The sequence below is a fragment of the Hyperoodon ampullatus genome, assembly GCF_949752795.1.
Source record: "Hyperoodon ampullatus genome assembly, chromosome: 3".
Lineage (NCBI taxonomy): Eukaryota > Metazoa > Chordata > Mammalia > Artiodactyla > Ziphiidae > Hyperoodon > Hyperoodon ampullatus.
Genome location: NC_136916.1, coordinates 119,960,242 through 120,104,420, shown reverse-complemented (window position 1 = coordinate 120,104,420; position 144,179 = coordinate 119,960,242). Strand labels below are relative to the sequence as shown.

Sequence of the window (144,179 nt, the reverse complement as noted above, 5' to 3'; positions counted from 1 at the left end):
TTCTTATTTTCCTTTTGAGTCACCTTTTTTGCTTTAATTTTTAAGTTGTTGTTGAATTATATTTTTAAGTAACTGATAAATATCATGAGTAAGATTCCTTCTGAGAAATACAATTTAGAATGTTCTTATTGTAAGGTGCTGTTTTATTGTGTTAATGGTTGTAATCAAATGCTTTTGTAGTTGTAAACTTCTGTTGTAATATTAAAATCAGTAAAAGCTATCTCACATGTTTTATCTTGTAGTTTATGTTTCATTTAAGAAGATCTCCTTTCTTGCAAGTTTTTAACAATAGTCCTGATGAGAGTTCATATTATCGTCACCATTTTATGCGTCAAGATTTGACCCAGTCTCTAATCATGATTCAGCCTATTCTGTATGCATATTCTTTTAGTGGACCACCAGAGGTAAGAGGGGCAGAAAAAGAAATTGGTTTTGTTACTGTGATGTGTGCTATTAAAAAAAAAAACAACTAGGTTTTTCTTGAAATATAGTTATTAAATATAAGAATTTAATTCAAGTGTAGTTATCTTAAGTTATTCATATATTCACTTAAAAATATTTATGAGTGCTTACTATATGCTATATACAATGCTAGCCTGTATTAGGAAATCATTAAAAAATAAAACAACAATGAGGTAGAAGAGACTTTTTAAAGATCATTTTGTCTAGTCATTTAGTTGATTAAATCCTATAGGGCTCATGATTATTCTTATGTCTTTAACAATGTCTAGAGGTAGTGATGATTCTAGAAACTGTATTCCAGAGTTTACTGTCTGACAATTAGGGCATTCTGTCTAAATAGAACTTCTTGTTTTAATACGGTCTCATTCTCCTATAGTCTTTTTGGAACATAAGATACAGTTGATTATAAAGATATACTTAAAAAGAGATAAAATCATCCATTTTGCCTTCTTAGCAAACTGTCACACTTATTTTAACCTATTATTAAAGAGTTTTTCCGTTCTAAGGTTCAGATGATCTATTTCACTACTTAAAAGTATGTAGTGACTATATTTGAAAATAATACTTTAGGAAGGGTTATCATAAAGAGAATATTTATAATATCTACTGATTAATGATCTCTAATGAGGCCTTTATTCACTGTTTTGTAAAAAATAGTGGGTAGAATGTTGTATTTTAAAATTTTTTATTTATTTATTTTTTATTTATTTGTTTTTGGCTGCGTTGGGTCTTTGTTGCTGCACCCAGGCTTTCTCTAGTTGTGGCGAGCGGGGGCTACTCTTCGTTGTGGTGTGCGGGCTTCTCATTGCTGTGGCTTCTCTTGTTGCAGAGCACGGGCTCTAGGCACCTGGGCTTCAATAGTTGTGGCACTCAGACTTAGTAGTTGTGGCTCAAGGGCTCTAGAGCACAGGCTCAGTAGTTGTGGCACATGGGCTTAGTTGTTCCCGTGGCATGTGGGATCTTCCCAGACCAGGGCTTGAGCCTGTGTCCCCTGCATTGGCAGGTGGATTCTTAACCACTGTGCCACCAGGGAAGTCCCCTAAAATGTTGTATTTTGTTACTATAATTTTTTAAGTAATTTGTCATAGTTCTTACTTTTCTAGAAAATGCATTTTTAATATGTTGGTCTATATTTGGTCTTGTAGTTCTTTGAATCAGGAAAAAAGTTTTAGAAGTAACTTTTTTTCTTATTATCATAGTAATGTATGTAAGTTGTAGACATTCGGGAAATATAGAAAACTGTTTAGAAGAAAATTGGAATCCCACTGCCTACTCCTATCAAATTTCAAACTCTCTGTTTAATCCATGAATCCCATTAGCTTCCTTTGTTAAGACTTTGCTTTTGAAGTTATCCTCCTTCTCTTCTGCATCATCCCTTTCTCTCATCAGGATCATTCTCATTAACATAGAAACCTTAATAGTGCTCATTTTAAACAAAAAGCCCCTGGACTTCACATTTTCTCTAATTACCACCACATTTCTCTGGTCCCCATCACAGCTAAATGCAGAAAGTTACTTGTCTATATGTTCCTAAGTCACATTCTCTTCTCAACCTATATTAGTCAAAGTCTTGTCCCTAATTTTTTTATTTTTTATTTTTTTTATTTGGCCGCACCGTGCAGCTTGCGGGATCTCAGTTTCCTGACCAGGGATTGAACCCAGGCCACAGCAGTGAAAGTTCAGGATGCTAACCACTAGGCCACCAGGGAACTCCTCTTGTCCCCAAATTATACTGAAACAACTCTTATCAAGGTCACCAAAGCCTTCATCTTGCCGGAACTCTCAACAATATTTACCTTGAGGATTCTCCTTGAAAACCTTTTACTCTAGGCTTCTCTGACACCTACAACACCTACTGGTTTTCCTCCTCCTCACTGCCTGTTCCTTCTCAGTCTCTCCCTGCTGGCTTCCCCCTTTCCGACCTCTAAGTGTTGGCCTGCTCTGAGCTCAATCTCTGACTTCTTCTCTAGCTTTCCTTTCTCTAAGTGGTGCAGTCTCACCATATAGCTTTAATTACCATCTTTATGCATGTGATACCCAAGTTCAGGCCACTTCCTTCTATTTCATATTCAGTACTATTTTTCCATCTCCAAATTTGTTCTTTCCCAAGCCTTTCCCCTCTCACTCAGTGGTGCCACCATCAGTTAAGACTCTTTCCTCTTGACTGGACTCTATTTTTCAATTGTTACTTCAGTTTAGAGATTCCTCAGAAAGTTAAATTGAAATATACTTTGAGAATTCATAATACCAAGATGTTTTATGTAATAAGGTAATAAATTAAAAAATTTAAAATATCCTAGAAAGATCGATTTTATGTTTTTAATTATTTTTTCCTGCTTCCTCTTTCATTGTTTTCTTCGTGTCAGCCGGTTCTTCTTGATAGCAGCAGCATTCTTGCAGATCGTATTCTCCTCATGGACACATTTTTCCAGATTTTGATTTATCATGGTGAGGTAAGAGTCCATAGCATTTAAAGCTAAGCACGTAGGTTCAGTAAAGTCTTTTTATTCATAGAAGCTTTCCCCCCTTTACTATATGACTAGTGTTTCCTCTATGATAAGCTTTATTTCCACTTTTATAAGATGTGTGTAAAATGTGATTCTTCCTTCTACAAGTTTTTAGACTTAATTTGCAATTGACCCATCTGTGGTTATTTTGTCTGTTTGTCCACACATAATTGGAGAAATGGATTTTATACAAAGCATAGTTGTGAAAGTAAGAGTGTTAGTTAGCATATCATACTTTTGGGTTTTACCTGAAGACATTGAGAGGGGAAAAGTCAGCCTTTGTCAGTAGGAAGGCTTTCCTTTTCATTATTTCATGTAACCATTTAAAAAGTATTCCACATGAAGTATTTAAAAAAATATTTCACTTGATCTTAAAAACTCATTTAAAGCACAAATTAATTAAAATTTATAACTTCACTTAATTGGAATGGTAAATGAAAAGAGCAGAATATCTGAGTATCAGTTAAACTTTAATCTAGGTATTTAGCATAACTCTGTTCATTCCTGTATTTATTCATTCAGCCAGTATTTAAGTGCTTCCTCTGTATAAGAAAGCACTGAAATCTAGATTCTTTGAGAAATACAGATCTCTTTTTCTCACAAACCTACACTCAAGCTTATAGTCTAGTATTCTAGTAACTTCAGCAGATATATTTTTCCAGTGTTTTAATTGTAAATGATTTTAGATTTGTACTGTAATGGTGAAGACCTTATTCAAAATATTACTTTAAGTGATATTATCCAGGACTTTTAAAGACCTATTGATTATTATTTTTAATTGATACCAGTTACTAGTGCTGTTTACCTTTTAAGAATAATGCCTATGATATGACAGAGCTAGGTTTTTTGCTTATATCTTTTGTCTTTTTGTACTTTTGTTTCTTCAAATAGCTCATTAATGTGCTTAAATGAGAAATCAGAAATGCAGATGACTGTTCCTCTGTTAAATATGGAGATATAAAGCAATATAGAGTATACATTGATTGATTCAGTTAACTTAGAAATCAAGCCAGGTTTAAATTTGTGGATGATTTAATTACATGTTTTTGGAGTCATTTTCCTTAATAAAAGAATTGATTCAATGTTCTTTTACAGGTATATTATTTTTATAATATTATTGCTATTATTATTAAAGTTTTTATGTTTATGTATTTTGGGAGAATGTAACTCCATTGGTACAGACTTCATAATAGTAGGTCATTAATTTTGAAGTCTCTAGGAAATATTCTGTAGTAAAAATCCCCCTTATTTATCATAAACTTAGGTAGATAGCTTTTAGCTAACATTAATATGATAAGTATAGTGTTTTACAATTTTTCTGGCTGAATTATTATTTCTTTCTACTTTTAAAGGAGAAAGAATATCCTAATTTTGCATCTGTTTACTCAAGAATACTGAAATTAGTATTTGTAACTTAAAAAAATTTGTAACTTAAAAAAATAAATAGGATAATGTTCTATAATTTTCTTATTTTCTGAAGATTGCTTCATTTGAAAAAAAATCTTCTCTTAAAGTTTTTGGTTAGTCAAGAAAAAAAGTCATAATTTTTTAACTGTTGTAAAATTAGACCATAGCTCAGTGGCGTAAGTCGGGATACCAGGACATGCCAGAATATGAAAATTTCCGCCACCTTCTGCAAGCCCCAGTGGATGATGCACAGGAGATCCTCCACTCCAGATTTCCAATGCCGAGATACATTGACACTGAACATGGGGGCAGTCAGGTAAGTACTGTTAATTTGTTTGTGTGTTTGTCTGTTGCTGGTTTTACGAGTTGATCCTACTTGCCTTCTGACGTTAATTTGAATAGACTGCTTCACCAGGCACATGAAAAAGGAAGGAGATGGGCAGATGGTTTCCAGGGGAAGGTATGCTTGCTTTTTGCTTTAGCTTTGAGAGCAGAGCAGTAAGATTATTGACTAGCTGTCTAAAGCTGGTGGTTTATCCCATCTTCTTCCTCCAGCCCAGCTCTAGTAAAGAGCCAGGATGGCATTATGGTGGTATGCAAGCTTTAGTTGAGCAAGAAGATAAGAACAACTTGGGAAATAATTTAGTGTACTTTTCTTAAATCTGTTTACTTACTGGTAAAGTCTATGAATATGAAGTTTGTGGTAACATAATGTTTTTCTGTTTTCCTCATTCTGTAATTTCAATTTTCTAGGAAATATAATAGGAAAGCATTATGGCATTGTAAAAAGGTGTGTAATTTTTAGAATTATGAGGATTAAATAAGATACATGTACATATACACATAGCCCTTTTGGGCCTTACAGAAGACTCAGTTAGGACGCCTTAACATACACTCTTAAAACACTTTTACTGCTCCCTTGTAATTCTTATTAGAGTTATATAAATTAATTATAGATTATTATAAGTTTGTTTCACTTGTTCCTTAAAAGCACAGATGTTGCTTTGTTTATTAATGTATCCCTAGTGCCTAGCACAGTATTACATACTAGGTAATAAATATCAGTAACTATTATTCAGAAATGATAGCAATTATTATTAGGGTTTTACTATAATAGAAGCTACCCTGTATTGAGAATTTGCAAAGCTGATAGTTAGCACTTTACATACCTTCTCTCATTTGATTCTCATAGCAGTCCTATTGTTACCTCCATTTTACAGATAATAAAACTGAGACTTAGGATACTTGTGACCAAGGAAACATAGTAAATGGAGGAACTGGGATTTGAATCCAGACGTTCTGACTCTTGAGCCAGTGCTCTTGTGTTTCTACTTTTAGAGTAGAAAAAGATTTTATATGGTACTAAATTTCAAAAGACAGGACTGTCCTTCTTCTTCCAACATGTAATAATAATTTATGACTGGTTCTCTCATTGATGTTTCACTGCATGTAGTGCTGTCTTCCTCTTTTATTCTGGTTATTATTTAATGATGATAAGGCATAGTGGATAGATGGGTAAAATGTTGGGTAAGTGCTCTCATGGAATAGCCTACAGTTTTAAAAAGTTTGAGAGTCATTGTTTAAAGTAAAAGAACATGTATAAGTTTTCATGGTTTTTATTTTTATCATTTTTGGGGACTTCCAACCTCTGATGACGTTTCAGACCAGGTATTTGGTAAATGTCACAGTAACCTTGTCATAATTGTTGCAGACATAATCTTTATATGCTGAGTTTTGGACTCAACAATTTGTATTTGTTACTATGAATGTTATTATGTATGTATGATTTGGTGAGAAGAGGTTACATTTGTTATTTATGTGTAACATATAGTGGCCTATATATTTCAAAATTTAGTTCATTTTTTTAAAGTTGCATTTTAATAAAGTTAATTTGACCAAAACATATTAAATAAAATTGAGTTTAGATGGTATAATACATTTGTTTAGCCTATATTGACCAGATCTATTTTTGATGGATAATGTTATTTCTTCTTTGCTTTTAAGGCACGTTTCCTGCTTTCGAAAGTCAACCCTTCACAGACTCATAATAATATGTATGCCTGGGGACAGGTAAGTGTAAATAGCAGATGTTGGAAATTATTTCTTTGTGTTATTATAGTTTGTTATTTTAGTGAAAGCTACATTTTTTCCTATGTATTTGGTAATTTCTGTTGGAAAAGTAATAAAAAATAGGAGTCAAAAATAGAATTAGCATTTGGTGGCACCCCAGAAAATAAAAAAGTGATTATATCAAATAGATAGAACCCCTTCATATTTCAAGCTTAACACTTTACCCTTGAGACAAAAAGCAATAAAATGTATAATATGAGATAGGAGGTGATGATTCAAGGTTAATGCTAGGCTATGCACCATAAAAGGCCACAGTAAGCTGGGAGTGGTCAGGGATTGTGGTTGAGCGGGAGAGGCTGGAAGCCTGGAAATCATTATTAATATATTTTAATTTGGTGGAAGTCCTACCTCTTGATACAATATATCAACATTTATCAAGTGTTCCAATCTTCATGACTCTATATTGGTACTTCAAGATCCACAGTGATCATCCCTGCCTTTGAAGAGCTTGTAGTCTAGTATTAGAAATAAAATACATACCTAAGTAGTTAAAGTACAAGGCAGAGTGGGCTATGTGCTTTTAGGAAGATTTATAGTATTACAGGGGGATAGATGAGGAGGAGTAGAAGAGGTCACATGGTGGCAGCAGGAGAGGGTGTCAGAATAGAGCTCAGAAAAAGAGACATTTCCTTTTAGAGTGGTTATTAATCCAGTAAGTAGAAATTGTATGAGGAAGGGAATCCTAGGTAGAAGACAGTATGGAGTAAGGTAAAGGGTACACGTAGGGATGAATAGTAGAACTATAAATTGGCAATATATTGTGCAGCCAAATTGTGGAGGCTCTTGAATGCCAGGCTGAGGACTGAGGAGCTGAGTCTTTATTTGGTAAGTAATGGAATGTTATTGAAGATTTTTGGACAGAGGGGCAAATTTGAGTCTTAGATAATACAGTCAAATCTTAAGATTAATTGGGAGCAGTGTGTAGGTTGAAACTGTATCTATTGAAGTAATCCAAGTGAGAGAGAAAGATGACGAGATGGTGAAAAAGAGTAGATTTGAGCGATATTTCAAAAGTAGACTCAGTGAGACTTGATTAGAAGTTGCAGGAAAGGAAAACTTACTCTAGGACAAGACAGCTGTATGCAAAATGTGAATTCTGACTGAATTCTGGATTAGAGAGAGTGAACAGCTTATAAAGAACATAATTGGGATGATTTGTGATATTTGAATGTGGACTATATGTCAGATACTAGTATAATATTATTAAATTTCTTGAGTGTGATAATGGTGTTGTGGTTATGTAGGAGATTGTCCTTGATCTTGAGCGATATATCCTGAAGTGTTTGGGGGTAAAATATCATGATGTCTTCAACTTGCAGAAATTATTTAACAAGAAGAAGAAGAAAAGGAAAAATACATATAAACATAAAGAAAATGTGGCAAATGTTAATTGGTGATTTTATGTTTAGAGTATGTGGGTGTTTGTTCATTGTACTTTTCTCTAGGTTTGAATTTCTGAAAAATAAATAGTTGAGGGAGAACAAGGTAATATGGGGTTTTGAGCCTGGGTAACTGAGGAGAACATGTGCCAGTAAGTGGGAGGGTGGAAAGAAAATGTTTGATTTTATTTATTTTTTGTTTTATTTTATTTTTTTGCCACATTGTTTGTGGGATCTTAGTTCCCTGACCAGGGATTGAATCCTGTCCCTTGGCAGTGAGAACGCAGAGTCCTAACCACTGGACCACCAGGGAATTCCTGAAAATGTTTGGGTTTAGACTTTGAGTTTGAGATACCATCTAGATGCCCAAATTGAGCAGATTGTTGAGAATTTGGGTTTGGTGATCAGGGCAAGGATTCATAGACAAGTGATACTTAAAGTCATCACAGTGGATTCTTGTCCAAGGAGAGAATAGAGAGGCAAAGCAAGGATGAGATAAAACCTTGAGGAAGTACAAGTGGTAGGAATATTTTATAAATAATCAGAGAAGTGAAAGGAAAATTAGAAGAATACTACATCCTAAATGATGAGGGAGGACGTTATAGAAGGAAGAAGAAGGGAGTAGCAAATATTGAGGTGCTGCAGACACTTGATTTGATGACTAGGAGGTTATTTTTGGCCCTTGGTAAGCAGTTTTAATATAGTGGTTGAGTAGCAGATAGATTGTAAGGAATTAGTAGGTGGCAAAGAAGTGGAGGTCATAAGTGTAAATGATTCTTTGTGTATGTGTGTGTGTGTGTGTGTGTGTGTGTGTAAATGATTCTTTTGCAAATTTAGCCTGAGTGAAGAGTAGGATGATTGTATTAGAGTAAGGGCACAGAATTTATTTGTGGACCAAGTGTAAGGAGCTAATGTAGGGGAGACACAAAAGAACAGTGTATAGATGTTTAAGATGCTCAAAAGGAGACAGTGTGATCACATGCATTGTATGGTGGTTAAGCATTGGTAAGGAGGCAGGACATTTCTTTCTGCAAAAGCAAAGCGTGAGAAGAAGGGTGAAGACAGAGAAAGATTTTGAGGTGGAGAGAAAACACACTGGATAAGCCTGTTTCTTTTCAGTAAAAGATTATTTGCTAAGAGAGAGAAATGCTGGGGTTAAAGACTAGAAAATAGAAAAGATTAAAAACAGATATAGGGAATATAAGAAAGCAACAGAAGATGAATAAAAGACTTTTACAGCATGGTGAGGGTCCATTTTATTTACTAACAGTTTCTTGAGCATGCTTCTGTAATGTTCTCTAGCCGTGCTTTGTAATTCAGACATTGCATTGGGGCTAATTTAGGATTGGAGATAAGAAAGGTGGACACAGCAAAGGGAGTAGAATAATTGAGAGTGATGTTAGATAAATGACTATGGGGTCCAGGCTGGTTAGAAGAGAAACGAAGCAGTAATTGGGATTAAGGCCCTTTTCCTTTGAATATAGAGGTGCCTCAAAAGTTTGCCTTGAATTCTGTATATTCACTGTTTCTCTGGGTGATTGTATCCACTCCTATGGCTTCATCTTTCATCTGAGGCTAACTTGTAAATCTCCATCTTTGGTTTGGCTTCACAGTGACCTATAGACTGGAATTTCTATAACTGCCTGCTGCACAGCACTAGAGTTTTCTGTAGACATTTCATAAGTAGCATGCCCCAACTTGAACTCTTTCACACTATCTTGTACTGACTGACTTTCCTATTTTTATAGAGGGCCCCACTGTTCTCTCAATTCCCAAGGCTTGGAACTTTAGTCATTTACATCTTCTCTCTTCTGCCCCTAATTACTGACTTATTTTCCCTGTCCATTCCCTCCTTTCCTTGTCACTAATCGAAGTCAAGCCCTTGTTACTAGTCACATAGACTGTTGGAATTACCTGCTCTTGGTGCTTCAACCTTTTCCTCCATTTTGGCACTGGCCAGAGTGGTCTCCCTAAAGCCATTCTAAGTCAAAGCACTGCCTAGATATCTTTAATAACCCCCTACTAAATTACATAGAAGTTCTATATTGCTATTGAGGGTCCTTTATGGTATGCTTCAAATAGCTTTGTCCACTTTTAGCTACTCTTTAGTCTTTTTAGCCAAACTGGACTTCTTACTCCACTCTGAATACACTGAGCATGTGACTTGTCCCTATCACCACTTGTAACACATCATAGCCATTCCTCAAGGCTCAGTGCAAAGTTTACTGACTCCAGGAAACCTTTTCTGTGATTGCATGACTGGATATTGTGTAATCCCCGCCCCCTTTTTTTCATCTATTTCTGATGGCACTTATTTCTCCTGTTAGATTATAAATGACTTAAGGGTGATAACTGTGTCATTTTCATCTTTGACTTTCCACAGTACCTTAAACATAGCATATATTGACTATAATAGATCTGGACAGGAGAACAGAGAGATGCTTTAGGAGTTAAGAAGCTTTCATGATATAGATAAATAAATTGAATTCACAGTCTAAAAGTCCTGAAAAGTGAGGAGTTTTTTATAGCAAAGAAAGGAACTTACTCTTGGAAGGCGTTCAAAGGTTGCACATAGCACATGTGAGAAAAATTTGTGCCCATATAATACATATACGTATAGACTCTCAATATCACCCCTCACCCTCTTCCAGTTGCTGGGGGAACAAAAAGCCAAATAGTACTGTGATGTGGAAGTTTGGAGTACAGGATGTACCATGAATCAGCCTTTCCATTATACTTAACTCTAGTTAACTGAGTATTGGTTTTGGTTCTGGATCCCACAACTTAAGAAGAACTTATTTAAGAAAAGAAAATTACAAGAATATAGAAAAGTAGCACCAATAAATAGAGTTAATGGAAATGGTGAATAATCAATATGAAGGGGAGGTTAAAGGATTGAAGAATACTTTAAAATAGTACTTGTCAGGGGTCACATATCACATGCCCCTAGGGACCAGGTGAACAAATGAGTGAAGCTGGCTGCATATAAGAAAACTTGACTCTCAGTGTCAAAAAGCAATACCTGGGGGCAGCGGGCTATGGCAGACTAGGGTTTGTGGGGAGGGTACACAAATCCTTTTCTAAAGAGGGTAGTGTTCCTCCCCTCCAGATGATTGTTGCCATACACATAATTCAATTAACAAAATGTTGTGAGCTCACATTATGAAGACCAAATAAAACCTATCTCTTTGTGGCTGAATTTCTGCATTAAAAAAGCATGGTTTAGTTCATGGAAATAATGGCTTGTTCCTTGTTTTGGGAGGTTTAAATTACAACATGGAGAGGTAGATGGAAGACATATAAAGTAAAGAACTTGTTGAGCTGTTAAACATGGAGAGGCATCATTCTGGGCTGGTAATTGAAAACTCTGCAGGTTACTAAACTTCCTATGCCTTCCCTTCCTTGTCTGTTATAGAGTTTGATGACACATACTTGATATGCCCAGTAATACTCAGTAAATATTAGTTATTAGTTTTCCTTGTTATCACTGGAAAAAAAGTCTCTCTAAAGATATTTAAGATAGGAAAGAAAACCTATTTTAAACTGAAGTTTAATTATTACTGCCTGGAAGTAGGGGCATTAGAGACATAAACAAGAGCTCTAACACTTAAGCCAGACCCTGAAAGACGGAGATTATTTCATTGGGTGAATATGATGGAGAAGGAAATCCCAGGCAAAGGAATAAACATGCATATTGTTTATTTGATTCACTCATTTGTTTATCCATCCACCCATTCATCTATTCAGCACTCAATTTTGAAAGCCATCACCTTTGGAGAAACTTAAGTGTACTTACTTGTTATTAAGTGAATTCTTTTTATTGATTTGATAAACAGTTGTTTAAATATTTACAGTCATTAAGTTAAATTATGTCCTTATACTATATGGTGGTTTTAATTACATTGTTGTCAGGTCTGTCTCTCCTTAGATTTTTTGTAAAGTGTTTTCCTCAAAGAGGCAGTTGAAGACAGTTTGGGTTTCTTCTCATTATTGCATTTTAGAAAATATAATCATCTTTTCCAGGAATGCACTTTAAAAATTTTTGTAATTTTTTGGCCACTCCACACCACACATCATGTGGGGTCTTAGTTCCCCAGGCAGGGATCGAACCTGCTCCCCCTGCATTGGAAGTGCGAAGTCTTAGCCATTGGACTGCCAGGGAAGGCCCCCAGAAATGCATTTGATTTAGCAAAATTTAGGAATTAGTTACAGCTACACCTTTGGGGGAAGCTGACATTTGATACTATCTTTTATGAATAGATTCTTACAAAAACAAAACAAAAAAATTTCTATAGGATTTTACTTAGACCATTTCTTTTTTTCAGATTGGTTCCAAACTATTTGAAAAATCTTTCATTTGTATTAAACTTGTTCATGTGTCTAAAAACAATGAAATTTTGGTCTGACATATTTAAATCAGTGTTTCTCAGTCTTTATATTTTGTTAAATTTGAAAACATCCGTTTCCTGTAATGCTGTTTGAAATGTCAAAATTAAATAAATATGTTAATTAGAAGTAAGAAAGAAACCAAGAGCCCTAAGGTCTTTTTTGACCTATGATTTTTGTAAGAGAAATTATGTTAATGTTTTTATAGATAATAATAGCTAATAAGCTGAATCTGTACTGTGTTTTAGTCATTATGCTAAGATTTTCATACGCTTCTATTTGTTAAAACACTCCTGTGAGGTGAGTACTATTAATCCTATTTTTCAGAAGAGGAAATTGAGGCTTATATAGGTTAAGTTAACTTACCTCAAATCACACAGCTAAATTGTGACAGGGTCTAGATTTGAACCTAGGTCATTCTAACCCCAGAATCAGAATTTTTAACCATTAAGCTAAATTGATGATTGAAATTTAGGGAGTTAACATGGTAGCCAAGCATTTTACTAAAAATTATGGAATTTAATACCTTAGTTTTCTTTTTGTCAGAAATCAAGTACCCAGTGTAAGTATTATCCACGAATGGCCTGAAGAGGGCACCACTGCAACACTGCTTCTGTGACAGGGTGCTGGAGGTCTCTGTTGCTATAGTGCTTCATATACTAAATGATATAAAGCTTGGAACTTTTTGCTTAATCCTGGATATATTTTAAAGAGAAAAAGAGTGCAGTTGTAAAATTGAGATCAATCAACTGCAAATTTTTGATAAGATTGAGTTGAGCATTAGTATTAATCACTTCAAATAAGATCACAGTATATGAATTAGAAAATCCATATATATTTTGTCTTGACCAGGAGAAATAGATCTGGGATTGGGTGAATTGAGGTGGAAAATGTGTAAAATGGAAAAAATTCAGGTATAATAATAATAATGTTATATGCCTACTGTGTGTGTCAGGTATTGTTCTATTTGCTTTACAAAGTTTAACTCATTTAATCATTATAACAACCATGTGAAATAGATTCTGTTATTATCTGTATTTTACAAATGAGGAAACTAAGATTCAGAGAGGTTAAGTAAGTGGCAGAGCCAGGATGTGAGCTCGGCAGTCAGGCTCCAAACTCTGAGCTCTTAATTCCTGTGCTGTTGTCTCCCTTCATTATCAAGTTTTTCAAGTTCTTATAAATTCACATATGAAAACACATAATAAAATTGATTTTCCATTATTCAGGAGAGGTTATGGCATATCTGTGGCTATGCCAGCCTAGAACCACAAGAGCTATAAAGTCAGAGCTCATATTTGCCACTAACTTGCTGATATCCTCTGAAAATTACTTAATTTCCTTGTTTTAGATATTTTATATATACTGGTAAATAAGAAACTGGATATCAGGTGAAAACTTTAAAAATCCAGATATAAAATATTCTAGAAAAAGTTTCTTGCTACAATAAAATTTCGTTATTAGTGGATTGGATTACTAAGGTAATCAACACAGTTTTTATTAAAATAGAAGTTAGGAATTTTCCCTAACCCTTGTTAATTACTTAGAACCCACAGAAATCAATTAAAATTACTTGAATGAAAATACATAAGTATAGTTTATTTTAAAATGATATAAATTCTCTTCCTTCCATCTGGTGCTTCTGCTAAAATGTGTGACTGGAATTTTATTTTAGTAAACAGGCAGCAATAAGGGAGACATTTCTTAGTAATGATAAAAACACCAATACATTCAAGACAAATGAACACTTTACTACTTTAAAGATTAAGTTGGGTATGGAGCTATTGTAAGGCCAATTGGTAAACTGCGGTGCAAGTCTGACTCTGACCACGTGGGGTTAGTGCAGACTCCAAAAGTTAAAGGACATGGTCCACGAGACTGCCCCCACTTCAGATGCCAGCCGAAAGTCGAATCCCAGGTTACCCACACTTCTGACCAACTGGCTACAAATCCGTGTGTGGGGGGTGGTGGTGAGAAAGGGAGGGTGCTGGGGTGGGCAGTGGGTGGGTAGAGTGGGTGGGGGGTGGGTTCCCATAACCCCTGTTTGATGTATTCCTCAAACAGGAAGCTCCGCTGGGCTTTGGTATCCAGTGGTTTTATTGTTTTTGCTTTTGTTTCTCTTAGGCATGATTGATTGAATCTCTAGCCCTGCATCTCTTCCTCCCTAGAGGTCAGGCTCTCTTAAAGCCCAGGCATCTAATTACATGGTTGATCTTTCTGGTGACTGGTCCCTATCCTGAGTCATCTCATCTCATAGCATAAACTCAGGTGTGATCTGAGAGGCTCATGAATAACAGATACTATTATCAGGAAATCCTAAGGATGTAGTTTCCCTCTCAGGAGTCTGGGACAGGAATCTGGGACAAAGGCCAGCAGATTCTTTATTATACAACAGGGAGCATAGACATTATTCTGCTTAAAATGATTTCCTTGTCTATATTTTTACACATTTGCTTATACACTTTAAGGTATCTCCTATGTTTTAATCATAGAAAATATCTTTCTTTTCCTCTAGGAGTCTGGAGCACCTATTCTCACAGATGATGTTAGTTTACAAGTGTTTATGGATCACTTAAAGAAACTTGCTGTGTCAAGTGCTGCTTGATGTGCTAAACATATTAAGAACACTTAAGAAGATGAAATAATATTTCAGTTTCTTTTTTTCCCCTTTTTTTCAGTTAATCTATGGAAACCAACAGAGAGATCTCTCTAGACTCTTTTTGTATTAGTATGGTTTGAGACAACAAATGGAAAAATGTTCATGTTTGTAGATTAAGCTAGAATATAAGAGCAATAAGAACAAATTTGTTTTGCTTGCCACAGTATTATAACTGGTTTTAGAAATTTGAGGTCTTTATAACTTATGTTAAAAAGTAAAAATAGAGTCTGCCTTGTACTATAGAGATATAACTCATTTGTATGTTGCAGACAAATTCAAAGTGGCACTGAATATTCTTGACCTTTTGAAAACTTGTTTCTTAATTTTAACCAAAAAGTAAACAAAATCATCAACAGTAATGATAAATGTGAGAATTTTTGCCTAGTCATTGAATATTTTTCTGTGATTTTCAGCACTTACGTATACACTATTTCTGTATTTACTCTGTTAATATTTTTATGATGATTTGTTTAGGAATTATTTGAATTTATATATGGTAATTTTCATGAAGATAATTTAATGTTTTTGGTCATTTGAAAAAATAGTTTAGAGATGAAAGGTTTTTTGGGTAACAATTCCACAGTTGACAACATATGTGAAATTCCCACAAAGTACTCAACTATGTGATTAAAAGTGATAATTTTTTTTATAAAGGGAGATAGAAAATAAACAGTTTGGCACAGTACATTTTAGAAAGGCTTTGCAGTAAAAGGACTTCTGTAACTTCTAAACCAAATTTGGTATTCACTGCATGGTTTTGTTTCCCTTTGTTTTTCTGAGGTAAATTTTACATTATATCCTTCAGTATTTTAAACTATTTTGGGAGTTTACACACTACTTTTGGTTTTTGCTTCCATTTTGTGAACTTTATTAAGTTGTAGTTCTTATTGAAACAGTATTATCTAATATTCTGTTGAATTTTATCATGTGATGCTCAGTTCTATTTTGATTTATTCATTAGTATCATTCACTTTTACCTTTTAAAGTTTACTTGTAGCAAATGTTTACATTGCTAAAGCCAGATATGTTTGTCAATGAAATTTACATCAAGTACTGCAAATAAAAGGTGGTGCTATGACATGGGCCCAGAAGGACAGTGTCATGATTGTACTTGCATGAACACTATCATTTGATGGTAAAATAGAAATTTAAAAAAATTTGTTTATATGTTATATTCAGTTAGAGTAAATAAGTTGCTCTGTTCCATTTTATTTGAATTGAACTGTGCTAGGTCTAAATACCAATAAAATATACTTTTTCTCTGTTTTCCTGCTTATTTTGAAACCTAGTAAGCCTGAAAAGCCTAATGTAAAATTAAAGCATTTATAAAACCTGATATTAGTGGATTAAAAAGTTACTCATTTTAAAAAATAGAAGCTTTATTGAGGTTTAATTCACATATACACAATTCACCCATTTGAAGTGTAAAGCTCAGTGGTTTTTAGAATATTCATGGAGTTGTGTAGCCATAACCACAATCAATTTTAGAGCATTTTCATCTCCCAAATAGTTATTTGTTTTTGCTATAAGGAACTGAGGAAAATCCCTGTGATGATGATACATTTTTAGCTTGCCTGGCCCCTTAACTTATATCCTTTAAGAATGCATTGTTTTTTCTTCTCTTGAATGATGAGCTGCTACTTACTCCTAAACTCTCCTCTACTTCTAAATCAGTTACAGCCGAAGGTGCTAAAGTATCTCTGTATTTAAGGGTTAAGGATGAACAAATATATCATCATACCCTTTTAGCTTACCATTTGAAAGAAGTCACCCTGGATAATTTTTGTGTATAATTTAGCTATTACTAAATTGCTAGCTATTTAAATAGACTTGAAGGAAGAAAGTTTAACCCTTTTAACGAACTTAGAGTGGATAACGAATATTTGCTAAATCACTAGCAGCACTGAGAAGCTTTGGTGTGTCCAGAACTATTAGGGAATTCATTCTTCAACCTACTTACCCCTAGTGGCTTTATCTCTAAAAATGACTTTAGATCTCATCTATGCACACATATTTTGTTGTAACAGAATAAATTTATGCTTTTATTGGCTGATTCCAAAAATGATCTGATACTTTCTCTATCCAGTTCTCCACTTGATAAACTTCCCTCTCATATTCCCTAGCCCAGACTGCATCTAAGGAATGTGCTTGTTTTCCAGTCCAGACCAGAAACTAAGTAATCATTTTCAACTCTTACTCTCCTCAACATCTTTAGTAACCAAATTATACCAATTCTATCTCTGTAATATCTCCCTAATCTGTTTACTGTTCTCCATCTTACTGCTATTCTACCTTCATCATATCTCACCTGGTTTGTTGAAATAGCCTTCTAACCAGTCTGCTTTCCCCAGTCTCTTTTTCTCCATCTTTCTCTTCAATTCACTGAAACGTGGATATGATTATGTCATCCCCTCTGCCCTCATAATGAAATCCAAACACTTTGACCTGGTAACATTGTATACTACACATCAAATCCATAGCTCTCTCCTAGAAACAGTACAAAGGATGCAATTGGAAAGGTAGTGCTGGAGAGTGGTCTCTAGTTCTACCTAAGCATTAGTCTTAGGTGTGATGTTTGGGGTCAATATAGTGACAAGAGCAAATGCATTCTTTATTGGCTGTTACAAACTAAATGCTGTGGCTTATTGCACTTGGCTTTTAAAAAGATGAACATTTTTTCAGTTATTTTTCAAACAATACTGACAAATTAGGATTATTTGTTTTCTAATGTCTAGCTTTACATTTTATATCTTTCCTGTTTCCGATGTACATGCATACATCTTGTACTCTTTTTTTTTTTTTTTTTTTTTTTGCGGTACGCGGGCCTCTCACTGCCATGGCCTCTCCCGTTGCAGAGCACAGGCTCCGGACGTGCAGGCTCAGCGGCCATGGCTCACGGGCCCAGCCGCTCCCCGGCATGTGGGATCTTCCCGGACCGGGGCACGAACCCGTGTCCCCTGCATCAGCAGGCAGACTCTCAACCACTGCGCCACCAGGGAAGCCCCCATCTTGTACTCTTATGTGCTCAATTTGTATTCATCTTGAGCATTTTATCAAGTAATTCTAGAGATATTTCTGTTTCTTGTTTGCTTTTTAGTAGTTTACTTTATGAAATTAATACAGTCTCCTTATGTTCATTCTATCTTCTTTGTTTAATATATTGAAACAAAAGCTGGTCTAAGTTTAATGTATTATCTGGTGACTATAATAATAGATATGCAATACCAAGTATGTAATAGTGAAGTTACATTACTAAATCAGATTTTTTTCTCTCCCATCCCTATCTATGGCTTATACTGAAATAAAGCCCAATTATTTGGTTGAAGATGTGATCCTGGAATATTAAAGATTTTTTTAGCTTAAGTAAACATAGAAAAAATATATAGTAATGCATCTAAAGCATTTGGAAGGTGGATAGAAATATTAACTTTAGGCTTTGTTAGATCAACATAAAATTAGCTATGTATTTTTAAAAGTTAAGGGTAACAAAGATAAAACCAGGATACACACTTTTTAAACCAGAATGTGTAACTTCCAAACAGTAGGGGAAAAGAAGGAATAAAAGTAATTTGATCAGTCAAGAGAAGGCAAGAAAGATTAAGGCAGCATGACAGATCAGCTTGGTGCTTTGTGACCACCTAGAGGGGTGGGATAGGGAGGGTGGGAGGGAGGGAGATGCAAGAGAGAAGAGATATGGGGATATATGTATATGTATAGCTGATTCACTTTGTTACAAAGCAGAAACTAACACACCATTGTAAAGCAGTTATACTCTAATAAAGATGTTTTAAAAAAAGGCAGCATGGCAAATGGGAAAGCATGGTAAATAAGAAACACAAAAAGGAAGAAATAATGGATTAATATTTTTTAGTGAATTTTGTGAAAATGGAAAAATATACTTATTGGTCTTTTACTGTAATAAACAATATTACATGTACTATTTTTGAACCTTCTGCAAATGTGTCTTAAAACTTTATAAAAATTGGTCTTTTCATGTACCCATGCTCTACAGAGTATAGCCAGGTTGGTCATTCTTTGTTCATAGTTGATTGAAGAACACTTTTTATTAATTTCAAAAGTTTTTTTTTTCATTTAAAGCAACAGATACACGAATAGGAAAACAAAGGTAAGTTTGATAGAGATTCATAAAAATTCCATTTCACAATAAATTCCTAAATTCTTAAAACTTTTTTTAGGATTTATTTTAGTGGCTTTCAAAAAGCTTCTTGGTCTAAAAAAATTCCACTAAAATATATAAACCAGAAAATTCAAGATAAATTCCTATTACATTTGGTAAAACCCTCCAAAATTTTTCTTTTGCAAAAAGGAGAGCAAATGGCTCAGTGCTGGTGAACATTGACATTATTTGATCCATTGATTTAGAACAAATGTCCATTTATGGTGAAAATGATCAAGGCATTTGAACATTGCTCTTTTAGTTTCTTCTGACCATTTAAGACCAACATCTTTTTGTTGCTTTCCTGGCATTCCTTGAATTTGATTCTTCAGTGTAAATGCCTATCTTACATTTTGTCATTGCATAGCTAATAGTCTTCTCTACAATTGCTGTGTGCTGCTCTTCGAGGAATAACTTAAAAACTTTTAATGTTTTACTGTACATTGTTCAATTCTGTTTAGGCTGCAACCGTTTTGATTTCTGATCAACCTCATCTAAAGCTTCACACCAAGAAAAATTTCTAAATTGTGCCACTAATATACTGATTAATTTTCTTGGTTAGTACTTTAGTCACTGTTGTGGCCTCTCCCATTGCGGAGCACAGGCTCCGAATGCACAGGCTCAGCAGCCATGGCTCACGGGCCTAGCCGTTCCGCGGCATGTGGGATCTTCCCGGACCGGGGCACGAACCCACGTCCCCTGCATCGGCAGGCAGACTCTCAACCACTGTGCCGCCAGGGAAGCCCAGAACTTTAGTTTTAAAGCAATAATTTAAAAAGACAGTTTTAATTGTAAAGATACTAAAATTCAGTAAAAGTTTCCATATACACACTAAAATTTGCACTTACAAAAAAAATTACACCTCAGAGTTCACAGTGTTTCACTGTTTCAAAATTTCATCACAAAGAAAAGCTCCAAGTGGTCATATAGATTGGGAGAATTGTTTTTTCATCTTTGTAATTACTGTGCTGGTATTATTTGAACTTACTGTTTAAACACCAGGATATTTAGAAACATGGGTATTGAAGACACAAAATCTTCCCAAGGGAGCTGTAATGATTTAAAAAATGATACTAACTTAACCTTCCAAATACAAGGGTGTCTGTGTATGTTGGGACTGGATTGTATGGGAGTTCTCTGAATCAAGTTCCATGTAGAACACAATGTTTATGAAAGGATAAGTAGTAACAATGTACTAATCAGAAGGTTATACACATATTATTAAAACTCAGCAGTAGCCATAGCAATTGTATAGATTGTAGACCAATAACAATTGTTTCACATTGGAGTATTTTATCACTGACATTATTTGGAATTGCTGGCATATGGTGATAAAACTCAAACCTAGTGTTCTGTCCTTGTTACACTATTGTCCTCGGACAATAAACAATCAGGTTTGATTTACTCATAGTTATATAAGAAATTTCAATGAAAATTACAACATATTTAGAATTGAACAATAAAAGTACTCTCTATCAAAACCTTTGGTATGGGAAGAAGGATTATATATCGAGGGATATATATTGTTTTAAATGCAACTGGAGAAGAAGGATTGAAAATAATTGAACTTTGTATTCAACTCAAGAAAATGAAAAGCAACAACAAATCTAAGGAAAGAAGGGCAAAGGAAATAATAATGATAAAATAAGAATTTTAACGATAGAAAACAAACAAAATAAATGGAGGAGATGTTTCATAAAACCAAAAAGATAATAGCTTTTAAAGTCTTAAACCCATTTCTAAAGCTAAGAAGGAAATTGGGTATCAGTTTATCTTCTGAATAATCTTTTACTGGAAATCTTAAATGAATAATTATTCTTTTTTTTTGTCCAGGCCAATTAAGAAGCATCATTGTTTAGTTGTTTAATTATTTAGTTGTTTAATTAAAATTTATACTTTAATGAATTTCAGGGAAAACTTGATGTTAAAATCATACTTACTACTTATGAATGTAGAAGTAGTTATGAAGTTGAGAAATTATGGAATTTTGTATTTAAAAGAGTCCATTGAGGTCATTAAGTCCTATCTCCTTATCCAGTTCAAGAATTCCCTCACAGTATCCCTGATGGTTGATCATCTGACCTCTGTAGGACACTTTCAGTGACAAGTAAGGCAAGAGAGCTGTAAATTGCTGAGTGCTACAAGTGACTTACACTTTTAGAGAAAAGATAGTGAATTGGGAGGGATTAATATGTGACATACCAAAATAAGCCTTGACCAGAATTTGATGGTGAACATTTAAATCTGTTTTACACAACACATTCTGAGGACTATAACCATTGACCCACAAAGCCATCTGGCACTCTGATACTGTCATTAAAAGACAGCGGGGCAGCCCATAATGCAGGAAGTGTGTGCCAGTTTAGAAATATGCTTTCCAAGCAGGACATCATGCACCCACTTTCCAACAGAGCACTACGTGTTTCCCAACTTCAGTAACCGGAGTACATATTTAGGTGAGAAAAGGGCATTAAGAGGCTGGTGGTGCGAATCTGTTTCCTAGGGGAAATGTGGCCTGATCTGCTGGGGAAAATTCTATTTTCTGATCTGTGTCAAGATCTTGCTTAGCTGCCTTAACAGGGTGAAGCAGCCACAGAATGATCCTATGTATACATTTAACCTGTTCTAAGGACTGCACCGTTTGTTTAAAAATAACTTAATCCTCAGAGGTTTAAAAATTAATCTTCATAAAATCCTTGTGAGATGCTGATAGGTCAAGTATTTTGCATGTTTGAAAACATTTGTGAAGAAAAATTCAACAGAGATGAGAGAATCATAGCGCAGTGCTTCTCAAACTTGACCAGGTATAGGAATCACCTGGTAATGATAAAAATGCAGATTTTGAAGTAGGTTTGAAATTGAGTCTGAGATTTTTGCATTTCTAACAAGCTCCCAGGTGACAGACACCATTGCTGCTTTCTGGACCACAATTTAAATAGCAAGTTCAGCTGGAAGCAACATTTTCACCATGGTTTGGAACTTCCATAAGAAGAAGTCCAGCAGTCAGTTGGAGATGTGCATTCTGGAATCGGGAGACTCAGGTTTGGGAACTGTAAGCATAAAACTGATAACTGAAGCTACGGGTTAGATGAGGTTGCTCTTATTTAATTTTTGACTAAGTGCTAACAAGGTAGGTAGAGAGCACAGAGTCAGACACAGTCCTCCTCCGTTGAGCACAGATTATTCCATCATGTATGGTCTCTTGAAATGTTTAATTCTAAAATTCTATTTTTAACGAGAACATTAAGCCAACTGATTTATCAAATTCATCTTTTTCAGCAAGGAAGTATTTCTATTAAAAAGGCTATCGGCACTTCCCTGGTGGCGCAGTGGTTAAGCATCCGCCTGCCAATGCAGGGGACACGGGTTTGAGCCCTTGTCCGGGAAGATCCCACATGCCGTGGAGCAATTAAGCCCATGTGCCACAACTACCGAGCCCGTGCTCTAGAGCCCGCGAGCCACAACTCCTGAGCCCACGTGCCACAACTCCTGAAGCTCGCACTCCTAGAGCCCATGCTCTGCAACAAGAGAGGCCACCGCAATGAGAAGCCCGCGCACTGCAACGAAGAGTAGCCCCCGCTCGCCGCAACTAGAGAAAGCCCGCGCACAGCAATGAAGACAAAACACAGCCAAAAATAAATTACAAATAAATAAATTTATTTAAAAAGCTATCAAGTTACTGAAATATTAATGGGAGTACAATATCATATAACTGAAGAGAATGTTTTCATTGAATCCTGGGTTTTGATAATACCCAGAATGAGCTTCTATATTTTGATAGGGGTGTTGAGAAAATGAGATTCTGAGTAATAAACTGTGGAATGGCTTAGTTAATAATTGCCTTTAAGTATTTTAGGGAAGATGCGTCCCATTTTTTAGGACTGTGAAAGCCAAGGCATGTTATGAAATGTTCTTAATTAGGTATGTTTATTAGTTACTTAGATAACCATTATGGGTTAGATAGACATGGGTTAGATTAGATTTAGATTCCTGAAGTTAGAAAAATAAATTTGACAGTCTGAGCAGTCTTTAGACCAACAGACTACTGTTCTGTGTTTGTTGTGTCTTCTCATCTTCTTATATATTTATTTACAGTAGGCCTTTTCAATTATGTTCACTTATTGAGTATCATACACATTTTGACATGGCTTGTTGTAAATGACTCTAATGATTAGTTTCCATTTGGAGTCTAAAGTCCAGCAGGGTTTCAGGGAGCTAACGTTTTATTATTATAGGTTCTCTGGCAAGAACATTCATAGGCCTGTTGTGCTTGCTCAGCCTTATGGGCGACAGCTGCATCTGCTTCTCCATCTGCACCTTTCAGTTTTAAGTCGATATCTTTAGCTGTCTGACTATCTAATGAAGGAAACTAACTGGATTGAAAAAAACTCCACCTTTCTGCAAGACCTTCCACAAAAAAATAGTTATGTGAAATGATGTGAGGATTTCTCATGATTAAATAGATCATGAAACTGTGATGGTTGAAAAGATATGATTAAACATGACCAGAGCTTACTTTTATTATTAAAAATATGAACACAAAATGTGTTTAATAATGATGTAGCTATGCTATATATTATATATAGCTCTGTTCCTGTCATAGATAAAACCCACTCATAAATGAAATCTAAAGTTGCCACTACAGGGCAAGAAAACCAAATCTTTAACATAGTATACTAGAGATGTCAATCATCGCGCCTGTTACACTCAGCAAGTCTCTGCTTGCAGCTCCTCTGCTGAGCTAAACAGCCAGCACCAGTCTCTTCCTTAAACAAAGGCACGGGATCAAGTTTCCTAAAGGCACCTAATCCGCAGACTGGCTGCTGAAATGACTTGGCATGAAAAAGTTTTCCCAGTAAGGATACTGGTAATTAATTAGACTATTTATACTTCCCTCCTCTAAAATTTGAATAGGAAAACCCAGAGAGCAGCAGCCATTCTGTAATGAGAGAAAAAAATGAGAAGAAACAAGGAGTGAAAGAGGCACGTTGATGGTGGAACAAGAGGGTTAAGGTTCATGAGCTCCAGCTGGAGGAGGGTTCCTAGATGGCTTGGAATCTTGAAGCATGGCTATTCATGGAATCCTTTCACCCTTACTGCCAAATGTGCCCTTACATCAAATCCCCATTATTGAAGAAGAGTTAAACTTATTGGTGAAACAAAGATCACAGTGACCATGATGATATTACCTTTTCACCAGGCTATTGCTAAGAATAGGGGATTCAGTATTCAGAAAACTAATCAGAGAAAGTGAGATACGTGACACATCTGGAGAGTCCTAGAAGATACACTGTTTTGTCTTACCTGTTCACTTGAAACAGATAAGTTTCACCTGGACTGGGTGTCTTTCTAACACTATCCAGGAGAATTCCTAACTTTCAGCTTTCTGAAGACAACAAAAAGCCTTAATATCAATGAGTAATGCGAGTTATACATAATTCACTTTACATCTTTGTAATTAGTGCATTGAATGAGTAGGGATCATGAGCCGTAATTATGTATTTTTATCTCTGTCCCTTTAAACGTGTTCAATGTGTGTAGTTTTCCACCTGTCAACTACTTGAGGAAGACCCTAGCAGGCTGATAATTTTTGGGTCACCTTTACCAAATAGATCCCTCTAAGTCATAGACATAGCCTCACTTAACAATAGCCATGTCCTGTGCTAGGTGGGATACATGCATCATCTCATTTAAATTTCTGAATGGTGGTCTGTCTTATGGCTCACGTTGTAATTTGCTGTGTTATCTTAGTCCAAGTCACTTGTTTCACATTCATCCACAAGAATAGTATAAATTATACATACATGGAGAATCCCATTGTCAGTCTCTGGCTCTTCTCTCAGGGATACTTCTTAATCAGCATGTCTTGGGAATAGTGCTCTTCTCCATATATGCTTTTCCCAGGACCTGGAGATTTTCTCCTGGGTCCCACCCATTCACCTCTTCCTCCACAGTATTTGCTCTGTGATATATAGTTCTTACTTTAGGACCTTTATTCTGAGTCACAGGATTTGCTTATAAACAGCTCAAAGTAAACCTGAAGAGACAAATCTTCATCAACAAATTCTAATGAAAGGCTACGTGTGCCTCTCAAATGCTAGACAAGGCCATCTCTTCTTTTCTTGTTAATGAAAATGGTGATCGGATGCAGAAGCTTTGTGCAGAATGTTGTGGTTGTGTTCTTCTCTGCCTGCTGGGTCCGTTCTGCTGGTGGGGATTCTTTGTGGGCTGTAGCCATGGGAAGGGTGTTTTGGTGATAAGAGTCCCTCCCTGCTAGGAGTCTGGGCTGAAAATGGACACTACTTTGCATAAATCTACGATGCCTGTGTAACATCGGTGTTTCTTGGCAGTTGTTGATAAAAAATATCTCAGAGATATTATAATTCAATCACTTCATATGCAATAGTATGTAGGTTACATAAGTGCTGATACACTAGAGATACAAATGATTTATAGGGCAGTGCCTTGTGCTAAAAATATCAGTTGCTGATGATTCTAGAAAGTTAGAAATAGAACTAACCTACCAGTCAGATATCTGCAGGGAGGGAGGCATGAGGTATTTAATCCTTTACCCTCCCTGGAAAGAAAATTATAATTTCATTTCAAATAATCAATGAAAGATTCTCTATGGGTTAGGTGACTCATACATTAGAGTATATTTGTCCTTTATTTCTGACTCTGTGATTTAACAAAATTAATATTACAATACTATTTCTAGCCAAGTCTTCTTTACTATTATATTTTAGAAGGATGGAAAAACAAAACTTGTCAAGAGACAAAAATTATTCTGTGCTCTTTTTTTCTGTTTATAGATGTGTCATTACATTTCTCTGTATTATTTTCACTTTCGGCATTTTTTAAGAATTGCTGAACTAGCTCTTGAATTGAGTGAATATTTTAATTCACTCTGTTTTTTTATATTATTAAGCCATCAATAAACAAAAGAGAGAGTGACTAAAGGAAGAAAATAACGATATAATAAAAATAACAAGGAAAGCATTTCAGAGAAACATGTTAGAAAATGTTGAAGAAATTTCAATCGAGGTGAAAATAGCTTGAAGGCACTAACACCTTTTCACCTCAGGGGGGCAGCAGCTATTACAAAACTGGAAAGAAGTCATTTTGGTATCTTTCTCCTCCACTTTAAATTCTGAATTTTTCTATTTTCTTGTGTGATTCTTTTATACCAATGCCCATGCCTTAGTGTTTGATTTTTGAAAGCTAATCCTTACTACTGTCTAAAACAGTTGGACCCCCAAAGTGAAAAAATAGTTTGTTGAAAGTGTACAAAATTGGAAAGTATGACTTTAGCTCCACATCATGCATGGAAAGCTTTCAAAATCTGAGTTCCCAGTAGAAAATTACAAATGCATGAAATTTAAAATTTTCTCCGTAAATCAATTCTTTTAAAAGTAGCAATTGTGGACTCTATAGCACAATTAAGAGAGGCTGGGTAGGGATTTTGAGGTCACATTCCATCCTAGAACCTCCAGATGTGACCACGTTTTTGACCTATAATTTCTTGCAGAATATTTAATATTTTAGTCATATTTCCTCTTGGTTACAATCTAAATATAGATTTAAAGTATGATGTTCTTTTTTTTTACATCTTTATTGGAGTATAATTGCTTTACAATGGTGTGTTAGTTTCTGCTTTATAACAAAGTGAATCAGTTATACATATACATATGTTCCCATACCTCCTCCCTCTTGCTGATGTTCTTTTTTTAAGCAAAAGCACAATAACCATAACCAGGGGAATTACACAAAGTTATATTTAGTGGTAGATTCTAAAATGTTAAAAATTCTCTCACTCTTCAGTTTCCTTGCTTGAGTGAATTACTTATCATATGAGTGGATATCTTCTGTGAAGATAAACAGCTTTGGTAAATATGAGATATAGCAGGTGTTTCAGCTATTTTTAAGCATCAAGGTTTGAGTATTTGCTATTTCCAGTAGGGGTAATCCAACAGTGTTTAGATTCAGAGGTGTTTTCTTTTCTTTTCTTTTTTTTAGTATAATCAGATGTATTTTAATCTAGTAAATAGAGGAAAACAGATATAGTCCATATCTTTTAAGAAGAAGAATCCACCGGTGTTGGTATTAAGAACAAATGCAGAGGCCAGAGGGTGGCAGAGTGAGGTGTTCAGGGGCACGACTGCATGGGTTCAAGTCCCAGCTTTGCCGCTCCCCAGCTGAATCACTTTGGGCACGTTTTCTAACCTCTCTGGACCTGCTTCCTCAGCTGTAAGATGGGAACAATCATGGTACCTACCTTATAGGGTTGTGTGAGGATTAAATGATTAAGTGCCTGTAGTATGCTTAGAACATTGCCTGGAGCTAACTAAATGCCCTGTAAGTGTTGGCTGTCATCATTGTCATGGGAGGCCTTACTTCCTTCTCTCTGATTCTTCCTTGTCTATTAGGCACCCCACATTATTATCTGCCTTTTACAGATGAAGAAGTTAAGACTTAAAGACCTTATAAAAGCTTGTACAGCCGGTAAGTAGTAAAGTTCATGGATTATACTGTACCGATTGTATACAAATGCATCATAAACTGCAAATGAATAATATACTTAGTAGTAATTAATAACATGAATTGAACACTCATCTTGTGCCAGGCACTGTTATATGTGCTAAGGATAACCTCTGAGATAAGCACTATTATTATTCCCATTTTGCCAATGAGGAAACCAAGGTGCAGAGTGGTTAAGTAACTCACTCAAGATCACATAGCTACTTAGTGGTAGACTTGAGATATAAGTCCAGGTAGTTTGATCTAGCCTACATGACCTATTTTTATTCTTTTCCCTGAGGGTGATTTAAATTCCTGTGGAGATTGTATGGGGTCCTGAGATCAGGGAAGGATGTTGGAGGAGGTCACTGAATGGCTGTGCCCACTGGTTGAGTGGAGAACTGGACCCGGGCAATTGGATGCTCCTCACCCCCACCCCCATCCTCAGAATGATGTTCTGCTTTCAAAGACACAGCCTTAAGAGGATAGTTATTGAGGGACTTCTCTGGTGGCGCAGTGGTTAAGAATCCACCTGCCAATGCAGGGGACAGGGGGTCGAGCCCTGGTCTGGGAAGATCCCACATGCCACAGAGCAACTAAGCCCATGTGCCACAACTACTGAGCCTGTGCTCTAGAGCCTGCAAGCCACAACTACTGAGCCTGTGTGCCACAACTACTGAAGCCTGTGTGCCACAACTACTAAAGCCCACGTGCCTAGAGCCCATGCTCTGCAACAAAAGAAGCCACTGCAATGAGAAGCCCGCACACCACAACGAAGAGTAGTCCCCGCTTGCTGCAACTAGAGAAAGCCCGCGCGCAGCAACGAAGACCCAATGCTGTCAAAAATAAAATAAAATAAATAAAATAAATAAATTAAAAGAAAAGAGAATAGGTATTGATGAGACCATCTGAACTGAAAATGTGGCAGAACAGAATTAAGGCCTCTATATAAACTTTTAAAGTTCTGGCAGGTGAGTGCAGAGATCTACTTATCTAGTGGCCACCCAAGACGAGCCTTGCGTGTAAGTTCCCTTGATTATTAAAATTGTCACCCAGTAATCTGGAGTGGTCTGCCTCTTTCCTCAGTTTTTGCTCTCAGTGTATGGGGGTCAGTTGAACCAACATGGGCTCATTTGGTCATTAGTGGCTTCTGGCTGGAAGGCTATTCTATTTGGTCTTCAATCATCAGCCTTTCCCTCACTGCCTGTTGCTCCTATAACTTGTGGGCTTTTTCTCTTGGTGATGCTTCAGGAGAGCCCAGCCACGAGCCCCTGCTGACAAACTCCCACATTTGCTCACGTGGGTCCTGCTGACATTCCCAAACTCAGCCTGTCCACACTTTGGCCACTGGCTGTGGGCTTTCATCACTGCCCCATGCTGGGGTGACCTCTTGCTGGGTGTACTGATTTGTGATTTTCAAGTAACTTCTGCATCCTTTGTTAAAGGTTTTGAAAACTTTTGTTGCTCTCTCTAGCTCCCTGCCTGCAGGTATACCTGAGTAGGGGTAAGGCACTGTTCTCATAAGCCTTCTCCACACTGACATCTACTTTATTATAATTGCCTGTTAGAACAGAACTCCAGGCAGGAACAAAGACTCATACTCCTATTGATTGGGGATTTACACTTACCTAAAATCTCTACTACTTATCTCCTCCACCACACATTTTGATGTTGAGTTGAGGTAGACGGCCTTACACTCATGTCCTAAATATCCCCCCTTTACTACTACCCACTTCCTACTTTCCTCTCCCTCTCTACCCAGACTCCTGATTTCTTTAGTTTTAATGGAGGTATAATCTATTTCCAGCACTATCATTACCACCAGCATTGTCACCATCACTGAGAATATATACCATATTCCCAGGCCCTGGTATTATATTAGGCATGTGTTGCAAAGAGACTGTTGGTACCTGCAAGAAAATCTAACTTTACAAGAGTTTAGGGGAGTCATTTCAATTGGGTAATATCTCCTTCTCCCAATTAATACACTGGGAAAATACAGTAGATGAAACTGGTGAGATAAACAAGGGTCATATCTTGAGGGGCCATGTAAGCCAGGTTAAAGAGTTTAGATTTTATCTTGAAGGCACTGAGGATCCCATGGCAGATTTTAAGCAGGACAATGTATGATCAGAGTGGAAAACAGGAAGGTTGGTAAGGCTGGATGGAATCAATAAAGAGGGCAGCTGGGAAGTACCTGTGGACATCTAGGCAAGGGGGATGATGCTGGGAGGAGGGTAGTGGGAGTGACAGGACCTGGAGATTGGTTGTAGGAGGGAGAAGAGACAGGCTGTCTCTGCTTGGAGTTATCTCATTTTAGCTAGAAAATTCATACTTATTCTTTATTTTTTAACAACTTTATTGAGATATCTGTGACATATACAAATTGTATATATTTAAACTGTGCAACTTGATGTTTCGATATATGTATATATTGTGAAAATATCACCACAATCAAGCTAAGTAACTTACCCATCATCCCTACAGTTATGATTTTGTGTGTGTATGTGTAGAGTAGTTTTAAATTAAGATATATCTTCTTAGCAACTTGCAGGTATACAATATAGTATTGTTGAAAATGTGAAATATACATGTATATGTGTACACACACTCACAGAGGAATATTATTCAGCCTTAAAAAGAAAGAAAATCCTGCCATTTGAAACCACATGGATGAACCTTGAGGGCATTACGCTAAGTGAAATATGCCAGAGAAAGACAAATACTGCATATGTGCTCTTTTAAAAATATATAATTAATTAATTAATTATCTTTCTTTATTTTATTTTTTGGCTGTGTTGGGTCTTAGTTGTGGCACACAGCATCTTTTGCTGCGGTGTATGGGCTTCTCTCTAATTGTGGTGTGCAGGTTTTCTCTCTCTAGTTGTGGCACATAGGCTCCAGGGCACATGGGCTCTGTAGTTTGTGGCACTCGGGCTCTCTCGTTGTGGCACATGAGCTCAGTAGCTGTGGTGCGTGGGCTTAGATGCCCCGCGGCATGTGGGATCTTAGTTCCCCGGGCAGGGATTGAACCAACGTCCCCTGCATTGGAAGGCACATTCTTTACCACTGGACCACTGGAAATCCCTGCATGTTTGTTATTAAAGAGCTTACCAGTGAAGCCTTCCCTGACTTCCCATGGCTTGCTTCCATAGCTACCTGTACACATTTGATATGATAAATGTTTTTACTCTTTCTCACTAGAATGTGCTGACCCTAATGAGGGCAGTTATTTTTCCCCAAAGTTTTTGTATCCTCAGGGTTTATTCCATTGCTTGGTACATAAAAGTCTGTTAAATATTTGTTTAATGAATGAATGGATGAATAAACAAATGAATAGACCTATCAGAGTAGTAGGTGTTACTCTGTGGAAAGTTATGGCCAAGCCTTGGCACACAAATCCCCTGACTGGACATCAGTGGGAAACACCTGGATCCTGCAGAGCAGACAAGGGTATTGGCCCAGAACTGGCAGAGCAGGAATGTCAAGGCGTGCAATCTGAACATTAGGCACAGGCGGGGCAACCTGACTTCTTATGCAGCAAAACTCATGTCTGGATTTTAATGTATCTGGGTATAAAAAAATCAGGGATCCCTCCATTCTATACTTCTCTGAGCTGGTGGACTGAAATTCTAGTGTGCCACCATGAAAAGCAAGGGTAGTAAAAGGGAGCCACATCCACCTATCTGCATCTCAGATAGGTATCCTTTGCACTATTTGCTGTGCAAAGCAGATCAAAGAGAAAGCAACTTTGAACTACTTTGTCTCCAGTGTTGCCTGTCCTCCGAACCAAAGCAGCTCTCGGTGCATCTACCACACACGTGCAACACTTGTTATTGTTAGATTTTTATGATTTTTGCTAGACAAACTGGTGTGAAGCTGTATTCCATTGTTTGTTCCAGATTTTCCAAACTTTTAATCTTTTATTTAAAAAAAGTTATCATATCTGGATTCCTGATCCTCTACAAGTACTTTCTGTCTTTGCTTCCTGAGATTCAACAGAAATTTGTCCATTTTATTGGTTCTTTCAAAGAACCATCTTAGGGGTTATCATTCTAATATTTTTCTGTTTTCCTATTCATTATTTTCTTCTTATTAATTCCTTTGTGCTTACCCTTGACTTGCTTTATTGCTTTTTTATAAGTGCTCAGCTCATTAAAAATTTTTTTTTTATTTAAAAAAATATTTATTTATTTATTTATTCGTTCATTTATTTTGGCTGTGCCGGGTCTCAGCCGCAGCATGCAGGATATTCAGTTCCGGCATATGGGATCTAGTTCCCCAACCAGGGATCGAACCCAGGCTCCCCGCACTTGGAGCATGGAGTCTTACCCACTGGACCCAGGGAAGTCTCTCAGCTCACTTACTATGATGCTTTCTTACTTAATATTTAAAGTGTTTATGAATATTTTCCTCTGAGTACCTTGTTGGTGATACTATATTCTTTTATATGTAGTGTTCTCATTTTGGTTATTTCTAAATTGATCCTAATGATGGCTTTGATTTTTTTCTTTTACTTAGGAGGTTTTTAGGAGGTGGTGTTTGGTTTGTGGTATACATAATTTGATCTACATATCCAGTAAGTTGATCTTATTATGTACTTCTTGAAACATCCTTTTTTTTTTTTGGCCTACTTGATTTGCCAAGATGCAGATGGTGTCAAAGTTCCCTACTAGTATTGTGTTGCTGAAAATGTATCCTTGTATTTCTAAGGACATATTTCCTGTGTGTGTTTTCAATACAATCCTAGTTGGCATATAAAGATTTGACTGTTATACTAAGGACTGTATCACTTATTAATATAAAATGATCCTATTTGCTCTATGTGATGCTTTTGGCCTTAATAGTCCTCTTAATTTATTAGTATTTTCATCACTGCTTCTTTTTTGTTTGCCTTTGTTTTTCATACATTTTCCTTTCCTTTAACTTTTTTTTTTGTCACTTGATGTTAGATGGGGCTCTTAAACACAGCAGTTTGGGACTCAGTCTGCAACCGTTTGGCTTCAATATGTTTGGTGTTACTTGTCATCTTGCTTCATGTTTTGTTTTCCCATTTTTGTGCGTTTCCATTGTTTTGAAATATGGATCTAATTTTCTTTGCTTTTATTTTCCTTTGGAGATAGTCACACACATATTTAAATTCTGCTAGTGGTACTTAGCTTTCAAAGTTTTTCAAAAGCATTCTTAAACTTACATTTCTCTAACCCCCAAAGAGTAAAACCATATTTTTGATTACCATTCAGAGCAGTTTAACCTACCCTCCGCCTTCTCATTGCTCATTGCCCCTCACCCACCAAGTTCTTCTTAATGAAATCTCGGTTTTATTTTTATTTATTTTTAAAAATATTTATTTATTTACTTGGCTGCACCAGGTCTTAGTTGCAGCACGTGGGATCTTCGCTGCGGCATGCGGGCTCTTAGTTGGGGCATGCTGGATCTAGCTCCCTGACCAGGGATCCAACCTGGGCCCCCTGCATTGGGAGTGCAGAGTCTTTAAGGGAAGACTTAAAGACTTCCCGTAAAGGGAAGTCCTGAAGTCTGGGTTTTAAAATTTAGATTATAAAAATTTAAAAAATACTGCATCTTTCAAGAATGTTTTGCTATTGCTTTAGTTTTTATTTTTAAACTATTCCTAGATGATTAAACCTATCTTGGTTTCAGTCATTTTTGGAGCTCTGGAACATACCTATGTTATTACTCCCTAATATTTACCTCTTTCTAGGCTGCTTCTTTGGTCAATTGAAATTTGTTTTCAAATGTATATTTTTTAAAGGGTTTTAAAAATATGAGTGGGTATACTTTCTAAAATACCTGAATTTGTTTTATTGCTTTCACAAGTGTGAGACAAGTTGGCTGTATGATTGAGAAATGTTGCCTGCCATATCGGTAAACAAAGGATGCTGTGGCCATCAAGCCAGAGGCCACTGCAGCCACACCCAACTGTGCACCCCGAAGGGATTCAGGATGGAGAAAAGCAGGATACTGGCCCTAGACAGCTAAGGTGCCTATCAAAGGAATAATTTCAATGAGCCCAGACTCTTGCATCTTCCCGTACAGAGAAAAGCACTAAATTAATTAACTTGAGAGGTCTGGTTTTCTTTAATTAACAGCAATCTTTCGATGTACTAACTACCTGGTTTCTGTTGCAAAGCTTGTATATACCCTGGCTCCTCTCTTACCTCTTCTAGAGCAGCCCCTCAGAGCTATCTGAGATCCTGACTTCCAGGCTTAAGTACTCAGCAAGTCCACCAAATAAAACATAATTCTCAACTTTCAGGTTGTACTTCTTTTTTTTCAGTCAACAGCTGTGTATAAAATTCTTGGGTCAAAATAAGTTTCCCCTCAGCTGTAGCAGAGTGGGGACAGGTGCTGCTAAGAGCAGGCCCCAGACACCTCCACAGACTTGCACACTTGACGGTTGCTCCTCAGCGTGGCCTGGTCCTTGGACAGGCCTCACAGGTGGCCAGGAGGCTGGTGGCCACCTTTTTTTGCCTTTTCCCCGGCAAACACCTCCCCACTGGGCCTTGTCCTTGAAGCTCGGGCACTGAAGGTGAGGAGTGAGCAGAGAGGGTTTGCGGAGGGCTGGGCCCCTGATTAAGGGTCGTCTGGGATGGGGGTGGGGCGACTGGAGACAGCGTGGCCCTGGTAGAGTCCCTGTGGCCGGTTAGGCAGCCGACTCCTTAATGTCCTCCGTGTGCTTCACAAAGATGCCGTGGACGACCTGTGTGTTGGTGACGGCCTGCAGCAGCGTCCTCTGTGGAAACTTGAGGCCGTACACCCAGCCGGGCTCCGCCACTAGGCGACCCCAGCCCCCCAGGCCGCAGCACTGACCCCTGAACTCCTGCGGGCGGAAGCGGCCCTACGTGCGGAAGCGGCACTGCGTGCTGCGGCTACGCAGGTTATCCTGCCGCTACGCGGGTTATCCTGCCGCTGGCGCTCTGCGATGTAGTCCAGGCCCAGCTGCGCGTCGGCCTCAGTGCTGCGTCTCTGGGCCTGGGCTCCTGAGCCGCCCACAGGAAGTCCCCAAGTGCCACTGGTGCAGCAGGTGGGCCACGTGCGGCCGCTGTGGCTCGCGAGCCCCTCGGGCCTGTGCCCGGCCGGCGTGACGAAGACGCGCAGCAGCGCCGGGGGCTCCAGGCCCGGCCCAAGCGGTGAGCATTTTGTACTAAATACGGGATGGTTTTGGTTGTGCATTATTTCATAACCTAGTTATATCACCTAGAGATAAATGATCTGCTTTGAAAGGTGTTTCACAAATGAGGGTTTAAAAAAATATATGGTTTAAAAAGACGTAAAGGGGTCATACGTTCTGAGCAAAATAACTAAAATAGCATAATATTTAAGGGTCATTGTCATTGGTTATTTTGTAATTTATTCTGTAGAAAGAGGGCAGAGAACCTAGGAATTACTAGTGTTTCTCAGCAGAGCATATGATTGCTACTCCCAGTTAGTACTGAGGTAAACTTGGCGTTCTTTTCTAGAGAACATTAAGTGTTTTTTTACCCCATCAAGTATGACTTTTATTTAAAGTTTTTATCAATTTTGGACTCTGTAGTAAATATTGAATACATCTGGTTTTGTAGTAGATGACTCATAGTTGTTTCAGGAAAATCTGTATTTTTAATTCTATTTGGTCTGAATAAATGAGTTTTTAATAAGTGCTTATGGTTAGAAATGGATTAAATGAACTCTGGAAAAAAGCAAACAAAGAAACCAACCCAAAAAACCCCTCAAAACAAACAAAAAATTAGTTTCCCCTTAAACCTTTTAAAAGATTTTTTTCCTGTCCTTTGGCCTTGAATGTTGCAGTACATTTTATTTTAATCCAGGGCAGGAAAAAATAGGGGGCATTATGGTATAGTGGTTCAGAGGACTCACTTTAGTACCTCACAGACAGGGGTTTCAGGCTTCTATTTGCCACTTACCTGCTTACCACTTACCAGTCATAAGATTTTGGGAAGGTTAAGCCTCAGTTTTCCCACCAGCATGAGGAAGGAACCCAATGATGGTATTTAACCTCACAGAGTCATTGTAAACATTCAGAGTTAATTAGTATACAGTATTTAGCCCAGTATCTGTTATGTTACTCAATTATTATTTATTTGATTTCCCCTTCTGTCTGTTGGGACTTTTTTCTGGAGATGTCAGTTGTCTGAATTTCAGTCTTTCCTTTTCTTTTTCCTTTGTGGTCATCATCTTACCTCTTATTGTTTTCTTACAAGTTTATTCTCATTTTTTCTTTTATCAAACCTCCCTTTTCTCTCAGCCTAGATTTTAATTCTGCTAATGTGTTTCCAAAACGTTTTAAAGTCATGAAATATAATATACATACAGTAAAATGTATATATCCTAAATGTACACATTGAGGAATTCTAAGAGAATAAACCATGTGTACCGATTAAGGTTAAGAAACAGAACATGGCAGCATCCCATAGGCTCCCCACATGCCTCATCCCACGGACAAACTCTTTGTTCCTTTTAAAGGTAACAGCCTTCTGACTTTGATGGTAATCACTGCCTCGTTTTTTTCTTTTTTAATCACTTGACAGCCTGAGTATGCATCCCTAAATATTGCAGTTTAGCTTTTAAACTTTATGTATAAGAAAACAGCCAACATGAATTTTTTTCTGGCTTCTCCACAAGTCACTGTATTTATGGCTCTTTTTTTGTGTTGTGCTGAGTAGCTGTATGCTGCTCATTTTTATTTCTGTATGGTATCTCGTTGTGTACATCACCATACTACCCATCTAGAGGTGGACAGTTGGGTTGTCTATGGTTTTTGGCTACTAAAAAATGCTGCTATAAACATTCTTTAAAAAATTTAAAAAATACAAATTATACGTATTTAAGATATACAACATGATGATTTGATGTTCATATACATAGTGAACTGATTACCACAGTCAAGCTAATTAACATATCTTCTCATATAATTTAATTTTTTTGTGATTAGAGCACCTGAAATCTATTCTTAGCAAATTTCCAGTATCCAATACAGTATTACTAATTTGAAATTTGTATGCTGGTGGACCCTGTGATATTTCTTAGGGTAAATATCCACTGGAGGGTTTGTTGGCTAATAGAGCATACATATAATCAAGTCTACTACATATTGTCAGAACATTCACCAAACAATGCTGTGTGCTATAGTGCTTTTAATTTCTTTAAAAACATTCATTTTACCCTCTCATTTCACCCTGCTCCTTCCTTGTCCAGCTTCTCTTTGTTAGATCCTGTGTCTTTTTAAAAAATTTTATTTATTTATTTATGTATGGCTGTGTTGGGTCTTTGTTGCTACGCGCGGGCTTTCTCTAGTTGTGAAGAGCGGGGGCTACTCTTCATTGCCATGCGCAGGCTTCTCATTGCATTGGCTTCTCTTGTTGTGGAGCACAGGCTCTAGGCGCGCAGGCTTCAGTAGTTGTGGCTTGCCGGCTCGAGCAGGCTCAGTAGTTGTGGCACATGGGCTTAGTTACTCCGTCGCATGTGGGATCTTCCCGGACCAGGGCTAGAACCCATGTCCCCTGCATTGGCAGGTGGATTCTTAACCACTGCACCACCAGGGAAGTCCCCTGTGTCTTTTTATATTGTTTTTGAAGACTAATCAGAGTTTGGAAATTTTCTTCTGGAATATAAAAAGAGTTATTTTCAGATGTTAACTCTTTTTTTCTGGTCTCTGATTTGTTGTTTTCTTTTTCTCTATCCTGTATTTTTTCCCCATAGACTCGTGTTGGTTTTTTCTTCTTTTGTTTCCTTGAACAAGGTGAGATGAATCCAGACTCCATATTTGTCATCAGACAGGGTGAGTAGACTTTTTCTTACCCGCCTCACCCATAACTTCCACAAACTGTATTGATGTGGTTCAAAGATGTTTTGGTATGATCTGTTTTTCACAGGACATGTGAAGGGCGGGTTGATGCTTTGCACTTTCAGCCCAGTTTCCCATTTCTAAGTAGGCATTTGTTCAGCTGACATACTGTCTATCTCTGATGCTTGATTCTGTGATATGTGAACCAATATAATGCACAAAGGCTACAATCCCTAGTATTTAGTGTTCATAGCAAGGACACAGATGTCACCAGTCCCTCCCTGCATCCCCTGCCACCTCTGTACACATACTTATTATGTGTGGATACTTTCCGGTATTTGTAGTCTCTGCCTGGATATAGAGATTTGGAGAAGTGAGGTAGGGAAGGGGAGTCTTGTGTGGTATTGTGTTTGACCCGTAGAAAAGCACCCAAGGAGCACAGAGAACAGCTGCCTTTGTCTCTGGTTGCTCCATTCTTTTGGATTCTGAGTCAGGGGACTGAAAGTGGGGGAATAGAAATATCTTTTATGAATTTTAAACCAAGGTAGAAACCCTGGTCTGGGGGTTGGTGGTTAGCAGGAGCCTGAGGGCACCCTCTGGGCAGCTGGTAATAATCTGTTGATCTGGGTGCTGATTACACAGATGAGTTTGGTTTGTGAAAATTCAATGAGCTACACACCTATGATGCATGAACTTTTCTGTATCTATATTTTACTTCAATAAAAAGTTTTTTTTTAAAGGTTAAAAATAATTTTTGTTTGTGTATTTTTTTCCCTAAGTGGCTTCCTTTTCATGAGGCAAACCAGAGTATGTGGTGTGATGAACAACAAATAGGTTTTTTGCAGTGTATTTTCAAATGCCTTGGGCTTTGTGTTGATTCCACTAAGATTGTGGCATGAGGTTATTGATCACTTAGTTGTGTGTATGGTGGGTTTAGTCTTATATTTTCATGGATTATTTAGTGTGAACATAGGAGCATCTTTATGGGAGGATGTTAACCACATTCCACTTTGACCTGGAAATTATAACACATTACATTTAATTATCAAAGTAGAGAAACATGAGGGCAAGGTGTGTGTATATATATATATATACATATATACATTTTTTTTGTGTGTGTGGTACGCGGGCCTCTCACTGTTGTGGCCTCTCCCGTTGCGGAGCACAGGCTCTGGACGCGCAGGCTCAGCGGCCATGGCGCACGGGCCCAGCTGCTCTGCGGCATGTGGGATCTTCCTGGACCGGGGCATGAACCCGTGTCCCCTGCGTTGGCAGGCGGACTCTCATCCACTGAGCCATCAGGGAAGCCCCTCTTTATTCATTTTTAATGTCACATTTGTTGCCATGGCAGTTTTGTAGCAAAAGCAATAAAAAAGTCAAGAATTTCATTCATTCATTAATTTATTCAGTCAACATATTTTTTCCAAGTACCTTTCCCCAGTTATCTTTTATTGTATAATAAGTCCCAAAACTTAGTGGCTTAAAACAATAAAACTTTATTTTCTAATAGTTCTGCAATATGGGCTCAGCTGGAGAGTTCTTCTGCTGATCTTGCTGATGGTCAGTCTGGTGGCTCATTCAACTTGTGGGTCAGGTCGTGGCTGGATTAAACTGGGACACTAGGTTGACGGGGCCTCTCTCCAGCAGAGTTGCCCAATTTCCCACGGGCTCCCATGGGCTCAAAAGCAGAAGTTCCAGGTCTTCTCAAGGCTTAGACTGGGAACTGGCACAGTGTCATTGCCACTGCATTCTATGATTAAAGCTAGTCACACGGTGTACCCTAATTATGTGGAGGGAAGCACATGAGTGTGTTTATATCGGGAGTTTTGGGTCACTGGGAGTCTCTGATATAATAGACTATATGACAGTGACTACTGCTGCGGTAGATATTAACAAAGGGGTGGGGATATAAGGAAGTGAAACTGATGTTGAAAGGTTACATTCTAGTTGGAGATATGGTGAATATACAGGTATTGTTAAATAACACTGAATTAAAGCTGTGATGCCTTATACATAGCATCTGGTGTCAGAATCCCTCTTTTCTTTTTGGAATCCTCCCTTCCCCCTTCTCAGTGCATGAATTTTGGGTAGAACTGATCTTAATCCCTGTTCCAGAGGTGAGCATGTAACTCAGAGCTGGGCCTCCTACTAACAGCCCTAGGACTTCTGCTATGACTTTGGGAAAGAGGGTCCTTTTCTTCTGGGATTTCCAACTGTTAGGATTATGTAAGCCACCTTGTAGGGAGAGCTTGCTTTAGAGAGAAAATGCACGGAGGGAAAGCAGAGCCAAAGACTTGGAGAAAGAGGCAGAGAGTCCAAAGACACTGATTGAACTTCTGGACACAGCTAGCTGGGCCTTAATTCCTTTTATTTTCTGCCATGGGAACCAATGCAGTTCGTTTATTAGATTTCTTGCCAATGAAAGAGAAGACAATGTGGGCTTGAGTGCCAAGATGAGTTTTATAAACAGAAAGAGGCAGGAAATCAGAGATCAAGATCAGAGGGACCTGATGCAACCGGGGAAGTCGCTCTTGAAGAGGTGGACTTCACTGGGCTGGGAAGAGGGGGGAAATAAGGGCAGAGGAGAAGTGTGTGGAAAGAAAAATTTCTGTTATTGAAATGCAAACAATAAAATGTGATAAAGAGTAGGTTAAAGCAAACTCACCAAGTCAAGTCTGGCAAAAGTGGAAGTTAAGTAGACTTCTTATCCCAGATCTTCATGCCTTCAAACAGTTCTTTTTCTTAGTAAAGGCAGAGCAAGTTTCTCTTAGAACAGTATTTGGAAAGAAAAATGAAATGCAAAGGGAGAGAGACAGTAGTTATTAACTGATTCTTCCAAACAGTAGTTTGGATGATAACAACAACAAAAATGCTTTGCATTCATTTGCGTTGAACAGGGCACCTATTCCATTTTTAGTCCAGTGAGTCTCACAGAGACAATAACATCAGATAAAATAATGTCAGATCTGGCCTTTAGCATTTGAAAGCGGAATTTGACCTTTAAGTTTTAAAGGAAATGAGAAAGGGATTACATAATTAAAAGTCTGTTTCTGTCTCTTAAAAGCAATTCAATTTAGGTCAGGAGCCAACAGTCTCCCTTTCCTTCTAATTGTTTTGTCTTGGCTCCTGATATCCTGTTCTTGTTTCTCCTGTGAATAGTTCGTTAGTGTTGGGCAGATGTCCCCACTGGGTGTACCATGTTAGTGGGGGAACAATAGAAGAAGTATTGTCATCCAAGAGAAGTTAATACTGGATCCAAAATAGAATGATAAACGAGAATATGAGCCTCTTACACACCTTTTAGTAGCAAATCCTCAGCTGGGGTTTGTTTTCTATTTGACCTTTTTGATAAACCTGCTATTAGGGAGCATGGACGAAAATATTCAGTCCCGTTCAATTGCTAAGGTGCTGAGGCTGTCCCCTTCTATCCAGGCCATCTTACGTTTAACATTTAAAAAGAGATCAAGAGGGTGGGAGGGAGGGAGACGCAAGAGGGAAGGGATGTGGGAACAGATGTATATGTATGACTGAATCACTTTGTTATAAAGCAGAAACTAAAAAAATAAAAAATAAAAATAAAAAATAAAAAGAGATCAAGTAGAAATATTTTTAAAAATCATGCAGATGTATATTTGAATATAATTAATATTAAAATCAAGACTAAACCACTAAACCAATCACTTAGTTATAATTCTGAGGATACATGATAAAAAGATACCTCATTGAAAAGTACAGGGCTTCCCTGGTGGCGCAGTGGTTGAGAGTCCGCCTGCCGATGCAGGGGACGCGGGTTCGCGCCCTGGTCTGGGAAGATCCCACATGCCGAGGAGCGGCTGGGCCTGTGAGCCATGGCCACTGAGCCTGCGCTTCTGGAGCCTGTGCTCCGCAACAGGAGAGGCCACAACAGTGAGAGGACCGCATACTGCAAAAAAAAAAAAAAAAAGAAAAGTACAAAAGACTAATTAAAATTTTAATTTTAGACTAGGTAATGAATTCACAAGTTTCAAACATCAAAAAATATAAAGAGGTTTATCTCTGTCCCCCTTCTACTCAGTGGCTATTCCTCACAGGTAAACACTGTTAAAGGTTTCTTATTTAACCCTTCCAGATAATTTTTATGCACACAGAAGCCAATCTGATATATTTTCTTTATTTTCCTTTCTTTTGTGAACAATTGGCTGCATACTTTAATCATTTCCTGCATCTTCATTTTGCTTTTTCACTTAATAATACATGTTGGAGATGAGAAGACTGATGATTGTAAAAGAGCACTAGATGTGGACTCTGGAGATTTGTGTACAAAGCCTATCATTATATCTGTAGCATAATGTTGCCTCCTTTTAGAAAGAGACATAGTAGAAAAAAGCAAATGCTGGGTAAATACTTGGATGATAATCTTCAGCCACAGCTACTCAGTTTTCTTTATGGCAGCCTTCTTTACTTTTTACACATGTAAGTCATATTTCTTGTAGAAAATAGGAAATAGAAATAAGCAAATGAAAGAAATCATTCATAATTTTTGCCTCTCAAAAATATCCATTTTCATCTTGGTGTTTATTGAGAATCTTTCCTTCCTCTGTCTCCTTGTAGTTTTCTCCCTCTTTCTCTGTGTACACATACACACTTATTCACAGATACATGCAAACATACATATTTTAAAAAGATCCCATTATACGTATAGTTCTGCAACATGATTTTCTCACTTAAATCAATGAAAATAGGTGTATACAATAGCATTATTATTTTTTTAATTCACTCTTTTTTAAAAAAAATGTTTTATTTTTGGCTGCGTTGGGTCTATTTTTGGTTGCAATGCACAGGCTTCTTATTGCAGTGGCTTCTCTTTGGGAGCATGGGCTCTAGGCACGTGGGCTTCAGTAGTTGTGGCACACAGGCTCAGTAGTTGTGACTGGTGGGCTCTAGAGTGCAGGCTCAGTGGTTGTGGCCCACGGGCTCCACGGCATGTGGGATCTTCTCGGATCAGGGCTCGAACCCATGTCCCCTGCATTGGCAGGCTGATTCTTAACCACTGCGCCACCAGGGAAGCCCTATACAATAGCTTTAAATCACAGCCAATTATTCTACTGCATGGATAATCCATAAATTATTTTACCAATCTCCTGTGGTTGAACATTTCAGCAACTTCAAGTATTTACTGTCATAAACAACTTCACATTCTGCAACATTCTTAAGTGCTTAATGTCTTATTGACAGGAGATTTTCAGATACTTTGCCAAAAGACATTTATTTCCCCTTTATAAACTGTTTTTTTCTCCCCTCTCCTCCCCTCCCTAGCTCCCCTGTGTCTTTCTTTTTTTAGAAACACTTTCATTAGTAATGTATTTCATTCTTTCCTGGTAAGATAAGGAGCCTGAATCAGGGTGGGCACCTGGCAGGGAGGCTAAGGGGAGGCTTAACAGCTGGTGGTGAAGAGGAAGAGAGGTTTCTGCCTCTGTAAACTCCCCATGGTCATTAAGGCAGCATACAGCCCTGCCTTTACACATGCCTTCCAAGCTGATGTATGTCATCCTTCTCTGATGATGCCTCTTTTCTCTTTCAGAGTTTGTCTTGACATAGTATTTTAATGAGAGCTCACTGTATAAAAATGCAGCCCATGTGGCCTAAATGTTTAGTGTCCCAAGTTGGTTATTTAGAAAGACAAGACTTATTTGGAGACATAAGTTCTGATATGTTTATTCAAAACAAGAAGCCTCACTATCTTATGGTACTGTTAGGCATTTCACCAGAGTAGAGTTCGTAGGCTGCAAGAGTTGGGAGTTAAGAGTAGCATGCTGGAAATGAAAATAAGGGCCACTTACCTGAGCCTGTTGGAGAAGAAAAATACATTTGAATAGGGTGAGAGCATCCATAATTGTATTATGTCTTAATTTGCATCTCATCTTCCAGGCAGGTCATGCTGGGTAGCAGAAACAATTAGCATTTCATAATGTAGTAATCCTGTATTCTAGAAAAACAACCCATATGTGAAAGCCAAATTAATTCACAGAATGATGACACTGAACTCACCGGCGCCATCTTTGGTTCAGTCCATGCATGGCTTGTACTTTCTGAGGCAGAGGAAGCAGAGGAAATTTTGGAGATAAGGGCGTCTCTCCTTTGAGGAAGATACACGCTGTTGTAGTAATTTTCCTTCTGCTCTTTCAGTGTGGTGTTGTGTATTTGTGTGTGTTCTCATCTGAGCTTCTGGGCCCAATTCTCCATTCTTTCTCAATTAATTCACAGTTTCTGTGAGCACTACATCATAGAGGCATGAGCCTTTGTTACTGACAATGAGAGACTAGGGTGTGTTTATTTATCCCTTTGTGATAACTGACACATCTTCATCTGCCAAATCACCTGGCCTTAAGGTTTGAAAATTGGGATGTTATTTTCAAGCTGTAGGTTGTTAAAGTAAATAACCTTTCTCCCTTCAAATGCAACTAATTCATGTCTTTCTTGGTAAGTGTTTCAAATTCCTCCATATTTCTTTTTTAAAAAAAGTACTAGGTATATGAGTAAGAATCATTGATACTCAAGACCCCATCTTTCTAACCATTTTAATGTAGCATAACATTTCCTAAATTGCATCTGAGCACAAGAATTTTCTGGAGTCTAATTTTAAAGGTTTTCAGGTCTTCTGGCTAGATAGCCTGTGTTTGCCCCTCTGGACCTGCTTTCAACTCTTCTCCGTTCTGCTCCACGTCCCAGCAATGTGACCTCTAGGAGCACTTCAGTGTGCTCCTCTGACTTTTGACTTCTGGTTTGTTTCAGCCTTGGCAGGAGGTTGGAGGGAAAGAAGTTGGGGTGTTCACCTCCCCAGCTCTTTCCCTGCAGGCCACAGTGTTATAAATCATGATGAAACAACCAAATGCCTACTTTAGATTAGGACCTACTCACCCCTAGTTCCCAAAGATAAAGAAAAATCAGAGCCTTTTTGTTGTTTCTTTTAATGTTTTTGTTGTTAATTACTATGGAGAGTGACAAAAGTAAATGACATTATGAAAGTTTAAGAAATCTTATCTAGGTCTTATAATTATTGTCTCTGGTCTATAGTTGCTGACTCCTTTTTTAAGTCGTAACAAAGTCTTTGTGTTTACTTCATATTGAAAAAAATTATGAAGAATAATAATTCATTTCAAAGATGGCTTCTATATATTTAACGCCAGTAATGGTACCACTCAGAATGTATAGCCCTTGGCCCAGCCAACATGGAAAATATGAATGGACATACATGGCATGGTTGGAATATTCAGTCTGGTCTTTTAACCACTAGTTTGAAGCTCCATAAAATCTATTCAGTGGAGACAGATATTGATCATGAAGACAGCTAATGCAAAGAGATCAACTCTGCCCATTTTTCCTCATTTTCCCAGCAGCTGCTCAAGGTCAGGGAACATGTCAACTTCATTCTGTAGATCTTCATTAGGCCTAGGACAGGGCTGTCCACAAAGGGAGCCCTTCCAGTTACCCTTGAAAGAAGAGAAGATATTAAAGGATTCAGTGAGTTATTTTGACTAAAAGTAAACACGGCATCTTGAAATAGTGAATAGATAAACCTGACTGAGAAAAACATGCATGTGAGAAAGTGGGAGAGATGAGATTGCAGTTGTGGGTTGGGAACAGCCTGAGGAAGGTCTGGAAAACCAGGTCAGAGAGCTGGAACTCTGTAGAAAATGAAAAGGCATTAAAGGGAATTTCAGATGCATTTCTCTTCCTTATGCTGGAAGGAAGCTACAGGGAGCTTGAGAGGGAAGAGAGACAATATAGGAAAACTATCTTTTCTCAATTCTCATCTGTCTCATGTAAATTCTATAAGGGCAGGGAACATATGTTTTGTTCCCTGCTGCATCCCCAGAGCCCATTGCAGTGCCTGCATAAGGTGGGTCTTCTGGAAATGCCTGTCTTCCCTTCTTTTCAGTTGTTTTTAGAAAACTATAGTAGGAAGAGCTAAACTATGAATGTATTTTTGATTTTATCCGAAATCAGGTGGCATTCTTTACTTTTCCACTGGGATGCTCATAATCTTGATAGCACCTTCATCTGGTTATTATATTTTTCTTTTTTATTTACTCTTAAGGGAATGCATTTGAGGTAGTTTTGAATTTAATTTTTATATTTAAGTTTGATATTAAATATTGTACTCATAATGCTATTTTGTGGCATAATGTAAAAGCTCATTTTAAAAAAGGAAATAAATTTACTTTGTTTAAAGCTTAAGATATCACATTTTTGTATGAATACATTTCGTATATATAGATATATTACTGTCTTGAGGTAGACTCCCAGGGGATTATTTCTGAAGTAAAACCCTTAGGGACATTTTGTGTGTTAAAAAATATAATTATAGTGCTAAACTATAAGCAAATGTTTTCTTTTCCAGTCTAACCAAGTATGGACCTCAGCTTATATATATATGTATATATATATATATATTTTTTCCGGTATGCGGGCCTCTCCCATTGCGGAGCACAGGCTCTGGACGCGCAGGCTCAGTGGCCATGGCTCACGGGCCTAGCCGCTCTGTGGCATGTGGGATCTTCCCGGACCGGGGCACGAACCCGTGTCCCCTGCATCGGCAGGCGGACTCTCAACCACTGCACCACCAGGGAAGCCCTATATTTTTCATTTTGTTTCAAGATGTATTAGTTCAGTAAAAAACTCAAGGAATTAAGATACACAAAAACAGATTTTTCTTTTGTTACTAAAGCATTGTTAAGGCCAAAAATGACATGTATCTTAGTGATGATAATTTATCTATTCAAGCATTTTAGTCAGTATTAGTTTCTGAAGAAGAACTTCAAAATTATACAAAGTATAATTCATCTTAAAAACCATATTGAGAGCACTGTTTTTACCTGTCATTTGCACTTTACTTGCCGGTCACTTACACTATTAACCCTGCTGAGGCATATATGCAAAAATGCATTTTCCATATGACCATCTGGTACTATCACACTGACAATCTCTTACCTGGTTACTACCATACTATGTGGTTGTCCCTTTTTTTCTTGAAAATTAGCTTGATGGGTTAATTTTCAAGGGTTAGCAATACCTTGGGCTGAATTACAAGTTACCACTAAAATAATAAGTCCTTATATGATGGAATCTCTTTTTCTTGCTGCAGTCTCTCTTTAATGGGTATCTTCTGCCTAGAATGCCTGTTCCCTTCTTTGTCTAGTTGAGTCCTGCTTTTCTATGTTGCCTGACACCCAGCAGGCATCAAAATATTTGTTCATCGAATGAGTACATTCAATAATTAGTGAGAGAGGAGGTTTTTAAGCCTGAGGACAGCAACAAAAAATAAGTTGTTATAAGTGTGTCCACTAATATTACACACCAGTTACATTTAGATAGGATAAAGTTGTTTGCAGGCTAAAGGGAGCTGGCATTGTTTATTTTCTCCAGGCTAAGGAAGATAGAATCCAATAACTGCCAGGGACATGGTGGGGGAAAAAAAAAACATAGCAGAGTAGAAGAGATATTGTGAAAGGATCAGAAGGATGTTTCTGTTACCTCTTCTTCCTGCTCCTGCTTATTGTGCTGACCACTGAAACTGGGCCCATGCATGGGATCTTGATCAAGGTGTCTGAGATGTTGTCTCATAGCCTGGTGGGAGTTTGTTATTGATTTTGTGAATTTGCCTGATCAGATATCATTTATTCTGTAGTATATTTGCATAGGTGGTTGTTGAGAAATAATAAATGATTTATCTTTTGTTTAAAAATGATTTGGATTCAGTATCTTATTTATATATGAATTCTGATCGTATATTGTGGAGGTCATCAGGCTTGTCACTGCAAATAACAGCAGTAATCTGGGACTGCAGAAAATATTCTTAGTGAGGATCTTAATATTAAACCCAAAAATCTTAAAAAGAAGATAAATGACCCCTAGGATATTAGAAGAGACCCTCAGGTCCCCAGTGGGTGAGACATAACATGGCATCTGCTGTTTGGCTCTACACATAGTAGTTGCTTAAGAAATGGCACTGTTTTTGTATTTCCAAGGGCTGAATTTTGGGCTATATAATTGCAGCCTCAAAAATAATGTGGTGAATATTTGTAGATTTTTAAAAGAATGTTAACATTTCTATTTTTTATTTAAGGGAAGGAACTAAAAACAAACCCTATTACTTATGTTTATTCTCCCCCAAAGCTAGGTTACTCTTTGGTTACACTGGACACTTTGGGGCTCTTTGTTAAATTACTGCTTGGGCTCTTGGTTGGCAGAACGGCAGAGGGCCGTAGTGCATCATTTTGAAAGAAACCAGAGCAACTCTTGACCTTGGGTTGTCAACAATTGTTTACTCTGTTTTTACTTGGCTACTGATGTCATTAGAAGCACATACTATCTTTTGAGTAAAAAGACAGTAATACTCATCTTGTTATATATTAATTTGTCCAGAAGATGTTAATTTATATTATAACCCAGATATTGAGAGAAGAGGATAAATCTGTGGAAATAAAAGTAGTATTTGAAATAAAATTTCTTAAATTCACTGATCCAGTTTGTCATTCTTATTTGAAATGATAAAAAGGTACCTTAGGGAAGAATGCAGATTCTGACTAATGATTAAATCTGAAGGCATCATGGGACAAGGGAGTTTGAAACTCATATCATTTTATTATTGTCAATAGCAGTCACACAGACCGACAGGAACACCTAATAGATACCTCCTTCAATAAATTTATGAGCTAATCTGAATTAATCTTTATAAAATCCTGTGAGCCATCTATACCTGGACACTATACCAAGCAATCCATGAGAGGCCACATGGCTTTATCATAATTAGAAAAGAGAGTTGGAACCTGATGTATTCTATGCAGTCATAAAAAAAAACCTCAATTCACTCTGCTGTGATTAAAACTCCAAGATATACAGAGAAAGAACAAAAAGCTCTATATTAGAATTTTCTGGCATGTTTAAGAATGAATTGAGTAGCTCAGACCTAAAGCTATCATACAGAACAGTGATTAGTCAAAACACAAATGTGAACAGGCCCCAGGCTGTTGTTAAAAAGAATAGGATAGTACCAACCCTGTGCTGAGGGGGTATGGGCACCTTGACTAAATTATGAGGCAGGCAAAATGTGAGACTCAGTTTCCTTGTCTCCAGAATAAGGCTTTTGGATTTAGATGATCTGATAAGTATCTTTTAGGTTTAAAATGTCATGAGGCTATAATTCTGAAATTTAGGGCTTCTCCGTTTTCTTGGGCTCTAAGCTGTCTTTGGGGCCCCCCTTCATCTATGAGAGGTCAGCCTTTTCTCCCCATCTCACACCTCACTAAGGGGCTTCACCCAGATCTGTCTCTCACCCAGCTCTGGATGTTTTTATCTCCTTTGTACTCTCTCCTCTCATGGATTCTTCTTTAGGACCTCTTAGGCCAGCAACCTGATTTGTTCAAATGATGATTTTAATATGTTATCTCTTCCATAAGATATCTGCACTTACAGAGGGATATATGCATAGTTCCCTTTCTTATTTCCTTTAGCCCTTTCAGCATGAAAATTAGACAGTGAGGTTGAATCCTATAGTCCCAGGGAAGGAAGGATACAAAAAAGCACAGAGAGAGAGAAAGACTTCATTGAGTTTCTGTCAATATTTTTTTTTAACATCTTTATTGGAGTATAATTGCTTTACAATGGTGTGTTAGTTTCTGCTTTATAACAAAGTGAATCAGTTATACATATACATATGTTCCCATATCTCTTCCCTCTTGCTTCTCCCTCCCTCCCACCCTCCCTATCCCACCCCTCTAGGTGGTCACAAAGCACCGAGCTGATCTCCCTGTGCTATGCGGCTGCTTCCCACTAAGCTATCTATTTTACGTTTAGTAGTGTATATATGTCCATGCCACTCTCTCACTTTGTCACAGCTTACCCTTCCCCCTCCCCATATCGTCAAGTCCATTCTCTAGTAGGTCTGTGTCTTTATTCCCATCTTGGCCCTAGGTTCTTCATGACTCTGTCAAGATTTAAAACAACAACAATAACACTAGGGGCAATAGATACAGAATTCCTGGATTTTAATAGTAGGTGCTAGTTTCTACTTCTGGTAATGGCTTAGAAGCTCCTGTCAGAATAACCCTTCCACAAATAACTATAAACACTGCATAAAATGGAAAACACAACCATCCGAAGGCATTAGAGAGCAAACCAAAGTAGGCACATTTGTATGTATTTTGAATGGACATTTAGAGTAAGGGAGCAGCACTGGATGGGTTTCCAGTTTCTTATAGATTTTAGCCTGGAGGTAAGTCCCAACTGGCACACTAGGAAACCAAACCATAGAGAGTAAAACCATAGCCTTACTGAGTATAGGATTTGAGGTGACCATAGCAGCTGAAAAGTAAGGGAGGAATCCAGGAAAAGAGAGAGCCACAGAGAGGGAGCCCCAAATTCTTTGTACAATTGCCCAAATATCTAGATGGGTCCTGAATGACACATATGCAGGATGACTCTAAGCTTCCCAGCTAAGGCTAAATAAGAGAGCTGAGCTGAGATTTCAGTTTCGAGTTTAAGTTCAGCCTAGGTAACTTTTTGCCAAAACAAACAAAAATAAATCTCTCTGGAGAAACATAACAGAATCCAGAGTCTATAATTTATCATTTATCATGTCCAGGTGAATTCAAAATTACTAGACGTGAAGAAACAAGAAAATGTGACCCATACAAAACTGACCCAAAGGTAGCTAGATGTTGGATTTAGCAAACAAAGATTTTAAAGTAGTGATTATAACCTTGTAAAGGATATAAAGGAAGATACTTCTATAATGAATAAAGATAGCTCAGCAAATAAATTGAAATTACAAAAAAGAACAAGATATAAATTTTAGAACTGACAAATATAATACCTGAAATAAAAATACACTGAATGGGCTTAATAGTTGATTAAAAATGACAGAAGTAAAAGTCAATGAACTTTAGGATAGAGCAATAGAAATTATCTAATCTGAAGGACAGAGAGAAAAAGATTGAAAAAAAATGAGCAGAGACTCACAGATCTGTAGGGCAATATTAAATTAGGTTGAAAATAAATGGATGGAAAAAGATATACCATGTGAACTATAACCATAAGAAAGCTGAGTAAACTGTTTTAATATCAGATAAATTAGGCTTTGAGACAAAGGTTATTATAAGAGATAAAGGGGATTCCATAGTGTTAAAAAGGTTAATACATGAGAAAAATGTAACAGTCATAAATAAGTGTGTACCTAATAGCAGAGCTTCAAAGTACATGAAGCAAAACTGGACAGAATTAAAGGTAATAGGAAACACCAGGCACTTGAGAGTTTTCTAGATCCCCAAAGCTTTTCTTAGTGAAAGTCAGAGCCTGATGGACTAAGAGTACAAATGAAATGAACCTGAAAATAGAGGGGATGCAAGATGTGGATATTTATAGGGAGATGCCCAGAGCATGAAGATTTGTGCCTTATTTCCGAAAGCACGGTGCAAGAAGATGGAAAGCAAAGGATGAAGAAGTGGGTAAGCCTGGGGCAGCCTCACTTAGTCCTTATGTTCAGATTTTCTGAGCCTGCAGGGCCATGCAAAAGTGCTGAGAGGGCTGGTAGGCTAAAAGAGGGCCCGGGTCTGAATGAGGAAGATTCAGGATGTGCTGCCTTTGAGACTGGATTGGAGTTGAGGCAGGAATTGAACACATTATTTATCAGACGCCTGTGCGTGATGCCCTGTGACCAGGTGGGGTGAGCTACACCATAGATGCTAGTGGACCAGGTGTCTTTCTTCAGCTGCCAGGATTTCTTGTAACACCCTTGGGAAATTATGTTGTTGTCAGAGGAGAAGGAGGATGGAGAGGAGTGGGAGAATCTTGAATTGGTGTAATATTTACCCAGTGAGACAGTTATAAATCAAAAGTGGCAAGACTAAGGGATTAAAAACATTTTTTAATGTTGAAATTTAACAGTTTATAAAAGTGCATAAAATATATATGTACAGATTACCAAATCATCCAGATTAAGAAATAGGACATTGCTGGTACTTGAGAATCTTTTAGTATGTTCATTCATGGTCACAGCCCCTTCCTTCTTAATGGTAACCGCTATGTTGATGATTGGTTGTTGTTTCTTTTTTTTTTTTTTGAATAATTTTACTACCTACCATAAGAGCAATCATGCCATAATTATTCTTGTACAGGGGCCATGATTACATGTGCACACATTTCTATAGAACAGATAACTAGGAGTGGCATTGCTGGATCACAGGCTATGAATATTTTTGCCTTTACTGAATATTATCACACTATTTTCCAAGTGGTTCTACCAGTTTTCACGCCATGTAGTGTATGCAGGTTTCTGTTGTTTCACATCATTGACAACTCCTTTTTTTTGGTATGTCAGACTTTAGTGTTTTTTTTGCCAACAATGCTTACAGTATTTTGCAGTCTTCATTCTCAGATGGTGACTTTCCTTTCCATTTCTCCGAGAAAATAGAATAATCAGTATAGATATGCCACTTTCCCATCACTACTTCTACCTGCCTACCTGCGTCAGTGCCCTGTAGTCTGCCTTTCCTCCCATTATTATGGAGGAACTGTCTGTGCTTTTAGCTGTGGCAATCATCCCACTTGTGCCCTAGATCCCATCTTTTATATCTACTCAAGGACATTGCTCCACTATTTCTGTCCTCTTTCTTCTGCATCATCATTTCCCTTTCTGCTACTGGATTGTTTGCATTAGTGTACAGACCGGCAACTGTTTCTCCCAACTTAAAACAACAACAAAATAATGGTAGTTAATACCACTGCCAGCAACTGCTCCATTTTTTGTGCTTTCCTTTACAGAACTTCTAAAGAGTTGTTTCTTCTTTCTGTCTCCAATTCCTCACTTCCCATTCTCTCTTAAACTCAATCAGATCAAGCTTTCTCCCTTACTATTCCCCAGAACTGCTCTTGTCAGTCACCAGTGACTGCCATATTGCTAACTTCAATGGTCACTTCTCAGTCCTTATCTTACTTGATCAGTCAGCAGTATTTAACACCACTCTTTCTTTAATTTTCCAGGATACTTCATTATTCTTTCTTGGTCATCTTTGCTGGTTCCTCTTCATCATTCTGAGCTCTTAACATTGGATACTCTATACCTCAGTCCTTAGATCTCTCCTTATGTTTTCCCTCTCCACTGATAAACTTATCCAGTCTCGTGGTTTTAAGTAGTATAATTAAGCTTGCAGCTCCTAAATTATATTTCCTTTCTGGACCTGTTCAGGGAACTCCAGATTTGTGTATTCAATTGCGTACTTGACAGATTTACTTGGATGTCTAATAAATACCTTAACATGCCTGAAACCAAACTCTTGATTTTTCCTAGGGCCGCTATACATTTGTTTTATGCAGATTAGAAAAAAGACTTATCTTTCTCTAGACAGAAGCTCCCTGTGTAGGGTGCACAGCTTTGGCTTCCCTTTTTTTTTTTTTTTTTTCCAACTTTCCTTAACTTCCTATAGTCTTCTTTTCAGTTAATAGCAGCTCCATCTTCCTTGTTTTAGTCAAATATTTTTGAGTTATCCTTGACTTCGTTCTCCTTTCCAACCATGCCCAATTAACCAGTAAGCCCTGGTGGATATATTAAGTTGGATAAGAGGGAAGAGAATCCTAGCTAAGGAATAGCAGAAAGACAGGGAGGCCAAAGAGCTCGAAACACATTTGAGGTAGCTCTCCAGCCTTGCTAACAGTTCAGCTTTGCCACTGGAAATGTCTTCCTTTCTACCTTTCATAGCCCAGCTCATCTTTTGCAGCTCAGTTCAAATAGGATCTACTTTTCTGAAATTTCTTTAACACTGTTTTTAGCACCAAACTATTCTTTTTACTTCTTAGCATTGTTTGTGTCTGTTTTGTTTTGCCTTGTTTTCCTTATCTGTGTGTAGAATGCAGATATTAATATTACCCAACTCATAGAGTTTTATGAGATTAAATTAATACTTGTAAGGTGCATTGAACAGTGCCTGGCACACAGTTAATAGCAGAAAAAGTTAGCTCTTTTGATAAGGCAGATGATGTCACTGTCTTCCTAGTAGATTGTGTATCTCTGAGGGGTCAGTGGTGTTATCTGAGTCATCTTTTTTTTTTTAACATCTTTATTGGAGTATAATTGCTTTACAATGGTGTGTTACTTTTTACTTTATAACAAAGTAAATCAGTTATACATATACATATATCCCCATATCTCTTCCCTCTTGCATCTCCCTCCCTCCCACCCTCCTTATTCCACCCCTCTAGGTGGTCCAAAACACCTAGCTGATCTCCCTGTGCTATGCGGCTGCTTCCCACTAGCTATTTTACATTTGGTAGTGTATATATGTCCATGCCACTCTCTCACTTTGTCCCAGCTTACCTGTCCCCCTCCCCGTATCCTCAAGTCCATTCTCTAGTAGGTCTGCATCTTTATTCCCATCTTGCCCTTAGGTTCTTCACGACCATTTCTTTTTTTGTTTTTTAGATTCCATATATATGTGTTACCATACGGTATTTGTTTTTCTCTTTCTGACTTACTTCACTCTCTATGACAGAATCTAGGTCCATCCAGCTCACTACAAGTAACTCAATTTCATTTCTTTTTATGGCTGAGTAATATCCCATTGTATATAGGTGCCACATCTTCTTTATCCATTCATCTGTTGATGGACACTTAGGTTGCTTCCATGTCCTGCCTATTGTAAATAGAGCTGCAGTGAACATTGTGGTACATGTCTCTTTTTGAATTATGGTTTTCTCAGGGTATATGCCCAGTAGTGGGATTGCTGGGTCGTATGGGAGTTTATTTTTAGTTTTTTAAGGAACCTCCATACTTTTCTCCATAATGGCTCTATCAAATTACATTCCCACCAACAGTGCAAGAGGGTTCCCTTTTCTCTACACCCTCTCCAGCATTTGTTTTTTGTAGATTTTCTGATGATGGCCATTTTGACTGGTGTGAGATGATATCTCATTGTAGTTTTTTTTTTTTTTTTTGTGTGTGTGTGTGGTATGCGGGCCTCTCACTGTTGTGGCCTCTCCCGTTGCGGAGCACAGTCTCCGGACGCTCAGGCTCAGCAGCCATGGCTCACGGGCCCAGCCGCTCCGCGGCATGTGGGATCCTCCCGGACCGGGGCACAAACCCGTGTCCCCTGCATCGGCAGGCGGACTCTCAACCACTGCGCCACCACGGAAGCCCCTCATTGTAGTTTTGATTTGCATTTCTCTAATGATTAATGATGTTGAGCATTCTTTCATGTGTTTGTTGGCAATCTGTATATCTTCTTTGGAGAAATGTCTGTTTAGGTCTTCTGCCCATTTTTGGATTGGGTTGTTTGTTTTTTTGATACTGAGCTACATAAGCTGCTTATATATCCTGGAGATTAATCCATTGTCAGTTGCTTCATTTGCAAATATTTTCTCCCATTCTGAGGGTTGTCTTTTAGTCTTGTTTATGGTTTCCTTTGCTGTGCAAAAGTGTTTAAGTTTCATCAGGTCCCGTTTGTTTAGTTTTGTTTTTATTTCCATTTCTCTAGGAGGTGGGTCAAAAAGGATCTTGCTGTCATTGATATCATAGAGTGTTCTGCCCATGTTTTCCTCTAACAGTTTGATAGTTTCTGGCCTTACATTTAGGTCTTTAATCCATTTAGAGTTTGTTTTTGTGTATGGTGTTAGGAAGTGTTCTAATTTCATTCTTTTACATGTAGCTGTCCAGTTTTCCTTGCACCACTTAATGAAGAGGCTGTCTTTTCTCCACTGTATATTCTTGCCACCATTATCAGAGATAAGGTGACCATATGTGTGTGGGTTTATCTCTGGGTTTTCTATCCTGTTCCATTGATCTATATTTCTGTTTTTGTGCCAGTACCATACTGTCTTGATTACTGTAGCTTGTAGTATAGTCTGAAGTCAGGGAGCCTGATTCCTCCAGCTCCGTTTTTCTTTCACAAGATTGCTTTGGCTGTTCGGGGTCTTTTGTGTTTCCTTACAGATTGTGCAAATTTTTTGTTCTAGTTCTGTGAAAAATGCCATTGTTAGTTTGATAGGATTGCATTGAATCTGTAGGTTGCTTTGGGTAGTATAGTCATTTTCACAATGTTGTTTCTTCCAATTGAAGAACATGGTATATCTCTCCATCTGTTTGTATCATCTTTAATTTCTTTCATCAGTGTCTTATAGTTTTCTGCATACAGGTCTTTTGTCTCCTTAGGTAGGTTTATTCCTAGGTATTTTATTCTTTTTGTTGCAATGCTAAATATGAGTGTTTCCTTAATTTCTCTTTCAGATTTTTCATCATTCGTGTATAGGCATGCAAGAGATTTCTGTGCATAAATTTTGTATCCTGCTACTTTACCAAATTCATTGGTTAGCTCTAGTAGTTTTCTGGTAGCATCTTTAGGATTCTCTATGTATAGTATCATGTCATCTGCAAACTGTGACAGCTTTACTTCTTCTTTTCCGATTTGGATTCCTTTTATTTCTTTTTCTTCTCTGATTGCTGTGGCTAAAACTTCCAAAACTATGTTGAATAATAGTGGTGAGAGTGGGCAACCTTGTCTTGTTCCTGTTCTTACTGGAAATGGTTTCAGTTTTTCACTATTGAGGACGATGTTGGCTGTGGGTTTGTCATATATGGCCTTTATTATGTTCAGGTAAATTCCCTTATGCCTACTTTCTGGAGGGTTTTAATCATAAATGTGTGTTGAATTTTGTTGAAAGCTTTCTCTGCATCTATTGAGATGATCATATGGTTTTTATTCTTCAGTTTGTTAATATGGTGTATCACATTGATTGATTTGCACATACTGAAGAATCCTTGCATTTCTGGAATAAACCCCACTGGATTACGGTGTATGATCCTTTTAATGTGCTGTTGGATTCTGTTTGCTAGTATTTTGTTGAGGATTTTTGCATCTATGTTCCTCAGTGATATTGGCCTGTAGTTTTCTTTCTTTGTGAACATCTTTGTCTGGTTTTGTTATCAGGGTGATGGTGGCCTCATAGAATGAGTTTGGGAGTGTCCCTCCCTCTGCTGTAGTTTGGAAAAGTTTGAGAAGGTTAGGTGTTAGCTCTTCTCTAAATGTTTGATAGAATTTGCCTTTGAAGCTATCAGGTCCTGGGGTTTTGTTTGTTTGAAGATTTTTTTTTTTTTTTTGCCGACGCGGGCCTCTCACTGTTGTGGCCTCTCCCATTGCAGAGCACAGGCTCCGGGCGCGCAGGCTCAGCTGCCATGGCTCATGGGCCTAGCCGCTCCATGGCATGTGGGATCTTCCCGGACCAGGGCATGAACCCATGTCCCCTGCATCGGCAGGCGGACTCTCAACCACTGCGCCACCAGGGAAGCACTGTTGGAAGATTTTTAATCACAGTTTCAATTACAGGGCTTGTGATTGGTCTGTTCATATTTTCTATTTCTTCCTGGTTCTGTCTCGGAAGGTTGTGCATTTCTAAGAATCTGTCCATTCCTTCCAGGTTGTCCATTTTATTGGCATATATTTGCTTGTAGTAGTATCTCATGATCGTTTGTATCTCTGCAGTTGCTACTTCTTCTTTTTCATTTCTAATCATACTGATTTTAGTCTTCTCCCTTTTTGTCTTGATGATTCTGGCTTGTGGTTTATCAATTTTGTTTATCTTCTCAAAGAACCAGCTTTTAGTTTTATTCATCTTTGCTATCATTTCCTTCATTTCTTTTTCATCTATTTCTGATCTTTATGATTTCTTCCCGTCTGCTAACTTTGGGGTTTTTTTGTTCTTCTTTCTCTAATTGCTTTAGGTGTAAGGTTAGGTTGTTTATTTGAGATGTTTCTTGTTTCGTAAGGTAGGATTGTTTTGCTGTAAACTTCCCTCTTAGAAGTGCTTTTGCTGCATCCCATAGGTTTTGGGTCATTGTGTTTTTATTGTCCTTTTTTTGTAGGTATTTTTTGATTTCCTCTTTGATTTCTTCAGTGATCTCTTGGTTATTAAGTAGTGTATTGTTTAGCCTCCATGTGTTTGTGTTTTTTACAGATTTTTTCCTGTAATTGATATCTAGTCTTATACTGTTGTGGTCAGAGAAGATACTTGATACGATTTCAATTTTCATAAATTTACCGAGGCTTGATTTGTGAGCCAAGATATGATGTATCCTGGAGAATGTTCCATGAGCACTTGAGAAGAGAGTGTATAATGTTGTTTTTGGATGGAATGTCCTATAAATATTAATTAAGTCCATCTTGTTTAATGTATCATTTAAAGCTTGTGTTTCCTTGTTTATTTTCATTTTGGATGATCTGTCCATTGGTGAAAGTGGGGTGTTAAAGTCCCTTACTATGATTGTGTTACTGTCGATTTCCCCTTTTATGGCTGTTAGCATTTGCCTTATGTATTGAGGTGTTCCTATGTTGGGTGCATAAATATTTACAATTGTTATATCTTCTTTTTGGATTGATCCCTTTATCATTATGTAGTGTCCTTCTTTGTCTCTTGTAATAGTCTTTATTTTAAAGTCTATTTTGTCTGATACGAGAATTGGTGCTCCAGCTTTCTTTTGATTTCCATTTGCATGGAATATCTTTTTCCATCCCCTCACTTTCAGTCTGTATGTGTCCTTAGGTCTGAGGTGGGCCTCCTGTAGACAGATATATATGGGTCTTGTTTTTGTATCCATTCAGCCAGTCTGTGTCTTTTGGTTGCAATATTTAATCCATTTACATTTAAGGTAATTATCAATTTGTATGTTCCTATTACCGTTTCCTTAATTGTTTTATTTTGTTATTGTAGGTCTTTTCCTTCTTTTGTGTTTCCTGCCTAGAGAAGTTCCTTTAGCACTTTATGTAAAGCTGGTTTGGTGGTCCTGAATTCTTTTAGCTTCTGCTTGTCTGTAAAGGTTTTAATTTCTCCATCAAATCTGAATGAGATCCTTGCTGAGTAATCTTGGTTGTAGGTTTTTCCCCTTCATCACTTTAAATATGTCCTGCCACTCCCTTCTGGCTTGCAGAGTTTCTGCTGAAAAATCAGCTGTTAACCTTATGTGGGTTCCCTTGTGTGTTATTTGTTGTTTTTCCCTTGCTGCGTTTAATATTTTTTCTTTGTATTTAATTTTTGATAGTTTGATTAATATGTGTCTTGGCGTGTTTCTCCTTGGATTTATCCTGTATGGGACTCTCTGTGCTTCCTGGACTTGATTAACTATTACCTTTCCCATATTAGGGAAGTTTTCAACTATAATCTCTTCATATATTTTCTCAGTCCCTTTCTTTTTCTCTTCTTCTGGGACCCCTGTAATTCGAATGTTGGTGCATTTTATGTTGTCCCAGAGGGCTCTGAGACTGTTCTCAATTATTTTCATTCTTTTGTCTTTATTCTGTTCTGCAGTAGTTATTTCCACTATTTTATATTCCAGGTCACTTATCCGTTCTTCTGCCTCAGTTATTTTGCTATTGATCCCTTGTAGAGAATATTTAATTTAATTTATTGTGTTGTCCATCACTGTTTTTTTGGTGTTTAGTGCTTCTAGGTCCTTGTTAAGCATTTCTTGTATTTTCTCCAGCCTATTTCCAAGATTTTGGATCATCTTTACTATCATTATTCTGAATTCTTTTTTAGGTAGACTGCCTATTTCCTCTTCATTTGTTAGGTCTGGTGTGTTTTTACCTTGCTCCTTCATCTGCTGTGTGATTCTCTGTCTTCTCATTTTGCTTAACTTACCGTGTTTGGGGTCTCCTTTTCACAGGATGCAGGTTTATAATTCCCATTGTTTTTGGTGTCTTCCCCCAGTGGCTAAGGTTGGTTCAGTGGGTTGTGTAGGCTTCCTGGTGGAGGGGACTAGTGCCTGTGTTCTGGTGGATGAGGCTGGATCTTGTCTTTCTGGTGGGCAGTTCCATGTCTGGTGGTGTGTTTTGGGGTGCCTGTGGCCTTATTATGATTTTAGGCAGCCTCTCTGCTAATGAGTGGGGTTGTGTTCCTGTCTTGCTAGTTGCTTGGCATAGGGTGTCCAGCACTGTAGCTTACTGGTCGTTGAGTGGAGCTGGGTCTTGGCGTTGAGATGGAGATCTGTGGGAGATTTTCGCCATTTGATATTACGTAGAGCTGGGAGGTCTCCTGTGAACCAATGCCCTGAACTTGTCTCTCCCGCCTCGGAGGCACAGCCCTGATGCCTGGCTGGGGCACCAAGAGCCTGTCATCTGCACGGCTTGGAATAAAAGGGAGAAAAAAAGAAAAAGAAAGAAAGAAGAAGATAAAATAAAATAAAATAAAGTTATAATAAAAATATAATTATTAAAAAAATTTTTTTTAAGTGATTTAAAAAAAGAAAGAAAGAAAGAAGAGAGCAACCAAACCAAAAAACAAATCCAGCAATGATAACAAGCACTAAAAACTATACTAAAACAACAACAACAAAAAGAAGAACAAACAAAAAAAATGGACAGACAGAACCCTAGGACAAATGGTAAAAGCAAAGCTATACAGACAGAATCACACACAGAAGCATACACATACACACTCACAAAAAGAGAAAAAGGGAAAAAGAAATATATATCGTTGTTCCCAAAGTCCACCTCCTCACTTTGGGATGATTCGTTGTCTTTTCAGGTATTCCACAGATGCAGGGTACATCAAGTTGACTGTGGAGATTTAATCCACTGCTCCTGAGGCTGCTGGGAGAAATATCCCTTTCTCTTCTTTGTTGGCACAGCTCCCGGGGTTCAGCTTTGGATTTGGCCCCGCCTCTGCGTGTAGGTCGCCTGAGGGCGTCTGTTCCTTGCTCAGACAGGACGGGGTTAAAGGAGCTGCTGCTTTGGGGGCTGTGGCTCACTCAGGCCTGGGGGAGGGAGGGGTACGGGTGCGGGGCGAGCCTGTGGCGGCAGAGGCTGGTGTGACATTGCACCAGCCTGAGGTGTCGTGTGTTCTCCTGGGGAAGTTGTCCCTGGATCCCGGGACCCTGGCAGTGGCAGGCTGCACAGGCTCCCCGGAGGGGAGGTGTGGATAGTGACCTGTGCTTGTACACAGGCTTCTCAGTGGCGGCGGCAGCAGCCTTAGCGTCTCATGCTTGTCACTGGGGTCTGTGCTGATAGCCAGGGCTCACGCCCGTATCTGGAGCTCCTTTAAGCAGTGCTCTTAATCCCTTCTCGTGCACCAGGAAACAAGAGAGGCAAGAAAAAGTCTCTTGTCTCTTCGGCAGCTCCAGCCTTTTCCCGGACTCCCTTCCGGATAGCCATGGCACACTATCCCCCTTCAGGCTGTGTTCACGCAGCCAACCCCAGTCCTCTCTCTGGGATCCGACTGAAGCCCGAGCCTCAGCTCCCAGCCCCCGCCCTCCCCGGTGGGTGAGTAGACAAGCCTCTCAGGCTGGTGAGTGCCGGTCGGCACTGATCCTCTGTGCGGGAATCTCTCCACTTTGCCCTCTGAACCCGTGTTGCTGTGCTCTCCTCCGTGACTCCGAAGCTTCCCCCCTCTGCCACCCGCAGTCTCCGCTCGCGAAGGGGCTTCCTAGTGTGTGGAAACCTTTCCTCCTTCACGTCTCCCTCCCAGAGGAGCAGGTCCCGTTCCTATCCTTTTGTCTCTGTTTATTCTTTTTTCTTTTACCCTACCCAGGTACGTGGGGAGTTTCTTGCGTTTTGGGAGGTCTGAGGTCTTCTGCCAGCGTTCAGTAGGTGTTCTGTAGGAGTTGTTCCACATGTAGATGTATTTCTGATGTATTTGTGGGGAGGAAGGTGATCTCCACGTCTTACTCTTCCGCCATCTTGAAGCTCCCCTCTCTGAGTCATCTTTGGATGCCCAGAATTTTTTGGCTTGAATTTATTATTTATTAATTTTATGTAAAAATCTTATAAATGCCCATGTTTATACATGTTGGGAAAAATACTTTTTCAGACTCCCCTAGACAGATTACATTGTGTAATACACTTTTTAGCATGAAGAAAAGTACCCAATATTTTGAGTCCAAGTGCCTAAAAAGTTATGTAATATTTTCTCTGATGAGGTAGTGCTTTGCAATTAGCCTGGAGAACAGCTGTGGTCTCTGTTTATGGGACTCATCATTACAGTTGTTTCTGAGTATCTGTGGGGAACTGGTTCCAAGCCCCCTGTGGATACCGAAATCTGAGGATGCTCCATTATGTGAAATGGCATACTACAGTCAACCCTCCAAATCTGTGGATTCTGAACCTAGGGATTCAACCAATCAGAATTCCATCTGTGGTTGGTTGAATCTGCGGATGTGAATATCCAGCATTTAACATAGTGCTAAGCACAGAGTAGATGATCGGTAAGTGTTTATTGAAGAGGTGGATTCATAGTATTGGGCACGCAGATGTTGTTGGATAGACATATATATGCATGGAGGCAGCAGTGGTGCATTGGAAAAAGGGCTGCAGTTAGATTTTATGGCAAAGCTGTGGCCCAGACTACACCAACTGCATGACCTTGGGCAAACGACTTAACCTTCTGAACTTTAGTTTCTTCAGCTGAAATTAGAGATAATATATCTCAGGGTAATGTTTTAAGGACCACTTGAGATAATGTATGTGAAAGTACTTGGTAATCTATAGCTCATGATGCAAATTAAGGTTGTTTGGTAATAAGGTTTGTAATTCAAAGTATACCTAGTGTAATTACAAAGCAGTGAGAGTTACTGTAAATTGTATAAGAAAATCAGTCCTGTCATTTAAAACTTACCTTTGTTATATAATGGATCCATATATATATATGGATCTCTTTACTCTTTGTGTGGAAAGGTGACACATGGCTTATAAGTACTTTTCGCACATATAATGGAGGCTGTGAGAACGTTTCCACACTCTGCTCCCAGAAGGTTAGTTTCTGGCTTGCTTGAGTAGTCACAACTGAAGTCTGTTGTTCTTTGCAACATGGCTTCTTAGTCTTCTTCTACTTTAGAAAATCAATTTGTGGAAGATTACGTAGGCTGAGCACAATCAAACGTTATTTTGAAAGTAATTTGTAGATTAAAATTTAAAAAATCCAATTATTAATCAGTGAGAATATAGTTTTTTTCAAAATAAATTGCTAGGTGAACAAATCCACACAAAATCCTTGACACTTGAATAGCTTTCTCTTAGGTGCATTTTTATCAGCCAGTTTATGTACAGTGATGAGTGGTCAGCTTGAAATCTTAGTCACATAGAACCCATATCTCCCACATTCCTCACTGCTGTGGGCTGGTCTGCCTGCACTGGTGTTTTTCAGCAAATCTCAGCTCTTAGGTCTAGTGCAGTCCTTGAGCCGAGAGTTGCTGCTCAAAGTTTGTTCTTGCTGGTGCAGCTGTGTCTTACCCCATTTGTTAAGGGTTTCTTCCGTGTCTCCCCACAAAGGTAAATAAAGAACTGTTTTAGTATTCTGCTGTTGCCCTTTAAACCTGGCTACTTTGAAACATAATAAGCCTAGTGTCTATGTTGTAGTATTGATTACATTTCAGGCCCTGGGTATTGGTAATCTGTCTCATCATTTAGTGCTTATAAACATTGATGAAACTGCTCGAGGAGCCATGTGCGTCATCAGTGGCAGTTGCAGATCTCACAGTCATACTGAAGCTTATATGTTATTGGTTTTTTCTGAAGGATGTGACCCAAACATGACTACCTTGCAACTATTTAAGATATTTTATTGCTTTTAAACTTATTTTGAGACTAACTGTAGTTATGGCAGTTTCAAGAACATTTTAGTGGTGTTAGAGTGACTCTCAGTTGAGATTCATTCAGTTCTTTGTTTCACCCAGAAAGAGTTATATAGAAGGGTCTCTGCTTATTCTATGTAAGTAGGAAAATGATATCTAATATCATTGAATATGTAGTTTTGTATTTTTAAAATTTAGCCCAAGTTCTCATACACTCTGGATAATTCAAATTTGTGATTGGGGAAAGCAACATGATATCCAATTTCTATTTATAAAGTCAGGTGACTCTTTAGTTTCTGTTGTGTGTGTGTGTGTGTGTGTGTGTGTGTGTACATTCCTTTTCCTGGGGCAGTGAAGACCACTGACTCAGAAGAGGAAAGTCAGGAGTCAGCAAGGAAAACCCTTAGCTTATCTTTCCAAATTGTGTCCCAACACAAGTGGGAGGTATTGCTTGCAGTGCCATTGGCTACAAAGAATATCCTGTAAGTCTTCCTGTAGGAAGTGGCAACTTAACCTAAGTTTTGAAAGATGAGTGAGAATTAACCGGATCCAGAAGTTGGAGGGTGATACTGCTGGCTGGGGGGGCTAGTGTATAGAAACATGGCATGAAATATCACATGTAATTGGGGAATTGTTTTTGGACTGGTGGGATCAAAAAGAAAATGTAGGGGAGTGGTGGGAATGAGCCTAGACCCACAGTTGGGCAAAATAATTAAGTTGTTGCTGAAGTAATTGTCATCATGATCATCGTTAACATCAATCATCATCACCACCACCACCACCGCCTTACTCTCACACCCACCATTGTTGTTATCATCATCCTGGCAAGTAGCATACCAGGCTCAATTAAGGAAGTGGCAGAAAGGGAAATGTTGAGGCAGTCTAATCTGTAGGATTTGGAGACCGATTTGATGTGGGGTGACTTATGCGTAGATGGGTTGTTGTACTTGGGCTGCATGTGGGACAGCCAGTAGAGATGTCAAGCAGGGATATGGGCATGCAGGACTGAAACTCAGCAGAGAGGTCTGGGATGCAGACAGACTTTGGGAATCATATCTGAAGCCTTTCTTCTTGTATTTCTTTTTTTGCAAAGCATACAGGAGAGGAAATAAGGGAAGAGAGAGCAAACTATACATTTAGGGGGCTTGAAAAAATGTTAATGTTGTAGAAAGGGAAAAGGGAAAGAAGAGAGTTCAGAAAGAGGACAAAAAGGACTAAAGGGGAGTAGATTAATACAATGAGCAGCTCACAGAGTCACACAGTGTGTTTAAGGGAAGATGAGCAGCTATGTGAGTCTGGAGACAAGGCCATAGGAGGGGGTGTGGTGGGAGATGAGAGAGTTAAGTGCATTCTTTGAGTAACTGGATAACCTTGAAGGAAAATGGCCACTTGGCTTAATACCTCTTGGGTTATAAATACTGATCATGGAGTTCTGTAAGCAAAAGGAGCAGACATGGGAAAATTTGGGAGCTCCTTAAGGAAGGTCAGAGCTAATAGTCAAAATAGATTTACATCACAAAGGCAGTTAGGGTAGCCACCCCTTATAATGAAGACCTGAAAAATTAAGAAGTAAAACATGAAGCATTTCCCACATTTCCTAATAGACAAGGTCTGTTGCTATATAGACATTAGATATGATATGTTTCATTTTGTGATTTTTGGCTCCTTGATTAGCAGTATTTTAAAATCAGCTTGAGGGTAACGTTGGAAGCACCATCCAGGTGACTATATTCATTAATCTTGTTACTGTCAGTGAATGGAATGCTCACACAGGCAGCCTCACTGAACCCTTGTGAAAATGTTCCTTTTCCATCTTGTTGAACCTTTGAGTTTCAGTGTTGATACATTGGCTGATTAATGCAAGTCTGGGCCAAGTCAAAGTCATGTACAGTGCAGCCAGCATTCCCTTGAATAATCAACTCTCATTTAGAAGGAAATGGAAAGTTGTTACAAATTAAACACTAAAGGGAAAGGAGGATGACATGTTTAATTGCTTGCTTTCTTGTCCCTTCTTAATGTGTGAGATGCCCTTATGAGAAGGGCTAGAGTAGACAGATTACATGGAAACAGCCATTTAACTATCCTCTGTCTCATCCTTATGATAATATTCATTCCTCATTTTATTTTTAATGTATTCCCTGTTTGTTACAATTTTTCAGCATCTGATTATACACAAGGAGTAACTGCCCCCCCCCCCCATATATCTGTCATTGGTTGGAAAGACAATTTTTTTTTTTTGGGGTCACTATGTAGTTTTCATTAGTTAAGATGAGGTCATTAGAGTGGGCTCTAATCTGACTGGTGTTCTTATGCAAAGGGGAAATCTGGACATAGAAATGCACATAGGGAGAACCCCATGCAAAGATGAAGGCAGAGATGGGGATGATGCATCTACATGCCAAGGAATGCTAAAGAATTGTCAGCAAACCACCAGAAGTTAGGGAAGAGGCATGGAACAGATTCTCCCCAACAGCCCTCTGAAGGAACCAACCCTGTTGACAGCTTGATCTTGGACATCTAGCCTCCAGAACCGTGAGACAATACATGTCTGTTGTTTAAGCCACCCAATCTGTGGGACTTTGTTACGGCAGCCCTAGCAAACTAATACAGAGATAATAGTCTGATATCAATGTTAAATTTCTTGGGTGTAAAAATGGGACTGTGGTAACACACAAGCGAATGCATTATTCTTAGGAGATATCTGCTGAAGGATTTAGGGGTCGTGTGTCATGATGTCAATAATTTACTGTCATATGGTTCAAAAATAAAAAAGTAAAAAGAAAGTCAGTATGGTAAAATGTTAACAAGTGGTGAATCTAGGCCAGTGGTTGGTTTTCAATCCAAGTCTAGAGACATTTTTGGTTGTCACAACTGGAGGGGGTGTGGGTGCTACTTCCATCTAGTGGGTAGAGGCAGGGATGCTGCTAAACATCGTATAGGGCACGGGACAGCCCCCTACAACAAAAAATTATCCAGCCCCAAATGCCGATGGTGCTGATGTTGAGAAACCCTGCTCTGTGGAAAAGTGGATACAGGTTTATGGTACTATTGTTTTTGCAACTTTTCTGTAGATTTGAAATCTTTAAAATAAAAAATTGGGAGTGTGTGTGGGAGAACCATGTGGGTTTGCCAAGCACTTGAGTGTTCTTACAACATTTTAGGATCAAAAAATAAGCACTTTGTGATTAGAATCACTCTTAAGACGTTTACAAAGGTGAGATACACAAAGCATTTGAGGTTCATAAAGTACTTAGGAATTATTAAAAATCACATTTTGATGTTTACAAGGGAGAGATTTACCAAGCACTTTGGGATAGATTAAAAAATTCTTGGAGGTTTGCAGAGCGCTTTGAGATCAAAAGACACTTTCAGGTTTACGAGGGTGAATCTTGCCAAACACTTGGAATGAAAAGCACTGTTTCTGGCTTACAAAACCCTCTGGGGTTTGAAGCAAGCAAGGATGTACTCTGAGGTTGTAAGTCTCATTTCTGAGAGCTGGTTAGTACCTTTTGACAGATGACAAAACTGAGGCCCAGAGAGAGGGTGTCCAGCACAGAGGGAGTGGGAGAGTCAATTCATCTTTTCCTCCTAAACTACAGAAAGTGTTTGGGCTTGGACACTTTGCTGGGGGCGTGTCCTAACCTTCCAGTCACCCTGCAAGCTCCCCTCTCCTGGCTCGATGGATGCCACCACCTTCTCAGAGATCAGCACCTCTCCTGTCTCGTTGTTGGTCACCTGTGAGGACCCAAAGGAGAGTAAGAAAAAACTTCTTTCCTCCTATGCCCTCCTCCCCGACAGATACTGCAGCATGAGGGATCTTAGGGAGACTCCAGGAGGGACTTCCTGGCATAGGCACCTTGTCAATCTGGAGGTGGCTGGAGAGAGTTTTGTTTCCCAGCCTGTGCTTCTGGTTCTCTTCTTGGTGGTAGTTCCTAGGGAGGCCCCAGAAGTCCATAGGAGCAGAGAAGAAGCTGTCCATGCCCTGCAGCAGGTCATCCTGGGGCTGGGGGAGGAATTGGTGAGCTGCTGGACCTCCGGACTCCCCAGGACATCTGTAGCCTTGGCAGGATCCCCTTCTCTCTCCATCCTCTGACCCTTAGGGCCTAACCAGGTCACCTCCTTTCCCCATCTGTCCCATTACTTTCCTATTCCTGCCCCCATCTGTCTTCTGTCTCTCTGTCCCCATCCCTCTCTCCTCCTGTCTGTCTGTCTCTCTGCCTGTCTCCCTCCCTCTCTTCCTGTCTCTCGGTCTCCCTGTTGCACGCTCTCTCTGTCCCTTGACTCCTCTTTCTGTCTATCTTTCTATCTGGCCGCGACCCGTCTCCCACTCTGTCTCCCTGAACCCCTTCCATCCCTCAGTCACCATCTGCCCCTGTCCCTCTTCTCTGTACCTCTTCTTTTTCCCAACACATGGCAGTGCTTAGTTTCAGGAGAAGCCGGATGAAGCCTTGGAGTAGACTCTGGAGACCTAGAAAACGCGAGGAGCTCTCCTGGGCATCACCATCGTGGATCGGGGCTGCAGTGGAGGGGGGCACCGAGGCAGAGGGGAGCAGCAGCAACAGGACCAGCGGGTGCCACATTGCGGGAACGGCCGGGAGGCTATGGCAAGGGTAGGGGTCAGAGCCCCCCCGCCCCCCCATAAAGGCTCCGTCCCCTAAGTGCCCACACCCCCACCCTAGACAACAACTCCTTCCTATCCCTGGCCCAGGAACTCCGCACACCCCGCCCATTCCCCCCCCCCCCCCCGCCTTATCTTCTGCTCCAACCCCCTCCATCGTGCCAGACCCCTCCCCTCCCCTCAGGCCCGGCTCTTCTGGACTCTGCCTCACACAACAGATCTCGTTTCTCTCCTTCGCCCACATTAGTATCCAGATCTCGTTCCTCCTCACCTTCTCCCACGCCCCGCCCCTTCTTCTGGGACCCGCCTTTATACTAGACCACAGCCCGGTCACCGGACTCTCAAGACTCTGGCCATCCACGGACTGTTAAATCCAAACAGTTCTGATCTCCAGCCCAGGCCGGATACCTGGAACGTTGGATGAGCTCCTCGAGGCATAGACTCGCCTCTGTTGTCTGACTACGCTCCCGTTTGTTGACCTCACCCATGAGCCCAGCCCTCTATTGGACAGTCACGTCCTTAAGGGAAGGGCCACGCCCCTTGAGCCAGAGCCGGGCGTTGATTTCAAGTTCACACCCCCATAGTCAGACCACGCTCCTGTCGGTTGACCTCGGCCATGGAGAACCAGTGTTGTCTCTGGAAAGACAATTTTGAGTGAATTTTAATATGATTTAAAAATTTTTTTATTTTATTTATTTATTTTTGGCTGCATTGGGTCTTCGTTGCTGCACGTGGGCTTTCTCTAGTTGCGGCAAGCGGGGGCTACTTTTCGTTGTGGTGCGTGGGCTTCTCATTGCGGTGGCTTCTCTTGTTGCGGAGCATGGGCTCTAGGTGTGTGGGCTCCAGTAGTTGTGGCTCGCGGGCTCTAGAGCACAGGCTCAGTAGCTGTGACGCATGGGCTTAGTTGCTCCGCGGTGTGTGGGATCCTCCTGGACCAGGGCACAAACCCGTGTCCCTTGCATTGGCAGGCGGATTCTTAACCACTGTGCCACCAGGGAAGCCCCTTGAGTGAATTTTATACTTACTCATCACATGTGAAATGTGGAAAGCTAAGCTTGGCCCAGCCTTGAGAAGTTCAAAGAACTTGTCTCTTTCATTCTAGGCCCTTCAGATACTTTTGAGCTACTCAGACCAAGGTTTGTCATGAACATACAAGCGTCTAGGCTCTCACGGTTAGAGCTCATTTTCTATGGTGTTTATCAAGACTGTCAACAAGTTCTCTCTTCCTGTTTCTACCTTTCATTTCTGATCTACTCCAGCCTCTGAAACCCACCTTTCTGGTTATGACCTTTGGCATGATTTGGAGTTTGTTTTCTGGCTTTATGCAATAATAGCCGCTAGTAAAGGGACACTCTGGTCTGTGGAGGGGAGTGACTGAGGATTAAACATTCTAAAGCCATCTGCTGAATGGGGTCATATATATAATATATTGAGCATGGAACCTGGCACTAAGTAATGCCATATACTTCAGTAAATGTTAATTCCTTGCCATTTTTCCACCTTTAGCATTTTCAGATGTTGGAAGAAGGAGATGATGGTAGAGTAGAGTTGAGATTTTTAGGCTGTTTGCTAGACAGAATCAGAATTGAGAAGGGAGATTTTGGAGTGCAGAGTGAACATTTTTTTCTCCTTTGATCCATCACAAGATCTAGTGTCATTTAGTTCTTCCTCCTAGGTGTGGCTACTGAAGTTGGAAAAACATGGGTTCAAATCCGCACTCAGTAGCTGTGTGACTTTGAGAAAATTGCTTAATGCCTTTGTGCCTCATCTGTAAAATGGAGATAATAATAGTACCTGAGAATCATTGAGAGGAATAAAAGACATCACATGGAAAGCACCCAGCAACAGAGCCTGGTGGTTAAAGAGTGCTTAATAATATTAGCTATTACTATTGTTACTGTTATTTTCTTGTTATCCACAAAAAGTGCCTGACATATATATATTTTTATTATTACTATCATTATTATTGTTACCCATATTAGTCATTTTCTGTAGACATGAGTGAAACAAAGTCAGGGGTGGGTACAGTTTGTGCATTATTAGTTTTATTTAAATGGTACATGCGTTTATTCATATATGCTTACGAGATCAATAAAAAATGCAAACTCACTCTTATTTCAGCTTTTATTTATTTATTTATTTATTTTTGCGGTACGTGGGCCTCTCACTGTTGTGCCCTCTCCCGTTGCGGAGCACAGGCTCCGGACACACAGGCTCCGGACACGCAGGCTCAGCGGCCATGGCTCATGGGCCTAGCCACTCTGTGGCATGTTGGATCTTCCCAGACCGGGGCACGAACCCGTGTCCCCTGCATCGGCAGGCAAACGCTCAACCACTGCACCACCAGGGAAGCCCCTCAGCTTTTATTTTTGGCTTCTCTTTTTCAGAACCACCAGAAGCTATCTCCTAGACAGGTGAAGCCACTTATGTCTTTGCAGCTGTGTGCTGAGACTTGGTAGCCAGTATAAAAGAGGTGCTTGGATGAGACAAATCTTGTATCAGAGTCAGATTTACAGCATGATGCCTTGACTGATGATGCCTTGAAATGACCCACTTTTCTCCCCAGGCTTTGGCCCCTTTACTTGCTGGGACCTCTACAAGTTGCTTCCCCCTACCTATGGATCGTCTACATGAATTACTGCTTTCCTGCCTCCCTCTCACTGTGAATTGTTTGATTCATGGCTCTTGTCTGTTGAAATCTCATCCCTTTTCCTGTTCCTGGGTTCGAGTAATTGCATACTGTTTACCTTGCTGGCCTGGAGGCTGACCCTTCTGTCCCAACTCTTGATTCTTACCTGACCTTGTATTATCAATAGCCTTTCAGTCTAAACATCTTCCTGGTCATACTGACCCATCACAACTAATCCTGCCCAAGTGATCAAAGCCTTTCCTGAAAAATTGCTGTGGCTGATACACACCACATCAGGTTTAGTTGCCATTTGGTAGTTCTAGAAGATTTTGAGAGAATTCTGTGCCTTGTCTTTTGTGGTTCACGAGAAGTGAGTGGGTATTGTTCAGGCACAAATGAAAAGTGGGTTTGAATTTTTATCCTTGAGACTGGATCCTTGCACAGTGGGGGTGGGACAAAGAACAGTCCCTAGTTACCTGGTAAATCTATACACATTCTTTCCCCCAGATAGTGGGCATTTCTTATTTTGTTTTCTTCCACCCCAAATCTGTGTAGTGCTGCATAATTTTTAAAAAAATAAATTTATTTATTTATTTATTTTTGGCTGTGTTGGGCCTTTGTTGCTGCGTGCAGGCTTTCTTTAGTTGCGGCGCGCAGGGGCTACTCTTTGTTGCAGTGCTTGGGCTTTTCATTGCAGTGGCTTCTTTTGTTGTGGAGCACATGCTCTAGGCACGCAGGTCAGTAGTTGTGGCTTGTGGGCTCTAGAGCACAGGCTCAGTAGTTGTGGCACACGGGCTTAGTTGCTCTGTGGCATGTGGGATCTTCCCGGACCAGGGCTCGAGCCTGTGCCCCTGCATTGGCAGGTGGATGCTTAACCACTGTGCCACCAGGGAAGCCCTGCATAATTTTTTGAGAGAATAAATTTTGTTTGTGTCACAGACTCAGGGAGTCCTTGATGACATGTTGACAGGTATTGGAAATGATGGGATTGGAGAGCTGACAGGTGACTCATGCATATGCATGTCTTCTGTGATTATACATAGTAATCTATCTGGGGTTATTTATGGTAGCATTGTGATAGCGATCAGTGAGCAGTAAACAAGGCTCTCAAAGCCACAGGGAGAGTTTTTACAGCCTCTGTGACCAACTGTGGTACCTCTAATTTATTTATTTATTTATAGTTAGAATCTATTTTTTATCCTTTTCTAAATTTTTATGAAGTATAAAAATTAGGAACTGTAGGGCTTCCCTGGTGGCGCAGTGGTTGGGAGTTCGCCTGCCGATGCAGGGGACGCGGGTTCGTGCCCTGCTCCAGGAGGATCCCACATGCCGCGGAGCGGCTGGGCCCGTGAGCCATGGCCGCTGAGCCGGCGCATCCGGAGCCTGTGCTCCGCAACGGGAGAGGCCACAACAGTGAGAGGCCCGCATAACGCAAAAAAAAAAAAAAAAAAAAAAAAATTAGGAACTGTAAATCATTGCCTATTTTCTTATAAAATATATGGATTAGATCTTTTTATTTGTGTGCATAATAAATTTTCTGAACATAAAGATTATATGAATTATCTTAAAGATTTAAAAAATAATCGTAACTTTTAATGCAAATTAGAATAAATCTTTTAAATTGATGGAAGATTGTATGCAAGAATACTGAAAGCTTAAGGAAAGAAAGTTTCATTATCTATAGATGTAGATTAACAGCACTGACATTGTCCATCCATTCATTTATTTATTCATTCATAGGTATTATCACGTGCGTGCTGTGGAAATCTCTGTGCTGTATGTTGGGGGTCATAGTAATAAATGAAACAGTCTCTGCTGTTACAGAGGTTATATTGAAATGGGAAGGGGAGAAGCAGTAAACAATTGAAAAACAAGTGCTATTGAGAGAACAGTTGAGCGCTGGATAGAGAATAATGTGGATTGGGGTTGAGAAGAAGGGAAACCCATGCTGATAGAGAACTCAGAGAAAAGTTGGCAGCAGTGGTGGGGTAGTTTTTTAAACTACCTGAATTTCCCCCATAAAAACAGAGCAATTAGGATAGCAAAACCAAAAACTCATTGGCAACATCTACCGAAAAATGAAGTAACAAATTATCTCCACAGACCTCAGAAATAAAAAAGGATAAGGCCAAACCACAGACAGCAGCAAGACCAGAGTAGGATCAGCAGTTGTGTGTAATGAAGCAGAGGAGAGGTAATGGAACTTCAGGAAACAAATTACCAATAGGTATTCATCTCAAATAGAGCAGTCCCCAGTGACCATGGAAAGCCAAACTGAGAAACAGCAATGAAAACTGAGAGGAGGCTTTACTAGTTCCCAGTTCACACATGAGTATAAGGTGACCATGTAAAATTGGGTGGTGCTGGAATGGTCTGGGCCTGATGAACTCATAATACCAATCAACTAAATCTCTTCTAGGACAGAGCTCCCCCTCCCCCCCACCCCACAGAGATAACTGCTGGGAGTAGAATCTAAATTGAGAGGACAAGAATACTAGGGCAGAGGAGAGAAATGTCAGATAGAAAAGGGAGGAGGGAGCAGGGGTGGCATATCTCAGAGGATACACAGCCATATTTTTTAATACTTCATGCTAACAACAGAAGAAAGAACCTTAGAGAGTGAAGCTAGGAAAGTTTTCCTGTCCCATTCCTCCTATTACACATGAGCAACAAGATTGGACCATGATCACATTCCATATAAGTTATTATTATAAAATAAAATAGAGAAATGGAGAGAATAATACTCTTCCAGAAAAGAAAGAATGCCCACAAAACATGAAAAAGTTAACCTAGTATTTCAAAATGATTTTTAAAAATTAAGAAAATAATGCAAACTATGATCAAACAGCATAAGTAGAATTGGGGGCGGGGAATTCTTTGGTCATTTAGGCAAAAAGACCAAGGCATTTATTAAGAATGTCAGATATATATAAAAATTTTTGATATCAACATTTTATGCCCGAAGATAATGGAGTAACATATTTGAATAAAATGTGAGCCAAGCATTTTATATCCAGTTAAATACTGAACTTCAAATATAAAATCCTTGGGAAAGCTCTATATAATAGAACTCAGGAAATATTGTTATTATAAGGCTTCCCATAGAGTCTACTAGAGAACAAGTTCAGATAACAAAAATGACTGGGTAAGAAATTGAGAGTGATCTACGTACACTACATATTTGCCTGTAGAACTAAGTAAATAATGGACATAAGGGGGGCAATATATTATGTTTTGAAACATTACAAGTGTTAAAAATGTCAGGAAAAGTAGAAGAATGTATGGTAAGCAGGATAAACTTATTGGTAGCTTTATATTTATTAACTGAGAATTAAAAAATATACTTCAAATTATTCTGGAAATGAAAGAGAGGAAGTAGAAGAGGTTACTGCCTAATTTCAATATTGGTCCCACTAGTAAACAAATAGTATGCAAAGAAGGGACACCCGGGACAAAGGTTATTAGAAAAAGGCAGTGTGAAAGAAATAATTGAAACAAAAATACAAATCTTGGGCTTCCCTTGGTGGCGCAGTGGTTAGGAGTCTGTCTGCCAATGCAGGGGACACGGGTTTGAGCCCTGGTCTGGGAAGATCCCACATGCCACAGAGTAACAAAGCCCGTGCCCCACAACTACTGAGCCTGTGCTCTAGAGCCCGTAAGCCACAACTGCTGAAGCCTGCGCGCCTAGAGCCCTTGCTCCGCCACAAGAGAAGCCACATCCATGAGAAGCCCGCGCACTGCAACAAAGAGTAGCCCTTGTTCACCACAACTAGGGAAAGCCCATGTGCAGCAACGAAGACCCAGCACAGGCAAAAATAAAAATAAATAAAATAAAATAAATTAAAAAAAATACACATCTTTCTAATACCAAAATCTGTATTTGTAAAAAAAATACAAATCTTTCTAATTCCCCAACAATGCAAAATCCAAGTCTAAGCTATGGTACCTCTAATTTAAAAAGCAAGTTTGATGATAAGCTTATTGAACTTGAGAGTCCCAATATAATGCTTTAATTTAAACTTCAAAATCATGATGAAGAACATAAAGTCTGATGAAATGAAAAAGAACTGGCATTGTGGTTGAACAGGAGCCAGGGTTCCAGGCCTCACTTAATAGTTGTGTGACCTTGGACAAGTCATCCATTTTGAGTCTCGATTTCCTCATTCTTAATGGGAGCTTAATAATATCTATTCCAGCATATCTTTTCCAATGAGACTGTTGTAGGGAAGAAATTAAATGACGCATGTGAAAGGGTAGTTACGCATGCCCAGGAGAAATAAACCTGAAGACAACATTCTGTGAGAGAGGTTATGCATCTGCTTCTATTCATTTTAAGTGCCAGAATCTTGGACTTCATTGTTCGGGAATCTGTATTAAAAAAGAATAGTTGTATGGGGGGAGTTCTTAGTTTGGATTTTACGAAGCCGACAAAAGGATTCGATGAGAATGATTGAATTCATGTTTTCGAATGCAACTACATACACTTGACTCTACATTAGCTAGATAAGTATAAATACAACACCATAGAGACTATACAGTGATCTTCTGGAAAACTTGAGTTTTCTTCACACTAAGCAGCTGATAAGAACAACTCCTCAATGTGTTGAAGATGCTCAGGTCTGCTCTTTTAGCTGTTTGTTCAGTTAACACCTGTGCTCCTTTCCTGGGATTTTTCTGTTTGTTTTTTTTTCCCCAGGAAATCATTTCTAATTGCATATTTTTCAGTCTCTGATGATGTGATTGATCAAAGGTCATTTTGGTGATTTAGGGACTCTGCTTTCCTCTCTGTAAAATGCTACTTTTCCAAGCTGTGGAAATGCAAGACGCCTGCAGGTTAGTGGGTCTGTAGAAAGGAAGCTGTTAACTAGAGAGGGCAGAGGGTATCTTGGTAAAGTGGATGACCTACTGTGTGCTTTCCTTATCCCACATGAAGGTGCACCCTGGGTCTGCTGGTTCATGCGGCCTGCTGGGTGGGGGTCCTGCTAGTTTCCACATGCTCATATTTTTATGCCCTTCTGTATTAGTCACACTTCTCCAGAGAAGCATAACCAATAGAATATATCAATATATATATGGGGAAATTTAATATAGGAATTGGCTCACATGGGTTTGGAAGCTGAGAAGTCCCATGATTTGCCATCTGCAAGCTGGAGAACCAGGAGAGCCAGTGGTATAATTCAGTCTGAGTTGGAAGGCCTGAGAATCAGGGGGCTGATGATGTAAGTCCCAGTGTGAGTCCAAAAGCCCAAGAACCTGGAACGCCAGTGTCTGAGGGTAGGAGAGGATGAATGTCTCAGCTCAAGCAGAGAAAGAGTGAATTCACCCTTCCTCAGCTTTTTTGTTTTATTTAGGCGCCCAACAGATTGGGTGATGACCACTCACACTGGAGAGAGGGCCATTTGCTTTACTCAGTTCAACAATTTAAATGCTAATCTCTTCTGGAAACGACTGCGCAGACACATCCAGAAATAATGTTTTACTAGGTATCTGGGCATCCTTTAGCCCCATCAAGTTAACACATAAAATTAATCATTACACCTTCCAACCCAGGAAGCCACTTCATTACACCCTAATCCCTGCTTGGCAACAATACACTTGTCCTGTGGCTGCTGCATACTCAGATCTGACTTTTAGGACTCAAGAGTAGGGTTTCCAGTTGAGCCACAGGGCTTAGGGTTCTTCAACTTTTATTACAGAGTCCAGCCAAGGGTCCTTTCAAGCAACAGACTTGGCCCTGATCTCCAGAGTTGTCAGTACTGGGAACGGATTTAAAAAACAAATCTTTGCTTGACCCTTCCTACAGTTCTTTCTTTAACCTGAGTTCACTATCTTTCCTGCTCAGGGCTGTGTTCTCTGTGAGGTGAAAGCTCCTGTCAGTTTTCACTCAACATCATTTCTATAGAGTCTATCATGGTATAGAACAAATAAATGCATGTATAAATTGAGAGCATCAAAATTACAAAAAACCCTGTAAACATAAACAAATATATTAATATCACAGTTGTCAAACACAAATTGACAATCATCAATCATCAGTTAATTAAATTGCTTATAGTGTCATTATTTAATAGAAAAAGCTTACGAAATCAGATGGCTTGAATTTAAATCTAAGCTCTGACTTAATAGCTGAGTGACCTTTGGCAATTTATTTAGCTGTTTAAAACTTCAGATTTCTTAACTTTCAAGTGAAATGATACATGTAAGTGTATAGAACAGCATTGCCAAGTAATAATTTCTCAATAAATTTTAGCTATAATTTTTATAATATATCAAACATAGCAAAGAAATACTTTATTTTTGTGAAGAAAAGATAAAATACTGAGTGGCAAATTAGTGTGTGTGAAAATTGGCATAATCTTTCTAGAGAAAAAAGTGACGATATAAGCAAAAAACATTAAAATGTGCACATCCTTCAACCAAATATTTCTATGTTTAGGAATTACTATAACAAAATAATCAGGCATTTTTATAAATATGTATGTCAAAGAATTTCTGCTGACAGTTATTTATAGTTATAAAAAAGGAAACAAGTATTCAGCAGTAGGTGGATTTCAAGGTAAGTTTTTAAGATTACCATATAGAAATATGTATTTTAAAAAGGGAAAATACCCATAAAAGGCCAAGAGAAGAAGCAGATCACAAACCATTAAAAACAATATGGTACTATAAATACCCAGATGGTCTAATAGTCCTTGTAAACTGAACATGTCTAAAACCAGACTCTTTTTTTTTTTTACAACTTTATTGGAGTATAATTGCTGCACAATGGTGTGTTAGTTTCTGCTTTATAACAAAGTGAATCAGTTATACATATACATCTGTTCCCATATCCCTTCCCTCTTGCCTCTCCCTCCTTTCCACCCTCCCTACCCCACTCCTCCAGGCGGTCACAAAGCACCGATCTGATCTCCCTGTGCTATGCGGCTGCTTGCCACTATCTATCTACCTTACGTTTGGTAGTGTATATATGTCCATGCCTCTCTCTCGCTTTGTCACAGCTTACCTTTCCCCCTCCCCATATCCTCAAGTCCATTCTCAAGTAGGTCTGTGGCTTTATTCCTGTTTAACCCCTAGGTTCTTCATGACATTTTTTTTCTTAAATTCCATATATATGTGTTAGCATACGGTATTTGTCTTTCTCTTTCTGACTTACTTCACTCTGTGTGACAGACTCTAGGTCTATCCACCTCATTACAAATAGCTCAATTTCGTTTCTTTTTATGGCCGAGTAATATTCCATTGTATATATGTGCCACATCTTCTTTATCCATTCATCCGATGATGGACACTTAGGTTGTTTCCATCTCCGGGCTATTGTGAATAGAGCTGCAATGAACATTTTGGTACATGACTCTTTTTGAATTATGGTTTTCTCAGGGTATATGCCCAGTAGTGGGATTGCTGGGTCATATGGTAGTTCTATTTTTAGTTTTTTAAGGAACCTCCATCCTGTTTTCCATAGTGGCTGTACCAATTCACATTCCCACCAGCAGTGCAAGAGTGTTCCCTTTTCTCCACACCTTCTCCAGCATTTATTGTTTCTAGATTTTTTTTTTTTTTTTCTTTTTGCGGTACGCGGGCCTCTCACTGTTGTGGCCTCTCCCATTGCGGAGCACAGGCTCCGGACGCGCAGGCTCAGCTGCCATGGCTCACGGGCCCAGCCGCTCCGCGGCACGTGGGATCCTCCCGGACCGGGGCACGAACCCGCGTCCCCTGCATCGGCAGGCGGACTCCCAACCACTGCGCCACCAGGGAAGCCCTCTAGACTTTTTGATGATGGCCATTCTGACTGGTATGGGGTGATATCTCATTGTAGTTTTGATTTGTATTTCTCGAATGATTAATGATGTTGAGCATTCTTTCATGTGTTTGTTGGCAGTCTGTATATCTTCTTTGGAGAAATGTCTATTTAGGTCTTCTGCCCATGTTTGGATTGGGTTTTTTGTTTTTTTGTTATTGAGCTGCATGAGCTGCTTATAAATTTTGGAGATTAATCCTTTGTCAGTTGCTTCATTTGCAAATATTTTCTCCCATTCTGAGGGTTATCTTTTGGTCTTGTTTATGGTTTCCTTTGCTGTGCAAAAGCTTTGAAGTTTCATTAGGTCCCATTTGTAAAACCAGACTCTTGATTCCCTTCAATGTATTCCTTTCCCAGTGTTCCCATTTCTGCAAATGACACTTTTTAGCTGAAATCTTTTTTCTTCAGAGTACTTACACTACTATGTTATATATTTATATGTGTTTTTAATCTACCTCTATTACCAGTATGTTAATTTCATGGGAGCAGGCATCCTAACTGTCCTGGTCATAGTAGTATTGTTAATACCTAGAATAATGACAAGCAGACATTGATGTATATTTGTTGATTTATTGCCTGAATGACTATTTAAAATGCATTAAATAGAAAAGGATATTTAAAATGCATTAAATAGAAAAGGATATGTGAAAGTGTTACCAGTGATTAACTCTTGGAGGCAGAATAATGGTGATATTTTAGAGCTCTTCTATATTTTTCAGTTTTCTCACTAGTTAGAAGAAAGTTATTAAAATTGGTATAGAAAGACTAATTTGTAAACTTACTGAATTTTAGAAAATCATGTACACTGTTGTTTTTAATGGTCAGGAAGAAAAGCAAAGAATGAAACTGCATAGTTTGCTATAATAGGACTGTATAATTAACATATCAACAGAAGATCAATCAAAATAATCATAAAAATTGACAGCAAAGAGAATTATTTAGTTCAACTATCATCCCAGAGAAATAACTCCTCCTAAGATGGCAGTGTACTATCCTCGGAGAAGCCTTGCTTCAGAAAAACTGGACCAGTACTCTTAAAACAAAATCACAGAGTATCTAATTTTAGGAAACTTTAGTTCCAATTTCCTTCATTCGAGTTGCATTTATTTTTATCTTATAGTAAATTCAGTTTTTGTTTTTCTGATTTGAGAAAAATAGTTGATGGAATTCTTTATGAAATTGAAATTTCTGTTGTGTTGAATGAAGCCAAACTTATACTTTGAAGATCTTATGTATACCCCACAAAGTATATAATACGCTTTTAAATTCTTTACCCCAAAGAGGTCTTTGCAGCTCTCTTGATACTACACTAAAAAAAACCCCAAAACTGAAAGAACTTCTCAACCTGTTTTCTCTGTTTACATTGTTTTATACTGTATTATAAGTTCCTAGTAAGCTAACAAAGTATAATTTTGTTATCAACTTTGATCAAGTGCCATGCACATCTCTATGCTTAAAAAATGTTACTTTAAATAAATCTCAACACATGGAGAATGGGAAAGAGAGAATAATTTACAAGAAAGAGTGTTAAAACAATTTTCTTTTCATAATACATTATTACTACATGGTATACCCTGGGGTACTAAATATGAAACAGCTTCGATGGTGCATGTTTGTTAAATCCAACAGATAATGGCATATGTCTAGCTGTAATAAAAAAAAGAACAATTCATTTCGGTAGTGTCACTGAAGTAATATTACTTCCAGCATTAGAAACATGATGTTTCTCTGAGTATATGCAATTATTTTATAGGAATCAAACTACTGTTCATGGATGTTAATAAGATAGTTTCTATCACGTACCTTGTCTTTTTAATATTCAAGTAAAAGCTTTGTTAAAATGACTGAAGACATGCATATTTAGTTATTAGTTAGCATTTGAAAGTACAGACAGTAGGTATTAGTGATAACGCTTTGGGGCTAATTTAGGTGCAATTATGGAATTTTTATTACTGTTCATTATTTTTCAAAACAGCACATTTAGACAAATAGATACTAGTTATAAAACAATTTTAATAGGGCAAATACCAACATAGGCGTTCCTATCTTTATTCCACAATGAGTCATAGTGTTATTATGCTTCCAAAGGGAACTAAGAATTATTATAATTGTGACAAGGATAATAACATGTCCTTAAAGCAAAACTCATGCAGCAGATTTGGTGTTTGCTTAGTCTTTCCCTCCCTCCCTCCCTCCCTCCCTCTCTTTCCTTTTTTCCTTCAATAACTGTTTATGGAAGGCCTACTATCTGTTATATGCTATGCTAGTTTCTGGGAATACAGTGGGAAATAAAACATATATGGTCTCTGACCTTGTGGAGCTCACAAACTAGAAGAAGAAACAATTATTCATTGATTTAACACATGTTTATTGGGTAGCTACTATGCGCCAAACACTCTACAGCAGTAAAAACTACAGACAAGGGCAATGAGGTAGAAAGCACTTGGTATATTCCAGGACAGAAAGTGGGCAGACACAATCAGTGGGTTGGATTGGGCCAAAGTGGAAGAAGAAAAGAGGCTGTTGCAGGCATTGAGGTGAGAGATGATGATGGCTGCAACTAGGGCAGCGGCAGAGCAGCTGGAGAGAAGGGAACAAATGTAAGATCCACTGAGATGGTATAATTAACAGGGTACTCAGAGGGTACCCTCAAAATATTAAGGTCTTTAGCTTTGCTGATCCCTCAAAGTCTACTTCAAATCTGATTTTCTACAAAACTATCTCTGATGACTTACAGCTAAGAAAGACCATTATTCACCACATATGAGGTCAGCTTTATGTCCATTGTAATAGATATATACTGGCTTTTATTGTTTTACAATATTTCTTTTATCTACCAGCTTGTTAGCTTTTTTTTTTTTTTTTGCGGTATGCGGGCCTCTCACTGTTGTGGCCACTCCCGTTGCGGAGCACACGCTCCGGACGCGCAGGCTCAGCGGCCATGGCTCACGGGCCCAGCCGCTCCGCAGCATGTGGGATCCTCCCAGACCGGGGCACGAACCCGTATCCCCTGCATCGGCAGGCGGACTCTCAACCACTGCGCCACCAGGGAAGCCCAGCTTGTTAGCTTTTGAAACTTTATTTTATATAAATTAATAATAATATATATAATGTGGATATAATATTATTATAATTTAAAAAAATATATATTTAAACCCTTAAACCTAATAAACCGTGTCAGTGAACAATTAAGGGTTTGGTACAGGTGCTCTTTACCTGGGGATTTTTTAATAGGAAGTCAAGTTCCACTACATCCTGGCACTACTTTTAAAGAGATCATTTGTCAGGACGCACATCATAAAAGAGGAATAGAACTGGGCTTCCCAAGTAAATCATTATGTTTCCTCTACAGGTTTTATCTTGTAAGTCTTTTATTTGGAACTTGGATAAGCCATCAGATATTCCTAACGTAGTACAGAGTTATAGCACTAAACAGACTTAAGGAAAAGAGGCTTTATTAACTTCATCTTGCTTTTTGCTTCGTTTGTACACCTTCATCATAATTCCTTCTCCTTGAAATCTCCTTTGGACATTATTCTATACTTTACGGAAAATCATAAAAGAATTGTTCCTGAGAATCATAGGAATAATCTCATGAGCTCTCAGCAAGACGGTTTTAAAGTGAATAATATCAAATTCTCTATTTCAGCAACAACATTTTATCTTCTGTTGAATCTTCATCTCTGTGATTTGCAATGGTAGTCATTAAATAATATGATGGAAAAAGGGACATGGCTGGAGATGAGGCCAAAGAGGGATGGATCTTGACAGATGGAACTAACTTTAAGGAGAGGAGAAAATTGATTTTGGTTTGTGCCAAGTGTACTTGGAAATAGAAGGTTGTAGTCTTTATCCCGTGAGTATATTAGTCTTTATATATTACTAAGTCCCTTGGGTAAAATGGCTACTACCGCAGAAGTGCTTGTCACATCAGATTTATCTAACACATTTGTTGCAGAGTTTTATTCTTCTAGGTCAATGTGGCATATGAATCCATCTTTTTTTGTGTGTTTTTGTAAGGCTTTATCTCGGTCAAAAAAATCTGTATTAAGGTCCAAATTCTCTAGAGCAAACCTTGGAGAAAGGTGCGTATTGTTCCAGGTTGATTGCTATTGGAATGTAGATGCAGGACTTCCTATTGTGAGATTAATGAAGAAAATCGCCCGCCATTGCCCACATTACTTGGCACTTTATTCTCTCCATAATGGAGAGAAGTAAAATTCAAAGAACAGCAAAGAATGCTTAAAGGGACTCATTGGAAATGTTGAAATAGTAGGACTTAAAAATAGAATCATAAAGGTTAGATCTGCAAGAAATCTTAGATGCCATTTAGGTCTGTCTTTTTATTTTACTGAGAATCACAAATCTGGATAAAATCTCCTTTTGCCCAGAGTCATAGCTAGCATCATCTATGTAGGGGCTTTAGCTAGTTCAGAGCTGGGCTAAAACTCAAGGCGGGTCATGACTCCCTTTATTCTATTCTTTGTGTCACACTCATCCATCTTGAAGCTTGAACTACTATTACTTATTGAAATTAACTGTAAGGTGCTTCCCTGTCTAACTTACTTCCTATCATTTCTCGCTACACCCTCTCTGCTTTCTGGTGAGTCTCATCATCTCCTAGGACCACAAATGTACCAGCTTGTGTTGTTTCTTACTTTTGTCAGATTATCGCTCATTTCTGGAAAACTCATGCCCTTGCCCTGCCTGTCAGTTCTGCTACATTTGATGGCCTGTTCTACTCAGTCAAATCTCACTTATGCCACAGAGCTTTCCTTACTGCTCAGTCCTGACAGATTTATGGTTCCTGAATTTCTAAATTGTTTACAGTTTATAACAGTGGCTCCCAAGTTCAGCTAATCTTCAAAATCAACTGGAAAGGTTTTTCAAAAAATTATATGAAAATTTATTTAAAATGTAGATTCTTGAGCCCTACTTGCAAAATTCTGTTTTGAGATAGGTCTGGAGTGGAGCCCAGTAATTACTAAAAAATACCCAAAAACCCCTAAAACTCCCCAGGTGATTTTGATGAGCAGGTAGATTTGGGAACCAGTGATCTAAAATACATAAGAATTTAAAGTGTGTCCTATGTGAAAATTTCTTTCGTGTGAGTTTGTTTTGTGTTCCAACCTGTAAGGCGAACCTTAATGTGGTTGAGGACAGTGGGAAAGGCAGGAGAGTGGTAAGATCTGCTTGTAAAAGGGAGTGAAGTCTGTTTGCAAAAGAAATAGTGGGAAGTAAGTTCCTTGAAACAATAGCTACTATCTGTGATAAGACAAATCTGGTGAAAATTAAAATGAAGGGAGACTCCTAAAGATATTTGTTCCACAAAACTGCTAGTTAGATAAGCATCACTTGATACTGCGAAAGAAAAAATTACTTTAAAATGTAGCACACCTCGTAGAGTTTAAACGTGTATGTATTCAGTTTGAGTCTTAGCACACACTTCTGGAGACCATATCCTTTTAAGTATTGCCTTTACTTTGTTTCTTTACTGAGTTTCTTTGGTTCTCAAACTTTTGTATGTGTCAAAACATTCTGGGGGCCTGGGTAAAGCACAGCCCTCAGATTCAGTAGGTCTGAGGTAGGGTTTGAGATTTGCATTACTGACAAGTTCCCAGTTGATGCTGCTGCTGGTTCACTGCTGTAAACTTTAGCTTATTCTTCACTTGACTTCTAAGACTTCATGTTCTCTTGCTGCCCTAGCCAGTCCTAAGTGTTCTCTGCTGGACACTCCTCTTCCTCCTTAATTTGAAATTGTGACATGATCTTGGGGGTACTCAGCTCTCAGACCTCTGCTCTATGTACACTCGCTCCCTAGGTGTTTCTTTCCGTTTCCATGGCATTATATACCATCTAGGTAAGCTCAAATATATGCCTATAGCCCATCTTCTCATTTGAATTCCAGAATTGTATGTTTTCTTGTCCATGAGATATCTCCACTAGGTGTCAAATAGGCATCTCACAGTTCACTTGACCAAAACTTAACTCCTGATTCCACTCCCCAACCTTCTCTTCTTCCAGCCTTCCTCATGTCAGGAACAGACACAATCGTTCAACAGGCTGTATACATTTGGAGTCATCTTTACTCAACTATTGTTCTCTAATCTCATATCATCCAATCCTGTAAACTCTACCTTCAACATATATCCCAAATTTGAACACTTGTCACATCCTGCACCAAGGTGTAGCCCATTCCTGGACCATTAACAAGGAGTCTAATCTACTCATCTCTCATCTGGATCAATGCAGTAGGCTGCTAGATGGTTCTCTCTGTCTATTCTAAACATGGCAGCCAGAATTTATTTTTTAAAAGTATCAAGTCAGATTTTCTCAGTCCCCTGATAAAAATCTCCAGTAGTTCTTATCACACTTGGAGCAAATTCCAAGTCTTTATTGTGGCCTACAAGGCCATGGGTGAACTTGACCCTGGCCACCTCTCTGACCTAGTTTCCTACATCTCTTGTCCATGTTTTATGCCCCTTCTTGTTGTTCTGCAAGTGTATTAAGTGGGTTCCTGTCTTGTTGCCTTTGTACTTGTTCTTCCCCAGGCATTCATGTGACTCATGCCTAGTTTTTATTCACATCTCTGCTCAAAATATCACTTCCTCAGAGAGGCCTTTCTGATATCCTCTTCAAAATAGCATCTCTCCCCCCACCCAGAGCATTAATCACATTTATTTTTATATGTCTTTTACACTAGAACCCCAGGAGAACAGGATACTTTGTTTCCCTATTTTATTGGCTATCAGCTGTACCTAGACCATACAATAAATATTTGCTGAATGCATACATTTGACAAGATGCATTTATGATAGAGAGACTGGGTTGGAAGGTTGAATGAATGACAATAAGAAAACTTTAAAAAGTAAGAAATGGCAATAAAGATTAAACTTGGAAATAGAATATATAGTCTGTACAGATCAAGGATGTAAGTTCAAAGGCCTTCGGCATCAGTAGGCCATGTGAAAGAGTGAATTTGTCAGGTGAGGCCTTAGGCAGCGGCAAGGATTCTGGTGGACTGGGCAGTATATCCTGGCCTAAAGGTATCCAAATCTGTTAACAAAAAACCACATATACTTTGCTGGCCAAAAACAAAACCAAAAACACTTATAAATGTAGAGCAGAATTCTGCTCTAGCTGTTAGTTTGCAACTGCTGATAGCATACAAATTCTATGACAATGTAATGGTAGTTCTTCTGATTACTTTTATAAATGTAAAAATGTATGGTATAGGTCACAGAAACTGCACTGAACAAGGAAGGTGTTTGGCCTTTAGGGTTCTGGAAGATTCTCATTAACGCATCTGTGATCTTGGATCGACTAATTAACTGTTGTGGGATTCAGGTCATCCACTCCTTGAATGTAGATAAAAATGTCACTCCCTCATGTACAGACAGATTTATGTTTTTAATTCCCTAGAGTACAGGTGCCTTTTAAACTTAAAAGTAATTAAAATGATATTTTAAAGCATTTGGACTTAGAAAAAAGTCTCTTTGTATATGTATTTTATTTCTCCTCCTTTTTTCTGCCTAAAGAAAAGTAGGCATGCCTTCAACCATATCTCTCATTTGAATTCATGTCCTGTCCATAAGAAATGCATCATGAATGTATTGATGAATTACCATACAAACTGAGAAGCTGCATGCTGGTTTGCTTGAGGATTCAGTTAAAATTGAACAACATTATTGTGAATAATCAAATGCTGTTTTGAATAAGAAATTCAAGTAAACAGTGCAATTAGTAAAATGTGATGTTGATGAAGTTGAGTTAGGCAATCTTTATATATATATATAAAATATAATTCTTATATATATCTTAAATATAATTTCAGAATTGAAAAAATAATAGCTTGTAGGAATGGAAAGTTTATATTGGAATTAATAATAAATTTCTGAATAAAGGCCAAGAAGTCCTTTTAGTTTGCAGTAATTATATAACCTTCCTTATCATAACCTTCCTTGATAATACAGGTTTAATAAAATTTTAATGTTTTTATAGTGCTATGTTTAGTGATAATATTAAAGATTATCCTTGCCCAGTAGGCTGCTATGTTAAATGTATGTCTATAAGTATATAACATATATGTCAGTCTCTGTCCCCACCGTAAGATCATACATACGATTTGATTTTTTTCAAGTAGAGAATGTTTGGAATTTTTGAGCTAAGACCTGAAGACTAGAATTTACAGACTTAAGAAATATGGATGTTAGGATATTTATGAAAAGCAGAAATATACATTTTCATAGAACTTGACTAGAGACATGGCCAGGAAAGGGTAATATTTTAGGTTATTAGGAGTCAATAACACCTCAGGCAGAAAGCCCCAAATACAGAGTATTTGAGGGGAAGGGAGGGGTTGTTATTGTTGTGAGGCAGCCTTTGAAGTCTCCCCATTGTCTCTTGCTACTTTCTGGCCACCTTTACTCTCTTATAATCCCTGCCCAGCCACCTCCCTGGGTCTTGAAATGGTACCATATCAGATGGTGGGTGATAGTTTGAATCTAGTCATATCTTTGTTATACCAGAGTTACTGATAATATTGAAAAACATTAACTTTTCCAAATATTGTTGGATATTAGAAACTTAAACTTCTATACTTTATGATATATAATTAAATCCAGACACTTTACTATTGTATAGCTTAGTCATTAGCAAACTGGTACAGGTGCCAAAGCTGATAGTACTCCCAAGTCACAGGTGGTTCTCATGGTATCTAAAGTGATGATTGAACTAGAGCCACAGGCAAAATGGCAAAGTAGAAGTTAACTTTGGTTCCCACCCACTTTCTCTTTGGCATCATTCTTCCAGCAGTCAGAGTAGAGTATGGTGATCCTCATACCAAAGTCTTCTTTGATAGGTTTGGCTTGGAGGTAGGTAAATGACGGAGTCACAGAAAGCCAGAGGTAGTATACTAGGTGGCATGTCCCAGGTAGGGACAGTGACTTTCTGAAAGGGTGCAGGAGTAATGGTTTACAAGAGGCATTATGGAGTGAGGAGTCTCCTGCACCATTCTCAGCTCTGAGGGATCAGGTACGATGAGCAGCCTTTACCTGGACGGTTGTTAGAGAAGTGGAGTCCTTAGTGGGGAGCCAGGAGAAGCAGGCGGGGTTCAGAGAGGCTGTTTCTGAGTGATTGCTCAAAGGGAAGTGAGCCTCAGCTGGGTCTCAGCACACCAGCTGTCAAGGGTGAAGGGAGAGGGTTTTCAAGGCAGTCACTGGTAGTCTGGGCTTTTACTCATTCTCTTTGGGCGTCAAGTGGAGGTGAAAATACCTAGCTGGCAAGGCTGCTGTAAGGACCAGCTATAATTGCCCTCCTTGGACATACCCTTTGTTTCAGAATTTTTTCCCAACCCTGCATCATAACGTAAAAGTTTGCTCCCGAAGTGGAGCTGATCTCATCTATGGGGGAAAAAAGATTCTTGGCTTCTGCTTTCCTCTGTATTGCTGCTCTCCTTCTGCTGTACTTCTGTTTGCTTAAAGAAAAGGGGTCCGCAATTTGGCTACCCCATTCCTGAACTGTTGCCAACCCTTGGTAGATGCACAGCATCGCGGAGAACTCCCAAGGCCTCATTTGCCTTATAAAACCTTAAAATCACTTAGTGATGCTTATCAACAGCTAATATTAATGGATAATGATGAAAACCGCAGATGTCTTCCCAGAACTGACAGCATAAAATTAATCTAGACTGGGCCATTTTCTTGTTAGGGAATGTTTAAAAATTATGGAAGTAAAGTAGCATATTTTCCAACTTCCACCTTGTAAAAACATTTCTATATACGTTAGTACTAAATTTCCATGGTTTTTTTGCAATAACAACCTCTAATGCAATTGGTTGAACTCTATTTGAAGAAAACATATTAGAAAAATTTCAAAAACTTTAACAAATTTTTAAACTTAAATCTCTACTTATAACTGTTTTTATAAAGTGGTTGTAATGTTGCTAAATAGGCCTGCAGAAGATCTGATAGATTTGTTTGGATCATGTAGGCACCTGTCATCAAACCATCATCTTTGACTATGAGATCAGCACCCTGGAGGGAGCTGAGAGAAAGAACTGTGCCATATGTTCACTGTGAACACAGTAAATACTCATGGCCACTTTGGTTTTGTTTTTGGTTTTTAGTTGGAGTCAGAAAGTTTTGTCTGAAAAGTTTTTGGTTGTTAAGTATCAAACTCCATGTCGGGATACATAGCGGTAAATATTGTATTCTTTGAAATTTTCTGTTTAAATTTAACAAATATTTACTGAGCACTTATTACCTGTAAAACTCTGCAAGCTGTTTAGTGGGATATGTATGTATATACATATATATATAAAATTATAAAATATATAAAATGTATATAAACTTCAAATTGGATCTCAAGTGTTTCTGAATATGTGTGTATATATAAGCACCTGTATATATGTATGTAGACAACAGCAAAAAATATTATCTTTTAAAATAGCTAGTACAGTAATTATTTTTAAGAAGCTTATTATTTTCCCTGAAGAGGAATTCACTGATCCACTTTTGGAGGGGATATTGTCAGAGCTGAGTGAGAGAAGGAGGCTGGGGGCCCCTTGTGCAGTATTCTTTTGTTTTAATTATACCTCAGTGTTACCCTTAGCTTTGTGTGGAACACAGAGCTCCTCCAGTTCAGAAGTAAACTCATCTCTGCCTATCCCGTGTTTGCTAGAAGGTGGGGACCTGGGACTCTATTTAGTCTTTTTTTTTTTTTTTTAAGTAGTTTTTTTTGGAGTATAGTTGATTTACAATGTTGTGTTGTTTTCTGCTATACAGCAAAGTGAATCAGTTATACATATACATATATCCAATCTTTTTTAGATTCTTTTCCCATATAGGCCTGTGCTATACAGTAGGTCCTTATTAGTTATCTACAATATTTATATATAGTAGTGTGTATATGTCAATCCCAATTTATCCCTCCTCCCCCACCCCCCCTTCAAAGCCCTCTATTGTTAGCCCTGTGCCACACTTCATCTATGAAGGAGGCTTTTTTTCTCATTCCTGAAAATTTCTTGACCATCTGCTTATCAGCTTCCAAAATTTGTTAACCTTATTTACTGTGATTTCCTTTACCAGACTTCTTAGTATTTTGGGTTTGTTAGTGTTAATTCCTTTACTTTTAAGTTTTGAGCTTTTGGGAAGAAGCAGAGATAATCTCTTTTACACAAAAATGTGTTCAATTACCTATATTTAACCCCGTGGGATCTTTGAACATAGCCCTGAGACCCAGCATTTTCATGGCATTTCTCCCAGACCATTGCATGTGTTGGTCGGAAAGATTCTCAGTTTATCTCATCCATGCTGCATATTGTCACAATCAGAAATTTACTATTAAATAACATCTGCCATATTTCAAGTCTGAAGGACATTACATCACTCTGTGGGGTATCTTCGTGTCGTTATATGCCGAAGGGGCCTTGGTACATTCGCTAAATACTCCAATGGGCAAACAAGTATCCCAACTGGTACATAAGGTTTGAATAAGACATGCAGTTGGCCTTTAAGGAGTCTGGACTCCAGGTACTCTGTGGAGGGAGCTAAGAACACCCATAAGTAACTATAATACAACAAAGGAAGTACCAAGTGCTCCATAGTAGGTCTTGAGAAGTTACTCTGAAAATTCAGGAGAGGGAAAAATTAATTGGGGTGGAAAATACATGAAGATCAGTGATGAGTTGGCATATTACCTGGAATAAAAAGATGAATAAGAAGGACATTCCAGGTAGAGGGAAAAGTGGCAAAAAAAGGATTGGAAGTATGAACACTTGAGTATTGCATTTATCAAATTTCATTGCTTTTGCGATGCCATATATTGAAAAATAATCAACTATTTTATGTATTATTAGGAAAGGGAAAAGCCCCACTCCAATTAATCCCTGATACAATGTCTTTTCGTCATAATTTAAATTTCATTCTTATTGAGAGTTCTTTTAGATTTATATAGACATGGATTTCATCATATTTTATTCTTGGGCATTTGTGAAAAGGAAAATATAAACAAAATAAGTTGAGTAAGGTATTTCAGATAGGTTTTTTTTTTTTTTTTTTTTTGCGGTACGCGAGCCTTTCACTGTTGTTGTCTCTCCCGTTGCGGAGCACAGGCTCCGGACACGCAGGCTCAGCGGCCATGGCTCACGGGCCCAGCCGCTCCGTGGCATGTGGTATCTTCCTGGACCAGGGCATGAACCCACGTCCCCTGCATTGGCAGGCGGACTGTCAACCACTGCGCCACCAGGGAAGCCCCAGATAGGTTTTAAAATTTAGAATCTTAGTCTTCTGAATCACTAAACTATGTAGAGTTGATGATGTCCATGTTCTTCCAAAGTGTTATCCTTGTACCTTCAGGTACTTCGGTAATGCAGCAGTTCTTAACAGAGTGCTCTACTCTTGTCTTTTGAATTTTGTTCCAAGCCACAGATCCCAAATTTGTGAGTTTTGTTCCAGGTGTCCTCTTGACTTTATCAGAAGGTATCAACAGGAAGTGCTTTCTTTTTTTTTTTTTTTTTAGGAAGTGCTTTCTTGATCCTACCAGAAGGTGTTAATTGAACAATAATGACCCGGACTCATATACTTTCTTTAAATGACCCTTCTGTAATTTGTTGGCTGCAATGTTGAGGGGTTGCATTTTTTTTTGGTCATGCCACTAGGAATAATGACTGAGTTCCTGAATGTGCAGGCAATGAAAGTTTGCCATGACTGGCCTGCGTGGCAGTGGTTGTAAGATGCCATTGGTATAAGGCATGCACCCTGATTCTGGAAATGTTAATATATGTAAAACTTAACATCTTAGAATTGATGAGATGCAGTACTATGATTTGAAATTAGGAACTTGTTCGTTGTAATTGAGGAATAGCTGTCTTCCTCAGCATTGATAAGGTCAGAGGTGTCTTGTTCACCATCATATGCCCAGAGCCTAGCATGATGCATGGCCCAGAGCAGATGGGCAATAAATACTAATGGAATAAATGAGAAAGGGAAAGAAAGGACAAGTTGGTCTCTTTGTCTGGAGATACACTGTCCGATATGGTAGCCACTAGCCACATCTGGCTATTTAAATTTCAATGAATGAAAATGAAATAAAACTCAAATTTTAGATCCTCAGTTGAACCAGCGATATTTCAAGTGCTCAGTAGGCATAGATGGCTAATGGCTACTGTATTGTGTAGTGCAGATACAATACATTTGCTTCATCACAGAAAATTCTCTGGATAGGCCTGATCTAGAACATAGGGAACGTGAAGGAGAGTATTGGGAAAGGATGGAAAGGGATTTTGGAGATTGATGGTGATCTTGGGAAATTAGACAACATGATGCTCAAACAGTCAATCAAAACATGAAAATACATGCCTGGGATATCCTTAAAATAGTGTGCCAGTTTTTTTAAAACTGAATTTATCAAGTGCTGGAGTACTGCAATTCTACATCATGTATCTCTCTAGGCTATTCTTAGATTCTTCTATCTAGCAATTAAAGAAAACCCAGAAAACTACTGTAACTGCTGTGTGGCCAGGCAGTATTGTAGTTTGTAAATTACAGTTGTCACCTTTTGCTTTCTTCTGTGACTTACTCAAAACTGCTTGAGGCAGGGTTGCATGTATGGTAGAATATTTAGAATCTTATGGGCAAGTTAGAGCAAAGAGGGATGTAGTGGAGATTAGAGGATATGGAAAATTCAGGAAACCAAATATATACTTGTATTAGGAAAAACACTCAGTCTTTCCCTTCTTTTTTTAAAAAATTTTTATTTATTTATTTATTTATTGTTGGCTGTGTTAGGTCTTCGTTGCTGTGCGTGGGCTTTTCTCTAGTTGTGGCGACCGGGGGCTACTCTTCATTGCTGCGTGCCGCCTTCTCCTTGCGGTGGCCTCTTGTTTCGGAGCACGGGCTCTAGGCGCGTGGGCTTCAGTAGTTGTGGCATGTGGGCTCCAGAGTGCAGGCTCAGCAACTGTGGCACAAAGGCTTAGTTGCTCCGCGGCACGTGGGATCTTCCCGGACCAGGGCTCGAACCCATGTCCCCTGCATTGGCAGGCGGATTCTTAACCACTGTGCCACCAGGGAAGTTGTCTTACCCTTCTGAGTGGGGAAAAACCCTGTTCTCCACCTCCTTTGTCTTTCTTTCCTGTGTGTCTCCTTTACATTCACACTACTACCACACTCCACACTCATAGCACTTCTGACACCAGATGTGTGGATTTTTTCCCCACCCAAACAATTCTGTGACACTAGCTGGGTGTTCTACAGTTTAACTCAATTCTGACACTACCTGGAGATAGTGTCAGATCCCCAGGTTAAGGGCTCAGTCTCACAAGACTGTCCCCACTTCAGATGCCAATTGCAAGTCCAGGTTGTCACCTGTGCTTCTGACAGATTGGCTATAGCCCAGAGGTTCCCATGACCCCTTCCTGGGGTTGGATTAATTTACTAGAGTGGCTCACAGAACTCAGGGAAACGCTTACTTATATTTACCAGTTTACTAAAGGATATGATAAAGGATACAGGTGAACAGCCAGATGAAGAGATACATAGGGTGAGGTCTGGGTTCCCAAGTACAGGAGCTTCTGTCCCTGTGGAGTTGTGTCACCCTCCTCATATGTGGATGTGTTGACCAACCTGGAAGCTCCCTGAATCCTGTGCCATTGCGATTTTATGGAGACTTCCTCACATAGGCATGATCTATTACTAACATCATTTCCAGCTCCTCTCCCTTCTCTGGGGAGGTGTGTATGGGGGAGGGGCCGAAAAGTCCAAGCTTCTAATCATGGCTTGGTCTTTCTGGTGACCATCCCTCATCCAGGAGCCATCCAGGAGCCCACTCAGAATCGCCTCATTAGAACAAAAGATGCTCCTAGTGCTCTTAGCACTTAGGAATTTACAAGGGTTTTAGGAGTTCTGTGCCAGGAACCGAGGGGGGGTGGGTGGAGGGTGACACAGAGACCAGTATATATATATATATATATTTTTCTATTATCTCACAGTCTTCTTTGTGTAGAATTCAGATTTACTTTAAAGCCGAATAGTTCTTTAAATCGTTTTTTGTTTTTGTTTTTGTTTTTTTGGTGAGTGCTGAGAAAATTTATTATTCATTGTTGTTTTTTTGCCAGTGAGAAACACAGCTTTTCTAAATTAATTATAAAATTAGGTCCCATCCATAGCTCAGCTAACTTCCTCATCTAATTCAAGGCACTAAATAAAATGGGAATCTCTTTTTTGTACTCTGTAATGTGTAATCAGTTATTCCATGAGTATTTCAGCAGCTAAATAGTGGCCTTTTCTGAGGGTCATTACTTGGGCAGAGTGGTAGTGTGACCTGGGGGTTAAGAGGATGGACACTGGAGCCAAGTGGCCTGGGTCAAATCCTGGCTTTGGGAGCTGTGTGACTTCAGACAAGTCATTTAATCTCTTTGTGTCTCAGTTTTAGTCTCTGTAAAGTGGGGATGATAACAATAGTAGTTCTCTTGCATGATTGTTATGAAAATTGAGTGAAAACATAATAAGCTCATTAAATAAAGTAAATAAATAAAATATGGTAAATAAATAAATAATAAAGCTTAGAACAGTACCAGGAGCAGAGTAAGCACTATGTAAGTATTTACGATTATTTTCTGATATTGTACCAGTTGTCTTCTGCCAGGTTGAATGATTGAATGTCTTTTAGCCATGTTCTTTTTCATTCCCTTCACATGAACTTATATCTGGTATGACAGTATGATCTGTACATGGAGATGGCAACAAAGGAAAGTTTTATATAATAAGCACTATTTTCTATACGCTTTGGGGAGAATTGAGCCTGGAAGATAGCAGATTTTATTTTTATAGTTTTCTGTAAGAGAATATTCTGGTTAACAGTTGAGCTAACAGTTGTTTTGGGAGGTGGTTTGACATTTGTAAAGTGAAGTACAGGAATGTCACTTGAAAGACCACATGGTGTCTGTCAGAATCTGCCACACAAAATTCTAGACAATTGGAATAGACATGGAAGGATACAGAATTGTCTTTCTACTTTCATGACCCTGGTAGCCTTCCCACCTTTCTCTGTTGTAGCATGAGCAGTTACTTACATCCAGAGTATATGACTCTCTGTGTTTATATTGTGGGTAAAAATAAGAAAAAAATGGTGGAGGCACTGTATTGGAAATCTGAGTCTAAATTGTACTATCTCCCTGATTGAGAAAGTCTATCCCTTTAATTTAGTGATTATATAATAAACACTTGTAAAAATATTTAAAACTTCAGGGTAAACTTACCGAAGCATACGTTTCATAAATTCTTTATTGAAACAGAAAGCGGATTGGTGGTTGCCAGGGCCCAGAGGGAGGGCACAGTGGGGAGTAACTGCTAAATGGGTACAGAGTTTTGTTTTGAGGTGAGGAAGATGTTTTAAAACTAGATAGAGGTGGTGGTTGCATACACTGTGAATGTACTAGATGTCACTGAATTGTTCACTGTAAAATGGTAAATTGTATGATATGTGAATTTCACCTTAGTAGAGAGAAAGCAAAAAACCAAGACAAAACAAGCACAAACACACACAAAACTTCCAAGTCCCAAACTTCCGAAGCCATGGCCTCACAGAACAGTAGGCCATTTGCCTACAAAACAGAACAAAAAACAGAAGGATAACCTTGTTTTTATTTAACCTTTAAAATTGTTAGGCATGTTTATTACTTTCCCAGAAGAACATGGCTTATTTTGCCACCTGTGAGGCTTCGTGACTGCAAGTTTTTGCTGACTTAAGGGGAGTGTCAACAATCTTGTTCTCTTATGTCATCTGTATAGTTTTCATTCACCAGTCTGTTGTTTTAACTTAATAAAGGATATTTTTATCTCTGTAGGGATGGATTTGATTGTACTACTGTGTTCCCTTAAACTTGGTTTATGGTGACATAGGCTTTTATAACTTGCACTGTATACATATTTTTTGGTTTACTATTGCTTCTCCCTCTATCATGTTATAAGTATGTATTTATTTAATTTGAAAAATGTAATTTAGCATCAATGGCATGCATCCTTTTGGTGTGATCAAATAGACACTTTCCCTATAGCAATAAACAAATTGTGAAGTGAATGCAGTATCTAAGCTAAGCTGATGATGGTGATGTATATTGGCTCATATTTAACCGATGGGAAGATATTAAAGCTCATACAAAAGCTTTTAGAAACTAACATTGCATTAAAAAATCTTTCAAAGCCCTGTGGCTCAGGATCCCTGGGCCCACAAAATGCTGCTGTACAGACTAATGGTTTTTGTAACCTAAGGGTCTGTGTTGAATTTGCAATTTACTGCACCTTTATTCCAGTTCAGCTGAAAGTATTCTCAGCTTCTGGGAGAGCAACAGGTGTTTAAAGCCTTTGGCCTCCATCTGAGAAAGAGACTATGAATCTTTGAGTCTCAACCTCCTATTTGACTCATTTACTCTAAGTTTAAATCCAGCTCTTTCACCTCCTGGCTATGTGATTTTCGACAAGTTATTTAATCCTAGTCCTCAGGTACAACTTTAGCTTTAAAATGGGGCTAACAGAAGTACCTCAAATACAAGGGTATTGCTCAGATTTCCTGTGATAAGTATAAAATGCTTAACACAGTATCTAATATACAATTAGCACTTGCATTATTATAGTTGCTATTGTGATTATTAGTCTACCTAGAAAATTGGCCCTTCCCTAGTTGGTAAGAGATAAGGACATTTTATCCTTGCCTGTGAGAACTTTGGCACTTACCTAGAGGTCTTTCCCCATTTCCATATTAGAGAATCTTGAAAGATGAGGCATTGATAACTGAACTCCTGAATTTCATTGCTAGCTCAGAGGGAAAATTTTTTCTAAGTCTGCAACTGAAACTGATATAGGCAGTAATCATATGCATCAGAAGTCTTGTCTGGGAAGAATGGGAGAGGGGGCTTTTAAAAGACAGTCTGGTTTCTGGAGTTACCAGGCTACATCTTGTTATTTTTCAGCTTTTTAACAGCAGATAGAACTTGCAGCAGCCACCCTGTGACCGTAAGGAAGAAAGTCATACACCAAGAAAGGCAAAAATAGAGAGGACCTGGGTCCTTGATGACATAGCAGCTTGGTAGAAATTCCTTCAAAAGTTGTGGCTGGAAGTAAGTAAATCCCTCTCAAGTGAGGTAGGCATCTGGTATTGGCAGCTGAATGCAATCTTAACTAATAAATTCTTCAGATGACTTCTAGTTGCGTTTAGTTAGGGACATTTAAGAAGTATAATGATTTAATTCCATGGAGTGACTCTCATGGGGGCATATTGAAGAGAAATTTTGGCAGAGCTTGGTGTCCTTCAGCCTTCATCCTGTGGCTGACTGACCGAGGATAGAGCTAGCCCTCTGTTGGTACCGACCCTGTGGTTGCCTCTTAATGTAGTTGTGTTTCTATGCTGAAGCTAGCTAATGAAACAGGGAGTCGGTTAAAAAATTATATGGAAAAAGAATCCTTTTCACACAAAAAGACTCTTTCCTTGTGTATTTAAGCAGTGCTTTTTATTGAGATATTTAGCTTGGTCAGTAGAAAGTCCACTCCTTTGGAGTTAATGACGTTAAAGTTAAGTGTTCTCTTTTACAGCATTTATTTTGTCAGTGGATCTGTTTCACCAGCTTTTTCTTTGCATTGCCCAGTATCAGGTTACCATTTTGCTCCAGAGGCACCATGTGTTCTCTGGGACTTGTGCCCTTGGATTTGTGCCACAGCACTGCTTCTTTTGGGGGGGGTGGTGGAAATGATAGCTTCTGCCTTGAAACCACATATTAAAATGGCTTTTCCTAAAGTATTTCTCTTCTTTGCTTATGAGGCAACAAAACTTTGCCCAATTCAGCCTCTGTTGGTTCCACTTACTCATTATTTTTGGAAATGGTCTGTGTTCTGGCAAGGATACACATTAATCTTAGCAACTGAAGCTTTTAGTATCTGGGCATCTTTAACTCTTTAATCATTTAATCAAATGGTTGGTAAGAGTATTGATTACACCTTCTAGACTGGATAAAATTAGGAGCCCATCATGGTTTTTGGTTGCTATTTCTTTTAGAATTGTCTTTCCACTCTGCATTTTTCAGTCTTTCATTGTTTGCTATTCTGTCTCATTCTCAACGTAGGCAGATTACTATTTTTTAAGAATAAAATTAGACTCAAGTAACTCTGAATTTTAATTATTATTGTGAAATATTTTTTATTACTTTATATGATTTTCTCTTTTACAGAGTAATTATCCTGAGTTTGCCAAAACTATTGATTTTTTAAAAATTGGTGTCCCTTGTTTGTTATTTAACCTTAAATAACATGTATGCTTTTTTGTTTTTTGACAGCAAATTGTTTCCCCTTTACAAGCTTTGTTCAGCTTGCACTTAGTCCTTCTTATTTCTGCCTTCTGTTCATCAATTTAATGTAGAGCTATTGTAAAGAACATAATGAGCTATACTGGGATTCAATTAGAGTCTGTATTTTAACATGTTATGCCTCCATGTTTTGACAAGTTTCTTGCATGCGCAACAGGGAATTATTATTACACAAGTGTACAACATGCAATTTTTTTTTTTTTTTTTTTTTTTTTGCGGTACTCGGGCCTCTCACTGTTGTGGCCTCTCCCGTTGCGGAGCACAGGCTCCGGACGCGCAGGCTCAGCAGCCATGGCTCACGGGCCCAGCCGCTCCGCGGCATGTGGGATCCTCCCGGACCGGGGCACGAGCCCGTGTCCCCTGCATCGGCAGGCAGACTCTCAACCACTGCGCCACCAGGGAAGCCCCACAACATGCAATTTTTGATTGAAAAGTTAATTTTTATATTGTAGGGAAATTTCAAGGTAGTTGCATTTGGTAAATACTAAGGCTTTTAGTGAATGAATCTCTTTCACAAGATAACAAAGCTATAATGTTTTCCATTTGTTATTTTAAAAAAGTCCCAGAGACAAACAAATTGATGGCTTTTCTGTGAGTTCTGTTTTAAGGACATTTCAGGTTGCTTGCTGAAATCCTCATCTCTTCAAGTTGTATTAGTGCTATAATTTAAAAAAAATTATTTATTTTATTTTTGGCTGCATTGGGTCTTAGTTATGGTACGTGAGATCTTTCGTTGTGGCGTGTGGGCTCCTTGTTGTGGTGTGCGGGCTTCTCTCTAGTTGTGGTGCACAGGCTCAGTAGTTGTGGCTTGTGGTCTCTCTAGTTGTGGTGTGTGGGCTTCAGAGCACGTGGGCTCTGTAGTTGTGGCATGCGGACTCTCTAGCTGTGGCCTACATGCTCAGTAGTTGTGGTGCACGGGCTTAGTTGCCCTGCAGCATCTTAGTTCCCTGAACAGGAATGGAACCTGTGTCCCCTGCATTGGGAGGTGGATTCTTAACCACTGGACCACCAGGGAAGTCCCTAGTGCTATAATTTTAATCTTCCCAGGGCATCACAGTGGACAAGTCTCTTCGTGGTGGGAGAGAATTAACAATTTATATTTGTTTAACCCATTTTGTACACTAGTACTTTTTTTGTGCTGTGGTTATGTGTTTTTTTTAAGTCTGTTTTTCATACAACTCATTGATACTTATCATTAATAATAGATCCCCTTAAAATAACACATTTTAATTATAAAAGCAGCATACAATTAAAATACAGATAAGCAAAATGAGGAAATGTAAAATTCATCTTTAATCCTACCGCTCAGAGATGATGATGAGTTTATTATAAATTCTTAGAATGTAATATAATATTAATATAAACTATATAGATTATTACAAAGATGAGATCATACTATCCTGACTGTTCTGGATTCTTCTTATTTAAGAGAAAGTATATATCTTATCAGTCGTTACTTTTTAACTATCATTAAAAATAGGATTAAAATTTTTATTTCTGCAATTAAAAATACATGTTTAATAGATAATAGTAAAAAAATAGGTGATTATAATGAAAAAACAACTGTGAATATAACCATTCAGAGACATGTTTTGATATCATTTTAGTCTATATCTACCTGAGTTTTTAAAAATGAGTGTGTATCATATTCAGTGCTGAAATGTTGAAAGCTTTTCCTCTAAGGAACAAGACAAGGGTGTCCACTCTCACCACTCTTATCAACATAGTACTAGAAGTCCTAGATAGAACAGCTGGGCAAGAAAAAGAAATAAAAGGTATCAGAATTTGAAAAGAAGAAGTGAAATTGTCTCTATTTGCAGATGACATGATATATATATATATAGAAAATCATAAAGACTCAACTAAAAAAGTGTTAGCTCTAATCAATGAATTCAGTAAAGTTGCAGGACATAAAATTAGCATATAAAAATCAGTAGTGTTACTTACATTAACAGTGAAATTTCTGAAGGACAAAAAAAGTGATCCCAATTACAATAGCATCAAGAACAATAAAATACTTATTCATAAGTTTAACTAAGGAGATGAAAACCTCTATGCTGAAAACTATAAGACATTGATGAAAGAAATCAAAGAAGACACAAATAAATGGAAAAGTATCCCATGTGTATGGATTGAAAGAATTAATATGTTAAAATGTCAGTACTACCAAAAGACATCTATAGATTCAATGCAATGCCTATGAAGATTCCAATGTCATTTTTTTATAGAAGAAGAAAAAACTCTCTTAAAATTTATATATGGGACCACAAAAGACCCCAACTAGCCAAAGAAATCCTGAGAAAGAAGAACAAAGCATGAGATATCACATTTAGATTTCAAGCTATACTGTGAAGCTATAGTCATCAAAATAATGTGACACAGGCATAAAACCAGAAATAGCCCAAATGAATGGGATCAAGAGCCCAGACATATATGGTCAACTGGTATTTGACAAGGGAGCCAAGAATACTCAAAAGAAGCCATGACCAAATAAAAAGACAACCTACAGCATGGGAAAAAATATTTGCAAACCATGTATCTGATAAGTGGTTAATATCCCAAACTTAAAGAACTCATACAACTCAATAGCAAAACGCCAAATAACCCAATTAAAAACGGGCAAAGGACCTGAATAGACATTTCTCTAAAGAAGATACATGAAAAGCCAACAGGTACATGAACAGATGCTCAACATGACTGGTCATTAGGCTAATGCATGTTAAAACCACAATGAATATCATCTCATTCTTTTTATATTCTTTTCCATTATGGTTTATCACAAGATATTGAATATACTTCTCTGTGCTGTATATTAGGAACTTGTTGCTTATCCTTTCTAAATGTAATAGTTTGCATCTACCAACCCCAAACTCCCAGTCCATCCCTCTCCCTCTCTTCCTCTAGAGAATGGACTTGAGGACACGGGGAGTGGGAAGGGTAAGCTGGGACGAAGTGAGAGAGAGGCAGGGACTTATATATACTACCAGACGTAAAATAGGTAGCTAGTGAGAAGCATCTGCATAGCACAGGGAGATCAGCTCGGTGCTTTGTGACCACCTAGAGGGGTGGGATAGGGAGGGTGGGAGGGAGACGCAAGAGGGAGGAGATATGGGGATATATGTATATGTATAGCTGATTCACTTTGTTATAAAGCAGAAACTAACACACCATGGTAAAGCACTTATACTCCAATAAAGATGTTTAAAAAAAAAAAGAATGTATATGTGTATAACTGAGTCACTTCGCTGTACAACAGAGATTGGCACAGCATTGTAAATCAAGTATACTTCAATAAAAAAATAGAACTACCATATGATCCAGCAGTTTCACTTCTGGGAATAACACTGCTGTATGAATATATGAAAGTTATTAAGAGAGTAAACCCTTAGAGTTGTTATCGCAAGGAGAGAATTCCTTTCCTTTCTTCTTTCTTTTTTCTTTAAAAAAAATTATATCTATATGAGAAGATGGATGTTAGCTGAACCTATTATGGTAATCATTTCATAACATATGTAAATCGAACCATCATGCTGTATGCTTTAAAATTCAACCCCAGGTTTTATCTGCTAGAAGTCAGTTTCACCCTCTTTTTTTGTGCAGAGCGTACACTTGTCAAAAGGGCTTGGGCATCAAAATTTGGATAGGGATTAGAAGCGCTGTAGCAGGGCTGACCTCAGAAATTCAAAATTGAGGGGCTCAGAGAGGGAATGAAACCAGAATTCTGGTAAATGAAACATCTTAGTCATCAAGCCAAGCCACACCTAGAGCCCTACCCAGTTTCAACACCCAAGGCGTTAATTTGTCCCCAGACTCCAACAGGAACTCAAGGCTAGTTAATTACATTCCTGACCTCTTGGTCCCCGCCCAGAATGTAAGCCCATTGTGTCACCTCTCTGCTTTTCCTTCATGTTTACTCTCCCTTTCTTCCTTCCTAGCTTAACTTTCCAGGGCTGCCCTTTCTTCCAACACTTTAACCTACACTCAGAACTTAATGCTAGCGGTAGCATTAAATATCCTAGTCATAATAGAATTTTGCACCCAGAAATGCAATGCTGCCATAAAAACATCTAAAATATGTGACATTGGCTTAAGATTGACTAGCGTTCAATGAGAATACTGAGACTGGAGGCTGAAAAATGAAGATTCATCCAGTGCAAGCTCTTCAAGGTGCTTGTGATAACTTGGAAGGCAGATGTGTGTCTAATGAGCTTGTTACTCTACAGGGAGAGGTTGGAAAGGAGAGTGTTAGTATGTGTGTTGATAACCACTGTGTGCATTTGTCAAGGTATTACAAGAAAGAAATGAGCTCAAGCTTGCAAGCAGAAATGAAAGAGCAAAGAGGAACACAGGTTTCTCTATTCAAACACAGTTGTAAGTTTCTTTAGTCCTCACAGAAATCCTGTGAAATTTATTAACGACATTTTATACATAAAGAAAAAGAGGCCTAGGAAGTAAATAATGTGTACAAGATGAGCTAGTAAATGGAGGATTTGGACCTGAAGACTTGCTATTTAAACTCCAAAATTCATCCTCATAACAATGTTTTCTGGTTCATTTCCAGAATTCCTTAAGAACTCTGGCATCTGGATTACAATATTTCTCTTTACCATGAACCTGGGTATTTAAAAAATGCACCTGGACAATCGCTTCAACTCCCTAATGTACAACTTTCTTGCCATTTTTTATATCATGCCCTTTACCTCCACACCACCTTGGTATGTTACTCAGAAGGTCTCTTAACCTTTCTCTACTCTCAAAAGAATGATTTAACAACCAGAATTCCATTTTGCAAACACAACCACAAAATTTCTCCCTTTGTAAATACCACATTCCCAATATTTCTTTTCTAATCCTTCCAGTTTTTCCTTTGGTCTATCATCCCCTACCTGGCTTCCCTCTGTTAAAAAAAAAAAGTCTTATCTAGGACCTACTTTATCCAGTGAATAACTTAAATTATTCTCTCACCAGAAATTTCAACTCCCTTACCATCCTTTACCTATGGCACCTGCTTATCAAATTTGCAACTCTAGACCAATATAACCATCTACCTTCTAAACTCACTCATTGGAGAAAATTGAACAGTTGTGTCCATTGGAAAACTCCCAAATTATGGCCTCCAGTTATACCAGTTGTGAAGCTATGGTCTCTTGGCTCCAGATCCACCCCTGTATACTCTGCTCTGAGAGATGCGAGTATCTCTGCTGAAGCTGAGACACGGAAAACTTCATTTTCCCCATCCTGTAGTTGATCCATAATGAACAGGATGGAGCTTGAATATAAGCAAACCTTTTTGATATTCCAACACTTTTCATGGTAAAATATAATCTCATCATTTCATTCCATCAGTTTTGAAAGTTATATGATGAAGAGGTAATGTGAAGTTAAAAAGATCTTATTTTGGATAAGAATATTAAAGATTGCAGTATCTTTAATGCACTCTAAATGTAATACATCTAAAGGTAATGATGTATAAGTATTTAGCAAAAAATATGCACTGGTTACTTTAAATTGATAAGTTAGAATGAGGTTTTTCAATAAATAATATATTAAAAATGACATTATTTTGTGTTTGATTTTAGGATAAAATAGATATTTAAATGTAGATTAATTTCTAAAATTTTGAATAAGTTAAAAGCCTTCAGAAGAGTTATAAGAATGGGACAAGGAAATTTTTTCCCCCTGACGCTTTCAAGAGCAGGCTGCAGACATAATGCCCCATCACATTGTTTGGAGGTGTCTAAAATAGAAGAAAATATGTGTGTGTTTTAAAAATACCTAATGTATGGTGTTCTTGCATTTTGTGCTTTAAATAAAAAGCAGTTGCTTTATTTTGTATCTTTTTTTGTGTGTTTTGTTTCCCTGTGATGAGAAACAAAAAATTTTCTGCCTGCTATTTTGTAAGCACTTTTCTGTACTGCTTTGCAGGTGTGGATAACCTTTATTTCCTGCAGTGAGTTAAAATGCCACATTTAATGTGACTGTCACTCTGTTCATCTTCTTAACTTTGTTTTTTAAGTATTGGATATATCTTGAGGTGCTGTATAAGAATCTTTATCAGAGGAATGCAATTTAGAATTCTGGAAAAGATCATTTTGAGGTGAAATGTGAGAATTATTATTACTTTTATGCTCCTCTTTAAATTGGGTGTTAATGTGATGTTTCTTAAACTTCCCTGAGTTTGACCATAGTTAAATAGTCCATTATAGGTGCACATTAAGCAGTTGACTATTAAAAATAAAACTACTCTACAACTTCTCAGTGGCCACATGCATTCTGGCAGCTGTTTGTGCTCAGCCGTGTGGGAAATAGGGTTGTGGGTGTGCTTTTTGGATCCCTACTACTGATACCCACACAGACTTGAATCATACCTGGAGGCTCTCAAAGTGCTGTTTTAAAGGGGAAAATGTTAATTACTTGATTTATTGATTTTTTTAAAGTAAAATTGAAACATGCCATTAATGCCTTTATTGCTTTCAATGACATAAGCCGTATGGGATAGTCTCTGTAAGCCTCTGAAGACTTTGGAATCTGAGAAAAGCATACTTACGCACAAACACGCTGAGCTTTGCATACAACTTTGGGAGATTCATGCATTCCAGGTTAAGCCCCTTTCTTAAACTTTTTTTTTTAATTGACATATAGTTGATTTATAATTTTATATTAGTTTCAGGTGTACAACGTAGTAATTCAAAAATTTTATAGATTTACTCCATTTAAAGTTATTATAAAGTCTTGGCTATATTCCCTGTGCTATATTAAACTGTTCGTTTTTATGCTTTGTAACTAAATTTAGAAAGTGGCACAAAATGATTAATTCCAAAGCAGTAAGAGATCAGGGATTCACTTCAATTTCTAGTTTTTTTCTTTGAGAAGAGACTTATGAGAACAGATCTACTTCTTAAAACATAGCTTAATTTTGATCACCTTCAAGATATAAAAAATTTGATTAAATGTTTTATCGACAAATACTATTTAAAAAAAAGTGATTTCAAATTAGGTTTCGGTTTTCCTGTTATGCAGCAAGCTGAGTCAGAAAGAGGGCCAACATTTTGTGCTTTCAAGGGCAGCCAGGTTCTGAATGTCTGGGCAGTGTGCCTCAGTCTTGGGATTTGTGATGGCAAGCATCCTGGCTTTTTTTTTTAACATCTTTATTGGAGTATAATTGCTTTACAATGGTGTGTTAGTTTGTGCTTTATAACAAAGTGAATCAGCTTTGCATATACATATATCCCCATATCTCCTCCCTCTTGCGTCTCCCTCCCTCCCACCCTCCCTATCCCACCCCTCTAGATGATCACAAACACCGAGCTGATCTCCCTGTGCTATGCAGCTGCTTCCCACTAGCTGTTTTATGTTTGGTAGTGTATATATGTCCATGCCACTCTCTCCCTTTGTCACAGCTTACCCTTCCCCCTCCCCGTGTCCTCAAGTCCATTCTCTACGTCTGCATCTTTATTCCTGTCCTGCCCCTAGGTTCTTCAGAACCATTTTTTTTGATTCCATATATATGTGTTAGCATGTGGTATTTGTTTTTTGCTTTCTGACTTACTTCACTCTCTATGACAGAATCTAGGTCCATCCACCTCACAACAAATAACTCAGTTTTGTTTCCTTTTATGGCTGAGTAGTATTCCATTGTATATATGTGCCACATCTTCTTTATCCATTTATCTGTAGATGGACACTTAGGTTGCTTCCATGTCCTGGCTATTGTAAATAGAGTTGCAGTGAACATTGTGGTACATGACTCTTTTTGAATTATGGTTTTCTCAGGGTATATGCCCAATAGTGGGATTGCTGGGTCGTATGGGAGTTCTATTTTTAGTTTTTTAAGGAACCTCCATACTGTTCTCCATAGTGGCTGTATCAATTTACATTCCCACCAACAGTGCAAGAGGGTTCCCTTTTCTCTACACCCTCTCCAGCATTTATTGTTTGTAGATATTTTGATGATGGCCATTCTGACTGGTGTGAGGTGATACCTCATTTGTTGTTTTCATTTGCATTTCTCTAATGATTAGTGATGTTGAGCATCCTTTCATGTGTTTGTTGGCAATCTCTATGTCTTTGGAGAAATGTCTGTTTTGGTCTTCTGCCCATTTTTGGATTGGGTTGTTTGTGTTTTTGATATTGAGCTGCATGAGCTGCTTGTAAATTTTGGAGATTAATCCTTTGTCAGTTGCTTCATTTGCAAATATTTTCTCCCATTCTGAGGGTTGTCTTTTCATCTTGTTTATGGTTTCCTTTGCTGTGCAAAAGCTTTTAAGTTTCATTAGGTCCCATTTGTTTATTTTTGTTTTTATTTCCACTGCTCTAGGAGATGGGTCAAAAAGGATCTTGCTGTCATTTATGTCATAGAGTGTTCTGCCTGTGTTTTCCTCTAAGAGTTTGATAGTGTCTGGCCTTACATTTAGGTCTTTAATCCATTTTGAGTTTATTTTTGTGTATGGTGTTAGGGAGTGTTCTAATTTCATTCTTTTACATGTAGCTGTCCAGCTTTCCCAGCACCACTTATTGAAGAGGCTGTCTTTTCTCCATTGTATATTTCAAGTGTAATTCTTAAAGATGGGGAAGACCTCCCCTACAAGTTCCTACTCAATATCTGTCTTTTCCACCTTAGACTTTTACTGCTCCTTATAGTGTACATAGAAGCCCTTACTAAGTTCACCCAGCAAGCTTTAATGATAGCCAGCAAGCCTGTCCTTACTGAACACTGAAATGTCTCTAATGAGAAGAGCTGTCCTCCAAGATAGGATGGCCTTGGACATTATTACTGCCTCACAAGGAGGTACCTATGCCATTATCCAAACAGAATATTGTGTTTTGATACCTGATGAGTAAGGTAATGTATCATCTTTATTAAGTCACATGAGGGTACAAGTAAATGCCATCAGTGATCTGACCCCATAGCCTAGGGGGACTTCATAAATCAGTAATTCAGATCATGGGGTTTTTGGTGGGAAAAATTGTTACCTATTTTGGGAATCATTATCTTAATCTATTTTTTGGGCCTACACTGTTCATGTACCTATACTGTGCCTGTGGTACCTATACACGTACCTGTACTGTTCCTGTGGTTCCTTTACACGTACCTGTACTGTTCCTATGGTATCTGCCTCCAGGGTAGCTACATAGCCACCAAATGAGCCACCTCCATGCTAGTGGAACCCCTTGCTGACCTCTCAGGGTACTTTGTGAAGAGAGAGCCAGTCAGGAGGGGTGGAATGTTGGAGGAGGTGATTGAGAGGATGTGACCCATGAGCTGGGCCTGAGTGATTGGAAGCTTCCACCTCCTCCCCTGTCCTTGGAATGTGTGTTCTGCCCACCATTCCCACAGTGGGAACCAGTTTTGAGGACATAGCCTTGAGACAGTAATGTGTTGTTGAGACCATCTGGATTGTATATGTGACTGAACCCAATTAAGACCTGTGTATAAACTTTTAAGATTCTGGCAGGTGAGTACACAGAGCTACTTGTCTTTTGGCCACCCAAGACAAGCCTCATATTTAAGTTCCTTTGTTTATTAAACCTGCCACCTGCCAATCTGGAGTGTTCTGCCTCTTTCTTTGGTCTCTCCTTGCCCTGCATGTACTGGGCCAGTTTGTGGACCAATAGATACCAGTTAAATTTGTATTTCAGATGAAGTACAAATAACTTCTTTTTATAAATTGAAATATAGTTGATTTACAATGTTGTGTTAATTTCTTTTCTTTTTCTTTTTTTTTTTTTTTTGCGGTATGCGGGCCTCTCACTGTTGTGGCCTCTCCCGTTGCGGAGCACAGGCTCCGGACACACAGGCTCAGCGGTCATGGCTCACGGGCCCAGCCAGAACGCAGCATGTGGGATCTTCCCGGACCGGGGCACGAACCCGTGTCCCCTACATCAGCAGGTGGACTCTCAACCACTGCGCCACCAGGGAAGCCCAATGTTGTGTTAATTTCTGCTGTACAGCAAAGTGATTTAGTCATATATACATTCTTTAAAAAAATTTTTTTCCATTATGGTTTATCACAGAATATTGACTATAGTTCTCTGTGCTATACAGTAGGACCTTGTTGTTGATCCATTCTGTATATAATAGTTTGTATTTGCTAACCCCCAAATCCCTGCCCATCCCTCTCCCACTCCCCCTCCCTCTTAGCAACCACAAGTCTGTTTTCTATGTCTGTGAGTCTGTTTCTGTTTCATAAAAGTTCAACAAATAACTTCTTAGTGTAAGTATATCCCATGCAATATTTGGGACATTTACATTTTTGATGCATTTTATTTGCTAAATCTGGCAACCCAAATGCCAATGCCCCTGATAAGTATAAGTATGTCCCAAGTATTGCATGGGATATGTGTACACTGAAACATTATATGTTGTTTTCCTGAAATTCAAGTTTAACGGAGTGTCTTGCATTTTATCTGGCAACACTAGTTGACATCAAATGGAAGATGGAATGGTGGGTGAGCATGGAGGATCTCTTGGGAGGTTTTTATGGGCCAGCTCTAAAAGTGGCATACATCAGTTCTGCCCCTATTCCCTTGGTAACAACCTGTCCATGGTATAGCCTCTCCTAGATGTAAGGGGTGGTGGTTGGAAATGGAGTCATGGAGTGGCTATTTACCAACAACAGTATGCATGGAAGGGTGGCACAAGTCGTAGACAGCTAACCATCTCTGCCTCGGCACGTGAGCAGGCATCACATACCAGTTTCCAGGTGGGCCTGTGTCCGCACATAGAGGCAACATGTCACAGAAAGTGAGCACTTTATCCTGACAAATCTGGACTTAAACCATAGGCCATTTTCTCACTAGCTTTGTGGTTTGGGCAAGTTGCTTTACCTCACTGAGGGTGTTTCCTCATTGATCAAATGGAGATAATATAGAATATCCTTAGAGAGTTTTTATGAGGATTAAGTCAGATAATCCATATAAAGTACTTTGCACAGTGTCTGGGAGCATGTAATGGTAGCTTCTTTTTCTTTGGGTCATAGAAGTATTTGTCATTCTATTTACTTTGTTCCTAATGTTTTCTGATGTCTAAGAGAAGGTAAAAATTACTTTTTAAACTGACACTCTGGAACTGGTAAAGCCTGGCTTTTAGGTGCTTATTTTGTGAATTGTGGCAGAAAACTTAGAATTATAATTAAAAAATAAATAAAGGTGGTAAAAACTAATATGTGTTTTGTGTTGGTAATAATTAAAAACTGTGGAGAAGCTGAATATCTGCTTGGGTAAAAAAATATTTTCAAGGCAGGAAAACTATTAAAAAATGAATGATAAATAATGAGTATGCATTACTTATCAGATGTAAATATTTACCTAGATAGTCTGTTCACACACATACAAATTATTACTCTGATTTCTCATTTCACTGCCTTATAACTTTTTCTGAGCATGCTTAGTGCTTAGAACTAAAATTATGTCATTCTTCAGAATGATGGGTCTTATGAAGATTTATCTGTCAAGTAGCCAGCTGTGTTATGGCAGGTCTTTCAGATTCTTTCTCTTCTCACTTTAATTTCCTTTCAGGAGAGAGATGGCTGGCAAGGTTTAAGCAAGCATGATAAAGACTAATTAAAGAGTTGTTCCTCAAATCTCCTTGAAATTAGAGGTTGATTCACTGAAATAATTCATATTTCATAACCCAAAATAAGCAAAACTTTGAATCTTAACAAGAAAGTTGAAGAGCTATATGGATTACCCAGTTCTTTGCTGTGGAATTGTGCAGTTGAATTTAGAATATAATAGAATTTGTGTTTCCAGTAAAACCAATTCAGAACAGCTTTGCATCATAGAACTAAATTAGACCATAACTCCCTCTAATTAGTTTGGATAGTAATATTTTTAGTCCTTAATCACACCTTTTAGTGAAGAATTCCAAAGTCTTTAGAATAAAGTCTATTGTCCTACATCCTTGGGGGTAGTTCTTGAGAGAGGGAAGTTAACAAATGCAGAGACAAAAGAGGTGATCTAAGGAGTGTTTCTTTAATTGTTGGAGAGGTATGGAGCTACTTTATACCTGCTCACTTAAATTTTTGCCGTGTACTGGAGCTATCTTGTCACATTATCCCAGTGCAGAGACAACAGAGGGAACACTGCCCAGAGCCAAGCAGAACTGGATGGTTCATCTACAAGGATTCATTGGCCTGCATTCACTAGTGCCTCCAACTTCTCTCTAGGACGTTTCCTTGATACCTTTCCTTTTCATGAAATGGGCCAGAAAATGGATGTGTGGAGAGCCAAAAGAAGTGGTGAAGAGGTGTTTGGACTACTCAGAATTACTAGAATTGAGGCACGTGGATTTTGCACAAATTACCCACTTGATTGCATCAGCCTTCCATTTCATTTTCCAGAATCTAGTTTGTGAGTTTTTAAAAATGGAAAACTTGGAAGTGTGATATAACTGCTCACATACATTTTGAAGCATGATTAATGGTAGAACATATAATGATTATATATTTCATTTTCTGGAAACTTTGTTAAGGTTATGAATATCAGTTGCAAAGTTGTACCTTAGATGCATTACGGGAAAAAGGCCTTCTCTCAGATGATTTATTTTCTGTGTCTGCTCACCCCTTTTCAAGAACCAGTCAACATTTACAGATCAATTCTTTATTGTGTGTAAAAGCCTTTATCTCGTTCCTTATTATAGTGTTCAAATCTGTCTCCCCTTGATACCTGCTATTTTCTAGGCTGAGAAGAGAAAGGCATCATTAGAATATCACCAAGGTTTGGTTGCAGCACTTTAGAAGCAGTGAGATGTGAAGATGGTGAGGCGATTGGAGCATCCTCAGGGAGATATTTAGATGGAATCTCTGAGAGTATGATTCAAACCAAAGAGAAGAAAAACGGGACAGAAATTATTCTTTGATTTCAGAAAATCAGTCTTCATTTATCAAGTCAGTTTAAATCTGAGGACAAGCTTATTGAAAGCAGGTTGTTTGCTTTGCAGTTAAAGGCCTGAGTAGAACAACGGGACTTAAATCTTCTCAGCAGTGACATTCTCATCGATGACATTAAGAATTTATTGAAAACCTGAAGGGCGCATAAGAACAAAGTAGGGAAGAAGGGAAGGAATGTATCTGTGGGATAGGGTGAGGTGGATTTTGAGGATGGGAACTGCTTGGAGGGATGGGGTCAGCAGTTCTCAGAAGAGTGGCAGTGATCCCTTTAGATGTATTTAGAAAAAAATCAACCAGGAAGGCTTATTTTTTCCTATTGCCCTGAGTTTTACCTTCCAAATATATTTAAACAGTAGGTAGCCATGTTGAGAAAGGAGGAGCCCTACTGATAAATATGCTTAGTCTTCTATTTTGTTGTTATTGAAAAGTTGAATTAAACCACAGACTCTGGGAAAATCATTTTAGTATGATTAAAAAACATTCATTACACTTCCCTCCTAAAAGCAGCTTCCCTAAAGCACGGAAAAATGTTAAAAATGCATTCACATTAAAGTCTGATTCTTTTTCTAAATTGGAAGACTTGAAAGCACATTAAATTTTTTTTCCAGTAAACAGTCATTAGAGTAATTAGGAATTTGCTGGTGATCACTGTCTAGAGGGAACATGACCCTACCTCATCTTTTAGTTTTCTTCTCATTAAAAACAATACTTGGTGAAAACCCAATCATGATTTCAATAGAAAGCTTATAGAAAGTAAAATCCATGGACATTGAGGTTGACTTGACCTTGAAATAATAATTCCACAGTCCTACATTTCATGAAAGGTAGGAAAAAACTTTAAGTATATGATTACTTAGACCTTGTCCATGAGTTATCAGTCTCACCTGTGTCTCTGTATGTACTTCTTTTTGTACCATTTCATGTCTTGGCAGTACCTTTACCAGAGTATTATAACGTGTTATGTGTAGGGCAGTTTTTTAGTAACCATAAGGTATGGTTGCTATCCTACAGTCCAGCTAGGGACAGATGTTTACTGGTGGATCTATAGATACCATTATTAAAGTAATATCAGCTAATAAGAGGCATCCCCCCCTGAAGTTAGTGGATTAACATAATAGTAGTTTTTCTCTCACTCATGGGAAGTCCAGAATCTTTTGTGGTATACAGAATAATGCCCCCCCGCAAAGATGTCCATGTCCTAATCATCTGAGCCATACATGGCAAGAAGGACTTTGATGTTATTAAATTAAGGATCTCGAGATGGGAAGATTATCCTGGATTATTTGGGTAGGCCCAGTGTAGTCACAGGGGTTATTAAAAGGCAGGGAGGGAGGCAGGATAGACACAGAAGGCATGTGATGACAGAAGTAGAGGGTCCAAGAGAGAGATTGAAAGATATTATGCTGCTGGTTTTAAAGATGGAGGATGGGTCCATGAGCTATGCAGTGGTCTCTAGAAGCTATAAAAGGGAAAGAAACATTCTCCCCTTGAGCCTCCAGGGGAACACAGCCCCATTGAACCATTTTAGGACTTCTGACTCATGAAATGTAGGAGAAAAAATTTGCATTGTTTTAAGCCAATAAATTTGTGGTAATTTGTTACAGCAGCCATGGGAAACTAATATATTTTCCATGTGGTCAACCAGGGACCCGGTCTCCTTTCTTCTATGGCTCCACCAGATACCAGGTCCTTGGAGTCTGCTGCATTTAGCCAGTAGGTAGAGAAACAGAATGAAGGATGGTAGTGGGAGGTTTTTATATGCACCAGGGTAGTAAGTGGCAAATGCAATTTCTATTCACATTCCACTGTTTTCACCCATGTCAAGATGTCATACTGACTGAAATTCTCCTTTATAATTTATGATCCTTTTATCAGTCTAACACTTTTCTTTATGTCATTATATACTCTGGTCCATGCAGCTGCTAATGCTAGCCATTGGTAGTCATATTTGATAACTCCCTCTCTCCTCATCTCCCACATCTAATCTGTTACTGAGTCCTAATGATTCTACTGAACCTCAAATCTATCACTCTTCTCCATCTCCACTGCCACCATCCTCTTCTAAATTGCCACGAGGCTACACTCAGTGTAGCTGTGCATCCAGGAATACGATGCAGCCTGTTTGGTGAGTAGGTAGTCTGTTTTTGCGACAGATGCCAAACTGAGTAATCAGCTGACGGTCATTATCTCTTCCTCGTAGCCACGATTTGATATTGGATTTTAAATAACATTACCTAGTTTTTCAAAGTGTTAAATATTGTGAGATGAGTCTTGGTGTTTTCCTCATTTTAAGGACGAGCCTCATTTTTTTTTTTTTTTTTTTTTTTTTTTTTTAAATTTTATTTATTTATTTATGGCTGTGTTGGGTCTTCGTTTCTGTGCGAGGGCTTTCTCTAGTTGCGGCAAGTGGGGGCCACTCCTCATCGCGGTGCGCGGGCCTCACTATCGCGGCCTCTCTTGTTGCGGAGCACAGGCTCCAGACGCGCAGGCTCAGTAATTGTGGCTCACGGGGCTAGCTGCTCCGCGGCATGTGGGATCTTCCCAGACCAGGGCTCGAACCCATGTCCCCTGCATTGGCAGGCAGACTCTCAACCACTGCACCACCAGGGAAGCCCAGGACGAGCCTCATTTAAAGGTCTGTAGTGACCTCAAGTCCTTTGAGATGAAGGCAAAAAATAATGAGTAAATTAAAAAAAATACATTCATGCCTCTAATGGTAAAATAACTTGACTGATATGAGCCAGAAAGCCTGGGGTAGAAGTGAAAAAATTCAAATAATTAAGTTCATGCTCTTTCTGAGAAATGATTTTGCCTTAATTTCTCAGCACTATTGAACTCTGTTGGGCCATGAGCATCAGCCTTGCTTACTACTTTCTTCAGTGTGGAGGAAGTTAACACCCTAGGGAACCTGTGAATAGATGTTGTGAGCCTTGGAATATTACTCTGCCACACTTCACCAGATGAGTTTGATCTGAATATCTGATGGTGGTACCTCATTTGTATTTTTGCAAACATGCAATTCTTTCTTTTTCTTTAAAGAAGAAATAGACATCATACTGATCCCAGAAAAATGTAAAAATGGTTGTATTTTGCTGCAATCTTGCCTCATCCTTCTATCTTATATAAGCCTTATTACAAAATATATATTTAATATATATTTTAAGATTTTTAAATACTATTTTGTTTGAAATATCCCTATATTTTTAATGCTGTAAAGTAATAGGTGTTCATACCAAAACATTTAGAAGATATACATAAGAGACCATCATACTGATTTAGAAAATATTAATTATTTGATGCATATTCTTCTATAAATATATTCATGCATCCTTCTCAAGAGCTCACCTTTAAAATATTCTTACCTGTACCCAAGATGCCATATTGAAAAATGGTTTTCTTCAGACTTTATGACCTTCTTATCAAATACTTTCATATTCACCTCATTATAGGACACTCCCGTGTACATGGTTGCTCATGATAGACATCTGGTAGAGTCATTTTTGGTGCCTCCCTGTCCTTTACGTCCCACATCCAGTCTGTTACCAAGTCCTATTGATTGTACTTATCTTCATCACTTTCCTTCATCTCTGCCACCACCACCTGCTTACTGGCTCATGCGCATATTTCTTTCTGCCTGGAATACTTCCCTTTCTCCATATCCCTACCCCTAGCTTTCCCAAGGCTACTTTCTTACTCATCATCACCTTCCTAATAATTGCTTGCTCTTTAGATTTCATTTCTTGGTAACTTCTTCCAGGAAGCATTTTCTGATAAACCCATTTAGACTGCCTTCTGTATGCTTTCTTAGCACCATATACATATTTCTATCATACCACTTATCACCATGGTACTGCATCCTGTTTACTTGTCTGTAATCTTCCTAACGCTTAGAAAATGCCTGTCCTTGAAGGATTGTTATACATTGTTGAATGGTTGAATAAGCATAGTAGGAAATTAGATTAAATGGATAAATGAGATCAGTTTTGGCCTCTGAGAGCCATGTCGATTTTTGAGTGAAGGAGTGATGCAGAAACACATAGCTTAGAACTGGTAGTATTATGGAGAACAAATTGGAAAGAAATGAGATAAACCAGAGAGTCCTGCTTGGAGATTGTTGCTTGATCTCAGAGTGTAGTAATGAGAACACTGACTTTTGTTATTGGGAATAGAAAGGTGTGAATATGAGGACCCTCAAACGAATAAACAAAGACCTGCTCCTGGTCACTCTGGGGTTAAATAATACACATGGAACTCTCAGGGTTCCATCCCAAATAACTGGGAGAGGAAATTTCAAGGGAAGAGGTGATGGTTACAGTCTGGAAGGACATCAAGGAAAAAAAACATGGAAGATCACTAAAGGCAGCCCTTTTCTTTCCTGCCACCTGCTCTTCAGCAATGGAGCCACATAGTTGAACTCTTTCTGACCTGGTTACACAAACTTTTTCCCAAGGGGAGGGGATCTCACCACCTCTCTGGGTAGTGTATTTATTCTCCCAAGAGCTGCTCTTTGTTTTTCTTAGTTTGCATTTTAACACGGACTAGTTTCAGTAGTAATATAAGGAACAACACATAACACAATCTGTCATCCAAAAGTTGGAAAACAGACCCAGGAGGTTATTAATTCCTGGTGTTTTCAAATACTGAGGAAACACTCCCAAACAACATATGTGCTTGTATGTAGGTCATGCAATGGATCATAATTATAAACAAGAACATTTTTTAATAAAAAGGCAAAAAGATGTCAATATAGAGCCATAATTAATGAGCAAGTATTTAAAGCTGGCTTACTATATTCAGTATTACAATACAGTAATACAATGTATTACAATATTCAAATAATATATTGCATGTATAATTGTATAGTCAGTATATTACTATTGTGTGTGTGTGTGTGTGTGTGTGTGTGTGTGTGTGTGTAAGGAGTATAAAGAATAGTCTTTGCTCTCACGGAGCTTATACTTTGGGTGAGGAAATATGCTGTAGTTTTTTGGAAATGCAAATAAAATATAACAGTAACTAATTTAATGTATAGGTGTATGATTACTTAAGGCTTTGGATTGTAGGTAGCAAGTCAACTCAAGGAGAATTAAACAACAAAGTGGAATTTATAATAAGGAGACAGGAATACATCGCAAGAGCAGGAATGCATCAGGGACCCTGAAAAGGATCTGGAAAGACTGGAAAGCCGTCACCTCCTTTCTGTTTTCTAGCCACCCCCACACCTGGCTCATTTTCTGAGGTGCTCCAGAGTGCCCATGTCGGCATGCTGCTGATGGGCTGCTTGATTCCAAATCCAAATTTTCAGTTGAAGAAATCTGATTATGTTAATTGTGTTGAGCATCCATGATTTGCACAATTGTGTAATAGAAGTAGAGCTGTCAGAGTTCAGAACCATTTTCAGAGAAGATGCCCATTATAATGTATTGTTAAATATTTTGTTTAGGGGTATCTACCCTTATTTTTACTACCAGTAGGTGTGGCTGAACCATTAGATTCCAGATGGATAACAGTTTCCAGGGTTGGGAAAATAATGAGGACTTGTCATGACAACCCATGATTTGGTCAGAATTTCTGTTTGGTGCTGTAGAGATTTTTCTATTGAATGGTTATTTGCACATACATTAATCACAGCTATGCTTGGTGGGAATGTCACTCTGCCATCTGTCATATTAGCTAATAGTCATGCTTTTCTTTCCTGTATTTCAAAGTTTCCTTTTGGAGAAAAAAGTCTTTGCGGGGTAGTGTAGGATTATATCTTTGTTACCAAATTAACTTTTATTAAGTATAGTAGAGACAGTCTCAGCATTGAGGACAGGTCTGTAAATGCTCAGGAGAGCACTGAAATTTTATTACTTATGTATGGTTCTCTCTCCAATTTTTAAATTATTTGCATTTCCTCTTATCTTCAGTTTCTGTTAATGTGCTGTGCTTGGTAGGAAAATATCTGAAAGCTGTGGTTCTTTCAAAACGTCTTCTAATGTGACATGAGACAAAGTGGACACAATGGCAGTACAGCACAGAGGATGGAATGATTCACTGCAGTTCAGGTGGCTTGAACTGAACTCTGAGAAGATCTTGGATGGTTTTTAAAACTGCCCTTGACATAATTTTGATAAGGAGGTAATGTGTACACTGGCATTTGTTCAAGTTTGCTTTTGAGAAGGATTCATTTACCAATATTAGTTCCTTAACCTTTTCGCTAGTTTATTACTTAAATACATACAGCCAAACTTTTTATCAGGAGAGCTTGTGAGGAGTACTGAATATGGTTTCATGTAGGACACATAGGCCTAGTGATTCTTTAGTATTACGTTAAAAAATGGAAAGACCCAAGATAAAATTAAAGAACTTTTTAGAAACTTCCCATAGGGAACTTAAAGAAATAGAAAGGGCTTTTATGTCTATATATTCAGAAATAAAGTCAGGCTATTCTTTTCTCATCTTTAAATGAAATTTCAGATTAGTGAAAATTAATTACAGGGTTTGAATGTAATTGGAGAATGTAATATGAAAAACACTTTATATTATTAAAATCCAGGGATGTATGTTGCATACAACATATTTGTTTCTGGGTAGAATGCTCATTCACTTATTCATTTTTGGCCTGGCCATGGAGATCCAGATGCTTATGATCTCATACTAGGAAAATGAAAGAAGTGGAATTACAATGAGATTTCTAGAGTAAGAAAGAGTTTCTTCTCCAAAATGGCTCAGCTCAGTGAAGCTGATGGGTCCTGAGCTGGGACTTTGCTATAAAAGTAAGACCTCAATTTACTACAGCATCAGTGGTTCTTTTTCTGTAGGCTGCTGTGGATGTAAGTGGTGTGGCAGGTGACTTGCCCGCTTTTCAGATCAGTGGGGAGACTCGAAGGAGCTGGAGGAGCAGTTAATTAATCTGGCTTCATATGGAAATTAATGCCTGGAGCCTGAGTGACACAGCGTAGGATCTTTCTGGTGTCCCTGGGCTACTTGTTGATAGCATCCTTCATTTATTCACACAACACATTTGTATTAAGAATCTAGCAGTGGCTCAATACATGTATGTCAAGTAAGCTAGATGTGCACTGATTTAGGATTCTGACTGTAACTTTAATAGCACCCAAAACTGCCTAAAACAGAGGTAACAGGTGAAACAGAAGCTTATGAAAAGGCTTCTAAAATCTCAAAAATTCTTTGTTATATTGTCTAGATTTTAGAGTTTATATCTGACTGTGACACTAACTTGTCTTGGTTAATCTACATCAAGGCTTTGCCTCAGTTGACTACTTTGTAAAAACAGTTAAATTTGTTTTATTCATAGAAGATTTGTGGTATAGTTATGCTTGAATTATAATTCACCCCATGTATTGAATACATACTATGTGTAAGGCATTTTGTTAAATTCTCTGAGGACAAAAATACATTTAATATATACATTAAATATAAGGTATGGTCCTTTTTCTCAAAGAGTTCATGGTCTAATAGTGAAACTGAGATGTATGAAAATACAGTAACACCTATCAGACTGTGATAAATGCATGTGTAACAAAATTAAGCTTAGCTATGTGAGTTTATAGTTTCTTATAATAAAGCTGTTCAGAATGCCATTTTTGGAATTATTTAAAATTTTCCTGGTTATTTTAGATTAAGGAGAGCCTGTGTGTGCACACATGAGCACATGTTTACCCTAGTGTGCAGGTGCAGGCACTTTGCTAGGTCCGCTTGTCTTGTTGGATGCTGTGTGTGATGTAGTGGAAGGCAGAGGACTAGATGTCATTCTTCTTTACCTTTCTGTGTGACATTGGGCTTATCATCAAATATCTTTGGGTGTTGTAAATTGAGGATACACATACCTCTCCTGGGTAAAGGATTGTTCTCTAGCTCAGATGAGTAATCAGGAAAGGTATTTTGGAAATGATAAACCCACACACAGTAACTGTAAGGAATTAGTTTCCTTTGATTTAAGGTATTCTCTCCAATTCTTAGGTAAGCATTTAAATATTATGAAGAGTGATTGCTTTACGATGATAAAATGTTATAGTTTTCTTTGTACAGATCAAAAAGCCATAAGTGTTTTTATTTTTATTTTTTTTATTTCTGAGGTATGCATTTTAAAGTAATAACTAGAATTATGGCTTATAACATTAAACCAGAACATATAAGATTTTTAGAAATTTTTTGTAATGTCTGAAACATTTATATTAACATATTTCCATACAAATAACCCAAAGAAAGTTTAGTATTAGTTGTTTTTATTGTTTGTTTCTTTGTTTTTTTATACTGCAGGTTCTTATTAGTCATCAGTTTTATACACATCAGTGTATACATGTCAATCCCAATCGCCCAATTCAGGACACCACCATCCCCACCCCACCGCAGTTTTCCCCCCCTTGGCGTCTGTATATTTGTTCTCTTTTTTTTTTTTTTTTTGTGGTACGCGGGCCTCTCACTGTTGTGGCCTCTCCCGTTGCGGAGCACAGGGTCCAGATGCGCAGGCTCAGCGGCCATGGCTCACGGGCCCAGCCACTCCGCGGCACGTGGGATCTTCCTGGACCGGGGCACGAACCCGTGTAGGTGGACTCTCAACCACTGCGCCACCAGGGAAGCCCTCGTACGTTGTTCTCTACATCTGTGTCTCAACTTCTGCCCTGCAAACTGGTTCATCTGTACCATTTTTCTAGGTTCCACATACATGCGTTAATATACGATATTTGTTTTTCTCTTTCTGACTTACCTAACTCTGTATGACAGTCTTTAGATCCATCCACATCTCAACAAATGACTCAATTTCGTTCCTTTTTATGGCTGAGTAATATTCCATTGTATATATGTACCACATATTCTTTATCCATTCATCTGTTGATGGGCATTTAGGCTGCTTCCATGACCTGGCTATTGTAAATAGTGCTGCAATGAACACTGGGGGTGCATGTGTCTTTTTGAATTACGGTTTTCTCCGGGTATATGCCCAGCAGTGGGATTGCTGGATCATATGGTAATTCTATTTTTAGTTTTTTAAGGAACCTCCATACTGTTCTCCATAGTGGCTGTATCAATTTACGTTCCCACCAACAGTGCAAGAGGGTTCCCTTTTCTCCACACCCTCTCCAGCATTTGTTGTTTGTAGATTTTCTGATGATGCCCAATCTAACTGGTGTGAGGTGATACCTCATTGTAGTTTTGATTTGCATTTCTCTAATAATTAGTGATGTTGAGCAGCTTTTCATGTGCTTCTTGGCCATCTGTATATCTTCTTTGGAGAAATGTCTATTAAGGTCTTCTGCCCATTTTTGGATTGGGTTGTTTGTTTCTTTAAAATTGAGCTGCATGAACTGTTTATATATTTTAGAGATTAATCCTTTGTCTGTTGATTCATTTGCAAATATTTTCTCCCATTCTGAGGGTTGGCTTTTTGTCTTGTTTAAGGTTTCCTTTCCTGTGCAAAAGCTTTGAAGTTTCATTAGGTCCCATTTGTTTATTTTTGTTTTTATTTCCATTACTCTAGGAGGTGGATCAAAAAAGATCTTGCTGTGATTTATGTCACAGAGTGTTCTGCCTAGGTTTTCCTCTTAGAGTTTTATAGTGTAGTCTTACATTTAGGTCTCGAATCCATTTTGAGTTTATTTTTGTGTATGGTGTTAGGGAGTGTTCTAATTTCATTCTTTTACATGTAGCTGTCCAGTTTTCCCAGCACCACTTATTGAATGGACTGTCTTTTCTCCATTGTATATCTTTGCCTCCTTTGTCATAGATTAGTTGACCATAGGTATGTTGGTTTATATCTGGGCTTTCTATCTTGTTCCATTGATCTATGTTTCTGTTTTTGTGCCAGTACCATATTGTCTTGATTACTGTAGCTTTGTAGTATAGTCTGAAGTCAGGGAGTCTGATTCCTCGAGCTTCGTTTTCTTCCTTCAAGACTGCTTTGGGTATTCGCGGTCTTTTGTGTCTCCATACAAATTTTAAGATGATTTGTCCTAGTTCCGTAAAAAATGCCATTGGTGGGCCTTCCCTGGTGGCGCAGTGGTTGAGAGTCTGCCTGCCGATGCAGGGGACACAGGTTCGTGCCCCGGTCTGGGAGGATCCCATGTGCTGTGGAGCGGCTGGTCCCGTTAGCCATGGCTGCTGAGCCTGCGCGCCCGGAGCCTCTGCTCTGCAACGGGAGAGGCCACAACAGTGAGAGGCCCGCATACAGCAAAAAAAAAAAAAAAAAATGCCATTGGTACGATAGAGATTGCATTGAATCTGTAGTTTGCTTTGTGTAGTAGAGTCATTTTCATAGTATTGATTTTTCCAATCCAAGAACATTGTATATCTCTCTATCTGTTGGTATCATCTTTAATTTCTTTCATCAGTGTCTTATAGTTTTCTGCATACAGGTCTTTCATCTCCCTAGGTAGGTTTATTCCTAGGTATTTCGTTCTTTTTGTTGCAATGGTAAATGGGAGTGTTCCCATAATTTCTCTTTCAGATTTTTCATCATTAGTGTATAGGAATGCAAGAGATTTCTGTGCATGAATTTTGTATCCTGCAACTTTACGAAATTCATTGATTAGCTCTAGTAGTTTTCTGGTGGCATTTTTAGGATTCTCTATGTATAGTATCATGTCATCTGCAAACTGTGACAGCTTTACTTCTTCTTTTCCGATTTGGATTCCTTTTATTTCTTTTTCTTCTCTGATTGCCATGGCTAGGACTTCCAAAACTATGTTGAACAATAGTGGTGAGAGTGGACATCCTCGTCTTGTTCCTGATCTTAGAGAAAATGCTTTCAGTTTTTCACCATTGAGAATGGTTTTTGCTGTGGGTTTGTCATATATGGCCTTTATTATGTTGAGGTAGGTTCCCTCTGTGCCCATTTTCTGAAGAGTTTTTTTATCATAAATGGGTGTTGAATTTTGTCAGGAGCTTTTTCTGCATCTATTGAGATGATCATATGGTTTCTATTCTTCAATTTGTTAATATGGTGTATCACATTGATTGATTTGCGTATATTGAAGAATCCATGCATCCCTGGGATAAATCCCACTTGATCATGGTGTATGATCCTTTTAATGTGTTGTTGGATTCTGTTTGCTAGCATTTTGTTGAGGATTTTTGCATCTGTATTCATCAGTGATATTGGTCTGTAATTTTCTTTTTTTGTAGAATCTTTGTCTGGTTTTGATATCAGGGTGATGGTGGCCTCATAGAATGAGTTCGGGAGTGTTCCTTCCTCTGCAATTTTTTGGAAGAGTTTGAGAAGGATGGGTGTTAGCTCTTCTCTAAATGTTTGATAGAATTCACCTGTGAAGCCATCTGGTCCTGGGCTTTTGTTTGTTGGAAGATTTGTAATCACAGTTTCAATTTCATTACTTGTGATTGGTCTGTTCATATTTTCTGTTTCTTCCTGGTTCAATCTTGAAAGGTTATACCTTTCTAAGAATTTGTCCATTTCTTCCAGGTTGTCCATTTTATTGGCATAGAGTTGCTTGTGGTAGTCTGTTAGGACGCTTTGTATTTCTGTGGTGTCTGTTGTAACTTCTCCTTTTTCATTTCTAATTTTATTGATTTGAGTCCTCTCCCTCTTGATGAATCTGGCTAATGGTTTATCAATTTTGTATATCTTCTCAAAAAACCATCTTTTAGTTTTATTGATCTTTGTTGTTGTTTTCTTTGTTTGTATTTTACTTATTTCTGCTCTGATCTTTATGATTTCTTTCCTTCTACTAACTTTGGGTTTTGTTTTTTCTTCTTTCTCTAGTTCCTTTAGGTGTAAGGTTAGATTGTTTATTTGAGATATTTCCTGTTTCTTGAGGTAGGCTTGTATAGCTATAAACTTCCCTCTTAGAACTGCTTTTGCTGCATCCCACAGGTTTTGGATCATCGTGTTTTCATTGTCATTTTTCTCTAGGTATTTTTTGATTTCCTCTTTGATTTCTTCAGTGATCTCTTGGTTATTTAGTTATGTAGTGTTTATCCTCCATGTGTTTGTGTTTTTTATGTTTTTTTCCCTGTAATTGATTTCTAATCTCATAGTGTTGTGGTCAGAAAAGATGCTTGATATAATTTCCATTTTCTTAAGTTTACTGAGGCTTGATTTTTGACCCAAAATCTGATCTATCCTGGAGAATGTTCTGTGTGCACTTGAGAAGAAAGTGTAATCTGCTGTTTTTGGATGAAGTGTCCTATAAATATCAGTTAAATCTATCTGGTCTATTTTGTCATTTAAAGCTTCTGTTTCCTTATTTATTTTCTTTTGGATGAACTGTCCATTGGTGTAAGTGAGGTGTTAAAGTCCCCACTATTATTGTGTTACTGTCGATTTCCTCTTTTATAGCTGTTAGCAATTGCCTTATGTATTGAGGTGCTCCTATGTTTGGTGCATGAATATTTATAATTGTTACATCTTCTTCTTGGATTGATCCCTTGATCATTATGTAGTGTCCTTCCTTGTCTCTTGTAACATTCTTTATTTTAAAGTCTATTTTATCTGATATGAGTATAGCTACTCCAACTTTCTTTTGATTTCCATTTGCATGGAATATCTTTTTCCATCCCCTCACTTTCAGTCTGTATGTGTCCCTAGGTCTGAAGTGCGTCTCTTGTAGATAGCATATATATGGGTCTTTTTTAAAAACCATTCAACAAGCCTGTTTCTTTTGGTTGGAGCATTTAATCCATTCACGTTTAAGGTAATTATCATACAATTAAGATATGTATGTTCCTGTGACCATTTTCTTAATCGTTTTGGGTGTGTTTTTGTAGGTTCTTTTCTTCTCTTGTGTTTCCCACTTAGAGAAGTACTTTAGCATTTGTTGTAGAGCTGGTTTGGTGGTGCTGAATTCTCTTAGTTTTTGCTTGTCTGTAAAGCTTTTGATTTCTCCATCGAATCTGAATGAGATCATTGCCAGGTAGAGTAATCTTGGTTGTAGGTTCTTCCCTTTCATCACTTTAAGTATATCATGCCATTCCCTTCTGGCTTGTAGAGTTTCTGCTGAGGAATCAGCTGTTAACCTTATGGGAGTTTCCTCATATGTTATTTTTCGTTTTTCCCTTGCTGCTTTCAATAATTTTTCTTTGTCTTTAATTTTTGCCAATTTGATTACTATGTGTCGCAGCATGTTTCTCCTTGGGTTTATCCTGTATGGGACTAGCTGTGCTTCCTGGATTTGGGTGGCTATTTCCTTTCCCGTGTTAGGGAAGTTTTCGACTATAATTTCTTCAAATATTTTCTTGGGTCCTTTCTCTCTCTCTTCTCCTTCTGGGACCCCTATGATGCAAATATTGTTGCGTTTAATGTTGTCCCAGAGTCTCTTAGGCTGTCTTTATTTCTTTTCATTCTTTTTTCTTTATTCTGTTCCGCAGCAGTGAATTCCACCATCCTGTCTTCCAGGTCACTTACCCGTTCTTCTGCCTCAGTTATTCTGCTATTGATTCCTTCTAGTGTAGTTTTCATATCAGTTATTGTTCATCTCTGTTTGTTTGTTCTTTAATTCTTCTAAATCTTTGTTAAACATTTCTTGCATCTTCTCGATCTTTGCCTCCATTCTTTTTCCGAGGTCCTGGATTATTTTCACTATCATTATTCTGAGTTCTTTTTCTGGAAGGTTGCCTATCTCCACTTCATTTAGTTATTTTTCTGGGGTTTCATCTTTTTCCTTCATCTGGTACATAGCCCTCTGCCTTTTCATCTTGTCTGTCTTTCTGTGAATGTGGTTTTTGTTCCACAGGCTGCAGGATTGTAGTTCTTCTTGCTTTTGCTGTCTGCTCTCTGGTCCATAAGTGTTTTTCTCTTTTTTTTTTGCACAGTATGCGGGCCTCTCACTGTTGTGGCCTTTCCCGTTGCGGAGCACAGGCTCCAGACGCGCAGATCTCAGCGGCCATGGGTCACTGGCCTAGCCGCTCCGCGGCATGCGGGATCTTCCCGGACCGGGGCATGAACCCATGTCCCCTGCATTGGCAGGCAGACTCTCAACCACTGCACCACCAGGGAAGCCCCCTATGTGTTTTTAATTGTCCTTAATTCTCCATGGCATGTTCCTTTTCATTCTTAATGTCTCCACATGGCTTAAAATTAATTTACATCCTTACCTAATGTCATATCATGGCTCTTTGATATAATTGAAGAATTTTTTGACAAAGTTTAAGATGCACAAAGATTTCCTTTCTGTGCATATGAATAACTAACTATAAATATGACCCAAATTTTATAGTCTTTATCCCCCACCTCATTCTCAAAGATAGTCGTGTATAGCTTTCACATAATGACTAAAATACTAGACTCAGCTGAAATACAATTAATTTTTATAAATGAAAAGATTTATAAATTGTAGGTCAAGGACAACTACTCCTTAGTAACCCTTTATTTAATGACTGGATTTGACTTAACACAAAGTTCTGCTATGAAATGAACACACACTACCTGACTTTCCTGGCTTGCTGGGGGATGAGCAGCCTGAATAGGGTTTCAGTAGATGCCCTGTGGGGCTTCATTTTAAAATTTTTACATAGGTATTATGATTTTAGTCTGTCGAGTAAAAAAATAGTTTCTCTCCTTTAGGAAGCCCCAGAGCCTTAGCATGATTCTGGGTTTAAAGGTGGAGAAGTCAAATATCAACTGGGAGAGGTAATGAGCAGGTGACTTTGGAGGTGGCTGTGAGATAAGGCGGTTTCTGGGCTTCATTCTTGAGTGGAGAGATAGAATGCAGAAGGCCAAGAGCACTATTGAGTCTGTCAAACTCTGGGATAAATTAAAAGCATCTTTTCTTAGTAGGAGCCATCAGTTTAGGAAAGGAGCAACTAGATGATACCAGTAGGATATTAAAAAAGCAGTTCTCACCTTTAAACTAGGAGAGAAGTGATAGTAAACTAAGCAATCAGGAATTGTTCAGAAGTAACTCTATAGGGTAAAAAATATACTAATCTGCATTTAAGGAGGAGGTTTTCAAGCTTTATTTTAGCAGCATTAGCTATTTCTTCCAAGTGGAATCTTACATGGCTTCCCACATTCCCTCTGTACCCACTTCATTTATAAAATAGGTAAAAGTAGAGTTGCTGCAGTTTGAACCAGGGATGGGGGAGCCAGGGCTCATCTGATGTCATCCTCCCTGGGGCCCCTCAGGTAATCTCTTGGAGCTTGAGGGTTCCACAGACCACAGTTTAAAAGCTACTATCTCAAGTTATAAAGGAAAAGAAACGTTTAGACCAGAAAAAATACTAACTATATAGCTTGGTCAATTCACTTAAGCTTCCTGAACCTCAGTTTTCTTGTCTGTAATCTTGGAATAATAATATTTACTTCATATGGTTGTTGTGAGGGTTAAATTAAATGAGCTAGTGGACTTATTAGGTGCTTAATACCATGCTTGATATATTACAATGACTCAGTGCAATCAAGTGTCTATGACTTAGTTTAACTTTATCAGATCATTTCTGAACCTCTTCCTTCCAACTGAAATAAACCATTATGTGTCAGTTACTAAGCTGTTGTCTCTCTCAGCTCCAAACCTATCATACTTCTATTCCCTACTCCGTCATGCTGAGGCTGGGACTCTGTATACCACATTTCTGCTTAGTCAGGAGTGTCCGTGTTGGGCTTTGCCAACAGGGGGTGCCAGGGAGCATGCACAGCTGGTGGAGGGAGAAGGGACTTGGACTTGCTCTTTTCTGTTGGTTCCTGCAGGCTTTTTGATTTTGTCAGGGGGTGCCAGGGAGCATGCACAGCTGGTGGAGGGAGAAGGGACTTGGACTTGCTCTTTTCTGTTGGTTCCTGCAGGCTTTTTGATTTTGTCAGGGTCACCCTTACCTTACTTCACCCTGGCCACGGCAGTTGTGTCCAAAGAGGCAGTTGAATCCAGTTTTCGTTTCACTAATGCTGGCAGGATCAGCCTTGTCCAACTCCCTCAGAGACACACCAGCATCAGGCAAGCAGTGCCCCCTCCTCGATAGTCTGGGTCCCCACACAAGGCCCCTTCAACAAGCTTCTAAATTTTAATAATTCCAACCTCTTCCCTTTTTTTTTTTTCCAACTCTAGGTGCGGTAATGGCTTCCTGTGGTTTTTACCTCTGTGATACCTTAGAGTTCTGTCTGCCTTTTCAGCTATTCAATATATAGATTACAATTATCTATATTAAATTCTGTCTGTTAAAAGTAAGTGTGACTTCTGTGCCCTAACTGGACTCTGAAAGATGCTGACACCTATTCCCTCCTTTGTTTCCCTACTGGGATTTGTTTTTGGGTCCCAAGTGCCTTCATAATTAACTGGTGCATGGTAAGTCCATATATACAGCTGCCTACTGAATAACTTTAATTGAGTATCTCTCTTTGGATCCCACACTCAGTATTTCCCAACCTGTATTCATCATCTTTGCTCATTGCTACACCTGCAGTTCCTTGTTTATATTGGTCTGCGGCATCAGTGTGTGCTTTTAATTAATTAGTTAATTGGCTACACCACGTGGCTTGCAGGATCTTAGTTCCCTGACCAGGGATTGAACCCATGCTGTCAGCAGCGAAAGCATGGAGTCCTAACCACTGGCTCGCCAGGGAGTTCCCTCAATGTGTGCTTTTATTTTTTTTATTAATTTATTTTAAATAAATTTATTCATTTTATTTTTGGCTGTGTTGGATCTTTGCTGCTGTGCATGGGTTTTCTCTAGTTGCAGCAAGCAGGGGCTACTCTGTTACGGTGCATGGGCTTCTCATTGCGGTGGCTTTTCTTGTTGCGGAGCATGGGCTCTAGGCGCGTGGGCTTCTGTAGTTGTGGCATGTGGGCTCAGTAGTTGTGGCTTGTGGGCTCTAGAGCTCAGGCTCAGTAGTTGTGGTGCACGGGCTTAGTTGCTCTGCAGCATGTGGGATCTTCCCGGACCATGGCTCAAACCCGTGTCCCCTTCACTGACAGGTGGATTTCTTAACCCCTGTGCCACCAGGGAAACCCAATGTGTGCTTTTAAATGAATTGAACTCACAGTGCTCTGAACCTGATCTCTACAGCAATTGAACCAATGTGAACAAATGAAAATTACTAACATCTTTGAACTTCAAGATGCTGTAATAACTGAGAGAAATTTTGGTTTTGAAGATGTTAACACAATTCATTTTAGAATTTGAATCTGTAAAAGTTAATAATCAGAAGAGATACACTTGATTAGGTACTGGGAAACCCAGATCCTATTCCTTTTGTTTCATACATTTTACAACTCATTAGTCTTTCACTTTCTACATCAATAAAATGGGATTATAATAATTGTTCCTATATATGTCAAAGATACATTTAATATATACATGAACATACACATTAAATAATGTATCTGCAAATTATTATAATTAAAAAAAAATTGAAATTGTTCAAAGTTTTAACGTATTTTAAAGAATTTTCCCCTCAAGTCTAATTAAAACAGATGGGTCCATAGTACCATCTATGAAAGGAGCTTAAACTATACTTAAATTTTTAGACCATTCCACTTAACCTAAAAAATTCATTGTGTTTCATCAAATAAATATTATTGACTAAAAGTTAGGAGAATTTGAATTACATAGTTATTAAATAATTGTCTAACATAATTGTGTTTTTTTTTTTTTTTTTTTTGCGGTACGCGGGCCTCTCACTGTTGTGGCCTCTCCCGTTGCGGGGCACAGGCTCCGGACGCGCAGGCTCAGCGGCCATGGCTCACGGGCCCAGCCGCTCCGCGGCATGTGGGATCTTCCCGGACCGGGGCACGAACCCGTGTCCCCTGCATTGGCAGGCGGCCTCTCAACCACTGCGCCACCAGGGAAGCCCTAATTGTGTTTTTTTGAGAAGCTGTTCCTGTCTTGCATAACTGTGTTTGAAAAAGGGAGTGTTTGTTATAAAAGAATGATGCAGTAGCTCAATTTCACTGGCATAGAATGGGGGGGGGATGAAGAGTTATTTTATTTCTAATAGTGAATGGGTGAGGGAACAGAACAAGTAATGAATTTTAAATTATTTCAGTTTTCATGCTGGATCAATGTTTGCTATTGCGGAAATTTTTTTTGAGTAATTTTAGTTTGGAGAAAATTAGAATTGATTTACTGGTAATGTAGATTCAGAATGGAAACAACTAGAAGCCATGCTGAATAATAAACTGAAATATAGATTTCTTGTCTCAGTGTTTAAAAGTCATCATTTTTGAAGGAAAATAAGTGAACTGTGGTTAATCCAAATGTTTTCTGGGTGGATATGAATGACATCTATAGTATAGCAAGAAAAATTTGATGCCCATAATGTGCCTATATATTATCAAAGAATTCAATAAAACTCCAATGAAATGCCAGATCGTTCTTCCTTTTAAATATGCTTAGGAATTGAAATACCATTAAAAGAATTCAGTTCTGCATGCAGTGAACCAGTTATTTTTAATGGAGAAACAAATAAATAATTATATAAATATCTTCTTTGAGCAAGTAGGCAGTTGAATTTCAATGATTTAAACAGCTTTCAATTAAAAATGTTATGGAGTAAAGTTATAAAGAAACCTGATAAAAATAATAAAAATACATTTGTAACAGATTCAAGCAGTTACTTTCAGATAATGAGATGTTGTTTGGTTTCCTTTACTGAGGTTTTTCAGTATAAAGTCCATTTGAATTATCATTCCTTGGCCTCTTGAGATTTTCAAATGTATAAGGATTTCTAAGAATATGTATATTTTCCCCTATATTATATTTAGCTACAAAGATATGCCAGTAATCTGACAAACATTTATGAGGTGTACTGTGTTTTGGAAACTGTCCTAGGTCCTGGGATGGGGTTAGAAGGTAGGGGAGGAGATAATAAAGATAAGTACGACAGCCCGATCAGATTGTATTTGCAATGAAGCATGGGAACCCTGGAGTTTCATAGCTCACCATGGTTCTCAGGGGAAAAGTGAAAAAAATAAATGAAACAACTGGTGTAGGAGTTCATTATTTTCCATGCTGGCCACTTTCTGGCTGTAGTCCTATTGATTTTGTGTCAGTCCATCAGAGTATGACCAAAAGCCGTAACTTAGAACAGTGCATGTGAACTTACCCATATGTTATTACACATCAGTAGCAAAGAGAAGATCACCAATATCTTTCTCCATTTTGACTAAACCTTATGGAAACAGTTGATGCCATCCATGGGATTTGCAATCTGGAAGATGCTAAGCAGGTCCCGCCACCTGGTGAAGTGCACAGCAACTCCTGCGGTTGCTCTGTGATGGCATGACTAGTTGGGTTGGAAGTGATTCTGTCCTGCCTGTTGCTGCTGTAAACAGATGTACTTATGTGTTATGCTTTAAAATAAAATAAGGAAACTAGAATCCAATATTTGACTTTAGTATGAATCCCTCAGGCAACCTTTCATTCATTCAGTTATTTAGCACTAACCAAGTTCTGAAGCATCTCATGCAGGGAAAAACACACTGGTACTAAACCCTGGGGACATGATGAAAGACTAAGTCTCTACCCTCTGAAAGCATGAATTCTATCAAGGAGGAACCTATTTGGGCTGTGGTAAGGGCTTATTGCAGAATGGCTTCTGACCACGTTTTTTTCTAAGAGGTTGCCAAACTCATTTATGTGTTTTGACCAAATTGAGCACTCTTTCTACCAGGCGCTTGACAGAGTTGCAGAACAAATAGTGGACTTGGTGGTATGGAGCGATCCACCTCATATTTGCCCCTCCTGATCAGAACCATAAACTTTGTGGGTCAGCCAGTGCATTTCCCCCCACAGGATTAAAGCATCTGGGAGGAGGGAGACTCAGCTGTGTAATCTCTGTCTTCCCTCTTTCCAAACTTCAGTATAGGGGATGTTAGAGGAGAAAGGATTGTAAGTGATCTGAATGCAAGAGGTTTAACGTCTCTGTGATTAGGTCTCAGACTTCTTCATAGAGCTCCCTTCCCCCTCCTCCATGCACACACTCCTGCTAACTCCTGACTGGTCCTTCTAACAGCAAGGCTATTACACCTCAGCTGCGAGGCAGAATGGTGTGGGCTTATCTTCTGTCCACTCATTTCTCTGTAAGGCACAGAAGAGATAGATGCTAATTGCTCAAGGAGATAGAATGTGGTTATCAAAACTTTATTTTTTGTCAGGTCTTGGTCATCAGTTCAATGTTATCCCATCAGACTCACAGAACATTAATGTCTCTTATTTTTCTTTCAAAACAAGTGATAGTAATAGTATATGGTGAGATAATTTCTAAAACATAGACTGACACTTTATTTTACTTTCCTCACCTCCAAGATGAGCTCATTATTCAATAGAACTTTTTTTTTTTTTTTTTTTTTTTGCGCGGTACCCGGACCTCTCACTGTTGTGGCCTCTCCTGTTGCGGAGCACAGGCTCCGGATGCGCAGGCTCAGCAGCCATGGCTCACGGGCCCAGCTGCTCCGCGGCATGTGGGATCTTCCCGGACCGGGGCACGAACCCGTGTCCCCTGCATCAGCAGTTGGACTCTCAACCACTGCACCACCAGGGAAGCCCTATTCAATAGAACTTTTAAGAAATGTCCTATATCTTGTTAAAAGAGACTGCAACACATCTACTGCGGTCTGAATGTTTGTGTTCCCCCCAAATTCATATGTTGAAATCCTAACCTCCAAAGGTATTAGTAGGTGATGCCTTTGGGAGGTAATTAGATCATGAGGGTGGAGCCCTCATGAGTGGGATTAGTGCTGTTAAGACACTCAGAGAGCTTCCTTGACCTTTCCACCAGTGCAGATACAATGAGAAGGCTGCAACCCAGAAGAGAGTTCTCACCTGACCATGCTGGCACCTTGATCTCAGGCTTACAGCCTCTAGGACTGTGAGTAATAAATTTCTGCTGTTATAAACTCCCCAGCCTGTGGTATTTAGTTATAGCAGCCTGAAGGGACTAAGACAACATCTCTATTATAACAGTAACTAGAGACTATCTTTGAATATACACGTTTAATACTGTTCTTATCTCTCAGTGTTGCAGAATCTCTCTGCTTACCTTTTTCCTCTATGGACTGTAAGCATCATGAGGGCAGAGATCTTCTTATTTACATGTTCCCAGTGCTGGGTACAGTGTCTAGCACATGTCAGGGTTCAGTATTCGGTGCGTCAATATTTGTTGAGTGGATATTTAAAAAAATTTCCGAGTTAGAGTGGAATTCCATTGTTTGATTTTTGTTCGATGTCCAATTTCAAAGAATCCATTTTCCTGTCTGAAAGATCTGATAATGTCATTTTATAATCGTTTGATTAAACCAAATGCACCAGCATTTCCTTTCAAATATATCAGCTTATTATTCTGTAATTTAGTCATCTCTCTCTAGGTAATGAGGAGCTCTGAACTCTAAAAGACAAAAACTCTTCATAATTCAAATGTATTATACTCAAGGCAAAGTTTCTCTTCAGATAAGAATACTTCATTTTTTTTAATCAAGTGAAAGTTAATATCAACATTCACAGGAGAGTTTCTGTTCCCATTACAAGTCTTTGGCTTTCGTTTGTTTGTGACCTATTTTTTTCATAACATTTAAGTAGATGCTGCCTCCTTTCAATGAGTAATAGGGGAAAAGGAGGTAATGAATGAGGCATACATGGAACGAGGTAATACAGATGGAATAAATGATACAGCTGTGACATTGATATTATCACCATAATCCTTCTCAACATAATGATCTGAGGTGATTTATTAGTGTCAATGGTATTTACTCACCTATAACCTGCTAATAAACATAGAGTGATGAGTCATCACCGTCACTGTATGAGCTTCCTTAGGGAATTTTATTTAATGGCCAGTGGCATTTACTGTATTTTGAGATGGTTGCTCATAAGACTTAGAAGAATTTGTTGGCTGTAAAATGTAAAATAATAAACTTTTTCAGATGATTGCAATGGGCAAATATAGTTAATTGAAGTATACTCTTAGTATTTAATGTCATAGGTTAATTTTTATGTGCAAGCAATTATAGACTTCTGTGCAAGCAATTTAAAAGTTATTCCCAAGTTGTAAAATTATACCCGTTTTGAAAATTTTCCTTGATTTAAAAATATACTTTTCAGATCAGATCAAAGGATATATTTCATAAACCAGCAATATTTTCCCAAAGTGATTGGCTGTGTTTTTCTCAAGCTTCACTAGAAGATTAGGAAATTCATAACTCATCCAATGACTAAAGATAAAAATTGCCATCTATTTTAGATTTATTCTTTGGTTATTATGTCTGTATGGCTAGACATTCCAGAAATGAGTTGCCTCCATTCTGGTTTGGAGAATTATACTTAGGTAGAGGAGAAGAGGAGGGATGGGAGGGAACCCTGGGATCTGTAAGCGTTGAGCTAACATGTAAAGTCTTGCTTCCCATTTTTTTTTTTCAGAATGTGATAGATACTACTGGGATCAAAATAATTCTCTAGGAAGGAATAACATGGAAATTATTTTAGCATTAATACTAAACTTCTGATTTATAAGTATGGCAGTGACTGATGAAAATGTCAAGTACTGGCAAAAATGTTAGTAATGGAAAAATGTTTTCAACCTGTCTGTGAGATAGCAATGCATTATTACCTGAAAGTCATTTCATTAAAGGTAAACATTTATTTTACTCTCTAGATTCATACTTCACGTAAAGTCAAAGTTGAAAATGTGGTAATTAGTTTCAGTGGAATTTGTGTCTCTGCTCCCATAAAGGTCATCTAAAATTTCCCAGATGTTATGATTAATTTTCATTATTGCTTTTAGTGTATCTTTCTTTCTAGTTCTCCATTTTCTTTTTTCTTACCTCACCCTGTTCTATCAGAACAAATTCCATTTCTCATGTAAGGAACAAGGAAGGATTAGAATTACTTATAATTGAAAGGTTTGACTTGAACCTTGTTCCCTCTTCCTCTTTTTGGCTGTGTGTCTCCATTTTCTACTCATTCAAACCCCTTGCTCAGGTTACTTTTACTGTTGTCTTTTACATTGAGCAGTTTGGAAAAATGAAGTCTCAGCCCTGAGTCTTTCAAGTATTATTCTTGTGGCCCTCAAACGTTCTGAGCATTATTATTTGATTCCCTCATTTCCAAGCTTAATTTGCAGCTGCTTTCCTCTTGTACTTTATTATGGATGTTAATGGAAATTTTGAAGTGATTTTTGCATGAAATTAGGATTATGAATAGAATATTACATTGAATTTAGACTATCCTGACCTTCCTAATTTATGAGACTATTTAAAGTGATTTTTGTAAGGCACATGCTTTACAAAACTGGTTTATTACAAGGTGAAGGAGCTAGGAGAGCATACTCAGTGGTAAATTGTCAGCCTTCATATGGCTAATCCTGTGTCCTGATAGTGGAGCTAAGGAACTTTTGTCGGAGGGCAGAGTAATATTATTTTAAAAGACTAGAGAATATATCCAAAATATTTGGAGATTTCAGAAATGAAAACTGACTAATCATGATTTATCTAAACTCTTCTTGAATTCATTATATTTTTAGGCAAGTAGATATTAGATATTCAAGAAGGCTACTTCACTTTATTCATTAGTTTTTGTCTTCAAACTCATTATTTCAATCATTAAGAAAGATTTGTAGACAAGGCTTTGGTAAGCAAGTTACATGTCTATTTTTCTCACATCTTATGAACAAGATCACATTCCAGCACATCCTTTATATTTATAACATATTTTAAAATATTTTTAGTAAGAAATATTTTAGACATACAAAACAATTTTAAGCATAATGTCTAAATCAGGGTCCTGGAAAACTGAAATAAATTGAGGAGAGCTTAATAAGGAATTATTAACCAGGGTTTGAGGAAACCTGGATGATTGTTTTAGTAACCATAGAGCTAGTAACAGCTGGTTATCGCCCCAGGCCTGGAGAAGTGTGGTGAGCAGTCTCTAAGATGGCCTCCACCCATCCCCTCCTCCCAGTAAGTATGTGTTCATGCCCTTGTGTAGTCCCTTCCTCTTGAGTGTGGGCTGAACCTACTCACTCTATTCTAATGAATAGAACATAATGGGATGTCACTTCTGAGATTAGGTTGTTGTCTCACTCATTTGCTCTGGGGGAAGCAAGCTGCCATGGCTTGAGCTGCTGATGGGGAAGCTGTTGTGACAAGAAGCTGAGAATCCTCACCCCAGCAACCTGTGATACCATGATGAGTGAGTTGGAAGCGGATCTTCCCTCAACTGAATCTTTAGATGAAACCGCAGCTCCAGTTGAATCCTGGGTTATATCCCTGTGAGAGACCTTGAGGCAGAGGCACTCAGAATCTGTGAGATAGTAAACGTTCATTGTTTTAAGTTTCTGAGTTTGTTATGTGTGGTAAATAACTAATACAAATGGAGCAGTTACTGGAGACAGAGAGGGCGGTGTGGAGATCTCCATTTATGAGCTATGGCTTTCAGTCAAGGGTCATGCTCAGTTTGCAGGAAGCTGGAAGAACAAATACCCTGACTTCAGTTCCTTTCTCTGAGTCATGCTGGAGCTGCCTATTTGCCAGACCCAGTCATAAGGCAGGAGGCAACGGAGCCTTTTGATGCAGTCTATCTAGGTCACCTACCATGACTTGGAGACAAAGGGGTAAAGGGGCAAGTGGATCTGGAAGACATGTAGCACACGCAAAGAAACGAACCTTTTTGTACTTATCATTCAACCTAAGAAGCCATTGTACTTCTTATTCAACGAAGAAACCATTGTTGTAAATATAATTGAAATTATCTCTATCCTTCCATGAGCACATTCTTATCCCTTTACCCAGAGATAGTTGTGATCCTCATTTTGGGGTTTATCATTCCCATGTAGGCTTTCATTCTGACTGTTTAATTAGACTTCATGATCAGACTGGCCTACAGTGTCCCAGGCACGTGCTAGAATAGTGTTTTATCCTTTAATTGTTTCTTTTTTTGTATTTGAACATCTTTATTGGAGTATAATTGCTTCACAATGGTGTGTTAGTTTCTGCTTTATAAGAAAGTGAATCAGCTATACATATACATATATCTGCATATCATCTCCCTCTTGTGTCACCCTCCCACTCTCTGTGTCCCACCACCCTAGGTGGTCACAGAGCACCGAGCTGATCTCCCTGTGCTATGTGGCTGCTTCCCAGTAGCTATCTATTTTACATTTAGTAGTGTATATGTGTCCGTGCCACTCTCTCACTTTGTCACAGCTTACCTTCCCACTCCCCGTGTCCTCAAGTCCATTCTCCCTGTCTGCGTCTTTATTCCTGTCCTGCCCCTAGGTTCTTCAGAACCATTGTTTTTTTTTAGATTCCACATATATGTGTTAGCCTACGGTATTTGTTTTTCTCTTTCTGACTTACTTCACTCTGTATGACAGACTCTAGGTCCATCCACCTCACTACAAATAACTCAATTTCGTTTCTTTTTATGGCTGAGTAATATTCCATTGTCTGCATGTGCCACATCCTCTTTATCCATTCATCTGTCGATGGACACTTAGGTTGCTTCCATGTCCTGGCTATTGTAAATAGAGTTGCACTGAACATTGTGGTACGTGACTCTTTTGAATTTTGGTTTTCTAAGGGTATATGCCCAGTAGTGGGATTGCTGGGTTGTATGGGAGTTCTGTTTTTAGTTTTTTAAGGAACCTCCATACTGTTCTCCATAGTGGCTGTATCAATTTACATTCCCACCAACAGTGCAAGAGGGTTCCCTTTTCTCTACACCCTCTCCAGCGTTTATTGTTTGTAGATGCTTTGATGATGGCAATTCTGACCCGTGTGAGGTGATACCTCATTGTAGTTTTGATTTGCATTTCTCTAATGATTAGTGATGTTGAGCATCCTTTCATGTGTTTGTTGGCAATCTGTATATCTTCTTTGGAGAAATGTCTATTTAGGTCTTCTGCCCATTTTTGGATTGGGTTGTTTGTGTTTTCGATGTTGAGCTGCATGAGCTGCTTGTAAATTTTGGAGATTAATCCATTGTCAGTTGCTTCATTTGCAAATATTTTCTCCCATTCTGAGGCTTGGCTTTTTGTCCTGTTTATGGTTTCCTTTGCTGTGCAAAAGCTTTAAGTTTCATTGGGTCCCATTTGTTTATTTTTGTTTTTATTTCCATTTCTCTAGGAGGTGGGTCAAAGAGCATCTTGCTGTGATTTATGTCACAGAGTGTTCTGCCGAGGTTTTCCTCTAAGAGTTTTATGGTGTCTGGCCTTACATTTAGGTCTTCAATCCATTTTGAGTTTATTTTTGTGTATGGTGTTAGGGAGTGTTCTAATCTCATACTTTTACATGTACCTGTCCAGGTTTCCCAGCACCACATATTATTATTATGTTTTTAGATGTTGGGGGTAGGAGTTTATTAACTAATTTATTTATTTTTGCTGTGTTGGGTCTTCGTTTCTGTGCAAGGGCTTTCTCTAGTTGTGGCAAGCGGGGGCCACTCTTCATTGCGGTGTGCGGGCCTCTCACTATCGTGGCCTCTCTTGTTGAGGAGCACAGGCTCCAGATGCGCAGGCTCAATAGTTGTGGCACACGGGCTTAGTTGCTCCGCGGCATGTGGGATCCTCCCAGACCAGGGCTCGAACCCATGTCCCCTTCATTAGCAAGCAGATCCTCAAACACTGCGCCACCAGGAAAGCCCCCAGCACCACTTATTGCAGAGGCTGTCTTTTCTCCACTGTATATTCTTGCCCCCTTTATCAAAGATAAGGTGACAATATGTGTGTGGGTTTATCTCTGGGCTTTCTATCCTGTTCCATTGATCTGTATTTCTGTTTTTGTGCCAGTACCATACTGTCTTGATTACTGTAGCTTTGTAGTATAGTCTGAAGTCAGGGAGCCTGATTCCTCCAGCTCCATTTTTCATTCTCAAGCTTGCTTTGGGGCTTCCCTGGTGACGCAGTAGTTGAGAATTTGCCTGCTAATGCAGGGGACACGGGTTCGAGCCCTGGTCTGGGAGGATCCCACATGCCGCGGAGCAGCTAGGCCCATGAGCCACAACTACTGAGCATGCGCCTCTGGAGCCTGTGCTCCGCAACAAGAGAGGCCGTGATAGTGAGAGACCTGCACACCGTGATGAAGAGTGGCCTCCACTTGCCACAACTAGAGAAAGCCCTCACACAGAAACGAAGACCCAACACAGCAAAAATAAATAAATTAATTAATAAACCTCTACCCCCAACATCTTCTTTAAAAAAAAAAAGAAAAAAAAAGATTGCTTTGGCTATTCGGGGTCTTTTGTGTTTTCATACAAATTGTGAAGTTTTTTGTTCTAGTTCTGTGAAAAATGCCAGTGGTAGTTTGATAGGGATTGCATTGAATCTGTAGATTGCTTTGCGTAGTAGAGTCATTTTCACAATGTTGATTCTTCCAATCCAAGAACATGGTATATCTCTCCATCTATTTGTATCATCTTTAATTTCTTTCATCAGTGTCTTATAGTTTTCTGCATACAGGTCTTTCATCTCCCTAGGTAGGTTTATTCCTAGATATTTCGTTCTTTTTGTTGCAATGGTAAATGGGAGAGTTCTCTTAATTTCACTTTCAGATTTTTCATCATTAGTGTATAAGAATGTCAGAGATTTTTGTGCATTAATTTTGTATCCTGCTACTTCACCACATTCATTGATTAGCTCTAGTAGTTTTCTGGTAGCATCTTTAGGATTCTCTATGTATAGTTTCATGTCATCTGCAAACAGTGACAGCTTTACTTCTTCTTTTCCGATTTGGATTCCTTTTATTTCTTTTTCTTCTCTGATTGCTGTGGCTAAAACTTCCAAAACTATGTTGAATAAGAGTGGTGAGAGTGGGCATCCTTGTCTTGTTCCTGATCTTAGTGGAAATGGTTTCAGTTTTTCACCATTGAGGACGATGTTGGCTGTGGGTTTGTCATATATGGCCTTTATTGTGTTGAGGAAAGTTCCCTCTATGCCTACTTTCTGCAGGCTTTTTATCATAAATGGGTGTTGAATTTTGTTGAAAGCTTTGTTTGCGTCTATTGAGATGATCATATGGTTTTTCTCCTTCAATTTGTTAATATGGTATATCACGTTAATTTGCGTATATTGAAGAATCCTTGCATTCCTGGGATAAACCCCACTTGATCATGGTGTATGATCCTTTTAATGTGCTGTTGGATTCTGTTTGCTAGCGTTTTGCTCAGGATTTTTGCATCTATGTTCATCAGTGATATTGGCCTGTAGTTTTCTTTCTTTGTGACATCTTTGTCTGGTTTTGTTATCAGGGTGATGGTGGCCTCGTAGAATGAATTTGGGAGTGTTCCTCCCTCTGCTATATTTTGGAAGAGTTTGAGAAGGATAGGTGTTAGCTCTTCTCTAAATGTTTGATAGAATTCGTCTGTGAAGCCATCTGGTCCTGGGCTTTTGTTTGTTGGAAGATTTTTAATCACAGTTTCAATTTCAGTGCTTGTCATTGGTCTGTTTATATTTTCTATTTCTTCCTGGTTCAGTCTCGGGAGGTTATTCTTTTCTAAGAATTTGTCCATTTCTTCCAGGGTGTCCATTTTATTGGCATATAGTTGCTTGTAGTAATCTCTCATGATCCTTTGTATTTCTTCAGTGTCAGTTGTTACTTCTTTTTCATTTCTAATGCTATTGATTTTAGTCTTCTCCCTTTTTTTCTCGATGAGTCGGGCTAATGGTTTATCAATTTTGTTTATCTTCTTAAAGAACCAACTTTTACTTTTATTGATCTTTGCTATTGTTTCCTTCATTTCTTTTTCATTATTTCTGGTCTGATCTTTATGATTTCTTTCCTTCTCCTAACTTTGAGGGTTTTTTATTCTTCTTTTTCTATTTGCTTTAGGTGTAAGGTTATGTTGTTTATTTGAGATGTTTCTTGTATCTTGAGGTAGGATTGTATTGCTATAACTTCCCTCTTAGAACTCTTTTGCTGCATCCCATAGGTTTTGTGTCCTCATGTTTTCATCATCATTTGTTTCTAGGTATTTGATTTTCTCTTTGATTTCTTCAGTGATATCTTGGTTATTTAGTAGTGTATTGTTTAGCCTCCATGTATTTGTATTTTTTTACAGATTTTTTCCTGTAATTGATATCTATTCTCATAGCATTGTGGTCAGAAAAGATACTTGATATGATTTCAATATTCTTAAATTTACCAAGGCTTGATTTGTGACCCAACATATGATCTATCCTGGAGAATGTTCCATGAGCACTTGAGAAGAAAATGTATTCTATTGTTTTTGGGTGGAATGTCCTATAAATATCAATTAAGTCCATCTTGTTTAATGTATCATTTAAAGCTTGTGTTTCCTTGTTTGTTTTCATTTTGGATGATCTGTCCATTGTTGAAAGTGGGGTGTTAAAGTCCCCTACTATGATTGTGTTACTGTTGATTTCCCCTTTTATGGCTGTTAGCATTTGCCTTATGTATTGAGGTGTTCCTATGTTGGGTGCATAAATATTTACAATTGTTATATCTTCTTCTTGGATTGATCCCTTGATCATTATGTAGTGTCTTTCTTTGTCTCTTGTAATAGTCTTCATTTTAAAGTCTATTTTGTCTGATATGAGAATTGCTACTCTAGCCTTCTTTTGATTTCCATTTGCATGGAATATCTTTTTCCATCCCCTCACTTTCAGTCTGTATGTGTCCCTAGGTCTGAAGTGGGTCTCTTGTAGACAGCATATATATGGGTCTTGTTTTTGTATCCATTCAGCCAGTCTGTGTCTTTTGGTTAGAGCATTTAATCCATTTACATTTAAGGTGGTTATCGATATGTATGTTCCTATTACCATTTTCTTAATTGTTTTGGAATTGTTATTGTAGTTCTTTTCCTTCTCTTGTGTTTCCTGCCTAGAGAAATTCCTTTAGCATTTGTTCTAAATCTGGTTTGGTGGTGTGGATTCTCTTAGCTTTTGCTTGTCTTTAAAGGTTTTAATTTCTCCGTCAGATCTTAATGAGATCCTTGTTGGGTAGAGTAATCTTGGTTGTAGGTTTTTCCCTTTCATCACTTTAAATATGTCCTGCCACTCTCTTCTGGCTTGCAGAGTTTCTGCTGAAAGATTAGCTGTTAACCTTATGGGGATTCCCTTGTGTGTTATTTGTTGTTTTTCCCTTGCTTCTTTTAATATTTTTTCTTTGTATTTAATTTTTGATAGTTTGATTAATATGTGTCTTGGCATGTTTCTCCTTAGATTTACCCTGTATGGGACTCTTTGCACTTCCTGGACTTGATTGACTATTTCCTTTCCCATATTAGGGAAGTTTTCAAGTATAATCTCTTGAAATATTTTCTCAGTCCCTTTCTTTTTCTCTTCTGCTTTGGGACCCCTATGATTCAAATGTTGGTGCATTTAATGTCATCCCAGAGGTGTCTGAGACTGTCCTCAATTCTTTTCATTCTTTTTTTCTTTATTCTGCTCTGTGGTAGTTATTTCCACTATTTTATCTTCCAGGTCAGTTATGCGTTCTTCTGCCTCAGTTATTCTGCTATTGATTCCTTCTAGAGAATTTTTAATTTCATTTATTGTGTTGTTCATCGTTGTTTGTTTGCTCTTTAGTTTTTCTAGGTCCTTGTTAAACGTTTTTTTTTATTTTCCATTCTATTTCCAAGATTTTGGATCATCTTTACTATTATTACTCTGAATTCTTTTTCAGGTAGACTGCCTGTTTCCTCTTCATTTGTTGTGTCTGGTGGGTTTTTACCTTTTTCCTTCATCTGCTCTGTGTTTCTCTATCTTCTCATTTTGCTTAACTTACTGTGTTTGCGGTCTCCTTTTCGCAGGCTGCAGGCTTGTAGTTCCCATTGTTTGTGGTGTCTGCCTCCAGGGGCTAAGGTTGTTTCAGTGGGTTGTGTAGGCTTTCTGATGGAGGGAACTGGTTCTTGTGTTCTGGTGGATGAGACTTGATCTTGTCTTTCTGGTGGGCAGGACCACATCTATTGGTTTGTTTTGGGTTGTTTGTGACCTTATTATGATTTTAGGCAGCCTCTCTGCTAATGGGTGGGTTTGTGTTCCTGTCTTGCTGGTTGTTTGGCATAGGGTGTCCAGCACTGTGGTTTTTTGGTCCTTGAGTGGAGCTGGGTCTTAGCGTTGAGATGGAGATGTCTGGGAGAGCTTTCGCCATTTGATATTACATGGAGCCGGGAGGTCGCTGGTGGACCAATGTCCTGAACTCACCTCTTCCACCTCAGAGGCACAGGCCTGACACCCAACCAGAGCACCAAGACCCTGTGAGGCACACAGCTTTGAACTGGTGCAACACAGCCCAGAGCTCTGTGATATCGGTTACAGAGGTGATGTCTGTATCAAGGATGATGACCCTCTCCAGGTTGGCAGGAAGAGTCTTGGTGAGGAAAAGCTTCATCAGACCATTAATCCCAGAGAGATGTTTTTTGGGGATTCAGGAAACTTCAGACTTGAGCTCATCTGCATTGTAGAAGTATACTCGCACAGCAGGTACCATCCAGGTCTGGAAGAGCGTCGCCAGGATCTGCTCAGCGATGGAGTCGGCGATGAGGTGGAAATGCAGGGGGTTCTGCCTGTGAAATAGGACAGACTTCAACAAGGTGACAATATCCAGGCTGACGTTGTATCTGGCACAGACAGTAGCAATGTGGATTGTCTCGCACTTCTCCGCGACCGGCTGCTGCCCACACTCGGGGCTGTTGCCTGCCACAGTGCCGGCTCAGAGGTTCTCGCTGTTGCCAGTGCCCTCCTTTTTGATTCTCAAATTCTGCTGGCTTAACTGAAGATTAACACCATTCTGTTCTTTCATCTGTCGAGGGGTCAGCAATCTATACTGTAAAGGTCTAAAAAGTAAATATTTTAGTCTTTGTGGGCTATAAGGTCTCTGTGTATCAAACTGTTCAACTCTAGCATTGTAGTGGAAAGCAACCATAGACAGTGTTAAAATAAATTGCTGTGACTGTATTTTAAGAAAAAATTTATGTCCAGAATTAGGAGGCAGGCTGGATTTGGCCCATGGGATGTATCCTTGATCTACAGCATCCCTGAGGAAATGACAATGGGATCAGTCATCCTGGTGTCACACACAACCTCCGGAGGAGATAGTTTTAAGCATGAAATCCTAAAAGGGTCATAGTGCCATGGGAAAAGCAGCTGTGTTCAGGGTCTCCTCTAAGAGTGGGCAACATCAAGGAGAGGGAGGTATGCCAGAGCCTTTAGGGGAACCTGAGCACTGGGAAGGAGCAGGGAATGTAGGAAACAAGGTGTAGTGCTGGCTCTTGTTGATTCAGAGTCAGGGTGGGTGGTTTGGAGAATAAACAGCACAGCCAGTAACAATGCCAGTGTGCTGGTGTGGGGCGATCATGTGGGTGGTAGCTTGAGTGAGATCTCAGAGATGTGTTCCAGAGACCTTGAGTGTGGTGCACTATGGGCAGGACAGAGCTGAGTGATTCTGGGACCATGGGCAGCAACCTGCTCTAACACAGTTTAGGGTACCACTGAGCTGACAAAGAGCCCTGGCGGGGAACAAACCTGGGAAGGTTTGTGTATGTGTCGGGTGGGGGGTGGGAGATGAGATTCTGTAGGGAGTTTTGAGCTATCAAACTGCTGATCTAACCATTGATGGGATACTTCGTGTACCCACAAGTGATGGGTAAGGGCACTGTATGAGGTCCTGGGGCACATGAAGATTGTATAAGTAGCTGATTTATTTTTCCTTACATGTGCTTCCCAACATTTACCTGCCCTGAAATGCCAGTTTGCTATTTTTTCTTTTCTTTTTAAAATTTGTGATTCAGAAGAGTTCTATGAAACACATCCTGCAGTACGTTCTGCAATACAGCAAAGGATTTCCATAATCAAAGTTTTTAAAACAAAGACATTTCCCTCTAAAAGAAGAACTCAATTCCTGGGTATAAGATACTGAATTATTTTATCTTGTGGCTAATAGCCAAATCTTGAGTTCTTCTGTTAGAGGAAAGTGCTTTGTTTAAAGTAGTTGGGAGTGGATTGGCATGGAGTGGAAGGGGAAAAAGAAACAATGTCTTCTTATGGATCTCAATGCCTGTTTAAAAATTATGAGAAATCTTAAGAGTAGAAATAGTAACAATAGTGAAAATCTGTTTAGTTGTGTTTAATCTAGAATTTTCCAAATTTGTTTGGCCATGTATCTCTTTTCTAACACCCACTGACATATTCTGTAAAACCATTGTTCTAAGGAACAGTTTTTGCCTTTAAACCATTTCTCTAGTTGTGATCAAACCTTTCATTTAAAAGTAATCTTTAAAATAGACTTTATTATAGGTTTCTGCAAGTTACTGATATTTTTGAACCTCACTTCTAAGAAATTCAGACTAAATTAAAAGGGAACATGAGGATGATCTTGATAGAGCATTGACAGGGCTTGATAATCGCCTAGGTTCGGAGAATGGGGGAAGAACAGAATCAGGTGATGCTCAGGCTGCTGGCTCGAGCTCCTGTGCAGATGGTGGGGCATTTCCTGGAATGAGGAGGTTTGGAGAAGACACAGGTCAGGGGTGTATCATCAAGAATGAAGGAGAGGCCAGCTGGGTCAAGAGCTGAGAGGTCAAATTAAAATTTGAAAGAGAAACATTATTTAGCTCTGTGCTGAATGAGGCACTATGCTTAATGCTTTAATACATATAATTCTTATAAAAATCATGGGAAGAAGTTATTACTTTATAGATGAGAGAATAGGCTCAGAGAAATTATGTAACATACCCAAAGACAAACATCTAATTGCTGGTAGCAGGAATTCAAACAGAAGTCTTTATTCTCTGAGCTATCCTTCCTTCCAAAGCTCTATATTACAGTATCAGTGTTTGCATTTTCCTATGGCTGATCATCAAATCTTGACAATTCACATTGTAGAGGATTATAATTCTTCTTTTAAAAATTTATTTATTTATTTATGGCTGCGTTGGGTCTTTGTTGCTGTGCACAGGCTTTCTCTAGATGTGGCGAGTGGGGGCTACTCTTTGTTGAGGTGCACGGGCTTCTCATTGAGGTGGCTTCTCTTGTGGAACATGGGCTCT

The 144,179-nt window shown here is 38.6% G+C and overlaps 1 protein-coding gene and 2 pseudogenes across 3 annotated transcripts in view; 1 reads left to right on the top strand and 2 right to left on the bottom strand.

Annotated features, from left to right (window-relative positions):
- SEC23A (SEC23 homolog A, COPII coat complex component) overlaps nucleotides 1-15,080 on the top strand; it is a gene marked incomplete at its 5' end in the record, with an annotated part of 55,802 nt that extends 40,722 nt beyond the window's left edge. The window contains 5 exons of the mRNA XM_079700476.1: nucleotides 243-404; nucleotides 2,829-2,915; nucleotides 4,537-4,692; nucleotides 6,381-6,446; nucleotides 14,787-15,080. Coding sequence (XP_079556602.1) covers nucleotides 243-404; nucleotides 2,829-2,915; nucleotides 4,537-4,692; nucleotides 6,381-6,446; nucleotides 14,787-14,876 — 561 coding nt within the window. The 3' untranslated portion in view covers nucleotides 14,877-15,080. The remainder of the gene's footprint in view (nucleotides 1-242; nucleotides 405-2,828; nucleotides 2,916-4,536; nucleotides 4,693-6,380; nucleotides 6,447-14,786) is intronic.
- A 29,710-nt stretch (nucleotides 15,081-44,790) lies between these two features.
- On the bottom strand, nucleotides 44,791-67,591 carry LOC307049625 (dickkopf-like protein 1; annotated as a pseudogene). The gene is made up of 6 exons: nucleotides 67,436-67,591; nucleotides 66,868-67,008; nucleotides 66,654-66,746; nucleotides 66,518-66,599; nucleotides 59,462-59,570; nucleotides 44,791-44,898 (listed from the first exon to the last, which is right to left on the bottom strand). The product of its transcript is annotated as a dickkopf-like protein 1 (transcript).
- Nucleotides 67,592-68,140: 549 nt separating this feature from the next.
- Nucleotides 68,141-142,057, bottom strand: LOC307049624 (xylosyl- and glucuronyltransferase LARGE1-like; annotated as a pseudogene). Its single transcript has 2 exons — nucleotides 141,373-142,057; nucleotides 68,141-68,265 (listed from the first exon to the last, which is right to left on the bottom strand). The product of its transcript is annotated as a xylosyl- and glucuronyltransferase LARGE1-like (transcript).
- Between the last annotated feature and the right edge of the window lie 2,122 nt (nucleotides 142,058-144,179).